Source organism: Lytechinus pictus, chromosome 3 (genome assembly GCF_037042905.1).
Source record: "Lytechinus pictus isolate F3 Inbred chromosome 3, Lp3.0, whole genome shotgun sequence".
Lineage (NCBI taxonomy): Eukaryota > Metazoa > Echinodermata > Echinoidea > Temnopleuroida > Toxopneustidae > Lytechinus > Lytechinus pictus.
In genome coordinates this window covers 29,275,546-29,419,724 of record NC_087247.1, presented here as the reverse complement: position 1 = coordinate 29,419,724, position 144,179 = coordinate 29,275,546, and the positions used below count along the sequence as shown (strand labels likewise).

The 144,179-nt window shown below is 35.5% G+C and overlaps 3 protein-coding genes across 4 annotated transcripts; 2 read left to right on the top strand and 1 right to left on the bottom strand.

The window, feature by feature from the left end:
* Window positions 1-40,453: 40,453 nt before the first annotated feature.
* LOC129257484 (cAMP-dependent protein kinase type II regulatory subunit) lies at window positions 40,454-100,723 on the top strand. Of its 2 annotated transcripts, XM_064096770.1 has the most exons (14): window positions 40,454-41,074; window positions 44,015-44,050; window positions 48,933-48,985; window positions 50,170-50,253; window positions 57,599-57,640; window positions 66,522-66,586; window positions 68,098-68,239; window positions 77,334-77,435; window positions 80,019-80,093; window positions 80,776-80,841; window positions 83,549-83,586; window positions 91,939-91,996; window positions 94,989-95,057; window positions 95,850-100,723. In XM_064096770.1, exons 1-13 carry the CDS (start codon window positions 40,867-40,869, stop codon window positions 94,992-94,994), a joined length of 975 nt encoding a protein of 324 aa, XP_063952840.1. In that variant the 5' UTR covers window positions 40,454-40,866; the 3' UTR covers window positions 94,995-95,057; window positions 95,850-100,723. The 2 variants fall into 2 exon arrangements, with proteins under 2 accessions (XP_063952840.1, XP_054751790.1); XM_054895815.2 differs by lacking the exons at window positions 83,549-83,586; window positions 91,939-91,996; window positions 94,989-95,057; window positions 95,850-100,723 and adding an exon at window positions 82,559-82,779.
* Window positions 100,724-114,571: 13,848 nt separating this feature from the next.
* LOC135153566 (uncharacterized) lies at window positions 114,572-119,864 on the top strand. Its single transcript, XM_064096768.1, has 3 exons — window positions 114,572-116,078; window positions 116,347-116,547; window positions 118,030-119,864. Exons 1-2 carry the CDS (start codon window positions 114,671-114,673, stop codon window positions 116,361-116,363), a joined length of 1,425 nt encoding a protein of 474 aa, XP_063952838.1. The 5' UTR covers window positions 114,572-114,670; the 3' UTR covers window positions 116,364-116,547; window positions 118,030-119,864.
* On the bottom strand, window positions 117,303-119,352 carry LOC129257487 (uncharacterized). Its single transcript, XM_064096769.1, has 4 exons — window positions 119,209-119,352; window positions 118,816-118,983; window positions 118,521-118,610; window positions 117,303-117,873 (listed from the first exon to the last, which is right to left on the bottom strand). The coding sequence occupies exons 2-4, from the start codon at window positions 118,828-118,830 to the stop codon at window positions 117,361-117,363; spliced, it is 618 nt and encodes a 205-aa protein (XP_063952839.1). The 5' UTR covers window positions 118,831-118,983; window positions 119,209-119,352; the 3' UTR covers window positions 117,303-117,360.
* Window positions 119,865-144,179: the final 24,315 nt, after the last annotated feature.

Sequence of the window (144,179 nt, the reverse complement as noted above, 5' to 3'; positions counted from 1 at the left end):
CAGAAAAGGAGAGAGAGAGAGAGAGATGGTATATGAGAGAGAAAGGTTTATGTACTCTCCATTCACTACCATTATAGAAAGCAGATTCTTGGTAATACTTTCAATTACTGATGGATAAAATCTTATAAGCAGGACTTATTAAGCGAGCAAATTATTCCATTACTGCGGTTTATCGCTGATTTTAGGGAATGCCAAAATTGCACTCCTCTTTTCTATTTAAAAAATAGAGAGAGAGAGAGAAAGAGGGACACGGGAAAGAGAGTTGCATAGTATATAAACGCTGGTTAAAAGTTATGTACAACGCTGTTTACTATGAACCTTACATACTTGTTTAAACAGTTTAAACAAGTGTTCAACCTCTTAAACAACAAAGTATATTTTTAAATATCAAAATCCTCATTAGATAATATTAATCATGGTTGTCTATACTGTTTAACAACAAATGTAAGGTTCATATGTTTAAAAGTTTAAACAGCGTTTTTACTGTGTAGACAGAGTGAGAGGGAGAGAGAGAGAGAGAGAGTAGCCATCGTATTTTATACAGCCGAGTAGTTTCACATCTTACAATGATTAAGCCATGCTGTCGATCGTCTGCGGGTGAAGATTATGCCGCGTCCTCTTTCGCGCCAATTCACAATGCTGCCCGACTCAGATAAACACTTCACGTCAATCTTTGGTCGAATACACACGCCTGGACACTGGAAAGTCGTTGAACTTTCACTCTTTTGATAAATCTAGGGGGACGGGGGCTGTTTGTTCCGCCGAAAGTATTATTACAAGGAAAACGACACAAATTAACAAAACAAGGAACATTCGATGAAGCTGTAATCTTTTAGACATGGTATACAATATGTTTTTTAAGACCCCATCATGCTTATTTCTTCCCTCAATCCACTGCAAGCTTTTTATTCATGATAATGGGCGGAAGAGACAACGGAGTGGTGGTTGTCTCCTCTTCATGATGTCGGGAAGGGGAGAAATCCCGGTTTTTTAAGAGTTTTACTTACAAAACCCACAACCGAGGCGTGTGTGTTTGGATGCATGACGATAACTCCCCACTACGTACATTATAGGGATTTTATGGGTTTTGGAGATCCTGCCATACGATCATGACTGAGCACTGACCCAATCTTGTTTGATAGGAATATGTGTACGATAATATAGATGTAAGTCATAAGCTACTTGTTTTTTCGAAATTATTTTTAAAAAACCATTGAACAAAAAAAATCTTGACTCTTGAAAAACTGTTAAAAGAAAATATGAAGTGATACCTTTCAATTTGTTTTCGATGTGTTTACTATTTTATATTGTGTTCACATATAGAATTGCCGTCCTCATCTTTAGAATCGTGAATAAAATAGTAAAATTGATTTTTTTTTCTTTTTAGTACGTGTGGTCTGTGCTGTAGATAAAAGGGTATAAGAGAGTTCCCTGGAATACCCCTAATGGATTTACATTTACAGAAAATGCGTGAAATCTGGTCGTGAAATGATGATTACGAATTATGTATATCGAAATAAATCATATTCATATTTGACTGTGTTCTCCGTCTTATGGAATCTGAACGACATGGCAATGTCAAAGATAATCAGTGCTTCTAGCCAAGACCGCATTCAGCTTCCTTCCTCTCCTAATGAACATGTGAAATCTTGACCTAGTAAAAGTAGGAGAAAATTGCTTAGTCCCATCGGTTGCATTCTGTGTCTGTCAAGGGGGTTAGACGAGCGCGATTCACAATAATAGCCCGGAGTTTTGTTTCACGTGTGGCAAATCTATATTGTCGTCTTTAATGCCAGTGAGTAGATCCTTTGATGGTTGTAGGATGCAGCATGATTGCTGTCATGGTTTTCAACATGGAGCTAGTAATTCCATGGTATTAAACATATATAATATGACGTGTTGTACGGGGGGGGGGATCCAGGGGGCACATCCGCCCTCCCCCCCCCCCCTTGAGAGCCATAGTCAATATGGCAATATGTCATTCAGACACAAGTGATTACCCTTTTTTTACTTGTAGAATTTTTCGTTGAGGAAATGACCTTCAATTTTTGAGTGAAAACCTTTCTTTTTTCCTTGTCAAATTTTATGCAGGAAAATGCGCCCCCCTTTGGAAGATCAAATTAAAATTACAAGAAATGATTTTTTACGTTGTAAGTTATATTATATTCCTTGTTATTTTGATAGAACCTTGAAGAAATTCATTCATTAAAAAAAAAGATTTTATATTTATATGTTGTCGGACCCATGGATTCGCCCTTCTTGACGAAATTGTGTTTCGCCCGGGAACGGGAATTTCCTGGACTATATACATCCAACTTCCTTTTTCTTGGCTAAAAAGTATCCAAGCGGTGTCGGAAATTGTCAAAAGGTTACCTCCGTCTCATAAATCAAAGAAGTAGGTATTCATGATTATCTTATTCACGATAATTTTTAGAGGATTATCGAGAATTCAAATCGCTAGCTGATTATAGTCGATGTATTTTGTATGTATAAACGCATCAAATGAAGTAGCCCGCTTCACAAAATAACATGTTTTTAATTAAGATCTCTTGGGTCAATTAATTTGCTAGGCCTATAGCAAAGTTTCGACATCCATTGACCATGGTGACTATCTACTGTGTGAAAAGTTTGAAAGACTTATTGGTTCTTGAAATCATTAATGAGCGAAGTAATTCAAAAGTAAAAAGTCACAGTGTAGATTTAGGGGTATACCAAATTTCGTGAAAGTCTGTGTCAATTTAAATGTTGTTACTGTTAATATTTTATTGTTTATCTCGCAGATCGTTCTTATTTTTTCTCATTCCAATTCCCACTCCAGAAACAGAAAGAGCGGCAACCCCAATCATCTACTCATGTTTTTTTATACCCGTCAACTATGTTTGTTGGGAGCAGTATCATAAAATAACGCATTCTGCATTCTGCTGTGTAATATTTTATAATCACGGTACAAAATAAACTGAATTCGGACTTTCACTACAGAAGAAGAAGAAGAGTAAAGGAAGTCCTGCAAATATTCATTTAAGATATAGTTTCTTTCTTTCGAAGAGACTTCTGTGGTTCCCGATGAAGGGCAAGCATAGTTGATAATCAGTCCCATTTGTTTCGCCTAAGAGTCGTACATGCACTTGAATTGGAAAAGCCACGCGTAAAAACACAGTTCTCATCCATCTATTTTTTCTAATGTTCTTAACATTCTCATATATATAGGGTAAGAGATCTGTATGAAGCATGTACGTTGTTCGATGGTGGCGAACTTGATGCAAATTTATGGTGGTCTTTGAGAAAGGAAAACACTCGATAGGTTGCTCAAGGACCATTATCAAAGCGAGATGTTACAATAATTGTTCACCATGTGCGCCAGCGGTAGTGCCGTTGAGTGTGGACAACTTGCAAAGTACATGCAGTGCATGGGCCAGCTTTTATCCCTCTTTCTTTCCTTCCCCGTGTCTTCTTTCCTTTTTCCGTACCTTGTATGTCTATCTGCTTTTCGTTTTCTTTTTTCTCTACTTTTTGTTGTTGCTTTTACTTAAATAATCCCTTCTTTGGGCATTTAATATTTAGTTATAGGTACTTATTTTTCCAATTACTTTCAAAAGTATGTTACTGGAAGTGAATGAAATCGGGGGGGGGGGGGTGCGGAGCAATACAATCATAATTAGAAAATCCATATAATATTTTCGAACTACTCGGGTTGCTCTTTATTTAACAGAGAGTATTAGTTTCTAAGTTATATATTCTCATCTCTTGTTCTTGTTCATCTTTACTATCATGTATACTTAGAGTCTAATCTGAATTACAAAATTACCCAACGCTTTCCAACACACCTCATCACTTCCACTTTCTTGCCCTACAATCTCTGTGGGGCTGTCACATCTGAGTGTTTTACCCAACGTACACCGGTCTAGACGAGGGCAAGCCGTCTTCTCATTCCAATCACTTGATATTTTTTATTAGAAACACAAAATAATTTCCTTTTTTAATTATAAAGAATTCGGATTTTTGATATTTTGTGTGAACATAATGCAATTCTTGTTATCAGGATTTGAATGATTAATATGGAGGAATGTGATTAGATAAGGAGAAAACGGCTAGTCACACAATACATCACCATCATCGATATCAAAAGTTTTTTGATATCGATATGCGGCATACATGCACTGGCTATAACATCCGAGTGTTACAGTCCTATAATAGTCTTGATTTTGCACTTTCTCCCATGTTTACGTGGTAACCATGGAATTTCATTATCTTCATGTCGATTGCTCTTGTAGCCTATTAATGAATGCCAGCATTTCAACGATGGAAATCCAGTTTCGGTGCACTGGTTAAACTTTAGCTTTGATTTTCCTGATTCTCTTATTAAATTGGCACTAATAAGTTAGAGCGCATTCTTAATCATGTTAATTAAGCTTAAGGAAATCAGTTATGAAATTGAATGAGTTTTCATGCTCAACGCTTGCGTCTTGTTATTAATACTCTAGGCATTTATGTCAATCTTGAAATTTGAGCCTGTATTTAAAAGATTTTGAAAAGGTGTGTTTTAACTATTCATGCATCCATGCATCAAAAATAAGGTGACTAATAATCGATTGATAATGAGGCCCAATCTTGATATTTCATTAAAGACATAATTAATGAACGGAATGATGCGTGTGCGTGTTTTTTTGTACGCGGATGTGGGTGTGTTAGTGTGCGTGTGATTGAGTTTCTTTTTTTTTTTTACAGACTTTTACGTCACTATCCGAAAGACGTGGGCTCGAACCTCTGCGTCACTGACTTTCTTCATGTAGCGCACAGCACAATGCCCAGACTTTTAAATCTTTTGCTGCAGTTTACCTTATCTTTCGGGGCACACTTTTAAAAAGCATTCCGCTCCAGCCATAACAAGAAACTGGATCACATGATCAGAATTTAAGAAAAGACATGGAACACTCTTGTTCTGTTCAGTCTATACAACGATCGTTAGAAACGTTTTTTTTATTGCATAGACTTGGTGAAATTCTATCCATCCATGAGGGCAAAAGGCGAAAATCACCCGATGTATACTGCTGCAATAGAGGGTCCTTTGCTCTCTCAATTGTCCTCCATTTTGTCTTTATCGTCAGATGGAAGAGTTTTCCTAGAAGCGATAACTTGATGACGTCATGAGTTGCGGTTTTAGGTTTCAGCAGTAGACGCCACACTCTTTCAAAGTGTATGGGAATGTCGCTTTAGAAGAATGGTCAATTTTTCTACAGGATAAAAAGGTGGCAAAGGGGTGTCAGACCTATCATGAAAAATACGACCTTATAAAATCATTTGCTCTTGCATGTTTTCTAGTTCGTAACTCAAAATAAAATCTTTAAAAAAAAAAAATCATCGAGTTTTTCCTCGGAATATTTCAAAGTATAGTTTATTATGACCTAAGTTTTAAAGAGCAATATTTGCATTAGTTTTTAAGATTGTTGATCGATACAAAATATATCTAAAACTTGTGAAAATATATGATTTGTGATTTTAGAAATACAATGGTAATTTATGTGATCATCATTTTGTATCGAAATACATGTATGCTTTTTTTGCAGTTTCTTGGTAACAAATTTTGTGATAATGATAATAATAATGATATCAATTTCAATGATAAGCCTATTTATAACTATGTCAGAAATAAATGTACGGGTTCTTTAAAACACCATTGCTTTGCCCGTTATATATTCATATTCTATTATGAAAATGATTCTGTAGATGTTTTGTTAAAAAGTAATAGTTTCGTAAAAATGGACGAACATTATTTATTTGAATGAATAGAAGGTCCTACCTTAATCCTTTAACCTTCCATAATTAATGCTTATATGCTTTTATCCCATCCTGACCAACTTAACAAGTTAATTTACTCCAACATAAGATATTTCCGTTTCATTAAAGAGTTAATTTCTTGATGCATCACGCGAAGTAATAATTTCTGTTCAAATCAAGGTTGATATTCCCGTATGTTCATCCATAATGATATTAATTCGGAGAGCATACACACGGTCATTAGAAGGGCCGCTGTGATTGGGTGTATATTAAACAAAGATAATTTAAGAAGCACATTGCAAGTGGGCCTTGTCATAAGCACAGGAAGAAACATCGTCCACTTAAAGGTCGCCAAAATGTATGCTCATCAAATTCTATTCTTAAAATATCAATAATACGGTATGAGTTTAAAACCCCTTTTGCGATCAATATTAAAATGAGTATGAGCTTACAAATGATCTTCTTTGTTTGAAGGGATGCTTAAAGATTTGCGTTTCAGTTTAAGTCAAATGATATACTATATAAGTCTGTTTTTATGCTTTGATTTTTCTCTTGGAATACATATATATATATGATATCATGAAATTTTGTAAAATAAAAAATAAACTGATTCGGGGTTTAGTTTTATGACGTAACTAATTCATTTCAAATTGACAATCCAAACCAGAGTACACTGTTTATATATAGCACCATATAGCCCTAAGTCATTTGACAAACTACCGTCAGAAACATCTTTTAAACAAATTTGTCGAAATAACCTATAGAATGTCTAACTAAATTCCTGTTCAAAGTGCGGACATACTGTATTCTACCATTTTACGATTTTCTTGCGACATTTACATAGTGGTGCACTAAAATCTTCAGTTTATTCATCTATCAACTCTTGTTCATCGCTTTAAAATGGCGGATTTACATGTTATGTCTACCCCAGAGGAATTTTATACCGTTCGGCTTAGATATGTGTGTATGTGATGTATGTGTGATGTGGGTGTGTGGGGAGGAGGGGGTATTTGTGGAGGGATGACGAAATCAAAGCTTGCCGAAATTTCTCGGACCCATCTTTGCGTCTTCTTCCTGCACACGTTCTTCCAGCGCTATCATCACCGGGATCAGGCGAGTCAGGGATATAATGAGAGCCGTAACCTTGGACCCATTACTGGACCCTTTCTCATATTACCTGCTTTCATCTCATCAATCCAAACACTCTTCAACTCCTGGCTAAGCTAGAACGGACCTGGTAGTGTTGACGTGTGAGATTGTATTTAATGACTGTAGAATTGCCAGACGGAACGAGGAATATGGGAAAGAGATCGCAAGTGGACCTATTGGCTCTCTGGAAATGGATTTATATTTCAGGACTTTTATTTTTTCCACTAAACAAGTCAATGAAATTAAAATAAATAATACTTTTCTTCCAATTGACATTCTTTTTCATATAAAGCGATACAAATCAATTACGGTACAAATTAAACATAATGAATATGAATAAAATATTTTCATAATTATGTGTATGGAAGCAATGGTTTGTGACAGAATACGCCTGTAACACTTACACAATACAACAATAGAAAAAAGGACTAAAAGGGGGGCTTAAAGAAGGGAATAGAAGACAATAAAAAAAAAGAGCGAGAGGGGCCAGCAAGTGAAAAAGCGGGCATTGATACCATTGCTCAGCATGATTATGGCGATATAAGTTGTGAGATATAAGACACAATATTAATATGTGTCGTAAAAATGTACGATTTTTCAAACGATGTCATAAAGGAGGGAATTGTAAAAAGAGAGAGAGAATTAGAAGAGATGCGCGAGGGGAACATTCAATTGGGAATGATCAAGAAAAAGGAGGGGGTGAGAGAAAATCTAAAGACATTTGGGCAGTCTTCTCCAAGTTGGTTTTGGTCTCCGGTAGATATGAACTTAATGGCTTCAATTTTACCAAACTTGAGGTCCGTTGCATAAAAGGAAAAAAAAGTGTCAACGGCATAATTTTGTTTGCCGGAATTTTCGTTTATTTGCCAGAGTTGTTTTAATGGCAAAGGTTTCATGAAACAGGCCCCTGTTATCAAGGTGACACGACATTTGCTCCTGCGACTATTGCTCCGGGCTTTTTTTCGTCGAAGATCTAGGGTTAGTGTAAGGGTTGCAATATGGTTTTATGTTAGGTTTAGGATTAGGTTTAGGGTAGGGTATATAGTGTTAAACCCAGGGTTGAAGTTGGTCATTCGAGTAGTGTGTGGAATTTAGAGCGGATTAATTGTCGCCGGAGCAAATGTCATGGAAATGTTATCAATGGGGAGTGTGTATTTAAATCATTGTTGTATACAGGATGGGGTGTTTTCTACGACAAAAAAAACATCACATGTTAAAAAGTACCTTAGCGAGCGAGAGGAGCGATTGACATGCTATGGTCACGTAGACAAACGATCTGAAGGTCCACCTTGTGCAATAGATGTTTGAGAAATTCTGCAATAACAAATTTGGTTTTGAAAATTTAGGCGCGGGTTTAGGGGGGGGGGGTGGCAAACGTCCGCCTTTGTGGAGAGGCATTAATGTATATTGTTACAACTGGATGTCGATAGAAAAGTTACTGTCATCAAGATATCAGCATTTTCGATTTGATGAATCACTATGAAGATGCATGACACAAACCGATATTTGCGAAGTACACGAAGCAAGACTTGGTTTGTTGCCATAATACAGACTCTTACTCAAAAATAACGAGAAAGAGAAGAGGCAAAGATCATGCATATATAATGGGAAGCAGTGAAATAAATATTGAGAGGGACAGAAAGAAATATAGAGAGAAGGGAGAAAGGGAAAGGGAGAAAGGTGGCGAAATGAGAGATGAAAGCAGGTTTCGTTACACTAATGAAATCGGGTCAATACGTGGAAAATTTATCCTGCCTTTGAATTGCAATGGCGTGGCAATTTCAAATTTCCAACGAAAATAAGTTTGACCATACGCCGTGAAGGCCTATACACACAAGTACGTTGAAAATTGTCCTATGGGCTCTCATTTCCCTGGACCTTTAGCGTGATTTGACCCGTTTCTTATGCAGTTCGTGATTTTTCTCATGTCAATAGAAAAAAAGGTGCTCAGAAAGCTTTACGTGTTGCCAGCCGTTCCGGTTTCTTTCCCTTTTCTTGATTGACACCAAGAATTGCATGTTTTCAACAACGCAAAATGTTAAGAATTAAAATTCTTGACATGAAAAAATAATTTTGCAAAAAAAGTAATTTTGCGTTAATCAGAGACAGTGCTTGATAGCAAGACAAGGAATTACGAAAATGGCTTGCCAGAGCTCATGTCGGCATACCGCTGGCTTAAACGTTTATTCAGGGGCCTGTTACAGAGAGAGTTGCGTATGTATAGACATAACTTAAAAAAAATAATAATAATGCACAAATCTTATACAGAATACGTGCGTCTGTTTTGCTTAAAATCAGCTTGCAATTGAATTTTTGCGTTGTGTTTGATTGAAATTGTTTGTACAACCGTCCCCAGGTATGAAATACCCTTGATGGTCTTATCCACCGTTAATAAGGAGAGAAGTATCGAGAGCGCCTGATCTTTTCTTTTATCACGATCGAATTAAGGCATGATTAAGATTAATTAGTTATTGTTCCATCCGTGCTTTCAAGCAGGTGTAAACTTATTAGGCCTGTTCTGGTCGTTATACTATGCCGCTACACGATAGGAAAATATAATACTAGTCCTTCTAAACCTTGCGGAACCGTTTATACATCAACTGCTTTATTTTCGTATATTCAAGAAAGGTAGCGATGCGAAAGTTCTTCTGATATTGTTTTCTAGATTGATTCCGATGAATTTAGCTTTCAAGGAGCCGTTCATTGCATTTGTTTAGAGATCCAATACATAATTCACATGGTTAATATGGTTTAAATAACTCTTTGTAAACCCTTATAATAATTGGATCCGCTCATTTGGTCGATTCATGCCTCTTTTGTTTAAGTTTTTTTAATTATCTTTACACTTAGATTTTCATTGTATATATTGTTATTGTATGATCACTTTTAATTTCGATTTATCCAAAGAGAAGCTTTTAAAGAACAAACAGGAAAATAGCCAAGCAATTTACTTGAAATAGCAATGCATGTGTCGAGTTTAATATTATACGCTGAATACACCGATAAAGATTCACGGTAAATGCCAAGAAAATTTCTGTCCATTTAAGGGATGAAAAAATGTCCTTTCGGTAGACATGGTAGATGGACTTTCGTACTCGAAATTCTCTGTGAATTCACTTTGTATATTGATGTGGACGTTGTCAATAAGTTTATGTCAAAGTCGTTTTTCTTAAACCTACTCTGATAATAAAGGTTTTGCTATGTTAAACCGCATTAAAATATTTTTGTCTTCTTGCTTATACGGTAAGAATTTATTCCGTCTAAACAACTTAATCTATAGATTAAAGAATAAACCCACTCTCATGCACATCAAGATTTGGTTCTTAATGTGATGCACTATTGTAAACATTAAGCGGTGATCATATATAAATAAAATACATGGCCTTGGTTAATAGTCATATATGACAGATACTAAGGTTCTTCTCCAATATATTTGTTTGAATAAGAGCAGACAAGCATGTACATTGCAAAAATACCGGTGTTGATTTAACACAAGCCTGATATCTATATCAGTCCACACCAGAGAGGTGTTGAAACAACACTGGTTTGGTGTTACGCTAACACCAATTTGGCATTTAATCAACACCAATTAGTGTTAAAGCAATATCAGTTTGATTCTTAACTGGTGTTATTTCAACACCTCTGTGGTGTGGACCGATATAGATATCAGACTGGTGTTAAATTAACACCGGTGTTTTTGCAGTAATATACACAATAATATTCAGCCATTTTCTTCAACTTCTTCTCAGAGATGGGGAGCAAAACACAGAGATATCTACGCCTATATACCAACAGTGCGTCATATATTATATTTCATTTCGTGAATTATGACTGTTGGTGCTGGATGTTACTCTGTTCTGTGACTCACTGGTCATTAAGGCACATCGCCGGTGACATGACATGTCAAGGAGTAGTAGCAAGAATGATCCGGGCAAATTAGGGGTAATAACCGAGGAGCATGGGGGTACGGTGTAGGGGGTAAATTAGGCTCCTATCTGAGAAATGCCTGTGTGTCAGTAGCAATTCAGGGTTGGAGTAATATTATTGTGAATGATAGAAGGATTTTTGAATGTATGCCTATTTATGAATAACCATGTGTGTGTGTGTGTATATAAACAACACACACACACACCCGCGTACCCACACACTAACACGCACACACAAACACACTTTTTTGTTTTAAATAATATGGTATTTCTTCTTCTTCTTTAAACATGGAAATTGATATTACACATAATGAGAATATGTTAGTCAAATTACGCACACACACACACACACACACACACACCTGCAAACGCCCATACACATATCGATCCCTCACACACATTCACTCACCCACACACACGCTCACTCACCATCATACTAATTCGAAACGAATTTTCATGCTCTCAATAATTTGGAACGTAGCTCCTGGAGCTATGATGATACATAATCTGCTTCAATTAATAATTATGATATTCAAAATATTGAAAACAGAAAAGAAAACCCCCCAAAGTAATAGCTTAAGAAGAAATTGATATAGATCCATATAGAACAAGATGTAACCGTTCAAAATTGATTTCCTTTAAAGAATGGCATAAATCAAATCAAGTGCTTTTGACAGGGAGTATTGTCGGTTAATGCTATTTTTCACCATCTGATTGAATTGATTATGGTATATGCGGTTGAAAGTAATGTGCTATCATGTCATTCTAAAGTGGCTTAAGAAAGTCAGAAGACTATTATAACACCACCATGCACCACCGTATTTTATTTCATTTCTCCTTCTCTCCCTTTTCCGTCTCCCCGTCTCCTTTTCTCTCTCTTTATCAGTCTCTCTCTCCCTCGCCTCGCCTTCTCTTGTCTATATCTCTTTCCCCCTCTCTCTTTTTCTCTTCTTCTCTCTGCCCTTTCATATTTCTTACTTAGGAGGATCCCTGAATGGGCAAAACCTGTCACTTTCAAAATCTTACGCGGCTTTTAGTGGAGTATTCATTAAAATATCATTCATTATGATTTCCACTTTTTATTACATCGATATACATGTACTTACATACAGATGAATAAATAAATCAATCAATCAATAATGTATGTGTGTATGTATGGGTAGGTGTGTGTGGGTGTGTGAGAGGGTGTGTGTGTTTGATTTGGTTTATACAGACGGGTATCATGTACGTGTGAGACCTACCATTAGTTGTTAACATCTGAAAGACGTGACCATGGCTCGAAGATCGAACCTCGACCCTCTGCATCAATTCGCAACTTGGGTTACAGGCGCACGCTACAAGACTTATTTTGGCATCTTCTTATCTCCATTTCTGCATGCTCTATTATCTTGATGAGACTGCCAGAATGAAGATACCATGGTATAGTCTCCTGATCCATCTTCGTACTTTGTCTAATCAAACACGTGATCAATTCATTATACTCGTGATTATTTATTACCCTCATGCGTTCCTCATTTGAACCCCATTTAATGATGCCATAATTCAACTCGCTGTGAACTTCAGTGCATCTTTTAATTCAATCGTGAGAAAGTTGTTTGATGTTTTATAGTTTCAGGTAACAAATTATAAATCATTGCCAGACATGGTTATACATATTTCTGCGGGGGGGGGGGGGGGTTAAATCCGAAAATCCACAATAGACTTTAGTTTTAAAGATTAATTTTTAAACCTTAAACGATTTAAATTCAAACCTTTTAACGTTTAGATTCAATTCCGCAAGGTTTGAATCTAAATCTAAGTATAGACGTTTGAATGTCAATAAATTCAACTATTCAAGCTTTTAATCTAATCTATGGATTAACTTTAAATTCTCAAAAGATTTAAAGACAAATTTAGCTTTAAATTCAAATCTAGAATATGAAATTTCAAATCTTAATCCAATGATCGACTGCATGGCCACTCTTCTCAACTAATCTGGATTTATGTTTGATCCATGAAATCTTCAGTGTAGAAGTGGAAATGTTGATGAAGTGGAGAACGGGGTGGAGAAATGGCGGGAAAAAAGAAGAGGAAGAAATTGTTGGCATGGGATATCGATGCCCGTGGGGAGAAAAATGAATAATCGATAAGAGCAGGATTACGTATTCACCGAACCTGTGGTATTGTGGTTATTTGTCCGGTCACTTACAGTCAGATAATTTTGTTTTCTTCTCAGGAATCTTGAATTTTGAAGGTGTTGCACCCACCGCAGTGTTTGCCAAATTCCGACAATAGATTCATTATTGTCACGCGTCTTTTTTTTTAAAGGAGAATGAAACCCTTGAAACTAGCTGAATCCATATCAAAGAGAAAAATCAAAGAAACATATTGTTGAAAGTTTGAGGAAGATTGAATGAATAATAAGAAAGTTCTTTTTCTTCTTTTTTCCCCCCACTCTTATGCACCAGTTTATTAAGCCTTTCTTTGTAACCTGTTTGACCCACCTCTCACTAATTCTCTAGTTATTCATCCCTCTATCACTGTTTTGTTCCAGATCCTGTTTGATGTTGCCTGCCTCATTATCTTAATCCCTCTTGGCCTTACTTACACTAACTTCCCTTTGTGTCTGCCTACTCCTTTTCTTTCATCCCCTTCACTAACCTGATTGGTCTTCTCTACTCACTAATGCCCCTTTTGTCTCCTTGTTTCTAGTGTTGCTGTAGCTTGTTTGTGGTCTATATTATGGTTGTTCCACTTTATATGTTTGTCATTTTGCCTCCGACGAAGATTCTGCTAGGATCGAAAGCTTAGGCCCCTTTTTGACTTTATAATAAGAAAGTTATGAGCATTTGAATATTGAGATCACTAGTGCCATGTAGATCCTCCCATCGGCAATGCGACCAAGATCTGTGATATCACACACGTACAACTCCCTCATTACTTTAGTACTTATTTCACTTATATTCTCACTTTTATAGAGTCTATCACAAGGTTAGGTGTTTTCTTTATGAGATGACAAGTACAGAGGTTTCACAACATTATATCATTGATGAATCGTTTGTCATATGATTAGAATGGGCAAAAAGAGATGTTTTGGGGTATATTTTCAGTGTCCGAATGGGAGAGTTGTACGTGTGTGACATCACAGATCTTGGTCGCATTGCCAATGGGAGGATCTCCATAGCATTAGTGATCTCGACATTCAAATGCTCATAACTCTTTTATTGCTAGTCCTATTTTACTCAAAGTTTTGTTGATCTTATTCTTTGATTTTTCTGCTTTCACAAAAGCTAACTTGCTCCAAGAGTTTCATTCTCCTTTAAGTCGATGAAATTTCACTGTGTTATTTTTCTTAATCAGAGGCCTTATGTCGGGAAGGGGCGTTTCTGTCATGCATGTAGTATATTGCCCTTGTCACATTATTTTTCCTTGTTTGTTTTATCTTTTCACCTTGTTCGTTGAAGTAAACTTGGGTTGATATAAGCAGATACCCCCCCAAAAAATTGAACAAAATGAGTAAAAAAATCAAACTATAGCCCTATTGCTTATTAAAACTACACATCGCCAACATCTTTAATTCAAATTTATAAACATTTTCATTTACCTCATAATGAAGGATTATTTTGTACACAAATTGTGAAAATTAACCTTTTAAATTATTGTAAAAAATGTATGGGAAGGGAATTCCAAATATCAGTTTCTATGTATCAGATTTTCACATATCTGACGAATCAATGCTGTAGTCCGATGATTAATGGAATTTTTTAGTACTCCTACATTAAAAACGCACAAAATAAACCAAGATCAAACTTTGTTTTTAAACTTTTCGAAACGAGAAGACATGTTAAGCGTTAGCCATACTCTACCCTCTCTCGGGGATTCAGTAGAGCGGTAAATTTAGACATTTCTTGCGTGAGGAGAATGAATAATCAATACCCATTTTTCACCGCTCTCTCTCGTCATATTTCTGTATTTTGTGTTTATGTCACCTTAATAAAACGAATGGCTGTTCGATCAGAAGGGAAGATGAATGTGATTGTTATACGAGGGGGTACGAGGGTCTTGTATTTTTTTAGGCCTAGTTCGGCCGATTTATGATTGGTCAAAGGGCAAATTCAATATGATTTTGTTTTGACGGGTGATTGCTCCAAATTTTATTCACATGTTCAAGAATATTTTAAGAAAAGTCTGAGAGTATGGCAGGCAGGGAGGCAAACTTGAGGTGTGAACCTATACATGTATATTGCGCCAAAATACTGTATCCTCTCTTTTGTGACACTAAAGCCGCTAAACACAAATTGTCATAACACACATACACATAATACACACACTTTCTTCCAAAAACCATAGCACAATGGGTTACCCCTGTACAAATCCTCCAAACGGAAGAGGGAATATTCGATTCACATTTTCTGTGATTTCCATAATTTACAAGCCAACAAAGCCCTGCATCACACTTTATTTTTTTGTTATTCGTTGTATAATCTATGTGTATAATTATTTTCTTTCTCCGTGTCGATAAGACGAAACAATTAATATCAATAACTCTTCCACCTTGATCATGATAGTGATAATTATAGAATATTCCATGGAAAAGGCTGCGACGATATTTGAAATCTTGTCCGTTAGACGCCGTTTCTGATTTTACTTCACGCTGTTTCCTGAACCAAAACCGACGCACAGAAAACTTCCTTGATAGCTCTCTCTCTCTCTCACTCTCTCTCTCTCTCTCTCTCTCTCTCTCTCTCTCTATATATATATATATATAGGCCTAAATGTGAAATAATTGGTTACTCTTAAGAGTATGGGACCTTAGCTTCCGAGATTTGAGATAAAGATACTCAAATTACCTAGCATAATACAACGATATTGATATTTTGTATTTATGAATAATATGATGGCTTAATAGATTATTTGAAATAGTATGTTTATATTGTGTAGTGTATCCATTTCATCAGCGTTAAAAAAAGGATAAGGCTTAAAATGTGTGTGTGTGGGTAGGTGGGGATGCGTTGTCTGTGTTTGAGTTCCAACAACTCTTCTTAAAAAGAAATACAATTCTTAACCATTGACCAACAAACAGGGTAGCTAGCCTGGCATGCGTTCACCACATGACAATGCGTAAAATCTTACTTAAGTTTATTCAGTCATGTCAGTGGGATAGTGAACAAGCTTGTTTAATCTTTTAACTGTTCCTAATTGTCTGATTGTAGGCCAGAGATTGGTCTGAAGCTTATCTTTACAACCTTTGCTTCTCAGCGTGTGTTGTTTTAAGATTGACGCCGAGTAAGGTGCATACAATAATTGCATTGTCTCGTAAAACCATTTTTGGCCTATGACCTGAAAACCTGGATAAAAACAAGTGATATTGTATGTCTTATGGTCAACTATTCTCATTTGACTTATTTCCTCCATAAATTCAATGGAATTATTCAATATGATATGTTAAATGATATTCATATTACTGATTTTCTGCTTTGATGGTTTTAAATTATTGTACTTTTAGCATCTAATTAAGTTATGTTAAAAGGACCATGCTAAAAAACAGTCAATCTGAATGTGTTATCTTTTTATAGTGAACTCTGATGTAAAGGATTTGTTTGTTAATAAAACATAAATAAAAAAGAGATTTCTTCATAAATTTAATAAATGAAATATCTGAACAGACACTGATCCTTCGAATGCCAATGACATACATGTATACTTTCAAATTACGTAAGTAGTGCTTTAAAAAAGTAGTTATTTGATTTGCTAAGTCACCTTGACATAATAATAATAATAATCCGTTTTTTATATAGCGCTTAATACATCGGAACGACGTGTCAAAGCGCTTTACAGATATATTATTACCCCGGTCATCGGATTCAATCAGTCATTCCCGCACACAATGTGTGCACGTCCTCCACTCCCTGGGGAGTATTCCAGTCAGTCGCCGGTGAGGCGCACACAGTACTGGACAAGCTACAATGACTTTCACATCCTACCGGGTACCCATTTAGCACCTGGGTCGAGAGTGGCAAAGTGTGGATTAACGCCTTGCCAAAGGACGCCAGACCGCGGTGGGATTCGAACACACGACCCTCTGTTTACAAGGCGAGAGTCAGAACCACTACACCACGGCTCCTCCACATGTTGGAGCTTTGTTATTATTATTATTTGGCTCAAGTCTGAATTTCATTCATATTCATTTTCAATGCTTAGAATATGATTGTTAATGAAATGATATGTACTAGATTTCTGTCCATTTTCCATCATCCATATTTTCTCGAATTTTCAGTGTATTAGTTATTCTTGTCATTTATTTTTTTCACTTTGCCAGTGAGTCCGTCATTCATATTTCCTATTCAGATATTTCATTCGTGTTTACTTATTTTCTGCAGACTATTTTTTTAAATTTTTTTCCGGTGACTGATATCATCTATCAACGTAATCAAATATTTATTTACTTTGTCGCTAGGATGATGACCATTTAGTGTGATTTTTAGACACTCTGAATGTTGAGAAGATGAGGTATTCTATAACAGCATGATAACAAGTCTTAATATTTCCGAATGTTTTGAAGCGCGTCTTAAATTTTTAAGTATATTAAATGTGTATGAAAAGCAAAAAAGAAAAAGAAAAAGAAGCAAGTTGAGAAAAAACTAAACTGAAGAGAAAATGGAGGAGATGGCTGGAAAGAGAAGAAATAATGAAAGAAGAATATCACAAGGGAGACCTGAAAGGTATAAGTCTATCTATCTTAGATCTGGGACCCGTTACATAAAAGTTACCATTATGGTAGCTTTGTCATCCAATGGTAACTTTCATGGAATCCTAGATTCTGATTGGCTGTTGATCATCGTTAACATGGTAGTTCACCCTTAGACCCTCCTGCCCCCTATAAAAATACCTTGATGCCGCCCCTACTCGCGTTAGACTACATCTATTCAATAGTTTTCTCACTGCGACTCAGAACGTACTCAAGAATACACTAAATGACTTGAACATGCCCGTCAAAAGACAAAAAACAGCTTGGAGGTCTTTGTCGAAACTTTGTGAACAGGAACAGCAGTTTCGTCTTTATTTTCGTAGCTGACGAAAAATTGCAAATAAATTATGTTGTTTATCCAGAGTCTGGGACGAAACTGCTGTTTTGATTCACCAATTTCCGACGAAGACTTGTTGGTTGTTCATTGTCATGAAGGGCATTTGGCAATACATTTTCTGTGTTCTTGAATCCGTCGTGCAGAAATTTGTAGAAAACCGTTTGGCTTTTCTTTTTGTTATCGAGTTTGGGTTACAAGATCTGTGGATGCGTGGCTTTGCAAGACTTTCGGACAACGAAGTTGAAGGTAACCCAGTTATGTTCGTCTCGCATATCGAATACGTCTCTACTTATAAAGGAACGTTACTGGAAATCTTTTCTGGCTTCAGGTGGGCTCTGAATCTGAGATACATTATGGGCAGAGTTACCAGCTTCGACCAAGTCATAAGCCGAATTAATAAGATTTAGAGAAATGTATGCCAAGCTGCAGATCTCCTCCGGGCAAGGTTTCCCCGTGCGTCTTGCTTTAATCAACTTAATCATTGTTAGATGTGTGTGGATATCAAATTGGTATACAGTACGCGGGTATCGGAAAATTGTGTTAACTCCGAATACAAATTAGCATTCAACTGAATGAAATGTAAATAATCAAAGTATGATTGTTTATAATGTTGATAATGCCGTTATAATTACTATTATTACTACCACTAGAATAATGATTATCATATTTGTCATTGTATTATTATCATTATTATTATTATTATCATTATTACTATTATTATTATTATTATTATCATATTAATCATCATGATTATGATTATTTTTATTATTATTATTGTCATCGATGTTTTGATCATGGTTTCTATTACTGTTCTTATCATTATCATTATCATCAACTTCACAATATTCTTGTGTTGTTGTATATACATATCTTGCACTTTGACAAAATCTGAGGCTTTACGCCGCATCTTATCATTCGATTCAGCTGAATCATTCGTCATCTGCAGAAATACAGGCAATTCTAATTTGATAAGCAAATTGCAATCATCGCCGCCTATCGGGGGCAGTGATATCGAGGTTGGTTCAAAGATGGCTCTTTTATCATCGCGATATGTCATATCCAGATCACTATGATCCCCCTAAAGAATTCTTCGAAATACGATTCATTTCTGGCTTCCTTGACGTCACCCTAAGTCTGGAAGAATGAGGTCGATATAATATCGGTATCCCATTGTTGTTCTTCTCTGGCGTATCGTGCTCCAAGAAGACACACTCTTAAAATAGTCGGGCAAAAAATGCCCAACTTTTAACCAACTATGGGCAACATACCGTCCACTCAACTATTGGTTAAAATCTGCCCAAATTGGGTAATAAAAACTAAGAATTTGGTAATCGCGATTCAAGACTTGTTTAAGGTGCCTGAAGAAATTGCACACGTTCATTTTCCACAAATATTATTCCACATCTTTACGCCTGAATTATCTCATCATACTTGACTTTTATCCATGAGTACCCTCTGGTAAATATCGAGTGAATAATTCCCTCGCAGGAATTGAATCAAATTCACGAGACTATAAGAGTGACTTTTACCGTCTTGTTGGTGAGTGAATTTCACGATTTTTAAAGTGAAATTTGTGTGAAACGTTCTATGTTCACTTTAAATTCGCTCCAAAATGAATGATCCATGATATAACTACCAAGAGGAATGAAAGGCGAGTGAAAATTCACTCATGTTTTCAGAGAGTAATTTTTCCTGAAAAGCTTCTTTTTACAAGAGAGGGAGAAAGACTATAGGTTAATAGTCTGCTCCTTACTTTTTGCCACTACAAGAACTTAGGTTTCTTAAAGATGTGAGGTGTTTAGTGCATTAAGGTAGTAATGCTGATATAGTTCCATTTGTGATCGCTGACATCATCACTCCTTCACTCCATCATTTTGATCAAATTTATTCTATTTTAAAGGACAAGTCCACCCCAACAAAAAGTTGATGTGAATAAAAAGAGAAAAATCCAACAAGAATAACACTGAAAATTTCATCAAAATCGGTTGTAAAATAAGAAAATTATGACATTTTAAAGTTTTGCTTAATTTCACAAAACAGCTATATGCACATCCTGATCGATATGCAAATGAGGAGACTGACGATGTCATCCACTCACTATTTCTTTTATGTGTTATTATCTGAAATATGAAATATTCTAATTTTCTCCTCATTTACAAGTGAAACAACGATTAATTCCTCCCTGAACATGCGGAATTAGTTTTGTTTAATACTATATGGTTCAGTCAAGTTGGTCCTTCATTTAAAATCTGTAAAAAAATGAAATAATGAATCATTCAAACAATAACAAACAAAAGAGATATTATATCTGTTTTGTTTGTTATTGTTTGAATTATACATTATTTCCTTTTTCACTCACTATAATAGTGAGTGAAAGACATCATCGACTGTCTCATTTGCATGTCACTGAATTGTGCATATCACTGTTTTGTGACAAATAAGCAAAACTTTAAAATGTCATAACTTTCTCATTTTACATCCGATTTTGATGAAATTTTCAGCATTACGCTAGTTTGATTTTTCTCTATTTAACCAAATCAACATTTTTCTGGGGTGGACTTGACCTTTAGATATAATCACATTGTGTTTCAACATCCAAATAATTTAAATTGCATAAAAATAGGGAAGAAATATGCTCTTTTTTGATAGGCTTACAATGGTTTATACTTTAACGATTACTCTTCTCATCTAAGGGGCACCATTCTCCATATAATTGCAATTAACCAGGACCACCAATCACTCAACCCCCACTTGGATTTTAATAAATGGTCCATTTTTTTAATTTTCTTATTTTATATAAATTTGATCTTGCGTTATACCTTGTATATCGATTTAATTTTCCATTAGTCATTGCAAGAGTTCTCACTTTTACATTTCATTCAGTGATGTGATGCGTCATTTTTACATACTATTGTATAGCTCACAGTTTGCTCGATCATTAATTGCTTCCTATTGTGAACTTAATTCCAGCTTTTATCAGAAGGTCATAATGCATTATTTCTTACTTACACCTTCCATTTTTTAATATCTTAAAAGAGAATATTCTTTCTTACCAAGGAGATTCCAGGTGGTAACTCCTTGTTCTTATATATAGCGAGTCTCAACTTTTCTCAAGTGGTATACTATATGCAGAGACAACATTTTACACCATTTTGATCTACTATCGGATAAAGGCTTTCTCTTATGTTTTTTTTTTCAATGTTTATTCTTTCAATCAATATTGTTTTAATCCATTTATCTCAACTCTCTCCGACTCTGACGTTGACTTCCATTTTATTCTAACTAATTTTCTCCTGTCGTCCGGTGCATCTGGTTCCCACTTCGACGCCGCACTTGACCGGGAGACAGTCTGCACCTGTTCCCCAACTTGTATTGGGTGTCACTCATGTTTAGTCCGAACCTTCCTTCAAATCCAATTTAATCCGGTGACGACATCAAAGGGGGGGGGGGACATTGGGGTATTTGCCTCCCCAGTTGGAACCCTTGCCCCCCCCCCCCCGCCCCCGATACTTTGAAAAAGGAAGAACAAAAATATCGCATAACAATTTTTAAATAGTAGGTATTATGTACAGTTATAGGGATCGTTCTCAATATGTAAGTGCTTGAAAATACAGGTTTTTTTTTCAATCTTCAAAACTTGACATTTTTCTTGTCAGCCTTGCCCCCAACATTTTCTTTCGCGCCCCCTATAAAGATCCTTGTGCCGCATATCTCTGGTGAAACCATGTTAACAGTCGAGTTTGTCTCATTAACTTCATGAAGTAGCCAGTCGTATTCGATTTAATTGCTGTAATATGGAGAGAAAAGAAAAGGAGAGAGAGAGAGAAGGCGAGAGGGGGAGGGGGGGGGGGTCAAGAGAAAGACGTAGCGTAATTTACCCTGTTGTTATGTCTATCGTGTTGGTAACAGTGTTACAAAAAAAAACGCTTTGTAACCATTTTGGTCGCTAAGTTGGACTTTCCACTATAGTTATGATTCACTGACAAAAGATTGGTTACAAATTTTAGCAAAAAGTAAACGTTTTGTAATGTTGAACGTTGAATTTGGTTAGAAAGAAATGTGCCTCAGGAGTCACTTAGCTCGCTAAAGAGTTTATATATCCGTGCAAATTTTGTTTTACCAATGACGTTATGTGTCAGAATTGAGTTGGCGCAAATTGTAGCATTTGGGGTAATCTCTTCTAATCCGTGAGGGAGCAAAAATTACCTTTTATAAATTGAAGATATATTTTTTCAAGCGCTTTAACATCATTTCCAGAAATTAATTCTACAATTTTCCTTTTCATCTCTCATTTTTGTCTCACCTGCATAGCAGAGTGAGACCATAGGCACCGCTTTTCTGACGGCGGCGGCGTCAACACCAAATCTTAACCGAAGGTTACGTTTTTGAAATGACAGCATAATTTAGAAAGTATATGAACCTAGTTCATGAAACTTGGCCATAAAGTTAATCAAGTATTGCTGAATATTTTGCCTGAGTTTCAGGTCACATGACCAAGGTTAAAGGTCATTTAGGGTCAATGAACTTAGACCATGTTGGGGGAATCAACACCAAATCTTAACCGAAGGTTAAGTTTTTGAACTGACAGCATAATTTAGAAAGTATATGAACCTAGTTCATGAAACTTGAACATAAGGTTAATCAAGTATTACTAAAGATCCTGCTTGAGTTTCACGTCACATGACCAAGGTCAAAGGTCATTTAGGGTCAATGAACTTTGGCCAAATTGGGGGTATATATTGAATTACCATCATAACTTTGAAAGTTTATGAATCTGATTCATGAAACTTGGACATAAGAGTAATCAAGTATCACTAAACATCCTGTGCAAGTTTCAGGTCACATGATTAAGATCAAAGGTCATTTAAGGTCAATGAACTTAGGCCAAGTTGGGGGTATTTGTTGAATTACCATCATAACTTTGAAAGTTTATTGGTCTAGTTCATAAAACTTGGACATAAGAGTAATCAAGTATCACTGAACATCCTGTGCACGTTTCAGGTTACATGACCAAGGTCAAAGGTCAATGAGCTTTGGCCATAATGAGGATATCTGTTGAATTACCATCATAACTTTGAAAGTTTATGGATCTGATTTATGAAACCTGAACATAAGAGTAATCAAGTATCACTGAACATCCTGTGTGAGTTTTAGGTCACATGATCAAGGTCAAAGGTCATGTAAGGTCAATGAACTTTGGCCAAGTTTGGGGTATTTGTTGAATTACCATCATAACTTTGAAAGTTTATTGGTCTAGTTCATAAAATGTGGACATAAGAGTAATCAAGTATCTTTGAACATTTCGTTCGAGTTTCAGGTCACATGACCAAAGTCAAAGGTCATTTAAGGTCATTGAACTTTGGCAATTTTAGAGGTAATTAGTAGATTGCTGTCATAACTTTCAAAGTTTATAGATATACAATGTGGATATAGGGGTAACCAAGTTTCACTGACAAGTTTTAGGTCACATGATCAAGGTCAAATGTCAATGAACGTAGTATTGTATCATTATATGAGTGGTGTATTTGTGAACAATTATTTTATAGTAGTTTTCAAAGTCAGCACTGCTGTTATATTGAATCGCGTGATGCAGGTGAGACCGTCAGAGGCATTTTACTTGTTACATCTTCTCAGTAGTTATAACTGTAGCCAAAAGCTACCATCTACTATAGAGTTGAAATTTGGTTACAAATGTTACCAAAACAACCTTTTGGTAATACATTCCCGTTACATTATTTTCATAATCAAAATAAGGATGATACGCCTACGCATTTCGGTAATATTAACCACTCTTATAGCAGCATCGTGTATGTATATTTAAAAAAAAATCTTGACGTCATATTTGCCTTGTTTGATGAAAGGCGAGGAAGTAAGAACCTTCTCGCTCCAAATACAGAGAGAATCATGCACAGTGCACTGCCGCTTTCTAAACAATGTTTTTTTTATACTTTGTCCTGCTACCACTATATGATACGACGAGAAACTGTGATTTTGCAACACACCATTATCTTAAAAATTGTAACCGCGGGTTTATATGCTATATACTTTGAATGTTACAACTCTTCAATCTCCTAACATGAAGCAAATGGGGACATTTCCAATTCATAGGCAATCTATATGTCGACCTGTAATGGTCCAATATGGCGAATGCATAATAAACCCGATTTCCATATAAATTTCATTTACCGCCAAAACCGTGTATATTATTATACACACTCCGACTGAGCTGAGACTTATGGGCCTCGGTTAAAGCCCAACTCCATACCATTGCGGCCAGTAAGCGAGTTACGAGTATGTTTTCCACTCTGGCCCACGTCTTAAATTTGATTAAACTCTAGGGTGAACGACTTGGGTTCTCTCTGACCTGCCTGCATTATAAGAAAATTATAGAGGTATAGGGTAGAAGTCTCAGAAATAAAACAGAGAGAGTAAGTCTTAAGCAAAAACACAAACGTAAAATTATAGAATGGGGTCAGAAGAAGATAAAGAAGTCATGGTTCACACTATATAAGTATTACGCGCTGCACAAATTGAATTTCTCTTTGAAGCGGTGTGATGTACCTCAGAATGTCTATTTTTATTATATTTTATGAAATAAAACAAATATAACATATTAAAGTGTTTCAGGAAAAGGTAAAATTACTATTTCTATTTGCCTTTCTGCGTTAGGTCTGAAAGAGAAACATAAAATATAGTTGAATTAACGTGTCTGAGAAACAAACATACATGACTTTACTGCTAAAGGTAAAGGTATGTACATCACAGCTAAAAAAGAAACAAAGATGATTTTATTTAAATATAGTTAGGAAATAATATTAATTTCCCAGCGTCACTGATTTGATAACACATTTACATCTTTGATCATGATGAAGTGCATTCACGTCAGTGTCACAATATTCAACATTTTGACAATAAAATGTATATTGCAAACGTCATAGTGCATTTAAGGTCGGAATACCCTTTAGGTGATGCCGTCCCAATTCAATATGGGATGCATGCTTTGTTTATGATATAGCATTACCCATGAGCGTGCTCCTAGTCGAAACAATCAGAGGGCAGAATAGAGGATTCAGTGAATACTGTGTGTGATGATAATATCTCATTTCAGGAATATTATACTAAGATAGTGTGATGACTTCATTTTCTTGCATGATATACATGTATTTTTAATTTCTTATTTTCACTTACTGGCTAATACAATTACATCTTCAATTGTAATAAAAGCAGCGACATGAAATCATAACACAAACGCCATAGTGCTAGTGAGCAAGTGAGAATGTGTGATAATGATCTGACTTCTTAGGATGGTTATATTACAATAAAGATGAATTCATTCTCGTGCATAAGATGTTATTTATTTTCCAATATCACTAACTGGCCAACACATTTACATAGTTGATTGTGATACAAATCTCTCACGTCAATGCTTATTTTTATGCCAAAATATTCAATATTTCGACGATAAAACTTTCTCGCAAACATCATAGTGCATTAAAGGACGGAATACCCTTCAGGTGATGGTGATGTCGTCCCATTTTTCAGATAGGATGATACTTTGTTTATGATACAGCATTACTTATGAGCGTGCCCCTAACGTCTAAACAATCAGAGGACAGAGTTCGAGATGCAGTGAGAACTGTATGTGATGAAGATCTCATTTTCTCGGGAAGTGAGGTTATACTATCGCCATTTGAAATGAGATTTCTCTCTTGCTTCACTGAGTTTAATTTCCCGCGCATATGGTAAACAGTCTTCTCTAAACTGTCCCCGCGGGTTGAAAGGGGGACTCACGCCGACCGACATGCCGTAAACATACGGCTCTCCAATCATATTTATATCCATACCATCAAAATAACAATTTCTGTAGAAATGATCATTCACTGTTGCTACTTTAAAATAAGAAATGATGACAAGCACCAATGCATTTTTAGTGTGACCTCAATATGAATAAAGTCTACTAAAGCTTGGATCATTATCAATCAGAGTTTTATTAATTTTAACCCATGATCATTAACCATCATAGTAATTGGTGAGAAAATTAACCAAAATATTTAAATGGATCCTTTTTATCATGTTTATAGTACGCATTTTTCCTCTTCATGCTCTTTGGAAGAGAGGGGATGGGGGGGGGTAAAAAGTCTTTCTTACCATGCTGAGGGCGTTTTTTCTCCTTACCCCCAAAAGAAATGATAAATAGAGTTCTTTGGTGCGAATAATTCTGACATAAATAATTTTTCATTTACAGGCAGGCTCATGACTACAATATTGGTGTGTTTTTTTTTTTTTTTTTTTTTTTTTGGGGGGGGCAAAGTTTGTAGTTCCTGATGCCCGTTAAGTCTTGACTCAAAGTGCTATACAAATAAGCAAATGAATGGCCTATGAAGATGTTAAATCTTATTGGACAGTATAGACAAGTGTGGTAGTCTTATGCTACTTAGTACGTGTTATCAAGAACGATCACTGCCAAAGTATATATATGAAAAGACGTGCGAGTCAACACTCCTTTGTGAAATATTGTCTCCATGATAATATCTTGTAAATCAATTTCACACACATCTAATCTCTCCAGCGGGATAGCCGGTGTCGTTCCTGGTGCAGAGGGAGCGTGCGTACCGTTCACTCGGCTGATGCGTGGCGTTTTTTTTTCACGACCAAATGAAATCGTAGAGATCACGTGACTCGTGGCGCCGGATAGCTTTCGGTTGCATTTCGTACAACAAGAGTTGTATGGGGCATGTTCCGGGGGGATATTGCAAGTTGATCACCATGCTACCATCGATGTCAGTCACGCACATGACATACTGGAATTACATGCATTTTTGTTAACAATCTTCGATTCCGGTATATATCTTTCTAAAGCTTCGTTCACACTCACGAAACCGACACTAGACCGACCGATGATAATGTCATTGCACATAATCATGATAATTATGATCTGTCTACATTGGCTTCATTTGGTGTGACTGTGATGCAGTTTACACACTAATCCCGTTGACACCCCCCCCCCCCTTTCCAGTTCAGACTTGAAAATACTTGCGATCAAACAGATCAGAATTACAGGTCAAATTTGAGAATTCGAGACTTCCATATCACAGTTATGACCAGTTTTTGAGCTGCGAATAATATGATTGATTGATTGAAGGATTTTATTGAAAATATCCATTCTCGCAGTCCAAAGACTGAATTGCAATGGTTACAATGTATGTACAAGATAAAATAAATGATACAATTAAACATTTGGTTCGAAAAATAAATAGTAAATGAAATAGTTACATGCATGCACAATCATAGGGCGATGTTTCAGATAGGGTCTATATCTTAAAATTTCTTCAAAGAAACCCTTAGATAAAACACCGTGGTGTGGTATAACATAAGTTAATCCTCGTCTAAACTATATAGAATTTTGAGCCACATGCCTATATGGAATGCTGGCTTCATAATGTTTCTTTCATATTCGTGGCAATTATAACGCACCAATTACTTCATTAAAATGCATAATATTTTTGTATTTTATTATAATCTTCCCATTTCAAGACTGATTTGATTTTTTTAAATCTTTTGTATTAGGATAAGATTAGTTTTAGTTGGTGAATAAGTTGACAACTAGCAGCACTCCATAAAAGTGTGGTGAGTTAGCCCAGGATTAAATCGTGGCTCTCGGAATATCACCCTTGATGTTGAATAGTCGAATGCTCATCCACTTTCACATGAATCGAAAACTTCAGTGTGTAAACCGAGAACGAAAGAAAAGCATGGCTGGCAAGAACTTTGTTTTGTTCTGATCACGTTTCTCTGATCTTAATTTATGAACAGCAAGATCTATCTAAGAACTCACACCCAGGGACTAATTGCCCACCATGACGGCTTCCATTGTCAAACTTTGATGTTGACCTTTGACCCTTGTTAACCTTTGATACTGTTCGACTTGGAGGGGTGTCAAGCATGTTATTTGCTGTGTTGAATCAGCTTGGTGTCTCGCAACGCAAGAACGCAGTCTCTTGTATTTCAAATCAAAATGTAAACTTATTCAAAGATGTGCACGGAAAATCCAGAGTTTGTGGATGAGTACCCGATGATTGATGCATAAAAATCAAAGCCGGGAATCAAAGTTGACTTTTCTTTAATGCCAAATATAATTATAAGATTATGATAATAATGATTATTCTTTTTTAGTATACATGGTTAGCGTTTTTGTACTTTCATTAACAGTATATTCCAGCATATTTACCATTGCTTTAGCATAGCAGCTGTTTCAAAGAAAAACATACAATTTTGTTTTCAGAAGCACATTGATTTGAAATTTAGTGTAAGACATGTATTCAATAAATTAATGATGGTTGCCGATTTACAGGCCTGCATTAATTGCTATTTCTTCCCTTTCCATTTTTCATACATGTACGGTATATGCCTACTATTGTTTCATTTTCATCCATTGTTTTGTTTTTCATTTCATTGTTATTCCCTCGTCTTTTATGAGAATCTTTCTTCTAAAGTTTGAATTAATCATCAACATCATTTGTTATTCAATTAAGCATATTATTATTATTATTATTTATTCGGCAAATAATACAAAAATACATTTCAGTATAAAAAGTACAAAACAAGAAATATCAACCATTGGAACGCAAGGGACAGACAAATTAAATTGAATTACTGTGTCATGAAGCCTCCTGTCCCAATTCCAATGGTTGATTTACAATATATATTAATAACTAAACAATAATAAAAGTACTCGTAATATAAAGGGGTGTAGCATGCGATACGAGTGATCAAAAACAATATGTGATATCGATAATATAAAACTATATGGATGAATTATGGGTGAAGATAAGTAATAACCGTACCCCCTCTACAATTAGGAACACAAATTTTAAATTCATATCCATTTGAAAGTCGTTTGTGTCGTTACTCAATCATGCTCATCACTAGCGTACCTAAGGGGGGGGGGGGCAGCGGACTGCCCCCTGACGAGTCACAACTCATGCAGGGGACGTATCCCTGCCCCCCTGACGAGTCACAACTGATCCAGGGGACGTGCCCCCGCCCCTTTTAAGCAGCCAAATTAATAATTTGTAATGTAAAAATGCAATGAAAACAGACGTGTGCTCCCTCTTTTGAACCTGAAGACTTTTTTTTTGCTTGTCAATTTTTTTTTCAATTCAATTCATTTATTCTTTTCCATTAAAAAACAACAAAATATGTACATTTGAAATACACATGTATATACAAAAAATAGATCAAATACATAAGCATAGTAAATTAATATTGTAAGTGATAGAAATAAAATGGAAAATGGAACACCTGTAGAAAGCTTTTTTTTTTAAAGCTTGTAAATGGCAGGAGTCCAAAAGTTAACAAAATACAAATATAATAATGATAATAATAATATTAGATGGCGCATGAATTTGAATTCAACGTCTTGCCCCCCTATCCCCACCTGTCCCCTGTCCCCATCCCCTATCCCCTGTCCCCACCCCCTACCCCATCTCTCTCTCAGGTAGAATTCAAACTTAATATAGGCTAAAATTTAAATTGAAATGAAATTAATATGACAACAAATAAACTTTAAGATTTTTTTTGAAAGTATTCAAAAAGACATTCTCCGTAATAGATGTTGGTAATGAGTTCCATACTGTGGGCCCTGTATATGTAATTGTTTTTTTTTTGCATGTACTGCTTATCAATATTCCAGATATGTAATTTTTTACTGTTTCGAGTGTTATATTTGTGAATCATAGAATTTGTTTCAAACATATTGGCAAGAGGAGGCAAAACGGTTCCTTTGATATATACACTTGAATACAAAAATGGCAATTTGATAAGTGTTCAATTTATAAATATCTAATGTGTTTAACTGTTTGAATAGAGGTTTAGAATGAGCTAAATAATGCGAGTTTTGTACTAATACGCAAGCAACGCTTTTGCAGTAAAAACAATGGTTTCAACTTTGAAGGGGTTGAATTTGCCCAAACGATATTACCATAGGACAAATAAGATAAAATTTAATTTAGTGAATTATTAATAGTAAATAATATATTCAATGGTAAATAGTGTTTAAGTTTTGAAATTAATCCTGTAGTTTTGCTGATTTTTGAAGAGATCTTTGTACTATGTGGCTTCCATGAGAGATTCTCATCTAATAGTATACCTAGGAATTGTATGTTAGATACTCTTTCAATAAGAGTCTCATCTATATATAATGGGGGTACTTCATATATTACTTGCTTTCTATTACTCTGTATTGTTTTGAAAATAATACATTTTGTTTTTGCTAAATTAAGTGATAATTTGTTAACTTTAAGCCACAATGATATCTTTTTGATTTGTTCATTAAACTGATTAACTAATAAACGATATTATTATTACTCATAAACAATGAAGTATCATCAGCAAACTGTATAAACTTTAAGGAAGGGGCAGAGTTACAAAAATCATTTATGTGTAAGATAAATAAAAGGGGGCCCAAATTTGATCCTTGCGGAATTCCGCATTCCATCAGCAATTGTGAAGAAGTACATCCATTATATTCTGTAAACTGATATCTATTAGAAAAATAACTTTTGATCCATTTCAATGCTATCCCTCTTACACCGTAATTAGCCATTTTCTCAAAAAGTGTAAAAAATTTTATAGTATCAAAGGCCTTACTTAGGTCCATAAAAACACCAAAAATAAACTGGTTTAAATAAAAAGCATTGACAATTCTATCATGAACAGATATCAAAGCAGAATCTGTAGAAATATTTCTTCTAAATCCAAACTTATCATTATGTAATACATTATGTTTTGCTAAAAAATCATATAACCTATTGTAAATATTTTCTCAACAATCTTTGAAAAGCAAGAAAGGAGTGATATAGGGCGATAATTACCAATTATTTCTTTATCCCCCTTTTTAAATATTGGAATAATTTTTGATATTTTTAATTGCGAAGGTACTATCCCTGCGTTAAATGAAAGATTAACTATATGAGTTAGGGGTTTTTGCTATTGCATATCTAACATACTTAACAACGTCGGGACTAATGTCATTTCAGCTTTTATACCATTCTTAAATGAACCAATTATTTTGATAATTTCATCCTCATTAATAGGGTTCAAGAATAAACAGTCTTTAAGAGGAGGACTAAAAAAAGAAGAAAAATAGTTAAGTTATCACTGCAATTACTATTTTTTATTGAAGATGCTAATTTTGGTCCAATGTTATTGAAAGTGTTAGATATTACCTCAGGATCGCTTAAAGTCTTTCGTTCATGTTTAAAATGTTGTGGTAAAATATACTTTTGTTTATGAATTACATCATTTATCAATTGCCATGTTTGCTTAAGATTAGTTCTACAATCATTAAATTTTTGATAAAAATACGCCTTCTTCGCTTTTCTAAGTTCTGATGAAATATTGTTTCTAATTGCCTTATATTTCCTTTCATTTTCTTTTACCATGTTTACAGGGTAGCAACGAAACTTTTTATACATTTTATTTTTCAGTTTGATTTTTTTAGCAAGTCAGATGTTACCCATGGTTTCTTTATTTTATTTTTCTTACTTTTCTTAATAAGTAAAAATGATTAATTGTAATTTTTTTGAAATTTAGAAAAAAAGAGATTGTATGCATTATTCGGACATTTGCTTTCATAAACATCTAGCCATTGTTCACAACATAGTTTGCGAAAGAATGATTTTTTTGTGTTGTCGTTGATTACCCGTGGTTTCTTTTGTATCTCACTCTTCTGATACATTGGCATGCTGCGTACTATGTATGACCTGATGACGAAGACCGGTAGGTGATCTGAAACATCAGAGTAAATGATGCCACTTTTCAAATCTTAAGTGTATGAATTAATAAAAATATTGTCGATTAATGACACAGAGGTTTTTGTAATTCTTGTCGGTTTACTTATCATAGGCCTTAAACCATTTGAATATATATTATTTAAAAAAGTATTTTACCCTAGCATCAATAGAAGACTTTAATAGGTTCAGATTAAAGTCACCTAATACATATACATTTTTGTTTTCTTTTGCCAGAGACTGTAGAATATTATCCAAATTATTATTGAATTATAATATATTTTAATTCGGTGGCCTATATTTTATAGACAAGTAATATCGAAATGTTTTTCCCATGTGGGACTTGAATTTCGAGAGCAAAACATTCTTGACAATTCGTTATCAGACTTAGATCATTCCATATTGAATATGTAACAGTAGTTGAGATAAGAAAATCTAAACCGCCTCCTCTACTTGATTTTCGATCTAAATGAATAAATTCATAATCTTGAATGTGAAATATAGGGAGGGAATTATCCGAAATCCAGGTTTCCGTAAGCCCAACCACTGAAAACGGATAATCTAAGGAATAAATCAATTGTTCTATATTAGATGAGTTCTTATTTAGGCTTCGACAATTTATATGCAACAAACCAAAGTCAAATTTATCATTTTTTCATCTATATTTACAACAAAAATCTTCTGGAAGAATATATTGACATATTGTGGTAAGAAATCCTTTTTTGGGGTTGAAGATCTTTTTCTTTTTTTTTTTGCTTGTCAAATATTTTCGCGGACGAAATATCCTCCAAAAAAATTGCCCTCCTTCTGGAAAATCCTAGGTATGCCAGTGATGCTCATTCATCCCGGGCCCTCGGGCCGGCTTGTTTAAGATTCAAATTTAGTAGGATTTGATTATACTTGAGTTGAGTGGTGAAATGTCGTAAGGTTTAATCATCTCTCTTTCGATGTGGTGTTTCAAGGGAAGCGGGGGAAACATTATTATGAGTCCCTTTTTATGCACCACCGGCGTTACAGAAGGGTAGGGGTGGCCGCCCCTTTATGATTTTTCAAGTAGTGAAAAAATGGGGGGGGGGGAGGTATAGGCCGTGTAACTGTTTGTTACCCCTGACATGAAAATTATATCTCTATTACAATTCTTAACTGTATATGTAACCCCTTACCCTGTAATAATTGAAAAAAAAAATAGAGAGAGAGGTCGTCTTTCCCCAATAAAGATATCCTGGTGCCGCCCATACAGGCACATACATCTCCTCCCGCTCCCCCCAAGCATAATCATGATAATAGCTAGAGTTGCGTGCTGGTCATGCAAATTCGTCGGCGGCTTTAGGTCGGATTTATTTCAGATTTATGCTGATTGGGGGAAAGTAACACACGACGGAGAAGGTCATCTTCCAAAAAACACTCCATAAATACGAATAATAATTCGTTTTTATTTGTTGTGTATACATTATTGATGAGGGTGACGGCAAAAATAATTCAGAAGAGAAACAACCACCAGACAGTAAGAAGAGCGTGGTACGTATAGATGTGACAATAATATGTGGCGTGATAAAATGAGCCCAAATTCTGACTGGCTGAACGTTGCGTTGGGGGAAAACTTTTTACATATAAAAAAAATCGCGAGCGAGCAAAGCGCAAGCGAGCGATCTTTTGGGGTATTCTTACTAATAAAAATCTCATTTTTAATAGACTTCGAATTAATATGATTAGTAAATGATTACACTCTTTCCCAACGTACAGATGGGGTAGGGGGGTTTAGGCCATGGACATATGCAACATTTTCATGACCAAGAAAATAAAAGGAGAAAATGAAGGAAAATGAAAAGGAAAGGGGTGAAATGGCTCGGTGTAAAAATGGCAGTGGTAAAAATGGCAGTGGTAAAAATGGCAGAGGTAAAAATGGCAAAGGTAAAAATGACAGAGGTAAAAATGGCAGAGGTAAAAATGGCAGAGGTAAAAATGGCAGGGGTAAAAATGGCAAAGGTAAAAATGGCAGAGGTAAAAATGGCAGAGGTAAAAATGGCAGAGGTATAAATGACAGCGGTAATAATGGCAGAGGTAATAATGGCAGAGATAAAAATGACAGAGGTATAAATGGTCAGTCTTAAACCCCCATGCCAAAAAATCCGAAATCCCCTCCATGCATACAGTAGATTAAATAAGAAAGGTTCTGAGAAGAAAATTGGAATTTTAATGTTTGACTAATGGAAAGGGTAACATTTTTAAATGATACTGTAGATCTTCTGCTCCAAATTGATAACACTTGAGCTGGTATTTCTTATGTTTTCCTGGACTTATACATGCACGGCCTTCTCATGTCAAATCGCTCTTCTAATATTCAAATTTGAAGCACACTTTGGATCCCAAGTATTATACTTAATTCATTACAGGGGAAATTCACACTGACATAAAGTTTATTGTAGAAATAGCAGAAAATAATTAAAATGATATCGGTGGGGGTATTAGGGAATCCATCAAAAGATTTAAAAAGCTATTAGAAATTTACACTTTAACGGTGACGTCATTTCCTAACAGTTTTTCCCACATATGGTTTTATACAAAATATAAATAAAATGTCAATTTCTTTAAAAAAAGAAAATGGTTTTTATTGTACCTTAAGTATATCAATATACAAATCATTTCACATCCGCTCCTGAAAGAATTTTTGGCAATCATGAACCACTGATTAAAAAATTGAAAAGTATATATTTTGGTGCATAAAATACGGGGCAGCTGCTAGTATGACGTCACACATCAAAAACTCAAACTTCTCTTAATCTTTGATGGACTTTCCGCAAACCACCAATATATTTTTCTGCTAATTTTACAGTAAACCATTTGCTAGGGTGAATTTCCACTTAAAAATAGGTCGATAGAATGGTACCTATAAACACCTATAAATTTAAATCCCTGATTCGCTACACATTTCGAAATTTATGCGGAAACCGTTACCATAGAAACTAGTTTAGGAACCTGACATCCACTTGGACTAGGTGCAATGAGGTATTGCTCTGAAAAACTGAACACTAGTTGCTATTATTATATCATTTACATTAAACTACATGCGTATCATATCAATATCTATTCGGATCCATTATGATGTTGAAATATAAAAATTACTTTTATTACAGAGCGTTTTGTTATTTTTCTGTTACCAGAGTTATGCAAGTGGTTCAAAGAAATCCCGAACTTTTCTATTTCAGTGTGTTAATGGTAGCGCACATTGGTGTTTACATTAAAATTTGTTGGGCATGTATGGGATGAAGTGCTGTTCTACTATACGAACTGGCCAAGATAAATCCTTTCATCAATTACTAATTGAAATAATTTTGGCATGAAAACGTTTGAGTTTAATCATATCAACGATAAAGTATAGACCTAAAATGATTACAAAAAAATCCATATAATATATAATCAGTTCATAATACTCATTTCTTCGAGAGGAGTCCATTCAAGTTCAATGATTATGACTGATATTAACCGAAAAGGCTCTGTCTTCCTTGTTGATGTAGCATGTCATGCTTTACCTCTGCCATTATTACATCTGCCAATTTTACCTCTGCCATTTTTACCCGGCACCGGTGAAATATATAATATTATTTTCTGAATATTATGTCAAACTCTATCACAAATTGAGATTTTGCTTAAATAAAAAATGTCAGAACGTTAATTTGACTCACTCGCTTCGCTCACTTGCAGATTTTCAGAAAATTTGCCCCATTTGCCATATCTGACTCCCTCAAAATTTTGAGCTTATTACGCTACTGCCCTTTTCCCCTTTTTTCTTCCCTTTCCCACTGTTCCCCAATTTTTATTCTTGGTAGCGAAACTTTTTTTTTTAAGACGGGGGGGGGGGGGGTATAAAGTACCCCAAGCCCCTATTTGTACGTCAGTGATAGTAATTAAGAAACGTTGCAATCATAGTGAAAAACGAGATGTATGCCCCGCCAATGATTTCATAGACATGCAGTTTGATCTCTTGTTGTATGTAATCTTTCTGTTATGTTTGATTCGGTTGTAAGTGGGGGAAAAGATCGAGTTTGAATTTTAAAGACGTATTGGAAGTTATGGATATATATTTTAGACGCATGATTTCCAGCGCCTTTTATATGCATTATGTTATTATCAGGGTCTGATTCACTGATAGCTAAACCATGTCTCATAAAATGTACGTTCTCTCGCACTAAATTATTTTTTAAAGTCATAGTTCATTACCTTCTTATAGCCCTATGCACTGTATATTCTCGAAGACTTTTTTCCTTTTATTTTTTTAGGTTTTATTTGTTTTGTGTAATTCTAGTTGTCAGGATAAAAATAGATATTCTGACGCATAGAATGGAAGAGAACCCCAATTTTGCCGTAACGGTTAACAAAAATTAGTTCTCGAGTACAACGTTCACTTAAGCTTGATAGAGGGCAGCAAATAGATTTTATTCATCGGACACTTCCAGCAAGTGCATGGGTTTCAATATCTATCCTCCGTTTTCAACAAGTTTTTTTTTCTCCAATTTTCATTTTAGTCTCTAATTTAATAAATGAAATTTGAAAGACCTATTACTAAGATTGCTCATATAGTTATTTTTGGAAATATTTAGAATCTTATTAATAGAATAAAATCGAAATTAACTTAATTGTTAAGCAATTGCAATTGCAGAAGTATAGGCCGTTTTTCCAAATATATTTATTTATTTATTTTTATTTATTTTTAAATTTATGTACTTGTTATTTACTCAAAAATTAATGTATATATTCATTCCTTTATAAATATATGTGTTTTTGATAAATCTATTTAATTATGTATTCATTTTTCATTTTCTGGGGGAACCAATAAGTGACTATCCATTATATTTTTGCTTTTATTTCCATGATCAATAATAAATAATAATCCATTTTCACCACCCGATAGCGACCTTAACTTTCACTCACCATCTTGAAGCAATAGTTACAATGTTTTAAACGCAGAGGGCTCCCTGTACACAAGTTTGAGAAGAGCCTGATCTAGATAGAAATTGATTACATTATTGTTGCTATATATGTTTATTTGGTCGCATTTAGGCGTAATTATTTTCTCTATAAAAACAAATTCTTGACAAAATAACGTTTAGCCAATTTGATAATTTGTAACCTTCATTTTCATGATAATACATTATCAATTTTGGTTTATGTTTTTTTTTAAATTGGGTTTTCATGATTTTATGTAACAAAATAATCGCAGATGTAAATTTTTGTTTATTTGCTGGTACTACCAATTATGTCCGGGGATATTTTTTCAAGGAGAAGGGGTCTATCTCAGGATTCAACCCGAGATCACATTAGTAAATGCCCCATTATCTTGTGCTCATTTTCCATAAATCAAATTAGAATTTGTGCCCCCGGTTTGTGCCTTCTTACAACAACGATTTCGTCGATCGCCATTTGTTTGCCAATGAATATGCTCATATTATACCACCCCCTGTGAATTGAACGCGCTTCGCGCTTATTACTTGATTGATTGGTATATCTCTCGGTACCTTCTGCCCCTCTCCTTGTCGCTGAAATATTTTTGATTGGGGTGTAAGACCCAGATTTGGAAGACAAATTATTAAATGATGCCGACAGGTGTCATCCCCGCCCCCTAATTGCGTTCACAGGCTTTTTTATATTTCATTTTGTTTATTTCCATTTCCAACATTTTCAATTGGTTTCGTACATATACAGATAATTATAATCAATAAACATAAAGCAAACTTCTACGTAAGAAACAGGGGCGTAACAGGGGTCGGTGGCCAGGGGGGGGGGGGGGGGCAAGAGCCAAAAATTTCCCGGTCATATCATGGTATGAACAGGCGTAATGCTGTTTTGAAGCGACAATTATTTTGAGAGAGCCAGATATTGCGTATCGGGCAGAATTTATCTTTAAAAAAAAGATGCGAGCGAGCAAAATTTTGACATTTTTATTACAAAAATCAAATTTTGGGATAGATTTTGACATGATATCCAGAAAATAAAATATTTCACCCTTCTCTCTTCCCATTCCCTTTTTTTTTGGTCTGTACGCCACAGACTGTGAACAGGATTCTTTTCGGCAGTAGCGTGAAGAGTAAAAAATGAAACGAGGGGCGCAGTATGGCGCATGTGCTAAAAAGTTGCTTAATATAAGTCCCGAGCGAAGCGAGCGAGAAAGAAAAGATCTTTTCATGAGAATCATTACTTTGAGATATTTTTTGACATTATATTCAGTAAATAAAATCATATCCTACACTTTTCTTTCTCTTTTCTTTCCTCCTTTTTGTTCTTGGTTGTAGAACTTTTTTGGACCATGGCCCAACCATTCCATAATCATATACGGCAGTGCTACGCGGTTGGGGACCGGGGCGGAGTCCCTGGAACTTTTTGATATCAAAGCCATTTTAAACCTCGCAGATTGCCGCAATTTTTAATCAAATCGCGGGTATATATACAACACATTTACTCATCCCAGTTGCGTAACTGAACCAAATATTTTGAGGGGGCACAATATAGCAAAGCGGGAAAATTTGTAAAAAAAATAAGCCGCCAGCGAGCAAAGCGAGCTGGAAAAAAAATGCCTATTGAAATTCCAATTTTTTACAAGTTTGTACCTCCTTGTTAGTTTTTTAAAAATTATGCAAAGCCTTTCATACGAATTGATAAAGAGCGAAATGATATTCCATTGATTTACAATGCTATGTATGTTTAAATTGTCACTTCCTACTCTATATTTTGGTGTTAATTGTTTCTGATGTTAGATATTTTGTATTTTGTATTTTTGATGTTGTTTGTTGTTGTTGTTCATAGTTATCTTGACATGTATTTTAAACTGCAGGGCGCCTTTGTGAAGCAGTTTTAAGAACTGAACAGGCCTACCCTGCAGTATAAAAAAAATAAAACAAAACAAAATAAATAAATTAATAAATGAATACTAATTTGTGACAGTTTTTTCCATTATATTCAGCAAATGATACATTTCATTTGTTCAATTCATTCCATTACGTTGTCTCCTATAATATATTCTAATTCCTCTTGGGTGTGGAACAAAGACCCCCACGCCTGCACGCCAGTGATAGAACGTAAAGCTTAATGGATATAGGAAGGGTCCCTACAGGGGCGTTTATATAGAGCCATTTGAAGGTTATAGATGAAGAGCCCCTACGTACTGCGTGGGGTCTTGTCCCTATATATTCTTCGTTTTCCAAATTATAGCTTTTGGCTAATTCCATAGTACCTTTATTTCCCGCTATCGTTTTATTCTTTCAATTTATTTCCCTTTCTTACTAAGCATACTAAGCATGCTGTTGCATTGCATAGGCCCATTTCGGAATTATTTTTTCTTTCTCAAATGTTCTTCTTTTGTTTCTTTCCCGCTTTCCTTCCTTTTCCATTAAAAAAAACATTTTTTCTTTTCGTTTTCTTTTCCCTTTTCCCTTTCCCTTTCCTTTTCCTCCTTTCCTTTCCTTTCCTTTCCTTTCCTTTCCTTTCCTTTCCTTTCCTTTCCTTTCCTTTCCTTTCCTTTCCTTTCCTTTCCTTTCCTTTCCTTTCCTTTCCTTTCCTTTCCTTTCCTTTCCTTTCCTTTCCTTTCCTTTCCTTTCCTTTCCTTTCCTTTCCTTTCCTTTCCTTTCCTTTCCTTTCCTTTCCTTTCCTTTCCTTTCCTTTCCTTTCCTTTCCTTTCCTTTCCTTTCCTTTCCTTTCCTTTCCTTTCCTTTCCTTTCCTTTCCCCCTTCCCTTTTTTCTCCCTCCCTTTTCCCAGGGGGGGGGGGGGGGCAGCTTGCCCCCCTGCCTGTTACGCCACTGCATAAGAAAACTAAACATAGCCACGATGATCATAATTATACATGTAACAGTTTTGAAATGGAGGAGGCTACTAAAAAAAAACCGAGCTTGTATATAGGGTGCAACCTTATAAAAAAAAATCCTATGTATATAGCTAGACCAGCCGGGGGGATGAGAGTTTTGTTTTGTCTCTGTCCACGTTTATTGTAAAAAGTGGGGAGGGGCTGTGCCCTTACTCCCCCTCCCACCTCCTACCTCCGGTTCCAGCGGCCCCTGCAATGTAGATAATACCTGCAATGTATGCCTATAAGGCTAAGCCTAAAGTGAGTAATTCTGGTAAAATGGCTTTCTATCAGGATGAATTTTTGTTGAGTGGCAGATTTGACACCACCTCTTCGGATAAAAGAATAAAAAGAGGCAGACTTACGGTCCATGGAACAATGAAAGAAAAGGTAAATTCATTATTCTTATTTTTATTTTATTTTTCTTCCTGCTCGAAAGTTGGTTTCTTTCCCGTCTCGTCTTGGAGTCTCTTCACGGAAAATTTATCTTTTTCTTTTTTTTTAATAATTATTTTAACGTGCCCTTTTATTCTTTGTATGTTCTATGATTTTGTTTTGATCTTGTAAATCTTTAGTAGATATTGTGATTTTGATGATTTATCTTAATAAAGAAGGCCTACTTAAATACATATTTAAAAAATCATTCTTTCTCATTTTTCCTATCCTTGATGTTTCGCTTCCCCCCCCCCCCTCTTTCTAAAATATTTTTGCCAAAACTATTGTGGCCCCTGGTCCCCGGTTCCGCCGGATAATGTCAATCTATTTCGGATTTCTTCACTCTGCCCCTTCCATTTTGGGAGTAGTTTTTCTAGGTCAAAAGGGTGAACTTGGCTGGCGCATCGCTCCCAGACTAGCTGGCGAGACGATTATCTGGCGCAACATTGCTTGCAAAAAGCGCAACGCGCCGTACGCAACGCACACACACACACCGCACCTGCACCATAGACACACACACAATTATTAAAAGTTCACGTAGTTTTTGTAGCGCAGCTGCCATCAAGTTTTAGCAGAAATTGGGTTGCCAACGTGTTTTCGCGGGTACCCTAGCGGGGTAGATCAGGCCAGCGCTAGATGCCGGTACGGTGTGTGGCTGGTTAACCGACCTTTTCTCGCGGGTGTTTTTCGCTGTCGGCTTTGCAGTAGGAACTGTGTTTATGTCTTGTTCAAAAGGAGGGCGTTTGAAACTGCAAAGCAGTGTTATCCAGGAGTAAGCAATAGTACGATTTTATAGACGCTTTAGAGAAAGTTTACTTTGGGTCAAGATCTTGCAAGGCTACTGCCTGGATCGGAGATTTTATCTTGTTTACGGTGGACATCTGATCACGGCACGATGAACTTCGAAATACCGGAAGGTCTCACCGACTTGTTGCAGGACTTCACCGTAGCTGTGCTTCGAGAAAAGCCCTCTGATTTAGTCGAGTTCGCTTCGACATACTTTGCTAAGTTACAAGAAAATAACATAAGTTTGGGTGGAAAACGTGGAGTGACTTTCACTGCACCAGAAGATGCAGAATCTGACATCGACGATGAACCACCAGGTAGATAAAAATGGGTTGAATATACATGTATATAGTTCTCTACCCGATTAGGCATGAAAAAGGCTAAATTAAACCAAACTTCATTATCATGTTCACATGTTTACATTATTACAGTGATCAGTTTGCTTAGCTTAGATCAATCTCTTTTTAACATGTTTAATAACAAGTGCGACACTACGCCTGACAGTACGACAATACGCCAGGCGGTGGCCTGTACTTATAGAGAAGAAGAAGAAGTGATGTGAAATCAAGATCTGGACTGATCATGGCCGAGATTCGAGAAATAGATCTAGGTTTTCTTAATTCTTATGGGGGGGGGGGGTAAAAAAATGCAAATGATTTGAACAGACTGTCTTTCTCTTTCTATATTTTTTAGTTAATAGGCTGAGTGGTAAATATTCTAAAGAGATCATTAAGATATCACAAATCTCACTGAAACAAAAATCTGTGTTTGCTGAACATATCTTAATTTTGCCGCCAGAATCGAATCGGAAGGGGTTAAACTAAAGCTACATGTACGCACTCCATTTCCATTTAATATCTTGCAAAGAAATTATTCATTTTCTTAAATGTGTTAATAATATTGTCGGAAAATAGATCTTACTCTCAAAGTCAAACTGCAAAGAGATGAAGTTTTCTCTGTATTTTGTGGTTTAACTGAAACTTTTCTCGTCAACAATATCTTAAGTAATAATCCTCCATCTTTTGTGGGAAAATGAATAAAACAAACAGAAGAGAAAGAAAGATTAAAATTCAAAAGTTGTCAATTTTAAGATTGACATATTATTGGCATGGCTGTCACTGTAAAAAAAAGGAATTCTAATTTCTTGCATTGTATCAGTGGTCCCATCCAGTATACATTTGTACACCTTTTGTCATTTCGTACGTACAGTCCTCAAACATATTTTTTAGGGTTGATAATTTCTCCTTCATACATGTAATGTCACTAAACTTCAGAGCAACCTTCTTAAGTGAATAATCAATATATTGATATGTCAAAAAAAGTATCCTTTTGTAGCCTTCGCAGTGTCCTTTTTTGATAGGTCATCTTTGTATTTCACCAGAGGTTCACTTTTCAGTATTTTGTTTTGTTGATAAGAGAGCTTTTTTTTCATCATTCTGTAATTTCATCATCTTGCAACCAAAAAATTACACGGGGGCGGCGGGCGAATTCGCCCCGGAAAGTCCAAAAAGAGCCCCGGAAAAGGGCTAAAAACATTCACACGAGGGCGACTGCAAAACTCATAATCGCCCCCGTCAACACTGTATATTTATGTAGCATTTCATGCATACGTACGTGATTGCATTTAAATTATACATTATATTGCATTTAAATGTGTACTTGTTTGCATTTGCGTGTGACCGCTTATATTACAATCTTGAGCTGTTTCCTACCGCGCACACCAATTGTGCTACAAAATCCCAAACTCATTGCCCGACTGCAGTTGCGAACATCACGTATATATGTACGTAAATCACCGCGGAGCTGCCCGCAGAGTCACACAAGCAAATACAAGATACAGTGGCACAATAACATTGCTCATTTCAGCGCACGCGAGTCCATCATAGGATCGTGTCAGCTAAGAGAACTTACCTGTGAATCTCTGTTTACGGGCGTGAATAGTGCATGTGGTACATGTGCTGACCAGCATCCCTTCAATGTGGCATACACACACACACACACACACACACACACCCTCACATACACACACACAGACACACCCTCACACACAAACGCAAAAAAGCCGCAAAATAGCTCCAGAAATTGTAGCCCTGGAAAGTGGAAAAAGAGCCCTGGAAAATGAAAAAGTAGCCCTGGAAAATGAAAAAGTAGCCCTGGAAAATGTTTAAGTTTCTCCAAAAAGAGCCCTGGAAAGAAAAAAAGTAATTTTTTGGTTGTCATCTTGACACATACATGTATGGTGTTTTGACGTTAATTCGCGCGTTACTTAATTTTGCGCTCGGTTGAATTACCATTGTGCTATTACAGATACAGATTACTGTTTTTTTATTACGTAAATGATAATGGAAATGATTAATGACATTGACAGTGCAATAAAATGATCAGCACTATTTGTTGATGCCATTTCAGTTGATCTCTGTTTGTGATGTTGGCAGAAAGTGTTTCTAATTAATTTGATATCTCTAATAATGTTCCATTTTACATACATGTAGTGTTTATCTGAGCATTTTACAGATTTAATTTCTGTGGTCATGGGGTACTGGCTTGCCTCCACACAGTGTATGCACTTTCTCCACTCTTTGGGGAGCACAAGATTTTCTAATCTCATTGAGGGCATCGAGGTTTTTTAGATTCTACTGGGTACCCATACACTAGGGTAGAAAGTGTAAACTAGGATTGATGCCTTGGCAAGGGATGCTACTGTACATGTAGGCCGGAGTTGGATTCGAACACATGACCCTTGATTACAAGACAAGAGTCTGAACCATGTACGCCACAATGCTTGTAATGTAATGCGTGTATCCCAGAGTTGCCCTGTGATTGAACATAATTTGCTCTAAAAGTATGTGATTGGTGTTTCATGAAGCTGTTTGTAAATTACACTGTACGAGCGACTTTTCAAATGATTGGTGACCCAATAGAAACTACATCAACACAAATGAATATCATCATTTTCCAAAAGAAAGGATCACATGTTGTTTGTAATATTGCTTGTAAGTCGTAACTTATAAGTTACCAGCGACTAGTATATTGTAACTTACGAATAGCTTTATGAAACGCCCAACAGGTAGTTCAAAATGTATGTGGCATGTCCTTTCCTATAACTTCAGTCTATGAAGCACCCCTTGCTCTCAGTCTGAACTGTACATGTATGTCCAATACATGTACTTTCTGTTGAAAGCTTGAAAGCTGCTGGTACCTCGGTAGTTTTGATATGATTACTAAAAATAATTATTTTCATTTTCTTATTTCGACAGAACTTCCCAAGAACAGATATGCCAGAAGGAAATCAGGTGAGAATATTTGTTTGTTTTTTCTAAGGAAAAAAAATGTAAACTGAAAAATAGAATACATGTATTTGTAAAAAGGTTCAGGGTTGGTGAATTCCCTGTAAAGTATGTGTGTCACATTTAAATACAGAGGCCCGTATTCTGAAGTCAGGTTTAAGTTAAACTCAGGTTTAAAGTTGTGGTTTAAGTATGGACAGCCAAAAGTATCAATTTTTTTATTAAGTTGTACGTTTCTTATGTTTGCTGTGCTATTTCCTGATTCATCGATGGTGAAGACAATAATCTATACATACTTCCTAGACAATTATGAATGATTTGAGAGCCAAATGAGCTGAAATATTATATCCCTTCTGTTAGTGATTTATGTAACAATTGACTGTCCATACTTAGACCACAACTTTAAACCTGAGTTTAAGTTAATCCCGACTTCAGAATACGGGCCAGAGCCTATAAACTTGGGTATCTGCTATTCATACGTGTACAACCTCCTTATAATTTTGTGAGCAATGCGCAATTTCTATTCAAAGATGGAGCAGGATTGAAATTAATCTACATGTAAGGACACCAAGGACATGACCTTTGATGCCCTATCGGCCCAAATTCACAGAGGGGTCATTCCATGTCAAATCACCAAAAAAAATTAAAATTAAATCATACCAATTCCAAATTTGCTCATATTTTGTATGTAGACTAATTGACATCATAAAAGCAGAAATTTTCATTTTTAGCGCTGTGCGCCTTACGGTTCTCACGCTATGACATATCCTTTTGGGGCATTTTTAGTCAAAATGGGTGTGGTCGCCCATTTTCTAACAGCCCTTGTGCGGTAACGGATGGTCTAAATTTTATGCAAGTGGCATCATTGGAAAGGGAGTAATAAAGATGAAATAAATAACATTAACATACTACTTTTTACATACATGTAGGAGCAATCTTGAATAAATTAACCTTAACCTTTTGACCTTGAATTCAACCTCGTGTATCCAATTATTTTTGGCCAAAACTCGACGTGTATAATATCCAATACCTTCTCAACAAAATATTAAATATATTATTTTTTGTTTGCTTTCTAGATGTTTTGAAAACTGGCATACATGATGCTTCCAGAAAATAGTGCAGTCCCACTCATAGGATGTACAGTACATGTAGAGTTGGATATTGCTATTATTGCTACATTTTATCTCCAGTTGTAACATGGAAATGTACCATTGTAAATGAAAATGGCATTGCCCTGCAAATTCACAAATTCAAGGCCTGCCGTGGAAACTGGACAGCAACACACCGTCTTTTCTTTTGTACCAATTGGTTACCTTGGTGGCTTGGTTTGTTCCAAGGACCTTAACCTGGAAGAAGCATATTGGTCTAATGAATTGGAGTGTTATTGGTACAATTAGAGTGTCATCCTTTGACGCTTAGGTTGAATGAACTATCAGTGAGTCCATTCTGCTATTCAAACTTAAGTCAACATCGCTTTTACCGTTCTGTCCATGGACAAAAAGCACTAATTCTAAATACACTCCAACTTTCCATCCCATCGTGATTAGATATGTGCCCGTTCATGTTTACTTTCACTATTTAGCCCAGAGCAGGCCAAAAAAGTCAAACAATTAAGTTGTTTGCATTGAGATCACTCCAGGTCTCTGGCTTATTTGTCTAATGGAATAATACAGCGCCAGAGTGCCACTTTATTGAGAAAACATAAAGGGGTTGGTTAGAAATGACCTGGAAGCCGTTTGAGAAAATTAAGTGATCAAACTCGTAGACTCTTTGTTTTTTCCCTAGACCCAGCTTTGTAAATAGAATTATGACAATCTCTTTTGAAGGTGCCTTCATTCTAAATTAAGATCATTATCTATAATAATAAAACAATCCTACTTTCAGATTTATGACCAATTATCATATCAGTTGTAAACATATGGGCCCCGTCTTACAAAGAGTTGCGATTGATCCGATCAATCACAACTATGGACGGCCAGCAAAGTCAACATCTGTTATGCGTGATTGTTCAAAATATTTTCTAAATATGATGTATATTCATGCATTCAATGTTTTCTAGAAAAATTGGCTGTGCTTCTCTTTGTTTACAAAAGACATTGTGCAAATTTCCTGTAAAAAAAATTATGACACTGATGGATTTCCAAAGAGTTACGATTGATTGGATCTATCGTAACTCTTCGTAAGACGGGGCCATGATGGTATGATAGGTTAAGCAACAGCAAGATTTATCGATATACAGTACACATACCTAAATAAAAACCACATCTTATATCCATACAGACACAAGCAAAATATATATATATTTTTTTATTTCAGGGGCTACTTTTTACAATGTTTTGCCTAAAATCTGTAAAATTGGAAAAGCTTTAACATTGCAGTGAAAGGGGATTTTTCTGGGCTCTTTCTTATTTTTGGCTGCTCTTGAGCATTTTGAGAGTGAAATCACCCTCCGCCGCCCTGTAATTTTTCCTGATTTGTCATGATTAAAAAAAAAATCCCCAGCTCATCTGAAAATAGGAATGAACAACAATTTGGTGTATGAAATGTCAATTTCAAAATTTTCTTTTGATTCACTAAAATAGTAATAAGTACGTAGTGATGTTGAGTTTACATCTTCCATCAGGAGTTAAAGTAGCCTATACATGTATTTTACACCACAAAAGGAATTAAAAAAGATTGTGTAACATCATCAGCATTTGCATACAGCTAGTGTTATTTTAAAGTGCGTACAACTTTGTTGTAAAAAAAGAAATAGGTAAAATCAATGTCCTGCTGCTTTGATTGGATTATTTTTTTACTCAAATAAGGATGGTTTTGAATGTAAATCTCAACCCCAACGTTGACACTATCATGCAGTAAAATTATTTTGAAGGCTTAATACTGCATACTGTATTGAATCAAATTACCAATATTATGTACATGTACATGTATATACATGTACTGTACATGTATAGCCTCATGTATTTGCAAAGAAAATTTGTTCACATGTGCAGTTCTAGGCCTTGCAATTATTACACAATTACATGTATGAAAGTACGTATACTGGTACTTGGAATGCTCAACTTGCCCCCATTTTGCAGAGCCCATACTGTAGGTTTGGAGAAGAAAAAATGGCTGGGTGATTATTGATTATTGGAAGGAAATGCGTCAGTGACACAAGAACCCCTTCGAAGGCACCTGGACTTCTTGAAAAACGATAGTAATGGGTACTTGAGAGGGTTGTACAGTACACAATGGAAGCCACTGGAGAGTCAGTTATTCATAGCATTTTGCTTCTGCATATTCATTGTAGGCCATACATGTATGTACATTATGTTTTTATACATTACATGTTGATCAATGATGAAAAGAAATATGAAAAGAACATGTGCAATAATCGGGGCACATATATTCATGCGGATGAGTTTTTACAAAAATAATATCAAACAACCACTGATAAAACTATTACTCAGGAATGATAGATATTTTGACTCGTTGAAATATAGTATGTACATGTATGACTGTAGTAAAAAATAATATTGTGCTTTGGTGTTTAATATTGCATGATTGCAACGATTAGTAATCTGATAAGTAAGTTTAAAAAAAAGCATTACCCCAAGTTTATACCAACTAAAATGTAATAAGGGCCGTCTGCACCAGCCCGAGTTTTCAAATTAGCGCGCTGTTTCTGATCCGGCAAATTATCCCGATCTGAACAATCTCGAGATTATTTGTAATGGAGACGCAATTATCGTGCTAGTTCGTAGGATTAATCTCGAGATTGCAATCCCAAGTCAACTTGGGATTATTTGCAAAATAGCACGCTATTTTACAAATTATCCCGCTAATTCGCAGGTGCAGACGCACTCTGGATGATTTATTCACAGCGTCAGACCATAATGCATCGATGCCTCGCTCGAGCAGGAATCGCTCTTCTTGCGATGGTGGAGACGGGGTTTCTTGAATCTCGAGATTTATTGCGAAGAGGGCCAATCGGGCTAAAATCTCGAGATTGCCCGAACTCGGGCTGGTGCAGCACCGCCTATAGAATGGAATGAACATCAAATTTCAAACCTATATCCCCAAGATGTTCATTCATTGATGATCGTTGGGAGTCTTCTTGAGTGCAATCAGTCGTCCCTGACTGGGCTTGCTCGTGCATTCAGGGGTGAAGACCAACAGCCAAAAGATGGTTGGTTAACTGTACGTGGTCAGGCTTGACTTGAGCTCAGTAGATCAAGAACTTGATGCTTCATTTTCCGTAATTGTGAGGGGATTTGAGAAGTAGATCTGCTACTCAATTCTATCATTGTAGGATATTAAGATTGTATTTAACAGCTCATGACATATAATGTAGTTTTCAATGTGGATTCATGCATATTTTTATAATGCCAATGACCAAGAAATTATATACATTACAGTACCTGATAAAGCTCAGTATTATGTTTAATAAATCCCTGTTGCAGGCAATGTATTATTTTTTTGATTTTCGGGCGCTACTTTTCGCAGCTTACTGCCTAATTCTGCAACATTGGATAATCTTTAACATGGCGATGAATTGGGCTCTTTTGAGCATTTTGAGGGGGTGGGATAAATTGCCTTAATTTTTTTACTTTAATTTTTTCTTCAATTGCAGTGTACAATGTAGGACATCGATGATATAAACCGTGATTTCAAGACCTCTCAATAGTATTTCTTACTGTGACAACTTTATTACATCTATAGAGCTAATAAACCAATGATCATGCGCTCTTTGTCCCAGATACAGTACATGTATCTTTAGTGTATAGACTGTGTACGTACATAGGCATGTACTCTGACTAGTCTTGCCAATGTTATGCCATTGTGAATTTCAAGTTACATATATGTACATGTACTGTTTATATGTTTCATTATATTTTCATTTCAGTTTGTGCAGAGAAGTATGATCCTGAGGCAGATAATGACACAGATGGACAAAAGGTGAGGATAATTTAAGCCATTCTTCCTTTTTCTTCAAAGATTGATTTCTTTCTCTTTTTTTCTTTCAATAATGATGATGTGACAAGAAAGTGTCATGCATCATATATTTCTGTTCATAACATTTCTTTTCAAACAGGTAGATAATGCGTGTAGTGACATTTAATGTCATATGATATCACTGTTCTCACATCATTATAGAAAGAAAGACAGAAAGATGTAAAGAAAGAAACAAACAATCAAATAAAGGAAAAAGAAACAAAGAAAAAAAGAAGAAAAACCACGGTTCCCAAGATAAGTTGCTGGGCAAGACTGACTGCATTCAATGATGAATGTAAATCATTAGTACAAAATAAGTTATGTGATGGAAGTGGTTAATTTGCCTTTTCAAGTTAGTAAATTTGATTGTGTAACGAGTTGTTTGTCTCACCCCGAATAATAATGAATATTACATGTACGGTGAGGCATATTGGGATACCTGATACGGGGCACAAGGCAGGTTTATGAATAGCCATGAGATAGCCTCTATGGCAGGACTATCACCATGGTTACGTATCAACGCACAAACCATCTTCGGATGCTTGCAGCTAATTCACAAAGCCATAGAAAAACATAACTCAACAAAAATATAGACTTAGATTTTCTTTCAATGGCATTATTGGAAAGGAATTTATCTTATGTCTGCTTAGGGTACATTAACTTTAAAAAAGGATTAAGATTGAAAAATGCATGTAGATTTTGCATTTATTGTATTTGGTCTATGATTGTAGGAATACATGATAACAAATACAAGAAAGAAGGTCGTCTAAATTATATTTAATGTTTGGAGAAAATGAATTGTATCAATCCTAAAAGAAAGGAAAACTGCTGCACATGTATGAAATGAAAATCAGCCATGAAAAGTTTTCTTCACACTGGGTTTGAAAATCTATAATTTCTTTATATTCTGTTGGTCTTGACAGCAAATTGAAAGATGTGATGAAAATAATTTGCAATTCAAGGTTTGTAACAAAAAATGACAATTTCATCAGCCGAGCATGCAGGCAACCGTGAAATCGACAATATTGATAAGCGTACATGTACATCTGCCTGCAGTGTTTCCAAGTCATCTTGGCTTTATGATAATTTCCACCTCTCACTTCCTGTAAATTCTGCCTCCCTTTTTTCTCTCCTTTGTCCAAATGCAGCTGGTCTACCCGAAGTCAGATGAACAGAGAGCGCGTCTTACCGAAGCTGTGAAAAATATCCTACTCTTCAGGGCACTAGATGAGGTATGGCAAAAAGAAATCTGAGCGTTGTGCATGTACACCCATACTTGTACTCTTATAAGTATCGTAATTGGTATTCACCAGCTTGTACAATGGTAACGAAGCATGACATACATGTATGCCAAATACAGTTTTTGTTTCTTTTCTTTAATAACTTTCACCAGAATTATTTTGAACAGTAATGTGGTATAAGAGCTTGTTGCTTACATATATGAAATAAACTAAATGATACCATATTTTCACTACCTAAATGAAAAAAAGGAAAAAAGATTCAGTAGCAAATTAGAGGACACCGATATGTAGTTTTGGATCGCATGGTTGATGGAAGGTTTATGGCATAGTTGGTGTTGGTTGTTATTAGACATAGAAACATTAAAGTATTTCTGCCTTGGAGCAGTGTTTTTAATCATACTTTCTTTTCTCGATTCTCAACTGAGCCAGTGTGAGTCGTACATCTGCTAAGGTGAAAAGGAATGCAGCGCGACTGATTAGATTGAAAATGGTAATTTGACATTTGTGGCTTAACTTGCAATTTGCATCAACTGCTTTTAATGTAATTTATTCCCAGTCTCTCTGTTTTCTCTTTTCCATGTAGAAAACACCTTCATATCTTGTGTCCGTTCTGAAATTAACTTGTCTTTTTACTGTTTTAAAATGTTTTGAAAGAAGAATAAAAGGGCTGTCAGATTGAAAGGCTTTTGCAAACAATAGTTTGTTTTAAACACATAAAAAAAAAGAACAAGCGCACGTTTTGAATATGCACTTACGATTGGCCAAAAAACCAAGTTGCGTTTGATTGCAACTCTTTCTACGACGCCGACGGCCCATGGTCTAACACTAGTCTTGGTGTGTAAACCCTTCACTTGAGTTAAAGGGTCTGAATGCAAAACCTACAATGACTTGTGGACTTATGGCCTGAATTTAAACAGCAAGGTTCATCTGTTGTAGTCTTTGTGTGGAGATCCACTTGTTAATCAAAGTTTCAATCAGGGTCTGTGCCTGCAGGCGAGTCTTAACTCTTTGTGGGCATTGCAAGACACTTTTTATTGTGAATTTTCCCAGCCTATTTATTGCATATTTTGGGGCAAGTAAAGTCTGAAAATTAATTTAATTGTCATACAAGATACTGGCAGATGCTAGTGATTGTTGGTCTGCTTCATGCAACAGAAAGTGTGAATTGAATTTCAATTAACTGCATTTGATATTGATATTTCAATTGAAAATTAATGTATGTTTCATTCAACATTCCCTTACTGAAGAATATTTTTAAAAAATAAATAAAGCCATGTGCATTTATTTTTTCTTGAGAATCATACTGTTGTTTACCTGGATGTTACACAATTTTAGTCATCAGATTCACATCTATTCTACATTAGTCAAAGTTTATGGTCAAGGATTCATGTGTTCCTATTTTGTTAATAAAGACAAAAAATATTACTTAACTGTAAACAGGGCTCCACACTAACCCTTTTTTTCTACTGGTCGAACCTGTTCATGTCGGACCAGTAGATACATGTAGCGAGTTTTTCCATATTTTACTGGTACGAACGTGAAATTTACTGATCCCCAAAAATAAAGAAAAAAATAAATACTTGAGTTTGTTTTACTGTCTTGTATTTCTTATATTGCCCCCCAGAAAAAAAATATATACACACATGTATACTTACAGTACACACACAACATAATTCATGAGAGCCATTTCTCAATTTTGAAGAGCCATTTATTATGTTTTGTATAAGTTTTTTTACTGGTCATGTCGGACCAGTAAATCTGGCTATTTCTGAAAAGTTACTGGCCCAACAGCAATTTCTGCTGGTCTGGGACCGTTGGACCGGTGCCAGTGTCGCGCGCTGCTGTAAAGATGAAATTGAAAATAGGGTATTATGTTGTGCAACAAGGCAATTCAAGACAACAAAATTATGAAATATTGTGTAATTCATTTCCACAAATTACATGGAGCTACTATTCTGTTTGAAGTAGTAGCATCTTGTAATATGTGTATTAATAAAAAAAAACTTATTGCCAGCTGTCTTTAATCAGGAAAGAAAATGGGAAATATTGATCGATCAGTTCCTGTCACCTCATTAATAGCGATTACCCAACTGCCCAGCAGCGCCATGGTAACAACATGGCTGCTTGCTTACACCAAACATTGCCATGGATTGCTATGGCTACTACATGTACAATGTATGTCTGGATTTGGAGATGGAAATGTTTGCTGCTCCTTTTTCTCTTTCTAGGTTTCAAATAATTTATCTTGGTACATGTACAGTAAAGTTGAAGTAAAGGAATGAATGCAGCAATAACCAATGTACATGTACTGTACTTGTAGTAATCTGTTCAACAAAAGTTTTTGTTAGGCTATTTTTATAGGAAAGAATGATTATATAAAGTTAAGAAAATCGCATAGAGAATCTATTTACATGTACATGTGGAAAAAAGGAATGAACTCGCAGAATATTTTTGGTATCCCATAATGAGCCACGCAATATATCATCAGGGTAATTCCTTTTTTTTTCACATTCAGGTTGAATTGATTCCAGGGCTATTATTCTGCCATATTAAAGTAGAATATTTATTTTCGAAATGTTCATGAATATTGATTTGGCATAGGCCTATATCTTGTTACGACTCTTGAAAAGATGTTCGCCCCAAAGCATACAATTCAGGAAATTTTAGAAGCAATTTGGGCCGTCATGATGGTGAATTTGTGCATTGCCCTCATGTATTTTTTTATGCTGAATAAGTCAATATCCTGGAGAAACGATTATTAAAGCAGATTTCAGCAGCAGAATTTTAGCAAACTACATACACTTATTTTTACCCTACAAAATCTGCTTCTTGTAATGTCATTCTCTAACTTTCTGAATGCTTGTCTGAACTGAAGTATTAACAACAAAGCTGCAAATCCAGTCAAATTGTATTATGTTCGTAAAGAATGGAATAAGCTCTTTCTGTCAGAAGAAACGCCCATCATTTCCAAATTATTGCATGTCGGTAAGCAAATTATCAATTCATTGGAAAGAAATGACAATATGTAGGTACATGTATTACTCCAGCCTTGAGCCATTGTTGAATTTTAAATTTGCTGCTAATCATATTGCACTGATAATGTACAAATTCACCTCTAGAGACCACTTTAAGAAATAAGATTCCTCATGAGATACAGTAAGCATAATTTCCTTCTTATACCCCTTTCATACTGCGCTTTTCCCCGGTGAACTTCGCCGGCAAAGTTCGCCAGCGAAGGGGAAAGTGTCCAGTATGAAAGGTACACCGGAGAACTTCCACGGCGAAATGGTTTCCCCTGCGAACTTCACCGGGGGAAAGGCCAATATGCAAGCTCACCGGGGAACTTCTCTGCTTAAATGACGTCAGAGGTCTAATTTCATATCCCCGAAATCCTCACGCTATATAAAGGTGGATGGCTGATCAATCCATAGAAATTTCTTTTATGAATAACAATATTTATTACAAAAACGTCTCTTACTGTACATGTACTGTACATGCTAAAATTGCACTGAAAATATTAGAATACTATGGCTACATGTATCTTTTTTTGTTGTTTTGCTTATAATCTTTTTGACACCTTTTGTAATCGGCTAATGAGTAACGTTATATGCTACATGAACATGTATATTGCAATATCAGAAAATAAGAATATTACTTCGCCCGAGCAAATTACATGTACCCATCGACTTGCGCCGGGGAAGAGATGTCTGTGCGAAAGGGCACATTTTTCTCTTCGCCAGCAAAAAAGGAAGAGGCCAATATGAAAGGGGTAATAGTGACTTAGTGACAATATGTTATCTGCTGTTGCTTGAATGATGTGTTTCTTCGTCTGTAACTGATTGTATCCATGGTCTACATGGGGAGACAAGTACAGTATGTTGAAATCTAGCCAACTTAATAGCGTTCCTCATCAAATTCAAATCAAATCAAGTGGAAGACTTTCTTTGGCTTGTGTGATAATGCAAAATGTAATTTGAGGCCAGTATTGGATAAGAAAATGTTATTTTCCTGTTGAATAACACACATACTTTATAATTATGTTAACTACATGTACAGTGCACAACAAATGCAGATTCACCCCATTTTTGTCTCGCCTGCATAGCAGAACAAGACTATAGACACTGCTTTTCCAACTACGACCTTGGCATCACATTGAAATCTTAATCAAGTTCAAGTTTTTGAAATGTTATCATAACATTAAAAGTACAGTTGTATGGACCTAGTTCATGAAACTTGGACATTGTATGTAAAGGTAATCAAGTATTACTGATCATCTTGCATGAGTTTCGGTTCACATGACCGAGGTCAAAGGTCTCCTAGGTGTTTTTTGTTAATATTCATCTATAGTTGTTTTCAATGTCAGCACTGCTTCTATATTGAATCACCTAATGCAGGTGACACTGCCAGAGGCATTCCACGTTGTTGTGGATGTGTTGTTGATGATGAAAACATAAAAAAGTGAAAATCCATAGTTTATTTTTTCGAAATAGAAATCTGAGAATAGTAATATTCCGAAAATTCACCCAATTGATTGTGGGCCCGGCAGCCACTGTTCAGCCCCAGATCGACAAGGCTCTATCCCTTAAATGTTAAATGCCAAACAGGGTTGCAACAAGTCCCTTGTTTTTTACTTTTGGTCTGACGCGGTCTGGGTTTGAACTCCCGACCTCTCGGATGTGAGAAAGGATGCTCTATCAACTGAGCCAACACACCAGTGTTGATGGTGTTGTTAATGTTGTTGCCTCAACAAGCTTATATTATGCATGCAACAAATAATAGATTGAGATCGAAAATGATGAGTTATACCTGCAACTGCAAGTCAGTTGCTTCTTATAATATTTTATTTCAACTATTTAGAGAAAGAAAGAAAATCCCTTAAATTTAGGGTGTGTAAATGCCAATTTACCATTAATAGCTCTATACATCAACATGTGCATGCAATACGATGAATTATAATCCAATCTGCTGAGCACTGACTGCAGTATTTGCTCTGAAAACACAGAAAGTATTGATACAGTTTTGCATGATGATCTGACATTTCATTCTGATTCAGTCAGGTGAGCGATACACTCAAAAGGAGAGCTCGATTGAATTTTTTAACCTTTGCGCAAAAAAGACCCTCCTCAGATGAATTCCACCTTTTTTATATGAACTTGTCTTGTTCTGGAGCTCCGGTTATTTCTGTTTGCCAATTGTAATCTGAGCAAACCTTGGTCAACAAGAGAAAAATACTGCTATGAGGTGAATTGGCATAGAATTCATGCTGTCTTCAAGTTCAGTTGACTGGACTGGCATGGTCAATATGTTCCTGATGACCTCAAAAATAAAAATCTTTGTATATTAAGTGACATACATGTAGGTATACTTATGTACTTGTATTTGATCAAAATATGTTATTTTGCTGTTTCTGAATGTATTATAGTGCAGAATACTGTGTTTGATCACCATCATAGTCGAAACAATATTGTAGTAAAACATGGTAAAAAAGGGGAAAATATTCTCCCCTCCATGCTTATTACCTCAGAACTGCCTTTCGTGTGTCAAATGATATTATTCTTGAATATTGTTTGGGAAAAATTGGTTATAGGAGGGTGGGGGAGGGATGGGATGGGTTTAAGAGTAAAAGGACCTACATGTACAGTATATCCTTTTCCAGGGGTTTGCCCTGTTTTAACCTGCCTATGTTACTGTATTTTTTATTTGTAGAGTGTACAGTAATGTGTTACAGAAGAAATAATGGTTCTCAATGGGAATACATGTACTGTCTAGCTTTTACCCAAAATGATGTATGATTGGGGAATCACATGTAGATGTGAATGATGAGTCACTTGAGTGCCTGAGTGAGTAACAATCTGTTGACTCTTGAAGACAATTTATGAGTTACCGATGAGAAGACCTGCATCTTTAGTTCCTTTCCGAGGGACTGAGTGACCTGGTATTACAGGAACTCTTGCATTTAGACTTGGGTTTTTGAAACCTGTGGCTTTTTTTACTAACTGAGTTTACTTCACAATGAATGCCTCCTCAAATCTGAAGAGGGGTAAAGCCTAGTATGGTCATGCCTTTGTTTGACTTATGCACCCCTTTCCATAAATTAATGGATGCTGATCAAATGTGGATCAGATGTGATCATGAAAGGTTGAGGATCAGAATATGCTGCATTAGGCCTACATGTACATGGATATTATGAGTGCAGTTCTTAGAACTCGATCAGCACTCCATATCTTTATTCAATTTTAAGAATGGGATTCTTCAATAATACAGTTTTTCACACATTCAGGCACTGCCCTGAAATACCATGATTACATGTATGTTTCAAATCATTTGCTCGCTGGACTTGTTAAAAATAATAAAGACTATTTCAGAATTCAAGAATGCAATGTATACTGCAGATTCGCATTCAACCCGAACGACATGTATTTGAGGGTGAGTTCATGGAAGGGGTATTACAAATCTGGGGCAGGGGCTGTGGGTGGGGTGGCCTTTGGGATTCATTTCATTAGAGCGAACTTTGCTGCTCTTGGTGATGCATTAATGGACTTGGAGCAAAGAGAATTTCATTAGTTGAGTGATGCGTACACATGCAACAAGTTAAACTCGTCCTGGAGAGGATTTTTTCTAAGTTTTTGTGCTTGTCTGCGTGGGTGTGCATGTGGTGTCTGTGCGTGTGTGTATGTGAGAGAGCTCTAGAGAGATACATGCAAAGAACCAGTATTTTGTACCTGTGTAACAAATGGGATAAGCACATATAGTTTAATTACCGGTAGGTGTAGTTCGTTCAAATGTACATGTAGCATAATGAGGGGGAAAATGGGCATATTACTTGTACATATGTACATGGATGGGCCGAGAGCAATTAGCTAATTGGGTTTTACCAAACTGGAAATGTCTTGCAAGTTGCATGTATTTTCTTTTTTCATACTAACAAAGGTTTAACAAGTCTTGATATTAATACTTCAGTAAGTAATTTCTGAGAAAGTGTGTTTCTCTATTAGCCATACACTGTACATTATATACTAGAGTTTATTCCCATCTTTAGTAGATAGCAGTCATGTTATAAATAATTTTTTGCACATTATGATTTTTGTTTTACTTGATGGTGTGTGCTGGAATTGAAATGAAAAGAAGTCTATTGACACAGGATACATAAATAATCAAATAAAATGCACCAGAATATTGCTACATTCGTGACCAGAAAGGATTCATACATGTAGATTAGTTTGTCATTGAAACAATAAATTATTTCCCATTATTTTCACACAGGCTATGTTATTTACTTTTGCCCATATATCTCTTTTGTTCATGATAAGTTATTGTCCTTTTTTTTACATTTCAGAAACAAATGCAAGAGGTCATTGATGCAATGTTTGAGAAAAAGGTGAGTAAAAGATTTCACATACCGTAAGTAACGGACTATAAACCGCACCCCCAACTTTGGACTAAGAAAAAAAAATCATCACACTCTTTTTCTAAAAAATCCTTCTCACATTTACATGCATATTTGAGGTACCAAGAAATGAAAACTAAGTTAAAGATGTCAAAGTATCAAGAGAGATTACCGGTATACGGAAATCTGCTGTTCTTGATCAATTCATCTACAAATGATAGCAAGAAAGAAAGGTTCCGACATTATTGGCCACTTACACACTCACCTCACAGTATACACACACAGCAATGACAGCATGCACTGCTGTTCTTGTACAATTATGCTACACTACTGACAGCTACCGTGTCTTTCCTGGCGTAGGAGAGGAAGAAACATTCAATTCAATTCAATTTATTTTTCATTCTTCAGCATAATACAAATAATTACATGATAGATCAATTCAATTTGAATAAAAGCATGAACAAAATTCAACATTGAATAAATAATATACATATTCAATAAGTGATTCAAATATAAATTAACATACATGTCAAATTTAAATCAATATAATCAATATAATTAAATATAATTAAATCAATATAATCATATATCATGAGAAGAATGGAGCGGTCCACTTAAAAAAGCAAAGCTTGTAAAATGTGTACCCCTCAAAAAGTTAGGATAGAAAGAATATTGAAATATACATTCACATTTCCCGCATCACAACCTCACTATCATTTTCAGAATCTGTCTAGCATTCAATGTCATAGCATGAATGTTAGATACGGGATTACAGGAAGGTTCAAGAAACAAAGAAATTCACATTTTTTTCCAGTTTTTTTGTCTCACCTGCATAGCAGAGTGAGACTATAGGCGCCGCTTTTCCGACGGCGGCGGCGACGGCGGCGGCGGCGTCAACACCAAATCTTAACCTGAGGTTAAGTTTTTGAAATGACAGCATAACTTAGAAAGTATATGGACCTAGTTCATGAAACTTGGCCATAAGGTTAATCAAGTATTACTGAACATCCTGCCTGAGTTTCATGTCACATGACCAAGGTCAAAGGTCATTTAGGGTCAATGAACTTAGACCATGTTGGGGGAATCAACATCAAAATCTTAACCTAAGGTTAAGTTTTTGAAATGTCATCATAACTTAGAAAATATATGGACCTAGTTCATGAAACTTATACATAAGGTTAATCAAGTATCACTGAACATCCTGCATGAGTTTCACGTCACATGACCAAGGTCAAAGGTCATTTAGGGTCAATGAACTTTGGCCGAATTGGGGGTATCTGTTGAATTACCATCATAACTTTGAAAGTTTATGGATCTGATTCATGAAACTTAGACATAATAGTAATCAAGTATTACTGAACATCCTGTGCAAGTTTCAGGTCACATGATCAAGGTCAAAGGTCATTTAGGGTCAATGAACTTTGGTCAAATTGGGGTATTTGTTGAATTACAGCCATAAATTTGAAAGTGTGTTGGTCTAGTTCATAAAACTTGGACATAATAGTAATCAAGTATCACTGAAGATCCTGTGCGAGTTTCAGGTCACATGATCAAGGTCAAAGGTCATGTAAGGTCAAAGAACTTTGGCCACGTTGGGGGTATTTGTTGAATTGCCATCATATCTCTATAAGTGTATTGGTCTAGTTCATAAAACGTGGAAATAAGAGTAACCAAGTATCACTGAACATCTTGTGCGAGTTATAGTAGTTTTCAAAATCAGCACTACTGCTATATTGAATCGCGTGATGCAGGTGAGACGGCCAGAGGCATTCCACTTGTTTACAGCTTCGTGCCGTCTCTCCTGTGGTGGTATCTTATGAAAAGCAAATAGGAAAGAAAAAATAAGCATGGCACGCACGCAGGCAGTAATTTCGTAACTTCGGGGGAGGGGGGTAAAATGAATAGCGCCAGCTTAAGTCGCACAACACATGCGATATGCAAGCTATCACTCTCGCTCGGCTGTGACAAAATATTACTGAGTATGATTGGCGTCTGTTTGAACTTAGCCAGGGAACTTCGCTGCTTTGAATCAATGACTTAAGGATAAAGTCAGAATTAGTGTCATGAAGGTAGGTGGGTTTGTTAATCAAACTTTTATGGACAATATTTGATCAAGATCGTAATAACCGCTTCCCATTACCTGTGGCTCATACCCCTCTAAGCGACATTGCCCCAGGTGGCTACGCCCGGCCACTCGATGTGTTGTGAACTGGCAGACGTCTACGGTACATGTTTGGAAGGGTTTACGACGGGCTGCTAATTATTATTTTCTTGAGTCTTTCTCTGGCCTTGTCATCATAACAGACATCAAATATCATGTTACAGTAGCTATAGATATAAAATAAACCAAAACCGATTTCCCTGTGAATAACCTTCGTTCAGGGGGAAATGGACTTGGTTTATATTTAGGCCGAGTCTGGCTCAGACCTATCACCGTAGATAAACCGCACCCCTGACTTTTGCTTCTATCCTGCCGAGAAAAAGGTGCGGTTAATAGACCGTTACTTACGGTATACATGTAGAAAATGTATGATGAAACAAAATCTGTCTATTAAAATGCCTTTTAGAAGGGTTTAATTTGTCAAGTTTTAGCAAGTTGCATTGACTGGATGTAAAGATGTCTCCAACAATTTAAATTTTTTTGTTTGTTTTGTCATGACATATGAAGTGTGTAAATGTATGGTTACTGTGCTTTATACAGATTTCTTTTAGAGTTTGGGAATTAGCCAGTCTAGTACTGGGTCTGTAACTTTAACACCTCTGTGATGACAATATAATATTATCACACAGTTTTGTACAGAGCTACATGTACATGTAGACCTGTGTATGTGAACAAGGTTTCATAGTACCGGTAGCAGTCATAGAGTTAGATTTTTCCCCTTTAATGAGGAATGCTATGTAGTATACCACAGATGCCAAATGTGAACATGAGTTTAGTCATGCTGAGTCGGAGACAACATGCAGATATCAAGGATCGGTAATGTCACACAGCTCATGAATGCATGAAGGTGACTCGCCTTACACCGGCCCGACAAATCTCCTGCAAGGTGAGAGCAGACGGCTAGCTTAGCGTGAAGATTTATCGAGCGTAATGGATAGTGTGAATATGATTATTAGATTTGAATCGTTGGGGTGGAAAATTGATGGAGAATCTTGAAGGAAGGCTACTTAATTTTCTAAGACTGATTGGATGCACTTCCCAGTTTGACTTGTTGATACATAAATAAACAAATTCATTTTATAAATAAGGATATAGTAATTGGATTTTGTGAGTAATCCCTCATCTTTTTAATACTGTTACAATTTTGTCGGGATATATTTTAGTTCATGAAGAAATTAGTTGTAAGAGAGAAAGAGGGGGGGGGGGGGTATTTCCCTCATTCTCCCTGCATATTAATTGGAGAAGAAAAAACATGTTTTTAGAAGAACTTGGTCTACTTGATCTTAGTGACCGAACACTGGATATTAATTTGTCAATATCTGGTTATGTTTCTTAGGGGCATTCACATTCTACATGAATAGCAAGGAGAGACCAAACGTCTATATTTACTATGCCTTTAAATCATCCAAATTCACCCGAAAAGCTATCATCACATGCAAAAATGAGAGCAATACAGTTACATCACTGTCTATATCAACATGAAAATTGAGACTGTGAGATCAACAGCATACATAAAAGCAAGGAACGAGCAAGACTGAGATCAACAGCATACATAAAAGCAAGGAACGTGCCCAGGCAGGGATTGAACCAAGTATTACATCGGGTGTTTGCACTTATCCCACCCCGACATTGACATTCAAAGTATGTTGGGGGGCACTGTGGGGGGATCTCCTCCATTTATTTGTTGACTGATCACAGTTCAAGTCTTGATGAGCAATGCCAAACAAGTGATCTGTCCGTCCATAGCAGTTGAAGAAATGCCTTAAAACAGGAGCATGGGGAAAGAATGGAGATAGATTCCTTTCACAATGGGTGATCTTTCCCCCATCTAGGCCGTAGCAGACATATCCAAATTGTCTTTCCAGCTGCAACGCATGCTCTTAAATTAAGACAAATGTGTACCGTGGGTCAACAAAGGACAAATTCGCATACATGTTTTGAATTCTTAGGATTCAGAATACCTTGGTTGACTTGACTGTGCCAGTAATTCAAATTATTTTTGGGTAGATGAAGGAATATTTTAGTCATAATTTATTGAAACAAGATATTAGATTGGCAAGTATGCAATACATTGAAACAGACAAGCAACATACATGTACCTCAATTGCTTTCCCTTTTCCCTTGTATTTTGGATTCACTTTTTTAAAATTAATTTAATTTCAAAGCAAGGCTTAGGTCAAATAATATAAAAATATTAATCAATTTCCAATCCATTTGATTTTTAGATCAAAATTACCACTAACCACAAAAAGGTCTCCAAAATATGTAATTTAGCATGTTATAAATACTCTAAGTGAAACATGAATGATTGTGGAATTTGTTTGGATAAGAACAACACAAGCACAACGTGTGAAGAAAAGCTTTTGAATTCAAGTGAGTTAGCCATGCCATGTAAACAAATTTAAGGGATTCCTGCATTAAAAGGCTTAATCATTAACTGAAATTTATTGCTAATCAAATAAAATAAATCTCCTCGTCATTATAATGTAAATATTTTCAGTCTCCAAGTTTTTTTTTTCTTCAAATGCTGGTTGGAAGCATGTATTGTTCTGTATTTGGATGAAATTTAATACCAGACATTTGGAAGGCCATGCGAGTCTGCATTCATGTTGTTTAGACCTGGGGATCCATTTCACACAAAGTTACAACTACACATAAGGAACTTAGTTCTGAACTCAAATGAACAATAGCTTTTACTGAATACATTTCTTTGGATGATATGAAGTCATCTAATCAACTTGAAATAATGTTCTGACAAATGCATTAAAACACAACACACTGTTAAGAAATAAAGTTTTCTCTCTTAGTCCTGTTTCTTCATATCGATTATTCCATTCTTGATACAAAATAGGATTAGACCATGTGGAATGAGACCAAATGGGCAGTACACTAAGGCCCGTATTCTGAAGTCAGGTTAAACTTAGACCATGGTCTAACTCTGTGCTAAAATTATGGGAAGTCAAAAGTGTCACAATGTTTATTATTGAAATTGTATGTTTCTTACGTTTACTGTGCTCTTTCCTGATTCATCGATGGTGAAGACAATCATCTATTTATACTTCCAGTCAATTATGAATGATTTGAGAGCCAAATGAGCTGAAATATGATATCTCTACCATTAGTGATTTATGTAACAATTGGCTCTCCATACTTAAACCGCAACTTTAAACCTGAGTTTAACTTAAACCTGACTTCAGAATACCGGCCTAAGTGGCTGTAGACCAACTGGCAATTCACCTTTAATGTGTGACTAAAGGGATGCATTAAATCAAGATAGAGCATGTATGCCCTTGGATGACACATGATAACATGTAGATGATGCTCTCCCAGGTGTGTGTACATTGTAGGTCAAAGTGGTTTGAAAGATGATGTCATCTCTGTTATACAGATCATCATCATCATCAGGATCATACTGCAATTGAGCCTACATGTACATACTTATAACCTGCAGGTCATAATGTACACAGCTCTATTAACTTGTTCATAATTGAGGTTGATGCCTTTTATTAATTTTGAGAGAAACCGCCCTGATGTCACGATTCTCTCCGAATAGTTGCAAACTTCAAACATTTACTTCGAGATAAATGATAACTTAACATTCGTTTATGCATGACTGATGTGTTATACATGTACACCCTCAGTTGAATGCAAATTCCATTGAAACGTAGCCTACTGATCGCTAGAAAAGAGGCTGAAATCTAGTTCTATTGAGACGGCATCATATAAATAAATAATGTTTATTATCTGTACAAGAATTGTGAAAAAATATCTAACTTGTATCAATTGTCTATTGGTTTTTACATGTAGATGGGAAAGCCTGTACATATTAAAGGTCAAGTCCACCTCAGAAAAATTTTGATTTGAATCGACAAAGAAAAATCAATTAAGCATAATTAATGCTGAAAATTTTATCAAAATCGGATATAAAATAAGGAAAGTTATGACATTATAAAGTTTCGCTTATTTTTTACAAAATAGTTATGCACAATTTAGTCAGATGTAAATGAGAGAATTGATGATATCCCTCACTTACTATTTCTTTTGTTTTTTATTGTTTGAATTATACAATATTTCAATTTTTATAGATTTGACATTAAGGACCAACATGACTGAACCATATACCGTGATGTTAAACAATGGTAATTGGTAATAAAACTTTGTTTCACATTACACCTGGAGAAAAATAAAATGTCATATTTCATATAATAAAATACAAAAGAAAAAGTGAGTGAGTGATGTCATTGGTTCCCTCATTTGCATACCGACCGGGATGTGCAAATAACTACATGTATTATGTGGAATTAAGCGAAACTTAAAAATGTCATAACTTTTTTAATTTACCTCAAATTTTTGATGAAATTTTCAGTGTAATGCTTGTTGGATTTTTATCTTTTTATTCAAATCGGCTTTTTGTTGGGGTAGACTTGTCCTTTAATATTGTAATTAATGCACAGATAGCATAGTGAGTATTGTCCATGTAGATGCTGGGTCTGGGTATTATGCGCATTGTAGGGGTACAAATAAAGTGTACAATTAAGAAACATATTTGTAGGCTGTTATGTTCTGAATGGAGCACAACATCTACCGGTACTTGGAATGTACAAGAAACTAGTGAGAAGAGTTTCTGCAAAGACAATGTACAAGAATCAATCCTGACATACTTTTTGAGACAAGTGCAGCTCATCCCTCGATCACAAATTTGTGATGTCCGTCATTAAAATGGAAATGAAATACAAATGTTTCACATCAAGCTCTAAATTCATATAAATGATTATTATATGCAAATTATTGTTAAAATATTACGATTAAATGATGTTGTATGGTCATAAGAAATATTGTTGATGAAAGCAAGGTTTATTTTACTTTGATCACGTCATAATTTTCCTTTTTAGATCAATCTCGATCTGGTTTGATTAAAGCACAGGGCGCATGCGCAATCAATGACGATAAATTCCACTCATGAATTCATCGTGCATAAATTATCTCAGTTCGAACAGACGAGTGAGACTCGAACTAGGATCAAAATAAACTTCAAATTAATGGCGAATAGGCATCTTAATTACACATTAGTTTTCATTTATGGGGAATATTTCAAGTAAGTAGTAGTTATTAAGTTAGACATTTACATAATATTGACTGGCCTTGAGGGGAACATCAAATATGTCGCCCGCAACAGAATCATATTGGCCGGAGTCTTTAGACGAGGCAAAATGGTTCTTTTAAGGGCAACATATTTGATGTTTCCCGAAAGAAGAGCCAGTCAATATTATTATTATTACCTAAGGCTGTACAATGTATAATTCAAGCTATTATTCAGAACAAGTTATAAGCCTGTTGGCTTATCACTGCTTCTGATTTCAGGTTATTCACGAACTTGGCAAAGTAACCATTAGTAAGCCATTGTGACGTAAATTGTCACCTTGCAGTCGCGCATCATGCATGGCGCGCACATACACTCAACGCGTAGAAATCTACAATGCATTGGTTCATAAACTGGTTCCAGCCAGATTTTTCAAATACTGAAATTAGCGATCAAAATCGGCTCCTACTGCGCAAGCGTATTAGCAGAAATATGGCCAATATTGCCCTCTGTTTTGTACAGTATTCCTATGGGCAAAGCCCGGGGAGGGCAACATGGCAAATGTTTACCTCGTTGGTCTCGGATTGAAAGTAGCGTGCGAAATATGACTTTTATATATCTGCTAAAATGCCTCGTATAGGTAATAATACTGTTTATTTTGATGATTGTGTGTACCAAACGAAACAGCCGCATTTCTTTCCATCGATCCCACTCATTTTTTTTTTGATGCACTGATTTTGCAAAATCTGCACCGGCGCTCGATGACATCGATCAAACACCGATGCTTACTTTGTAGTTTTCATTATTTTATCACCATTCCATTCATTCTCAAAAAGCTTATCGCTGAAACATAGTAAGGTCTCTTGTAAATAATATACACATATGTACATGTATAGTACATTTTAACCCATACAAAATACAAATGGAGTTAATGCTGTATCTACCAGCATGTTCTGTGTAATGACCTATCCTGTCCGTCTATCTATATTTATCTTGATCTCTACATGTACGTGTACAGTATTTGTTTCTAGGTACATGTATGTTCATTTATCTATCTGTCCGTCCATTCATCTATTCATATAAATACTGCACATGTGCCTACATGTACACTGTACATGTACGTCCAGGGCTCCGTAACACAAAGGTCAGCGATTAATCGCTAATTTGAAAGAACAAAGTTTCTGATTGGTTGCTAGTCAGTCTACTGAGCAAAATGCGCATGCAACGATGATCATTTCATTTAGCGATCAATCGCTAACCTTTGTGTTACGGAGCCCAGTTTTATCTATTTCTCATATTTTCCCCCTTATTTTTTATGGGAATTCCACTTCGATTTTTCTGTGAATCACGATCATCTCCTTTATTTTGATGTCTTTACAAAAACACCTTTTCTCTATGTGTGATTGTATGAAAATCAACTGTACACTTTTTTTGTAATAAATGGTCAGTGGTATGGACATGGCATGTAAACATTTTTTAATGCCATGGGTGTCCATGTAATTTTGTGTATTATAAAGTAGGAAGGTAATTGGGAGTGCAGGTAGAATTAAGCACATATTTGAAAAGTTTTGCCCTGAAGTTCGCTAAACAGCGCTTCTTTTATATTCCATTTTTTTAATCTCTTCTACCAGACGACGCCAGGCGATCATGTCATCGACCAGGGAGATGATGGTGACAACTTCTACGTCATAGATAGGTGAGCATATACGAGCACGGCTTGTCCGCTTCAAGCCCCTCGCTAATCCTGCGTTACCTCGTCAGTATCCCCTCGCACCCTCCAACAATATAAGAATATATTGGAAAGGCTGAAGGGGATGAAATATATCTTCCTAACACTTGTATGTATTTCTGTTCAGTGTAAGATGCAATGCTTGTATGAAAGTAGCACCCTGAGGCTGGCATCGGAGAGGATTGTACTGAAGTGGAGTGAAGTTCTTTATCAAGATGTCAGCTTGCTGTAACTAGTATATGAGTTGTTTTTAATTAAATTTCAACTACTGTATATCAAACCTAATGATTGTTAGCAAAGACAGAATAAGTATAAAACAGTATTAAATTCAAAATCAATATTTAATCAAAACCCCTAAAAAACAACAAAAACATTCTTGAAAAACAATATCAAAATCTTCCATAAAGATTTGATTGAGATGTTGACAGTTTGCTGTTAGTATTCTTTTTAATAACTACAGTATGGTACAAACTTAAGTTTTTCATCAGTAATGTATAATTTGCATAAATCTTATAGAGCTGCCATTTATTTTGACATTGAAGGGTAATTTGAAGCCACAGGTCTGACTAAGAATCATTCCTTCTTAAAGTATGCAGCCAGTAAAGATGAAAGGAATAGTCTGGCATATGGGTTGCATACTTGCATAGATATCTTCTCCACTGAATGCCCATAGGAAGGCTTTTATTGCCATGGCGATTCACTCTCCAGCCTGTATCATGTAACCCGAGCCCTGGCCAGCTCCCATATATCGATTCTTCATGGTCTCTGTGACTTTTCTGCGGCATTCTCACATTAACCAAGCTGAGGTGCACCTTGATGGTGAAGACTGACTCGAGGTGTTTTGTTTCATCTCGTGGGGATTTCTTTTAAAGTGTTGTCCTCACTATGTACCTGTCGTAGGTTGCAAGGATGTTCTGTTGCATGCTTGTCATGTGAGTCATGATGAATGTGGTGTGAAATAGTCTTTGATTTACCCTCCTCCCCCCTAAAAAAAAAATGGCCAGAACTTATATATTTTACATCCAATTTTGATTAAATTTTAAATTTTCATGCTTTTATTTTCTTATTTTTATTCAAATCAATTTTTTCTTGTCCTTTAATGATAATTTTGATATTCTGTTCTTTATTCTAGTGTCATTTTAGTAAATAATACACATCTTCATGTTCTTGACTGCTCGTTCAAGAATTGACTTTAATTCATGAAATAGGTGATTTGTAACACTTATACAGAGATAATTGATAACTTTTCATTTTTGTTGCAATATTTTTTTCCAAGAAAAGTACTGTGCACAGGTTTCATAAGAAACTACTTTGCCCCCCCCCCCCTCCAGAATGGTATTAATAACTCTGTCTAAAATTATGTATTGTAGAAAAGTTCAAAATGGTTTGCACCGCAATATACTGTTTTTCATCCATAAAAGTCCTGCATCACTTGTCTCAAATATTTACCTTTTTTTTTCTTTCTCGCTTTATTACAGAGGAGAATATGATATCTTTGTCAATGATAACAAGGTTGGAGCTTACAAAGACAGTGGAAGTTTTGGTGAACTAGCACTCATGTACAACACACCAAGGGCAGCAACAATTGTAGCTACTACAGAAGGCATTCTATGGGCATTGGTAAGTAGCTATAATGCAAGCTGTCCCGTAATCCCATATTACATACATACGTTTACACAGTCTGACAAGTTGATGCCTTTTGTAGCGCTGCAATCCTATATAATCGGGTTGAGTTAACTCTCGTCAGTAAAGCAATTTCGATTCACAACCTTACTGCTGACGCCAGATTCTAGCAGTAATATATTTGAAATTAGACCTATGCTAAAACTGGACTTTGCGATAGAAGTGAAAAAAAGCACTGGAGCCTTGGACCTTTTATTAGCATAAATCTGCAAAATAACCAAATTAACATTGGTCTGATGCTATAGGTAAATTTGATTGAAGAGGAAAAATAGCCCCTGTGCAGGTAATATTATTTTTTTCCCTGGTACCCAGTTAGGAACATCCTGTATCAAATGAGGAGACGCTGTGTTGCTGAAGCTAAAATACTCAAAGCTTAGTTCGATGGTGAAGTATGGTGGTTGTTTTGTTATGTTTTGTTAACATTTCCTAAGTGCAAGTTGAAGCTGTAATCTGACATTGAATTTCAAGATAATGATAAAAATGTGACTGTACATGTAATTTGAAGAAAGGATATAACATTCAACTTACCCCATAGCCAATAATAAAAAAGAAAAAACAAGAAAAACAGTGCAAGTATTTGTGACTGAAAAGTACATTGCATGATGGTATTATCTGTGATAGAAAGATAATGTGAGGAAATTAGATTGCCCGACCGGGATTTGAACCCTGGACCCTGGCTTGCATGACTAGTGCGCTGCCAACTTTGCTATCCAGGTCACGTTGATGCCATGTAACATACATGCAATCACATTATCACATTGCTTACCTTCGAAGCAGAGGGTACCTCCATATGCCAAAGACTTACCATTATCTCTCGTCATATGTACTAGTATATCTCTAGTTGGATTCTTGGATGATGATCTTTGGTTGTGAATGCAGCCTCTGAGATAAGAGTATTGTTTTATATGTTTTGGGTCTTGGTCAGAATAAAGCAGACCCTGAAGCCCACTTCATAGCGGATCAGATAAAGTGAGCTTTAATCTGCATCATGTTTTCATCAGAATAAAGTCATGCTTCACTTCAGTTCTCGCTTCAATTTTTATTTGGTCTACTTAGTAAAAGGATCACAGCAGTTTGATTAGATTTTAAATCTGACAGAACTTAATTAAGTTTTGAAGTTACAATTAGTCAAACACAAATTTGCAATTGAGGCATGACATATCAGTTAATCTTCCATTTTGTACTATAAAAATGTCCTGCAATATATGGTTTTCTCCATTTTTGCCAAGCAGAGTTTTAGCTGAAATACAGGAATTGCATTGAAACATAATTTGCATTTTAAGGCCAGGGATGTGAGGGAGGGCGAGTCAAATTTCTGATTTTCTTTTCAATTTTTAGGGTACTTATTATATGTACTTTGTAAGCTTACATACATGTATTAAAGAGAATTGGCCTTTTCAAGGTTCTTACTTTGAATACAATTTGTTCAAAATGTCATTGACTGGTTGCCCTCATTCTTTCGCCTTCATTCAAACAGACTTATTTTCTGCATAATAAAATAATTGAAGAACATAATAATCACACATAGAGCATATTTCGGAATTATACTACCAGCAGAATACTTTTATTACACCAATTGTTACCCACCCATGCACATGAATGGATTCAAAAATATTCAAGCAATGTTGCATAGAAAATAGAAATATATATCTCCCTTTTGTTCACAGTGTGACATGTTTGTCAAATTGAAGCATGCATTATGCACTTGCATATTGCGTGTGCAGAGACCATACACAACATGTACATGAGAGTCAAATTGCCATTAATTAACTCCTGGATTGACTGTCTGAGCAAGATCAATAATGCTTTTATTGGCTAATTATTTATTGTCATTTCTGGTCATTAGGCTTGAATGGTGGAAGGTGGAGATAATTGCTTTTTACTCTCTCCTGAATGAGAAGAAACTGATTTCGAATTTTCTGTGTGGTACAAGGTGGTGACATAGCATCTTTAGATTTAATGGTGAACATTCCCTTTTAAATAGTAAAGTCTTCTTTAAAAACAATTCTCTTTGTGGTAATGATCTTCATATTTAATTTTCCCTCTTCAAGGAAACTAAGTGCCATTTCACAATTTAATTACACAATTTACACATACCGTATTTTTCGGTATATAAACCGCGGCCGCGTATTAACCGCACCCCCAAAATTGGGAGCCTTAAAAAAAATGTTGGCATTTGGGGTATTATCACTACCAAACAAAATTAAAAGACCAAAACATATATTACTAATTTTTGTATCTAAAAAAATGGTTACTTTATTCTTTAACTTTATCTTTCAAATATAAACTATTTCTTTGTAGAATAAAAAAAAAAAAGACCATGAAATGGTCTTTTTTTTGAAAGATAAAGTATTGTATATCAAACGTATAGTCTAAAGACGGAAAAAGAAAAAAAAATGTTGAGAGAAACTGAGGTAAAAAAAACGAAGAATAGAGGACATTATTTATTGCCTGTTTTCTAACCGATTACGATTAAGATCAATTAAGATTAGATGCCTATTGTAAAGCATTTTCCAAGCATTTTTTAGGTGTAAAAAATAAGTTTTCATTACAAAACAGCCAGGGTTTTTTTAAGGAAAAGGAGACCATAAAATTACATTTTTGAATATCAAAATTATGGTATGAAAAGGGATTTTTTTTTTAATATTGAGAGAAAACAGAGAGAAATAAAGAATTAAGGACATTATTTATTGCCTTTTTTATAACCGATTACGATTACGATCGATTACGATTACATGCCTATTGAAGCGCATTTTCCATGCAATTTTAGCTGAAAAAAAAAGTTTTCATCACAAAATGATCAGGTTATTTTTAGGAAAACATTATTAAATTGATAGTAATTAAATAAATAATATAAAACAACCTTTACAAAGAAGATTTTAAAAGAAAACTTTGCAAAATATACTCTCTATTTTCAGTAACCAACAAATAATTATACATTAAATATTCTAAATAATTCTCGGTCATTTGATAATCTAAAATACTCAAGAAACACAGTCAGTTTTCTGATGAAATTTGTTGTTTCTTTGTATAAATCGCACCCAATTTTTTTAAGATTACAAAGCGGGAAAAAAGGTGCGGTTAATACACCGGAAAATACGGTACATATACATAACTTGTGTATACTTGCAAATATATTGCTGAACTTGCTGATCAAATTCAGTGCTAGCTTGTGCCATCTTTTTATAGGAGTGCTTGTGAATGTTTTCTCTTTTTTTTTTGGGGGGGGGATGGGGAGGGGGATTAATCATTCTGAATCAAAGTGTACAGTCTCATGTACATTGTTGGATGCTACACTGGAGGAAGAGCATCATGATGTTTAAACTCTACCTTTAAAGCATACATACGTGCTGTCTTGGACCATGCATTGAGTACAGTACTTTAAATAGAGATGGCACTTTGTCTTCTCTTCTGAATGTAATTACTGTATGCTTATCTGTGCAGAGATACCCCATGTGTACACATGCATGTGGATGCAGCTGGCTCTAAGGTTGCCGGATTCATTGGATTCCTAATTGGAGGATAAAAGATACTTGCTCTTCATCAACTTCGGGCGTGTTCTTGCTCAACCATTTTTGGAGCCGGAATAGACGTTTTGAAATGTGTCCAAAATGTGTTTGTGTTGTTTCCAATTTTCATTTTAGTAAATGTAGATCTTGAATGCTTGCTAGTCATAAACTTGAGTGATCAGTTGAAATTGACGTTTTGAGGAAGTTAAATGCAAGAATGCTTTAAAAACACAATGTTCCTTTATAGCAGTTGCAGAATGCTGGTCATGAGTGTGCCATGGGTCTTTCTCAACACCAGGGTGGTGTTTCACAGTGTTAATTTAAATTATGACTTTGTATGCTGTGTAAAAGGTATCACCGCAATTTGTCAAGTCATGCTGAGAAGACATGCGTTACAATAAGAATGCGTGTTACATATACATATCATGTGCGTCAGTACTGAGCATAACTTAAAGAAAGTCATACTTAACTTTGTGAAACACCCCCCCCCCCCTGGGCCAGTCCAGATTGGCCATTAATTAGGGGAAAGCTATCTTTCCCAAAGCGAATGAGGGAATCACTCCAAAATACCCAGTACCAATCCTCTCAGCACACTCCGAATGTCATTTCCCCTCTACAGCCAATATGGACTACACCTGAGCATAAACTGTACTCCCCTAATTGTTGTTTTCAATCTGTGTATCAAATGCTAAATTTTACCTTTGAAAATGAGCATGACCACACCTATAGATATAACGTATGATGAAGATGACGATGATGAGTCTACTACTGTAGGGTGTAATTGACTAGACGAGAAGTGAAGGTAGTCGGTTCAGCAAGACTCTTACCACTGACAGCTCTCTTAATTGGCATGTGACATTTTACAGCGTACACACGTGATGATGTATCGGTCCTATTGGCCTCGTGGGTACGTACCAGTTGACAATCACAGACTCCAGAGTATAGCAGCATAGTGTTGAAGAAACTTTACCATTGCTAGTTTAAAACATTTTAGATGAAAAGGATGTGCGGTATGCAAGCACATGTCAATGGGTGATTTCAAGTACGGTGTTGAAATCTGGTGTTGGTGTTGTGACAACATTATATAAGTGAAGCTAGAATTTGCATATTCGCATACTCACTAATATTCATAAGTCATATGACTAGAGGTGTATAAAGATTGTTCACACTTATGCACTTAAACCAACTTAAAAAAAAATTAATCTTAACAAAACACAACTTCCAAAGATTGCTTTTACAGATAAAATTGACATGATGAATTTTCAGATCTAAAGGTACAAAAAAAGTGACAATTAAGCCACTTTTTCACACTTTTTAACTGTTCTTTACAAGGACATATTTATGTACAAAAGACGCGTCAGCATGGGGGTTTTGAGGGGCATATTTTTGCACATGTTTTGCACTATTTTGCTTCTCTGAAATGCTGTGGAAGTTTTTGGTACATCTTCCGATCGCAAATTCAACAACCTGCGAAAATGTCGGGACCCCTGCGATTCGCAAAAAAATTATGTACGCAAAAATAACAGCTTATAAATACAGTACTACGGATGGAAAATAGGACCTTGCGATTTGAGACCAAATATCAAATCTAAACTACTGTTCTTGTAGTAGAGACACTAGGTAATTTCAAACTGACTCGACCACCAAATACCCTTAAATTTACCCTGACTTCTTCAGGCCTCAAAATACCCAATAATTAACTTGTACATTAATACATGTACCTACCCGAACCAGATCCTTCAGGGCCACGTTCTTGAAGTTATGAGCATGAGCAATATGAGTATCTGAGTAGCAGATGCGGGGCGCGATTCAAAATTGCTAGCTTACACAAAACACCCCATGCGCCCTACGTCACCTGTACCCAGCAGGTATTTTCTTTCATGATATCACAAGTAATTTTGCTTCAAACAGCAATAATACCTATTATTTTTTGATCGGGTTTAGATTTAGAGTAAATTTCCGGATCTGTTTTTTTAGTCAGTCTGAAAGGACCTATTGATGGAAGGTTATTTCATATTAAAGATTAACACATGATATACATGGTAATTGCTTTCCTCCAATGCCAGATGTGCCTTTTGAGAAGAAATGATGATTTGACTTCATTATTTAATTGTCTGATTTCGTTGGAAGTACTGAGAGTTATGTGTTGTACCCTACACAGAAAACCTGAGACATACATGTAATCTTATAATGATGGTTTGATTCATTATAATTTCAAAGCAAGAAGCGTTGGGTTGCAGTTCTTTCTCACTTAAAAATAGAAGAGCAGAAACCATTGAACATCAGAATAACTTGTTTTCGTGGTCTGTGCTGTATATCAAATGTTGCATTTCGATGCAACCATACTACCTGTATAATGTATGTATTCAATGTGGATTAGATTTCAGAGTCTTGATAATTCAATGAAAACCGAAGGGGGTAGAGAATTATTGCAAACATATTGGTCATTACAAGATGGGAGAGGGGCAGCCCTCAGAGGTCAATCACATTGGATTTTCTCTCTATAGCTATATCTGACTGTTCTAGGCTCCCATACCATCCAAAAAATGGAAAATATATTGATAATTTTGGTATATACCGATGGCCATTTGACTGGGTAATATTTATGTAATGCTAACTATCTAGAAATAATATATCCCGCGGCACACTACTATTATTACTCCAGCTTAAGCTCGAGCTGCCTTCTAGTGCTCAGTGCATTCAAGGAATGAAGGAATTGTTATCATTCAGGGTAACCCATTCACCTATATTCCTGCTGAAGGAAAACAATGGCTGGGATTCAAATTTTAAGACTAGATTCATAACCACTAGACCATGGCTCCCCCAATCACCCGGTATTCATAAATGAAAAATTAGTTATTAGTAGTTACATTTGTAACTTGGTAAAAAATACTAATGGGCCCAACTTGAGAAAATATATCAATTTCTACAAGTACATGTATCTTTATTTACCATTAATAATTTTTTGCTGTTGGTAGAGTTCATGCAGATGTATTTTAGATCTCGGATAGCAGGACATGATGATAAGAGAAAAGATACTTAGGCTTGCCTAATCAAAAGCAAGGAGCCCTGTACTTCTTGCAAGACACAATTACTTGAGTCAAATTGATGGAGAGAAAGATGCTGTCTTTAATGCCTCGAGGGATTGTAAGGTATATGTCCCGCCTAATGTTTTGGGTACACTCTGCGATGAATTTTATATACATTGCTCAGTACGTGCACAGGTGTTTATGAAGAAATGGTGGTGCAATGTCGGTGTACTTAAAATGGGTACACTGGATAGATGGATAGTATTTCATTCAATTTTAAAACGGATGCCAGCAACTAGTCATTTGGCGTGGGCAGTTGCTTTGCTTTGATCATGCCATAAAAAATTTAACCTTACATTTTTATGGGCTCTGTCTGTGTAATTTTCAATGCCCTGTTTTTCAGCCTGACAAGTGACTTTTAAATGAATTAGAGCACTTGCTCTAGGCATTCACACATTAGGTAGTTAATATCTACATGTATGTCAATGTACATGTAGCGTTTACGTGAAAATGTCATGATAGATCTTCATCTTTCCCGTAGTAGCACATTATTTAAAATAGCTTTTAAATGGAGCAGGGAAATACCACCTCATCCTCAAAAAGAAAAGGAGGAAAAATACAGAAACAAGAATTAAAGAATGACAGCCAAAATAAAGACGTGAAATAAGAAGTGATGTTAATGTAGGAGATGTATTCAGACCCAAATCACTCTCCCACCTTATTTTCAAGAGCCCTAAACAAGATTGACCTGATTCTATGCAGTCGGCCCGCATCGGTAAATGTCAGGTAATATGTCGCTGAACACAGCTCTTAACATCCATTGCAATCAACATGGTGAATTGTTGAAATGAGCAATTGATGAAACAGACAACTCTTTCAAGTTGCCCTGAAGTAGTAATCGGCCCCCAAACCTCTTGCATAATTGTGATTTATGGCATGTTGATTTCTTGTCTTGCCATCCCTCTGGAAGTAATCAAATGTATTACGGTGGGCTGGGCCTTGGCTGTTGGTATTGACATACAGTCTTGCACTTGACTGCACTTTTCCCTTCAGAATCAATGCCTTGATGGGTCCATGCCTGATAGGAAAAGTAGCAAACAGATTGGCGTGTTTACAGATGGACGTTAAATGAAGTGAAAACGTAGCGCGTCCCTGCAGCAACCTCAAGTTGTTATTGGACACAGCAAGTCGTTTGGCATCCTTGTTGATCACACTGAAAACATTGAAGAGTCCTGAGGATGATTCTTTCATGCACCTGCATGGGGAAATAACAAAGAAAGTCACCTGCCTTGGGTATAACATTCAGGAGACATTTGAGATACAGGACATCTTTCTTGATGCCCCAATCAACTTTATATAAAAAATTTGAAAATGAGTTTTATTTTGATTTTCATCTCCATGTTTGCGCCCATAATGAACTGAGAGAGACAATGCATGATGATGCCTTAATGTGAGATCACCATGCAAGGGCGTTCCATGTGATATGGCATCCTCTAGGGCAGTTTCTGAATGTGACACCACTTGGAGGCTAAAGTGGCAATCACACATTGTCAGTTTAGATGTCGTGTCATGGTGGTTTGCCCCCCAAATTTGGATGCAGTCAAAGCTCTTAGAGTTTTTCCAGTTTGTTTTCAATGAACAACAAGATTGTTGGGTAAGCACAATTCAAGAATTAGAAGCGAATTGGCCAAATTCGATAATAAAAGGTCTCTGATGCATCCTTCTTCAGGGGCAAACCTCTGCGAATCACCTTTTAACTGGTGATGTGTGATCGCCCCTTTACAAGGAGCTCAAAAGTGAGATGTAAAAAATTTTATATATTTTTTGCCACCTACCTGTAGCTCAGCAAGACAAAAAAGCTACAACTTCAGATGTTGTGAATTCCTCCTTGTAGATGATCAACAAATACATGATATCCCTATAAACAGTTTATATGTATATGTGTCGAAGACCAATTAGAGTTCCATTGTCGTGAGAGATTTCCTGGTACATGTAGGCGGTGACTGCTGATTGGGGGCATTCAAAGCTGATGCTAGGTAGATTAATTTGAAATTGACCAGTAAAAGAAAATCAGAATAGCATGTAAAGTGTTCAATATTAAACTTTCCTGAACCAATATCATGCAAAAACTTTTTGTGTCATAATTGGTTATTAGCTGTAAGAAGGAGGTGTGATAGCTCATTTGGGAGAGCAGTGGTTTCACATTCAAGTGACTCTCATTCGGTTCAAAATTTGTGCACTTGTGCTCTTTTGTAGGGCATTTATCTTCGGTACCAAGTCCCTTGGAGAAGACCTTTAACCATTGGTCCTCTGGTTACTTACAAACATTCATGCTTTCTTTAGCAATCGGGTATAAAATCATCACCATCAACATTGATGCAGTCGTCTTTATATCTAAAACTTAAATTGAATTTGCCCTTTGCTTACCATGTGTATTAAAATAAGGAATCATTTTAAAAGTAAATGTATATATTTTTTGTTTTGTCTCTGCAGGACCGTGTTTCTTTCAGAAGAATAGTACTAAAGAATGCAGCCAAGAAGAGGCGAATGTATGAAGTGCTACTTGAGAAGGTCTCAATATTCAAATCTCTAGAGGTAAGGAAGGCCAATGTGTAGATTTGTATTTGATTCGTATAGATTAAATGATTGTTAAAAATTAATGATTCATTGGTAGTTCCAATGAACTGAGATGAATTGAATTGTGAATAATTTAATCAAACTGATATACTTCTATGTTATTGAAGACTAGAACAATATATGTCTTTGTGCATATTGTTATTCATTTATCCATTTATTTTATGATTGTGATAGCTCTGTAAATCCAGAATTAATGTGAGAATTTATGAACGTATTTGAATGAAATGAATTAAAGTATCAATTGAATATATTTATCCAATTTATCTGTTTATCGATAAGATATACAAGATAAGACAGGGAAAAAAGACAAGATAGAACAGAAGCAATTAGGGTTAATCTCGATATTAACTCTGGAATCTGTATTGAAGATCTATGAGCATCATTATCATCTGATACAATTTTTTTTCCTTTTTGTTTTGTTTTTGTTTTCTTTAAATGGATGTTTTGCAGATACATGTAGTCAGCTAATCCCTTTCCCCTTTGTGTGGCAATGTTTACCTTCCAATCATAATTCCCCCAAGTCTAAAATACATCGGTGAATATCATTAAGACTTTTATTTATTCATAATTTGCTAGATTTAAAAATGAAATAAATAGCAAAATGCTTTTCAATAGAAAATGTACATGTGTTTTCATCACATTAAATTTTGGCCAGCATGGGTTGGATTCCAAAGGCAATATGTGTACCCGAACTCTTCATTTTGAAACATGGTATTTGGTTCCATTTTTGCTGGGTAATGTTATTCCGTGCGTAGTCGGGTTTAATAAACTACAATTGAAATAGAGGTATGTGTGACAGTGTATGTACAAAAAGGAATAATTGCAAGAGCAAAGTAACTATTGTGATCACTGGACTTTGTACAGCGAAATATTTCGTGCGAAGGAGAGGATGTGAATGCTCAGTACATGTGTACGCACCTGGATTGACAAGTACTTTGGCATAACCTACCTGTGTAGGGTCCTTGTATGATCAGTGACCTCATTGCCTAAAGGATGCAATTGATTCTAGTGTGTCTCAAGTTTCGAAAGCCACCAAAGTCATTTTATTTCTTTTCTCATTTGGCTGGAATACACATGAAAGCAGTATGAGAGAAAATTGTATGCATTCTTATTGGGCATAGTACACAATCTTCCTACTAATGAAGACAAATTGAAAAAAATATTTTCATTTCTATTATGTTCAGGTAAATTATCTTTTTTCTTTCTGTGGATTCATGTAATCCTACAGTCATGTAGACAATATCTCCTTGCAGCAATTCCAGGCAAAAACAAATAGTTATTTATTATCGGGGGCTGCCTTTCACAACCTTCTGCCTAAATCTGCAACAATTAATAAGCTTTCACATCACAATGAAGGGGGTTTTCTTGGGTTCTTTTTATTATTTTTCAGGGGTCTTTTGAGAATTTCTGCAGCAAAATCGCCCGTACCCCCTTGTATTTTTCACTCTCTCTGATATCATTTTCACAGTATTTCTTCTCAATCTGCCCATTTTATTTAACATTTGCTCCTTTTAGTTTCCCTTTAGCAACACCCTTCATTTTTCCTCACTCTTCTCTCTCTATCCCTTTGCCATGTCTGAACCCTTCTACGATAGTACTTCTATACGTGTATGCTCTGGTTCAGCCTTTCCACTACCATCCATTTTCACTTTCAAAACTCTAAGGGCCAAATTTAAGTAATTTTCAAATTTCTCATTACGAAGTAGATTGTGTTTAATGCCTAGGGTCATGCATGTACATGCATTAGTGACGTCAACAAGCTTAATTCATCACCCCAGGTAATCCACCGAACGACTTGTATTCCTCTGTGAATTTATACGACAGATAAGAAAGAAAAAGATGTTGACAACCTCTTAATGAATGTGCTTGTCATACATGTAGATATTAAGGAAAAAATTACACGGGGGTTCGGGGCGAATTTGCCCCCGAAATGCCCTACAGAGCCCTGGAAAACTAAAAAAGAGCTGAAATTCACATAGGCCCGTATTCTGAAGTCAGGTTTAAGTTAAACTCAGGTTTACAGTTGTGGTTTAAGTATGGACAGCCAAAAGTATCATTTTTTTTTATTAAGTTGTACGTTTCTTATGTTTACTGTGCTCTTTCTTGATTCATCGATGGTGAAGACAATAATCTATATATACTTCCTAGACAATTATGAATGATTTGAGAGCCAAATGAGCTGAAATATGACATCCCTACTGTTAGTGATTTATGTAACAATTGGCTGTCCATACTTAAACCACAACTTTAAACCTGAGTTTAAGTTAAACCCGACTTCAGAATGGGGGCCATATGGTCCGATGTAAACTTAAATACAATGTGGCAAATTTGGTCTGGTGAGCTCAAAAGTAGCCCTGGAAATTTTTTTTTTTTTTGCTCTGGTAGATATGTGTAACTTTTATACAAAAAGGTTTCATTCAATTTGCAGTTGATCCAGTCATATACCTTAGATTATGTTCTGTTTTTATTCTTTTGAATGATGGAATTACGATGTAGTGATACTTTTATTTTGTTATACTTTTTATTTTTGTACTTGTCTAGGCATATGAGCGTATGAACCTTGCAGATGCATTATTAACAAGGACATATGAGGATGGAGACTGCATTATTGCTCAGGTAAAATAACTTCTCTTTTTGTCATGCCACATAGCTAGGTTAGGACTGTGGTGTATTCACATCCAATGATCAGTAAACTGTTGTGATAAAAATAAAATAAAATAAAAGTTTCCCCTTTTATCATTTTCACTTATGCATAATTTGAAACACGATTGACTTCCACTCAAAACTTCTTTTGCTGAAATGAAATGTGTACAACAACCAGTCATGGCTCATTTGAATATATGAAGATGTATTTCTGTCGGTCAATTATATGTTGCTAAGATAATTTCTTCAATTTATAATGGCAAAGGAGCAAATTCAAAATAACATTGCTTTAAGACAGGGACCTGTTAATTTAGATTTTAAAAAATGAACAAGATAGTTGAAATGCAAATAATTAGCATTCATCCTCTGAAGAAGATTAGCTGAGCCTGCTTTAGAGTTTTAAGAGGATCATATTTTCAAGTGCTCAGTAATTAAAAGCTGATTTGGTAAAACGTATTCTCGAAATGTTATTATTCATTTGAAGCCAATGAACCTATATTATGCAGATCCCTCCGTATGGAAAGTGATCTTTCAGTCAAGATATTACCTGTGTTGTAACCTAGCTCCCCTCATCAGCTATGGAGATCACGCCAGACTTCCATGTCAGAATCAAGAAATAATGACATTTTTATTGGATTCTCTTTTCTTCTGACAGGGAGATGGAGCCGATGGGTGCTATTTTATTGAAGCAGGGCAGTGTAGAATCGCTATGAAGAGCGAGGTAGGAAAACTCATACTTACACTTTTCTCATCCCCCCTCCAGTTTATTACTTTGTAGTTTGCTGTTTGGTTAATCTTCATGAATGGAAAAGTATAATCTTCATTTGTTTTGCCTAGCAACATTACATTTTGTTTTAGATGCTTACATGCATTGTTTTGATATATAACACATTCTGTTATTTGTTCGAAGTCAGCACTGCACTTTATAATTCAAACATTTAGATATTGTTTTTTTAATAACACATTTCGTTAATTGTTTTGTTTCAGTTCAGCACTTAACATCACGCAGTTCACACATTTAGACCTAAAATATCGAGTTTCATTTGAGAATAACTTTTTTTATAACCAGTTTCCTGTTCTAATATTAAACTGGTAATCATTCACCTTGAATCAATTTTGTGTTTTCCCTTTCCTTGTTCATTAATTCATGTCCAACCAGCCCTAGATCTGGGCATTGAAAAGATGTACAATATTGTATTTATCACTGATGATTTTTTAATGTCTATACTCTCTTTCTCAATTTCTCTCATCAATTCATTCACTCTTAAAAACGAACTCTGTACTCCTTCTATGTCTTCTGTTTAACATACTCTCTGCAACACATACACCCACCCACTGAAATGAGAGAAACGTTTCTTCCAGGTCTTTAAGGTTGTCATTCTCCTGAACCATGACATTTAATGAGCAATACGAAGACAGCAGGAAAACCTAATTACTTATTCTTTGATGGGAGATAATATTTTTCTGTCCTCTGGATATTTCCAGTGTCTTTTTCCTCATCCTTTTCCAGGTTGTCCTGACTTGTGTGTTGTAAAAAAGAAAAAAATATGAGATGACTGTAATGGTTTTCCTTACTCCCTCCGAGCTAAAATATCAATTTGCAAATAGAAAAGAAAGGCATTCAAAATACTGGGTCAAATTATCTCTATTGTCTTTTATGGACATGTCATGTCCTTGAAGGAAAATAGTTAATGTGGCACACCAAGAATTTTCAGACTTGAAAAGAGTTTGATTCTTCTATACTCCATATTCCATTCAACATCTACCCCTACTCTTTCATATAAAAGCTTGTTTTCAAGAGTATACTATTACATGTAAAACTATTTTGTTTTATCATTAGCTATAATTGGTAAACTCTTAAATTAATCGTAGGATGGTCCCTCCAAAGTATTTTTTAGTACTTAACATAGAACAAGTCTATCTTTGGTTATTTTTGAGTGAAAAAGTATTATATGATTGCACCAAGGGCTTATATATATTTCCATACAACGTATTTCATTCTGGGGAATCCAAGAGAAAAGTTTATTTTATTTTATGAAGAGGTTCTTGCAAGATATTTTATCTATTGATAAGTTTAAAAAATAATGCGTGGTAATTCCATCAAAGCCTTTATTTCTATTTTTATGGGGTTTGAAAAAATGTTACGTATTTCCTTCTTTTTTTATAATTTTCCCCTTTGTATTTCTGAAGACAAAGAAGTACATGTATAATTACGAATGTCTGCATCTATTCACTGTGCTTATTTTAATGTTCTGCAAACTCAATTTTTGAACATTTATGTTAATCTCATCACTGCTTCTCTCTCTCTCTTTCTCTTTCTCATTCCCTTATTCTCGCTTACTCTATATATCTACCTTTCTCTCTCTTATTCTTTCTGGCTGTCTCTCCATTTCACATCTTCTGTTTGTCTGTTTGGTCCTTCTTTCTACTTGACTTAGCATGCTCATGCGAGTCGCTGCCCCGCCTCTCACAAGTCACACGCCATGCAATTTAACGCTCTTCTGCGTCTCTCCTTGGAATCTCTGGGTTTCTGCCTCCTGTTGTTCGCCATCCTCGTCGCCATCTTGAATCGCCACCTGTTCACTGCCTAGCCCCCAAGTGCCCACTGCCATTCAGCACAGTACAGTGCATTGCATTGCACGCCCCCTCGCTTTTCATTCTTTACCCCTGGGAGCGACGATGTTGCCCCTGCCGACAAAATGTAAACAAGTGCAGTGCTTTCGGTTCACTGGATTTGTGTCGAATTCGAGAAGCAACTTTATTTATTCAGACATTATCGTATCCAGCCTGGAGTACCTACCCCCCTTTAAAGATCATTTACATCTACATTGCAAGACACATTCAAAGATCTGTTCCCGAAGAAGAATTTCTGGACTGCCGGTTCATTTCTCGCTCACATTAGTTTACAAAACAGTTACCAAAATGAAAGAATTTCCAAGCTTTACTGGACTGTGATTCCTTACTTAACCATCTCTCATCTTTCATCCTTTCTTTTGTCACAACTCCATCGACTTCTATTTTCATCAAATCCCGAACCCCATAACAATTCACTTTCTGGTTCATCTTCTAGCCTTTAGTTACACATTATGAAGACATACATGTACATGCATGGGACTGCATTAATACACCTTGAGTAAAATACATTATACATGGACTTGGCTGTCCCCTGTTCCACACTTCACAATTTTTATTTCTACTTTTGTTTTCATGGCAATAATTCCAACCTGTTGATTTTCACCGGCAGTCATAATAACAAAGCGTCGGGTGAAGAGTTAGAGCTACTCAAATGTCCTCCAGTGTAGAATCCAATTGGGAAATAATAAACTAGTTCATACTCCTTTTGACCCTCGAGCTAGATTTGGATACATTGCGGACAGGAAAAAAAAACCCTGTTTATTACACTTCTGTTTTGTACATTCGTATTTCAGATGAAGGATACATGTAATTCAACAGTTCCTCAGGTACTGTACAAGCCTTATACGCGTGAAATCACTAGATTTGTGATTTGCTGATCTAAATAAATAGTCAATAATAGAAAGAAACTGGTGGCAGGGAATAAATGGTTGGGGTGGAAAACATTGCAGTTTCTGATGCCTTTTTCTTTTCTGCTCTTCTTTTCTATTCTGGTTGATCTGCTGTGTAATATTTTAATCCTTTTTGTGCGATTGTTGGTTGAAGCGGACACGGTGTGACTAACGACAATGTAACATACCGTTGATGGTTGAATTTTGCAAAATCTTATAAACAGCCTTATTCATTGAATTTAAATGATCCTCGTAGGTTGTAGAATCAGGGGGCCCATGTCATAAAGACCCTTATTCTCGAAAGAGGTTTCAATCGTACCATGGTACAAAACGATGGACTATGCACACTTGTAGTATTAATTACTTTAATACGTTACACAAAAGCCTTAATAGAAAAGTCCACTTATAAATGCATGCTTTTGGCAAAGGGCGCCAAATTGAAACGCGATAAAATATATCTGCATAAACCATGGTTTTGCACAATGGTACAACTGAAACCTCTTTCAAGGCTAAGGGCCAAAGAGATGCAAATAAATAACTTTTCCATCATGGCAACTACCATGGTAACAAGGCTCGGTAGCCAATTACATTCTGTACAATCAAGATTTCCTTGGAAGTTTAACGGCAAAGTTACAACAGCTGCTCCTGTAGTTTTGAAAGATTTTTAAAAAGAACTCCTCTTGCTGTAGCCTTTGAATAAAGAACAATTCGTTTTGTCGGTGCAAGAACGCCCTTAACACCATACTTTCACACATTGCATGCGCACAAAAACACCCTAAGCAGCACGCATGAGGTCATTGCACCGATGGGGTGCTCGAAAATGTTTTGCTAAGGGTGTTCTTGCACCGTCACAATGAATTACGAAAACAACAAATCACCTAGGAAATTTCTTCAGAATGTGAATCATGGTGTTAGTAATTATGCAAGCTGAAAGCGCTGTCAGATATGACCAGTAGAGCTCAGCATTATTTATTGTTACATTTACATGCAGATGTGCTGAGACAGAGACAAATTGCCCCAATTACATGTATGCTAATAATACCAGTGCTTTACAATAGAACTTTGTCCATAGTTGCAAGGACAAACTCATCACATCATAATACAGAACTGTAACATTTGGTGCGTTCTCCTTTGTTTACAAAAGACATTTCCTGTTGAAAAAAATTATGACACTGATGGATTTCTTTAGAGTTACGATTGATTGGATCAATCGTAACTCTTTGTAAGACGGTGGCCCAGTTCGACTTAGGGGAATATCAACTTAGATGAGATATAAAGGTGCATTATATGTTTCAAGTCTAAAGATTTGCCTAACTTTGCAAGGACGAAATGATCACGTGCTAATGCTATCATTATGACCTCCCCAGTTATGTTAAATGGTGTCATGAGCTTGTCCACGCATCTCTGGTCATGACCGACGTATTCTGTTCTGGATTTCATGAAGAAATGAGAGTGGTCCCTATTTTCACCTCAAAATTTCAATTCCATGTTTGATATTTACCTGACCTACTGGACTGTCAGTATATTTTTAAAGAAAAGTACCTTAGTTTTACTCCGTTAATCATTTTGCTAGTAAAACTTCACAGCATGGATGAATGGCATTTGACCATTGTGATGTGTTTGCAACCACCATATAACACTTTAGTGTATGCTTTGTGTAGTTGTATGAGAACATTTTCATCACAACATCCATCTTTGAAAAGAAAAAAAAATATTGGCACATTTTGAATGGTGTTTTTCCATTTTAATCTTGAGAATGCAATGAAATTTTTCTTGACTTTTACTGTATGTCCGCTATTAACTTCTTCTCACCATGCACTTTATAAATATTGCATCTTGGGTATTGTATTTCCCTGGATTATTCACAAGCTGTGCATATGTATATACATGTAGCATGGTGAAGAAAGGCTACATGTAATCCATGTGCCACCCACACCCAATGCATAATTCAGTTTTGCATTACTCAGAATTTGTTTCTTGTGTCTCTGATAGACTTCTTGCCATACACAGAGCTGCCAAGTTGTACAGATTTTCCGTTTGTAGTACTGAAAAATGAGTAGAATACTGATATTTTCATGCAAAATACTGATTTCTAAAGTTCTTTGAAAATACTGATTTCCTCACCAAAATACTGATTTTTAGCTTTCATAATACTGAAATGTTCTTGTTCAGGTTGGCAGCTCTGCATATAGCCCTGTTCTCATTATCCTGACTTAAAAATAAATCAATAAATAATAAACACACCCTAAAATTTCCAGTTAGATTGTAATCTAGGGAAATTTACCAAATTATAAATTCCTGGAGCTTCCGTAAAGTTGCAATGAGTGGGCTCTTTTTTTTCCATTATTACAAGCCGCTGTCAAGTTGAGTGGTTTTTGTTGTTGCGAAAAAGCATGATATTTGACGAATTAGCCTTTCAATTCATTGGTGAAGATTCGGGACCCTTGCATCGTGTGTTGTTCGAAACATGGAGCTCAAAGTGGGCATTCATTCTTATTCAAAGTTACATTCTATGCTCAAATGAGAATCGCCTTTATACTTTGGATTTGAAAGTGGGGATATTTCAAAACTTAATTTATCTGTAGTAGGGCTGATCAGAGATCAGGGTTTAATTCTTCAGCCCGAGCAAATTAAAGGCAGGCTGATGGTCGATGGAGACGCATCACAATGTGTGATTGAGCAAGAAGCTAAAGAACAAGAGGGGGGAAAGGTGCCTCTGATGTCTGCATGCTCTAGGGACATTAGGGAAAAGAATTCAACAAAAACTGAAGTTCAAAATACAGTTCGAGAGGGGGATGGGATAAGAACTACAAAAGTAAGAACATGCATTCTTTATTCCTTATTTATTGTTGATGTGCAATAGGTTTTTTAAATTCACTTTCAGAAGTATATTGCGAGAATCAAGCTAATGTATTAGTACTACATGTAACATGCAACATATTTAATACCTGAGGTGCTTTCTAATATTTGCCAATGAAATAATAGATGCGTCATTTTTTGCTACGAAGCGATTATGTGCCTTTTTGTAAGACGAAACATATATATCTTTCTTTGCTGATTGTTTTTATCTGTAGGTAAAAATAGGTTCTAAATAGAGTACTGAAGAGATGATGTCACAAAAAACTAACTTTGTTCATACCATGTTTGGGTTGGTCATGATGAAAAGCATCCACATCCCAAAGTTTGTGGTATTGGTTCATTGGGACCCCAAGATGTGGCCACATGAATATTAGCTCCCATTGAATCATTGTCAATTGTCTTCGCCCTGTTGAAAAAAAAAACAACAACAATACTGGTGTAATAATGTCGGCCCGGTTTGGGACATACATGTATGCTTCTAAACGAGGCCAATTTACACTGATTTCAGTGGGGCTAGTTATGTGTTCATGTGGCCATTACATGGACAAGCACCTTAAGCCACTGTTAACCGACTCCTGTCAACTTTGGTGTGTTGATGTATTATATTGTGTGCTGCCAAAATATAGTCATGAAAATGCTTACAATGAAAAAAAAATATTTCTTTCACTCCTTCCTATTCAGTGCTCCATTTTTTCTGTTTTGATGAATTTCATTCTGTTTGTAGGTTATTGCTCAGGTTTTTAAGAAGTGTGCCATACGTATACTTTTGTTGACTTTCAATCAAAGAAAGATAGAGCGCAATTTAGCTGTGTATATATGCAAATTGATTGAAATATATTACATGAAAGAAAAGAACATGCATTCTGATAGAATGTTCACAAACCTGAGACCTATACTGTAGTCTTGATAAACTGGATTACTATTGGCGAACTCTGCTATTCTTTACTTCATCTATTGCTGATTATTTTCTTTGATGTTTAGTTTTATATTTCGATTCTGTCCACATGCTACCAAAATGTATTGAAACTGGTAGTTATGCACATCAGCCGTAAAATACAAATATGTTTACCTTAGCAATATGTATATTGCATATATATTGATTATTAGTGTATTTACAATGTTGCTTATACATGTAGTTGCTGCAATTTTCCAGTATTGCACCGTGTACAAACATGTATCTATAATTGTGAATATGTATTTATCTCTCTTGATTCTGACACTTTCAGTTACAGCTGCAGAGTTCTAGTTTGAGTTCTTGTTTTAGCTAACCTCGTAACCAGTTTCTCTCTTTTCTCAATTGTTCTTTTCACCGTTCCCCTTCAAACCCATCCCCCATCCTAACCCCATTTTGCTAATCCCCATGTTTTTACCACACCAACATCAATCAACATTTCTCTGGAATAATGTTGCTATTTCTATTCCAACCAACTGATGATGTTGCCCAATGTGATGTCTCACACGTCTTTGCATGATGAAATTATTTCTTCTTCAATCTCTTCTACTACATCAAAATTCACCCTTTACAGAAAGCAGTGAGTATATTGTGTGCATTTTTTTTCTCAGATTCTTTGGTGTTTTATTTATTTCTGAGCACATGCCATGAATTATCTTTACTTCTGATAATGAAATTCAATTTCTTTACAATTGATATTGATATTGAAACATATCATGGCTTCCAAGTATGAAATGATTTTTAAATATGCCATGACATTTTGGTTCTACTATGATGCATAGATGTAGATAGGATGTAGAAACTAAATCCTTGCTTGTCAAATTTCTTTGATTTCTTACCTCTCAAAATTTTCTTGACTTCCAGAGCTTTCAAAACTGAAGTATCTCAAATTCATTTGAATTTTGAATTTGAATTTCATTATCTGAAATCATGATTATCTTAATATAACAGTCATATTATCTTAGTTTTTTTTCATATTGTATGGTAATTCAATTCCATGTCTTCGGGGATGCCACTTTTCAGACAAAAGTAGAAATTCATTTTGAAAGATAAATAATAAAATACAAGTTTTCATTTTAGTGTTTTTTATACCAAGTGTAGTTGGATCATGATCACAAACATCCACGAAAAGAAAATTGTGGGAAATTATTCATGAGGACCCCAAGAGGTGGTTGCATGAATATTGGCACATTTACTTTAGATTTTTGTAAAAATATAGCTTATACAAGACAATTTTTCCACCTTTTGTGTAAAGTGGCACCTCTATATTATGAAACTTGTTGTAAGTATGAGCCTTGGAATCAGACATCTGACAATATTTCAATCAATTTACATTTTTATTTCAAAATGTTTGAATGGAATTTTGTTTGACCTGATATTTTCGTTCATTTTTATAATCCTTCACATCGTTATTATTAAGGAATTCTCACTAGAGAGAGTTTATCTCATATGGAAATAGAGAGTGATTATTATAATTATAATATGCAACTTGGCCCTGTTTAAAGGACAAGTCCACTCCAACAAAAAGTTGATTTGAATAAAAAGAGAAAAATCCAACAAGCATAACACTGAAAATTTCATCAAACTCGGATGTAAAATAAGAAAGTTATGACATTTTAAAGTTTCGCTTAATTTCACAAAACAGTTATATGCACATCCTGTTCGGTATGCAAATGAGGAGACTGATGACATCATCCACTCACCATTTCTTTTGTATTTTATTATATGAAATATTCTGATTTTCTCCTCATTGTCAAGTGAAACAATGATTAATTCCTCCCTGAACATGTGGAACTAACATTGTTTAATACTATATGGTTCAGTGAAGTTGGTCCTTATTGTCAAATCTTAAAAAAAAGAAATATTGTATAATTCAAACAATAAAAAACAAAAGTAATAGTACATGTAAGTAAGGGACATCACCGACTGTCTCATTTGTATATTTAATACTGAGTTGTACATATCACTGTTATGTGAAAAATAAGCGAAACTTTAAAATGTCATAACTCTTATTTTACATCCGATTTTGATGAAATTTTCAGCATATTGCTAATTTGATTTTTCTCTATTTATTCAAATCAACAGTTTTCTGGGGTGGACTTGTCCTTTAATCCTTTGAACCCTAAATTATTTTGGATGGCCTGACCCATACCCAGAATTAATTATTCCTATATGTACCGGAAATATGACATCATTTTTAAAAGATCACCTGACATTTAGAACACATGTTTTTTAAGTTGCATGTCTTCAGGCTGGTATTCCGGCATATCGGCCTTTATCGGGTATTTGCATGTTCACTGGTAGGCTGGAATAGGCCTATTGGGTTCAAAGGGATTAAAAGGTAAGGGAAAAATGAATCTGTACATACTCTTTATGTGGGTCTATTCAGGGAGTAGAGGTCTAAAGCATCAGCTAGGGGAAAAATATTGTTTTAAACGTTGGTTGAATATTTATGCAATATCAATCTTTTAATATTGTTGGGTTTCTTCTTGTTCAGAATTGTGGGTATTTCTGCAAACTATAGCTGGCTGGGTGATTTCCAGTCATATATTATTCCAGAATATTATTAGTGCTTTTCAGTTCAGTGCAAAGTACTTCTTTTTTAATGTATTAATTAATATAGCTTCTTATACAATTTTTCAAAAAAAAATCAGATTTTAAAGAAATAAATGAAATATTCATATAAGAAAGAAAGTGTAGGGCAACTATTAAAAGGGTGTTTTTAAGAAAAATTGGGGAAAAGAAGATTGATCATGTTAAATTTTGTTGTATGTCATGCTTTTCTTTGGTTCAGTGTACAGTGACAATGTAAAAGAGAACATACACGTAAAGGAGAAAAAAAATACCTTTGATTTCCAGGGGCAGGGGTGCTTGTATTTAAATGACTGTGAAGCAGCCAGCCAACTATCATATTGTTCCACCGGGATCACTCTGTTTCACAACATCCTCAGCAAAAAAATCTAATCAGTTGGGGAAAAGAAAAATCCAGCAGACGTGATGCAATCCATCACCGGAGCTCATTAGTGTAGATTCAGAAATAGGGAGCAGTTCATGAAGAGATTTGTCAGTGAATCTCACTGATGGCTGTTATAAGCTACCAAAATCGTTGCATCTGATTGGCTGAGAGCAAATTTGATAGCAACAGTCACTGACAAGTCACTTTGTGAAACCATGGTGAAAGGTTCCCCCCAACAAGCTCCCAATCGCTACCCTGGGATCACTCTGACCTTTCGATATCTATCTCTATATCTTATTCCAATCAATATGCAACTTTATCAACATTCCTGTATTTAAAAAAGAAGATGGGAAAAAGGGTGCGATACAGATAAGTTGCACCTTGTGAAAGTTGCATGGTGGGTAATGAGAGCAGGATTGCCATTAATGGGTTTCCTTGACATTATTCTTCTATCCTTCTAGCTCTCAAGATGAGTGGAAATTGATTTCAGCAGTTGAGAATTGCAATCCCCATTTCTTTTTAGGGTTGTAAATTGGGTATAGGGGATGATGCCTGTACCCTATTTTTATTTATTTATTTTTTTTTTTTTTTTTTTTTGGGGGGGTAATCCAGCTCCAGAGCATTTAATCTCTTGAGGAAATGAGGAATGTGGATAGTATCAAGTCTTTAATGTTTCTGAAGTAGTTTACTATAAATTATTCAAAGGGAGATTTGATATTCATGCATTTAATTCATCCTCTTTTTGCAAATGTCATTGACTGTTATGAAAACTTTACAGGATATGAAAACTTACAAGGTTTCACAACATTTAAAGGGGAAAACAAAAGGAGGGCATGAAAACTTTAAAGGATATGAAAACATATAAGGTTTCATAACATTTAAAGGGGAAAAACAAAAGGAGGGCATTTTTTGGCAAAAATCAGTCAAAGAATAAACAAAGTTTATATTTTTGAAGTCTTGATTTTATGACATCACAAATAAGAAGCTCTATCTCATCTGCAAAGTGTCATAGATTCCATAAAATGAAAATGATTTTATTTCTGCATTCAATTTAGATGCATTATTGTGTACCCCTTCTGTAAGAAAAATATTTTTGTTCATCATGAAGCATTAAAACATGGGAATGGAATTTACATAGAGTGCTGCTACTAAGTTGCATATGATATCACAAATTAAACAGTTATACATTCAGAACTCTCTTTATATTCCTTAATATATTTTCATCAAACCTTCACCAGTGCTTTTTTTCTCATTATGTAGCTTGTACTAAATCCAACATCCTCTTTGAATAAAAGTGTTATGAACCTTCCCTTAAATTTTCTTGTTACAAACAAAACGAGAAGTATTGAAATCAGCCAAGAAATTGTATTTGTTCTAAACATACTGAAAAAAAATAGAATAAACTTGTATGATATCTAATGAAGGAATTAGCATTCCTCCCCCTCATATACCGGTACTTTGAAGCCATGTTTATCCTTGGAATTTAAAATGATAGTTACCCTACATCTCTCATTCCTTGCCTAATAGGACAACCCAGATGAAGAGAAGGAAGTTGCAATCTACAATCAGGGCCAATATTTTGGAGGTAAGCTACAGGCAAAGAAGACCTTGTGCTTTTTGTTTTTTGTTTTTTTAATCTATGAATATTTGCATTAATTAATGTTTACTTCAACTTGCATTATTCCTTTTTGCAAAGAATATTGCTGAATTAAAGGCCAGGTCCACTTCACAAGAAACTAATTGGGAATAAGAAAGCAAGAGTAATGTTGAAAATCAAATTTGAAATAAGAATGTTAGAGTATATTTTGTTTATTTTATAAAAATGCTGTGCACAAAGAATGGATGACATCAAACACTCACTTTTCTTTTCATCATATGAAACAGATATTGGCACTATATAAGCGCATATAATTAAATTTTTTCATCCCACGGTGCAATTCCACCTTTATTATGAATCATGTGAAATTATCTTTAAAAAAAAAATATTTATGTATATTTCACATATGTTTTACGAAAGAAATAGTGTGTTTAATACTATAGCTCATTGGCCTTGCAGACCTGCCAACCAGTACGTTTGAGCCGTATTTAGTACGTTTTTCCAACCAAATCAACCCGGCATAATTCAAAGATTTTGACAAATTCCCCCAAATATTTAGAAATAGGGAATTTATCTTAATTTCATACCTTTGTTATTTCCAATGTAATCTGTTGTCGGTATTTTCTTTATCAATCTGTCGACTGTATGCGTGGAGGATCGAATTATGCGGCGATGACCTTTTGCACTGAAATGCACTAGTATTCAACCTAGTGATAATAGATGTCTACTTTCAAAATGGTTTAGATTGCTAAATGAGATCTAGATTTATGTAAGTCTCTGGCTTTGATTGGTTACCTGTTTGGTCTCATCTCAATTGGTCTAGTCCATAGTTGGATGGGACAAGGGCAGATTGAAAGACAGGGCCATCTTTCATCGCTAGGTTGAATACTAGTGACAACGGATTGAATACTAGTGCCAAAAACCATCGCCGTATAATTCGATCGCCCGCGCACACAATTGACGGGTTGAAGAAAAAAATAATGGAAAAAGAATAACCAGCATTTGCTCTATGAAATAAGATGGGTCTGAAATTCAGGTAAATTCTATATTTCTATATATTTGAGGAAACTCTCCATACGGGTTGAATACTAGTGCCCTTACGGTACGTTTTTTCTTTGAAAAATACGTTTTTTGTATAAAAAAAAAATTATTTTATTTTTTTACTAAATCGTAATTTATTGAGGAAAATAATCTCTATATGTCTCTATTTCATAAAACGTACAAAAATATTGTTATTAGATCCATGAAATTTCAGGTAACTTGTTTTTTTTTCAATCATTTTGTTAAAACCAGGGTGAAGATCTACACATGTTTTAATGGTTTTTTTTCATCTGCAAGAGCAGTGCGCATTTTAGCTTGCATGCAGCTTGAGCGCCGCGATGAGCGAGTGCGCCAAGCATTTTATTATGAAATACACCTTTTGGGGAAAAATACAGTTTTTTTTATCACAGAATACAGTTTTTCATTCCCAGAGGTTGGCAGTTCTGCATATTTATCTCACTCGGTAAAAATACTGATTTTGGGGGATAAGAATACTGAAAATGCAAAATACAACTTGGCAGCTCTGGCCTTGATATGTAATTATGCTGTGTTTATATTTGCTTTTTTTTATCAAGCAAAACTTGAAATTTTATAGCTTTCCAGTTATATAACTGATTTTGATGAAATTTTCACTCTTGCTGTCCTTACTTGATAATTCTGTTCTTGATATTTGACTTTTTGTTTGGATGGGCTTTATTAGGATACATACTTATTAAGATGTATTGTTACTTTCCTATGGCTAGAAGCCTTACAAGATTATAAAGCAATATATGGAATAGCAAGGCCATGTGGTAGGACTTTTTATACATTTTAACAATGAGCCATGTAACATTGAAAGTGCAAATTATTACATGTACTTGTAAATGAAAGTCTGTCGAAAACTATATGCGAAAAGTGACAATTGTAGATATTGCAATATTGCTTTATGTTATGAGATCCAGATCTAAGATTTGGAATGGTACATGTATCAGACGATCAGATACAATTTCAATAGCTCATATTTCAATCATCAAAGCTAGTTTATTTTACATACCTTTGGATGAGCGATTCTTATATGCCTGCATCCAATGTAGGTGGTTTCAGAAGTCCTAATGTTTTCTGTTCTCTGGGGGTCCAATTGTATATCTTTTTTTTACTTGTGATAATTTAAGAGCAATGTTATGGATCAACTAAAAACTTTGTCCAAGAAAGGAGTGATGCTGTTTTGAGTAGGCTATGGGGTCACAAGGCAAAAGGTCAAAAGTCACAGAGGTCATTATCGGAAAATTTCAGAAGTGGAATATGACTCTGTAACATACTGCAACATATTTTCAATCTGGCAATTGCAGAGACATACATGTAAATTTTGACTGTGTGCATTTGAGAATCTAGGTTATTGTTTCACACATACTACTTCTCATCATAAACTTCATCATTTGTAAAGATGCATGTACATGCATTGGGTTTAAAAGCTGAAATACATCTCAATTATTTTGTTTATAAATTGTCCTTAAAATCACTCATCTTTTGAGATATTTGATAATAATAATATTGGCATGTTTACCCAGGGTAAATATTCGCCCTATCATAATTCCAAAAATCTGAAGTTATTTTTTTTTTTTGGGGGGGTGATTATATAATTATTTGAATTATTATTCAATAAAGGCCATTTTGTGGTGCATTAAAATGTGTATTTTGGTCTGCATGATTTGCATGTGCAGTATCAGAGCATATTGCTTATGTACAATACTCGCTATGCAATACCGTGCTGTATCACATGGTCTAATGAATAATTATCATTAAGATAATAGCTATCATATCATAAGGCTTTTCTTCATTGGATACTGGACAAGATACTTGTAAGAATCAATATTGTATTTATGTGTTGTATAACATTCCCATACCTGGAATACTCTTGATATCCCATCCAATTTGAAATGATCTCATTCTTTAATTTCAGAGCTAGCATTGCTGACCAACAAGCCTCGAGCTGCCTCCGTCTACGCTGTAGGAGATGTCCGATGTGCCTGTAAGTATACGTTAAACCAATATGGCTTATTTTTTACTTTACGCTACCTAAGAGCTGTTTCATAAAGCTTTTTCGTAAGTTAAACCTGACTTTCCAAATGACTGGTTACTGGTTACTGTTTTTTGTAGAAAATGAGATGCACCATTTTATTCATTTTGTTGATTTAGCTCCTGATAAAGAGTCAACAGCTCTTTATAAAATGTCTTGTAACTTAAAATTAAACACCCACCTGGGGGGTGTTTCACAAAGATTTAAGTATGACTTAAGTCCCACTTAAATGCCGACGCGTACATGATATGCAACGCGCGATCTTATTGATAGATACGCAGTAGTGCGCATCCTCATGACACGATCTGACCAATGCGGTCAAGCCTTTCAAACCGCACGCAACTCGGTACTTAAGTTTAAATCTTTGTGAAACACCCCCCTGGACTGAAGTTGCCCCACCCTTTCTCCCTTTTAAAATAACAATTGGCCACTGGAAAATATTGCTAAATGATTGTACATGACATTTAACGGTTACTTTCCAACAATAATAAGAAATACGTTGTTTAAAATTATATTGCACGTATCTTTTGAATTTCAAATGTACCTGATTCCGATCTTAAAGTTCACAAAGAATCAGTTAATAATGGTCACAAATTTGCAAGAATTTAATGTTGGAAATAAAAGCCGCTCATAATTCGCACAATTGACACCTTACTATAACTATTTTGGCTTTAAACTTGTTGATATCTATTACGATTTTCTAATGTGTTTTTAATCTCTTCTCTTTTGTATTGCTTGCCACAGTCCTGGACGTGAACGCGTTTGAACGGCTGCTGGGTCCTTGCATGGACATCATGAAGAGGAATATCGAGCACTACGAGCAGGAGACATCAAGATTGTTTGGAAAATAACCCCTTCCCCTTCACATAGTCAACCATCCCCAACCATTCTTTCTGCTTCCCATACCTGTTGCGTCACATTTAGTAAATTTCACATCTGAGTTAAGACTGGCTGGCCATTCGCTCATGTAACAGGCATCCAAGATACTAACACAAAGCACATACCTTGGATATCCCATTGAACGTGATTGATATTGAACGCCAACTTCTTCAAGTTTATGGGATATAGTGAACATGATGATGAGACTTTGAGTTTATGCAACTGCTTTGGTCAAATTGTTTTTTTTTTTAATGTAAGTCACCTTTCAGGGATATCTTCACAGCATCTGTGCATACTATCAGGGGTTGTTGCAAAGCAAATTCTTTACAATCGATTGCAAATGCCATATATAAACTTGCAAATTGATAGATGAATGCTAACTAATGCAAACTTATCATGACTTCCAGTTGCAAAAAAAAGTTAATACACCTGGGGCCCGTCTTTCATATCTAGAAATTTTTTTGAACAAACATTTTACATATTGACGTTGCTGGCCATCCATAGTTGCGATTGATCAGATCAATCGTAACTTGAACTATGGATGGCCAGCAACGTCAATATATAAAATGCATGTTTGTTTTGAAAAATTTTTTTCTAGATATGATGTATATTTATAAATTCATCGATTTCTTGACAGTTTGGTGTGTTCCCCTTTGTTTACAAAGGACATTTTGCAAATTTCCTGTGGAAAGTTGTGACACTGTTGGATTTCCATAAAGTTACAATTAATTGGATCAATCATATCTCTTTGTAAGACGGGACCCAGCAATCAATTACAATTTAGCAATTAATTGCAAGATTCATTGATTTTGGAACCAGCTCTTGACTTCCAATTGAAGTTTCTTGCAATACCCCCTGATATTTATCAAACTGTAGTGTACATAGGCGGTTCCATGTTTTGTCCGTCTGAATTGCCTCCAAAATGAAATTACATCTCAAATGGCTTTACAGGTGGTATATGGGCATTGCGAGTGTGGTGGCATTCTAATGTTTATTTCAGGCCACACCCACTTTTCTAACGTGGCGTTCAAGGACTGGTGTACGTTGAAATCAGATTCACATTATTTTATCAGTATTACAAACCACAGAAAATAATGATCCGATCTCTTTATGAATGGTATCATTGTTCATATTTTATGGCTTTGTCGAAGTCAATTGCAGAAACGACAGTGGATGGGTTTTATATGTATAAATATATACATAGGAATATATATGTGTATTTCAAGCTGTTTTTTTTGTCGAACATCATTTATGTCGAGGAGACTGCTCCTCTTGATGACTTTTCAATCAAAAAGTGACATGGAACTTTTGTTGATTTAGTGGTATAAAACATGAATGCAAATTTGCTGTTAATAGTTTGTACATAAAATTATCAAAGAAGTTTTACATGAAAGGTTGTATCTGTTCAATTAATTCAATATTAGAATATATTGAGTATTGTGTTTGCTCATTTTCACAAGAACCTTGTGGAGAAAAAATGGCTCAGCGAATTAATGCAATTTTTAAGGATTTTCTTACACATGGAAAGGTTATTAATTGAAATGATTATTTTGTGGTATGTCTTGTCTAAACAAGTATTTGTTATTGCTTTTTTTTTAGTCCAATGTGGTTGATTCTTCCAGGATTTTTGTTGTTGGAAAGTTAAAAAGCATTCATTAGATTTATTAGTTGACAGATAAACATATGATGGTACTGTGTAATGAGTGCAACTCTATATTTTTTCAAACAGCTAAATTTGTCACAGTAAAATTTTTATCAGAGTGATAACCATTATCAATTTTTATGAACTTTGGTTTTTCATACAAGATGCATTTCGAAAACCAGAATGTATATATTTTCAGGTAATTTTATAGCCTGATGAGTTATCGCACAGCTGATCGGTAGAACTAAGCATTTTTAGTGATGAAAATCCTAGATAACTGTTTCTGTAAAAACACATGATTGGTCAGAAGTAATTGAGGCAAAATTTTGGATTCCCTAGGTCTTGTAAAAGGCCTTGCCGAAATTAACTAAAACACTGATTTTTAGATCTTATTTTCTAAAGATGGTCTACCCCTTCCCTAGCCCTTCCTTTGTTATTAACTTGGTTTTCACATTAGCACAAATTTAAAAAGATTTGGTATATTATCTATGTATGAGGCGCAGAAGAATATAAATATATGTATACATAACTTCTGGGGTTGTCGCACCTGACTGCTTAAGCCAGCGTATGCCGATGTACATAGGCTATGGCAAGCTGTTTTAATCCAGTTTATTGGTATCAAATATTGCCTTTTGTTCTTAACGCAAGTGATGTATCATATGAATAATCTGAATTCTCGATACTTTGTGTTGTTTCAAAATGCAATTCTTGATCTGAAGAATAGAATGCTTGATTTAAAAAAAATGGATTTAAGAAAAAAATGGCTGGCTACAAGTACAGTATGTCAGTATAAGCTGGCTAAAACGTGAAGGTGTGAAAGTCCCTTACCTTTCTGTCTCCCAGCAAGTAATATGTTCCAAACATTTTCCCTTACGTTATTCTCTCATTTTCTAGGATTAGCAGAGGGGGTGGGGGCATAGAAAGAGAGAGTCTGTGTGCATATGTAAGTGTGTATGCGAGTGTGAGGGTGTGTCCGTGCGTGTTAGAGAGGGAGGGAAGGAGCAGAGAGAGAGAGAGAGAGATTTAATTTTTATTTACACAAAAGTTGTAGGTTGCATGTCCTGTGTAACTAAACTAATTGGTGATTTCTAAAATTGTAAAAGATATCACATTTTTGAGTAAAAATTTTATGTCAGAACTTGCACATTTTATATGATACAGAGAGCACAGACTGATTTATTGATTACAAAAAAATTAGCTACGTATATTAAAGTATTTATAAGAGTAGAGACTTCATTATATGATTGCTGTTTGTGTGTTGTTGAAAAGTTGTTTACTAATCATCAACCTTGCCACAAATTGAATCTGGTTATTCAATACGCCTCAAACTTGGGTAACATTTTATTTTTCTGTGTGAGTGCTATTTTACAGGGTTTTTCAGTTGATTGGATCATCGGGCCCGGTGTTACAAAAGAGTTTACGATTGATGTGATCAATGACAGCTATGGAAAGGCAGTAAAAACAACATTCAACATGCATTTGTCTTGCCTATGCATTTTCTGAATATGTTGTATATTCATACATGCATCATTGACTTGATAAATCAGTGTGCTTCATTGTTTCAAAAGGGACATTGAGTACATTTCCTTTGTGAAAAATTATGACATGGTATGATTTTCATAGTTGTGATTAATCAGATCAGTTACAAGTCTTTGTAAGACAGGACTTTGATTTCTCTGATTGAATCAGATTATTTGCCAACGGTTATGTATTCTTTGAATTACCTGTATAGATATTGGGTATCGATGGGCCTTGTTATTTATATGGCCATATTCATTCAGAATCTTCTACACGATTTCCAGACTAACAAAGATGTTTACGCAAACGGGTGTACTGTAGAGGGATATTAACACAAGTTTTTCTTCACCTATTCTTTCATGACTGCTCACAAATCTTTCTGTTCTAATTATACTATCCACCCTATATAGCTTGAATAACACACCTTCCCCGTGCATTATTTGTTGTATCTGAAGAACATTCCATCTTGCCCGAAGTTTAATGTTCTTTCAGTGATAAATATGATCCATTAACAAAGTGATATTTGGATTATGTTTTCCCCATTACACAATGAATGGTGCCCTTCTGTAAACAATCACACCATAGGATATTACATGATTAATTGTTAAAATATTGATACATTGTAGGTACTGGTATGTTTCTTCCGTGTATTCACATTAAAGCTCCATTCAGAAATGGGGAATCAAAGCCCAGCAACATTTATTTTTTCCAGGAGGGTTGATTCAAACAGTCCCACTTGCTTTAATGGCCAACTCGATTTTAAGTGCATTATTGCCATTGTCAATATCCAAAGTTGTGCAGAGTTCATTTGCCAACTTCTCTTAGAATTTGACTGGTACACAACTTTCGTAGCTAGACAGAAAAAAAAAGAAACGTTGCTGGGTTGTGTTTCCCTTGGCTTTGCTGTGTCAAGTCTGAATGGGACTACTGTAACAGTTGATATCCTGGCAAGAATTGGTTAGTGTTACTATGGTATTGATGGACACCTCAACTTGTTTCCTTGTGTGAGGGAAGCTGTGTCAGGGTTAGGATTTTATCCCTCGACCTGCCAATCCTTAGCCCTTGAGGCCACAGCACTTCTGTTTTTCAGAAATTAGTAACTTGTTATTGGATGGAATGCACTTGGCTTCTTTATTCTCTTTATAAGGCAAGCAAAAACAAGTATCTTTTCTCCAAAATTAATTGTTGTGCAGTAAATGTACCTTTGATTTATCTTTCAAGTGATATGCTGCCAATTAGCATCAATGGACACTATTTTATTGTCAGATCAAAAAATGTTACAAGGAGTCAAAATAAAGCATTTTCATAATCAACCTTGTGGCTGCCATTTTCATGTTGCCATTCTTATCACTATGTTAAAACTTTGAGAAATTCTAAAGTGATATTTCGTCATTGATTTTTTTTTTTGCTAAGTACAGAGTGTGCTGTATAGGCCAATTACCATGACATCTTGTTCATGATTATTTCATTGTTGATCATATTTTGGAAAAGGTTGGTTTTGTATTTGTTGACAGCATTGTTGTCTTGTCAAAAATGTGTTAGTCATTTCCAAATAAAAATGAGAATCTTAAAAAAATGATGAATTCTTGTTTTCATAATGTTCATTTTTGGTTGTGTCTTTTTTAAGCGAGTATCATCATGGATTTTGACTCCATTTTCTGACAATGTTAATTAGTCAGCGGTGTCTTAATATCACAATTTTATTTTTCAAAAGTTTGTTATATCATACTGCGCAATCAACTTCACTCACTGAAATTATTCTTATGACAGGCCCTTAATGGGGGTGGGGTCAGAGGGTTCTCCCCAGCAGATATGAATCTGAACAGTGTAACGAAAGAAAGAAATAACAATTTGTATAGTTTGCTAATTAAAAAAAATATTCATACCAACTTACTTTTAAAGGTGAAGTTCACCCTAAAGAAAAGTTTGTTGTAAAAATACAAGAACAAATGATAAAAACGGTGAAGTTTTGAGGAAAATCATTCAGAGATTTAAAAAGTTATTAGAATTTGAAGTTTTAGAATTTGAAGTTTTTGATTTGTAGCTTTCACATATTAAATGTAAAATGAGACGAAAAGAATCATTTTTTTAATGGTTCACCGTCGATGACTAAAAAACATTCATCAGGAGTGAGTATGAAATAATTTGCCAATTGATTAAAATGAAAACCATTTTCAATTTATTGAGAAAATTGACTTCATTTTTTTACTGCATGATATATGGCCAATGGGTAAGATGCGTGGCTTCACATATATTTTCCCTCCTACCTCAATCTAATATTTTTTATTATACAATATTGTGCAAGAACCCTTGGTCTGGAGGTGTACACGTCAAGCATATTTTTCATAAATTTTATTGTTTTCTGTCTCTAAACCTCTAAATTTTCAGCCACTCTGATGATACCAAAGACAATTTGAAATTCAAGTGAAAACGTGAATGAAAGTGGCAAAGGAAAAAACTTTGTTCTTAATCAAAAGAGATTGGATTCATTTCAGTTTACTTGCAAAAGGGGTTAGGTCCACTATGATGATTTTTTTTTTAAATATATAGAAAAAAATTGAAGACAGGTAGATTTCTTTTATACCCAATTTTATGTTCACATAATAGGGTAGTACATCATGACAAGTTGGTTTCTCATAAGAATATTGCAATAAGTGAGAATAAAAAACATGGTTTTTCTCGGAATGGTCCAAAGTGGACCTAACCCCTTTTGCAACTAAACTCTTCAAATAACAAAACATATTTCAAGTATCCCTGTACAAAAATTATTATCAAGACTATTACATATCAGATTGGAAATGGAGGAGGCTGCTTAAAAGCGGAGCTTGTAGAGTGCAGCCTCCTAATGAATATTCTTGTAGTTACATAGCATATCTTGAAATCTTGACCTAGTTAGAGTAGGAGAAAATTGCTTAGTCCCATCGGCGGAGTTCTTTATCTGTCAAACGGGTTAGACCAATTTGGTTATAATGAAAGCAGAAAAATACGAGAAAATATTGGTTAATGTTTGATGAAAATCCTTCAGAGAATAACAGAATTGTGTTTATTTTTTATATTTCATATTGTTTTCATTTTGTGTTTAAGGAACAACTCCATATGCCATGTGATTTGGAAATTTCACAAAATGCATTTTCCGATTGTGATTTTATTTAATCAAACACACCATCCCGTATCCTTTTCAAAAAAATATATATAAAAATATGAATTTCTCTTTAAAAATATCTGAAAAATGAAAATATCTATTCATCATGTTCTATTTATTTATGTATTTTTTAAAATGGAATTGATATCGTATGAGGGGAGCAGCTCTTACATGGGGGGGCGTCTCTTAATATGACATCACAAATTTAAAACTTTAAATATGCAAAACTCTTGTTCTTTGATGGGTTTTCATCAAACCTTCAAAAATGCCTTTTCTCATTTTCTGCTTTCATTAAAACCAACTTATTGCCAGGGTGAGCGTCTCCTTTAATCACCTGGCTGGAAAGGTCGGACTTAAAGGGATGGTCCGGGCTGAAAGTATTTATAGCTTAATAAATAAAGTAGAATTCACTAAGCAAAATGCCGAAAATTTCAACAAAATCGGATAACAAATAACAAAGTTATTGAATTTTAAAGTTTAGCAATATTTTGTGAAAACAGCCGTCATGAATATTTATTAGGTGGGCTGATGGTGTCACATCCCCACTTGTTCTTTTGTATTTTATTATATGAAATTAGGTGTATTCAAATATTTTCCTCCAAGAATTAGAAAAATTGGATTGACAACTGATTTAGTGCATTTATTGCTGCAACTTATTTCATTTTAAGGGAGACATATTATTCACACAAGTATGAAATAATGGAAAAAAAATATGATTTTATGTAATAACATAAGAAAACGGAAAGTGGAGATGTGACATCATCAGCCCACCTAATTAATATTCATGACGACTGTTTTCACAAAATATTGCTAAACTTTAAACTTCAATAACTTTATTATTTGTTATCCGATATTGATGAAATTTTCGGCATTTTGCTCAGTGAATTCTACTCTATGTATTAATATATAAATATTTTCAGCCCGGACCATCCCTTTAATTTACAAAAAAAGTAAGTTTCAACTTCACGCTTAAATCATTTGTTGAAAAATTTCTACAAACAATCCTGAAATTTCTTCTATACTGGTCAATTACCTCACTACATAAATAAATAGCTCGCTCTTTGCGCTCGCATTATGTATATTTTTTTTATGGGATACAATTTTGGGGGGCTCTTTGAGCATGATCTTGGAACATTAAGGATTATCCCCTCGTGCTTCACACTGGCAGCAAATATTTATTGACATACATATCTTGTTTTTTTTTAATAATTTTTTTTTCCCGATCAGAATATCACAAATTTTCAGCTCGCGCCTCACGATCGCATCAATAGCTTCTCATCCTGTTCATGCTTACATAAATGCTTAGAATGTCCCAGTTTTAGGTCGAAATCTTATAAAATGTATATATATATAGCCCGTGTTTATTTATATAAAATAAAAATAATAGCTCGCCCTTTGCGGTTGCAAAATACTTGATCAAAACATGCTTTAAAGGGGAAGTTCACCTCGAAGAAAAGTTTGTTGTAAAAGTAGCAGAAAATGATAAAATATTGGTGAAGTTTGAGGAAAATCCATTAAAGATTAAGTAAGTTATTAGAATTCTAGTTTTTTTTTATTTGAAATGTCATAAACGAGCAGCTACCCCATATGTTATTTAATATAAAATGCATGGATTCAAATCTTTAATGGTTCGTGATGACTTATTTTGTTTTCTTTTAAAGAACGAGTGTGAAATGATTTGTCTATTGATGGAGGTACAATAAAAACCATTTTTTATATTTTGAGAGAATTACATTTTATTGCTTTTTTAAACCAAAGGATATAAGCTGCATGCATAAGACATATCACAAATCAAATGATTAAAATTCTAATAACTTTTTCATGCATCGATGGATTTTTCTCAAAACCTTCGGCAATATATATATATATTTTTTTTGTGTTATAATAAACTTCTTTTCAGGATGAACTTCCCCTTTAACTGTCCAGTTTTCTGGTTGACTCCTTTTCAGCTCGCGCGCGTCGCTCTAGTATAATCAGATACACGCCGGGGATACACGTCCTGCATGCATGGTTATAAAAAATGCCTAAATAAATGTCGTTTCACTGACTAGACCAAATGCCAATTACATTAGCCCAACTGGGCATTAGACCAATTGGCGAGTAGACCAAGTGGTCATTAGACCATTTGGCTATTAGACCAAGTGGTCATTAGACGAATTGGATATCAGACCAAGTGAGAATTAGCCCAAATTGAAATTAGACGTATTGGATATTAGACCAAGTGAGAATTAGACGAACTGGATATTAGCCGAACTGGTTGTAGACGACATGAGTTTAGACTATGTGAATTTGGACGAACTGATAAGTAGACCAAGTGATATTAGACCATCCGATAATTCACCACAAATGTCCAGTTTTCAGGTCGGAATTAATATCAACAAATTTTAGCCTGCACTCCACGCTCACATCATATGTTTCTAGTAAGATATGTTTTCTCTCCATAATTCACTCCAAACAGCTCTTAAAGTAGGTCCCTTTTGGTGTATGTTACTATATCAAAAATTTCAGCCCGCGCTTCGCGTCCCTTTTAATGGTTTAGTTGGGGCAGATGACTGCATCATGACGAAAAACCTCCATTTAGGATCGCTATACCCCAAATCGTTTTCACCAATTCTCTTCTCCATTCCCTCAAGCAAGAAATTTAATTATCAAAACACATGTTTCTTGACCTCGGTCTGAAGATAACGCGACAGCCCAGCACAGCAGGGGGTCACGTGTCTAAGCAAGGAGATATATCACTCTAACTCCTTGGTCTAAGAGCCTGCTATGGAGTTCCGTGTATACACGCGGTGAAGTGCAACTTTTTTTCTTCTTTCTTCCTTTCTTTCTTTCTTCCTTCCTTTCTTTCTTTCCTTCTTTCTTTCTGTCTGGCTGTTTTTTTTTCTTTCTAGGACTATTTTTATTCATCCACCCCCTTTTTACACCTCTAAAGAACCTGCATTTGCCAATCATATCTGTAGGCCTATTAAAAAAACTATGGGATGCATCGTGTGCGCAGCGCTTTAAGGGCAGTCCCTGCATGCAAAGCATAACCTAATTTTTATTCGCTTATTTTCCTTATTTCGAGGTCGATTTTCTTCGTTCGAAATTGAAAAAGGACTAATATTGGATGTCTGAATACAATATGCCTTTGAAAACGTGATTAAATATCGAAGACAATAATTTAATTCCGAAGTTCCTTCTTCAGGCAGAGAAGTCTTACGTAATAGCACAGCTGTTGTTTATCATTTCGTCCTTGGCTTTACTGGCCTGTGGAGGTGAAACTGAGACAACGGGGATTACCTGGCCAAGATGGGTTTATCGGGGCTTGGAAATGTTCAAATGAGAAATGAGATTTTCAAACGTATTTTGGGGTATAATACCGCAGTTTGATACCCCAACAGCGGTAGAACAACAAATGGGGCATTTTCGTAATGTGACACAAAATATTTTTTTCTGTGAGGGATTTTTTAAGGGGGGGGGGGGGGGGTCAGTGGCATAACGAGTCTAAATAAAAAGAGGGTTCCAGACACGGTGTAAACGGCAAAATATATAAAAAGCTGCTCACGAGTGAAGCGAGCGAGCAAAAATTTTGATCTTTTCATTACAAAAATTTGTATTTTGTGATTAAATTTTTATTATCTAAAAATATGACGTATATTTTACATTCTTCTATTGGTCAGAAAAAGAATGACCATTCTCTTGGCTAATATTGTGTCCCACTTAGAAAAATGGTCAGACCAACTAAATTACTGGGTAAAATCTACCAGTAATTTGATTGATTTTGACCAATTTTTTTTTAGGTCGGACAAAATAGAGAATTTGACCAATCCTTTTTTCTTTGTTCCTTTTTTTTTTTAAGAGTGAACCTTCTTCTTTTTGTTTTCTTTCTTGGTCGTAAAACTTCGCCATGATATTCATCATCTTGTACTCCCTGCTTATCATCGTGATCGTACTTGTCATATTATCAATCATAAATTTAAATAAAAATAATATAGTATGATGTTGGACCGTCATCAATAATAGTTCATGATTCCAAAGATGCTCAAAAAACAGAAAAGTGTTGACGCCCTCTGAGCTCTACGCTCGTTGAAGAAGAGCGGCGCCACATTCAAGAAGTTAGCAAGCACGGAATTATTTACTGAAAAGATGTTTTCTTTCAAATCGATGGTGATTTAGAGGTGAGTCACCTTATTTATTAATTTGTTTATGGCCTGGAATCTTGAATCACGTATGAGTGGATGATACATGATATAAAGTGATGAGAATTTTTTTTTCTTTTGCCCCTGGCCTGGCAGTGGCGGTGCCAGTGTGCATGTATTGTAACCGGAGAGCTCCGGGCCTCCGGCCTGCGCCTGCGAAGTATGGCCCGCGAAGCTGGCCGGAACTAGTCTTGAGACTTGAGGACGCAATGATGATGACTTTTAAAATAATGATATATACTTCTTCATCATTGACGTCTTGACACTCTTAGTTCCAGTAGGCGCAGAACAGTAGAGGCGCACGGCCGATATCGGAGACCGTCTCCCGAGTGGGAGATACTCTCCAATACCAGAGACTGCGTGAATCACGCACTCAGCGCGACCGCGAGTGGTCTCCGACTTCGGACACTGTTGCCAATATGGAACACTATCTCCGTATTCGGCGACCCGACGAGAACGCGATCTATAAGTAATAACATTTTTGAAGTCTCCAATTTCGGAAAGTGATCGCGGTCTCCGTACATGGCGACTCGGTACTCGGTCTCTAATTTGGGAGACTCTCAGAAAACGCGATCTAAACAACAGTAACCAGTCTCTCGTACAGGAGACTGTCTGCGATTTGGGAGATCGGGGATAATCTCCAAAGCCGGCGACTGACTGTAGAAAGATTGGTAAAGAGTGACTTTTGCATTATAACTATAAGAAATCTCCAAAGTCAGAGACTGTGATCTCTGCGATTTTATTCCAAAATGGAGGCTGATCATGCAAACTTGTTTGATTTTTATTTTACAGAAGGTGCATTTTATTTCTTTACACGAGGAGATTCAGTCAGACGCACCCATTATTTTCAATATTACAAATAGATCTATGTGAAGATGCATGATTCATAGGTAAATACATGTAGTAGGATGGGGGGTCGGGTGTCCGGACACTTTATCTTTTTGAAGCCTTCTTTTTTGTCTTTGGATTACACTAAACATATGAATTGAATACTTGTAATCATCTTCTGTTTTGTTCTTTATAATATTTCCTAACGTTTTGTACTAAAAATTGATGAAACTTCGCTTGTAATTTTTTCCAAATGACTTTCTAAAATTGATCGTCCGGACACACAACCTGTCCGGACACACAACAACTGGGTATATGTACATTTAAATTATTTTTGTTCTGTATTCTTATGTATCAATGTATTTTAGTTATGTAGTTGAATACGATGAATATGACGAGTGGAGCCCTAACTTTATTGATTCATTTTTGTCGTTTGTAGATAGTGCAGTGCCCCATGTGTTCACTTTCATGTTTGCTTTTATGCCTTATTTGTATAGTGTGTGTGATCGAGGGTGGTCGATGTGCGTTTCCTTGTCATTGTTTGCTGTATTTTTGTTGACATGTTGACATGGTTGTTGATGTAACAGGGGCGGATCCAGGGTTTTCCAAAAGGGGAGGGGCACATCTTAAGAAAATTAAAAAAAAAAATATTGCATCCTAGAAAAACAATATAAAGCAAAAAAAAAGTAATGAAGACTTTGCTTTGTAAGGGAGGGGGGCACTTCTATTTTAACGGTATTTTACATTACAAATTCTAATTTTGTTTTTCAAGGGGGGGCACTGGCCGTTTGTGCCCCCCCCCCCTGGATCCACCAGTGATGTTATTTGATGACAAAGGATATCCAAACAATCTTTAAGTCTACACCATTATTTACTCTATCAGTTTCGATGCAGGGATAGCAATATTTATTGAGCACTTTTAGAAATGTACGTCCACATAGTGGACTGGTACGAGATGACGTCATTTTTTGGCGTTCCATAAGCCTCAGGTCCTCACACACGTCCACTATCAGAATCGAGAACCTCGCCACATCCATTTTGCTGTTCTCCTAAATCGTAGACGACGTGCACGTGAGTGACGTCATTTTAACCGCTCAAGCCCAGCATGAAGATCAACCTTTCCCTTTGAAAACACAGTTTTCAGTGACTTTTCACAAAATTAATGTAAGTTGTACGATGCATTCTGTTTATCATATTTGAAATTGCTTTCTGATCTCCAAAATATACATCGATATATATCCTAACTCGTGTAAAAAGGAATCAAAGCAAGTGAGAGGGCACATGTGCACAAGTTGCACATTCGCATCACCCGACCGGGTCGCCAGGCGATGGTGCGCCAGATCTTCCGGGTCGGGCAGCGTGTCATGACCCGCTGGTTATCGCACTGTTTCATGTGGACGTACAATTTGTACGTACACGTACAAGTCGAGTGAAATCTAAAATATTCGCATCTGTAGTGAACAAGGGCAGACGACGACGTTGACTCGAACGATCAGATGACTGAGCACTACGTCGTTCACGTTCACTGCTCCTAAAACTCTCTATTATTGATTTGGTAACTTCTTAAACTTTCTTTATGGGTCATTTCACACTAAGTGTACACTTTTAGTCTCACTGGGGGTCAAAAATGAAAGTTGTTGTTGGGTGAAAAACTTCACAGATTCTGAAACTTAATGATATATACCTTTAATATCTAAAATTACAGAGCGTCAAGTCCATTTTTACATGTTTAAAAAGTTCACTGAAATACGGTAAGAAAAATAGGCGTCTGGAGAGGACATTTTGTTTAACAAGAAACACATCAACCTTATAACCCTGTAACTATAATACAAATGGTTTTGCGTTCATTTGTAGGCATCTGTATTGCTTATCAAATGTCAATATACTCATTTCACCTTCAGGCATTCTGTATTTTGCCATGAAATTAGTGTGCGGTATGGCGAAATGGGATACAAAGGGGTAAAATTTATGTAATAACATCATGGAATCCATTTTTTTCTTTTGATATAGCTTCAAATTTGAATTACACTGTTTTATTTAGGTCTAAACTATTTATTTAGGGGTATAATGATCAAATAAGTGAGAGACCTAATCAAACATGAGCTTCCAAACCTTCATTTATCTCAGTATACTGGAGAGGACAATTGTTTAACAATATTCCCTACATGTATGAACTCCAAGAATGTGAGTTAATATGTGAATAACTGTGCATCAATTATACTTTATATAACATGCCAAATGTTACTGCAATGTTACAGAGCAAAATGACACATTTGGGAATAATATAAACTACAAAGTTTTCACCATAAATGCAACTTAAATATAACATGTCAAAAAATATGGCCCTAATTTGTTTAAGTTTTTAATAACACACACTGACATATCAAATAATCAGTATTTTATCATTAAAGTGATACCTCTGAAGTTTCTTGGTGTGTTCATTATTAATGTTATTTAGATTTTTGTAGTGTGAGCCCTCGAAGTGTTACTCATTGATAAAGTCTGGAGAGGACATTTTGTTTAACAGTTTATTTGAATGCAACTTTCTTGCTTGGAACTTAATCATTTGACATTCTTTGCTTAAGAGAAATGCACAGTAAACATATATACCCTACATACAACAATAAAAGTTCTATTTACAGGTGTAGGAATTTTAACTAAAACATCAGCATATATTATCCAAACCAACGTTCCTTGTATATTTAACTGCTGGTGCAGTAGTAAATGATGAATGCTTAAAACACTAAAAATGCAGCCCATTTGCCAAAATGAAAACTTACACAGGTGTCCTGTAGTATCAGAGGACAATGTTTAACAAAGTACATATACTATTAATTATTAAAATACATGTAGGCATACCTTTAATAAAACTGGCATATGCCTTTCATTTTTCAAAGTTATCATCGGGTCTTCATGAAAAATAACATCACATAAGTGCACATTTAGCACCTGCTTTGACTATGTTTAACATGATTAATGAAACATTTTTTGTATTATTTACCATTATTACTATGATATTAGTAGTAGTTGTAGTAGTGTTTTATTATTATTATCAAATTTTTTTATTATTGTTGTTTTTGTTATTATTACCATTACTATTATTATTATTAATAACATTATTATAATTATTATGATTATTATTATTGCTATCGATTCGAGTTCATATAGAACAGATAAATGGCAGTATGTTAATGCAGAGAGTGACTAAATACCCCCGTCTTTGGTTTTTTAGCTGAAGGAACTTAATTATTGTAACCAACTTTAAGAAGAAACCCTGAAAAGTGTTGCACTGTAGAGAGAAAAAAAAAGAAGCTAAATCTGCAAAGAGGTCTCCTTTCGACAGTGCTAAAATTTATGCGATATAAACTACTAGGCTACTACTAAGTAGTAAACTCCCACATAGTTTGTGCCTGTGGATTTGTCAAAAAACTATACATGTGTTGCCAAGATGATATTCAAAGTGCACACTGGAACCAAAGACAGTGGCAAAGTGGTCTGCAGGAAAACTTGACTCCTGATTGTATGTGACAACTTGAATCACGCAAAGAACAAAGTGTTGGCAGTCTGATGGACTAGCAATGCTGTTTAAAAACCAGTATATTTGCTGAAGCAATACCAGTTCTTAAAGCCAGACAACAGATCAATCTGAAGTAAAATTTCTTGCGACCTAGCAGGGAAAAGGTCCAGTTTTAAGGGATCCGGGTTTTATAAAGCATGATGTCTGAATGCAGGTAAAACACAAAAGGCAATTGTCACGAATGGTTCAATGTCTTCCACTCCTGTTGCTGCTGCATCAGGTATGATGAATTTCAGTGTTTCACTAATGAATCAAAGCGATCACAGAAACAGAAGCTTTATTCTGCAATAATTTTTTCAGAAATCAACGCCTATCAAATAGAATCTTTTCAAGGCGCATGGGGAGTGTGGCTGCATACCAGCTTCTGGAAGATGCTCCTCTTGATGAAAGTAGCATGCCCACATCACTATCAACCATGAGCCATGATACTGTCCATTTCGGTGAGACTGGCTAGTGCTACATTGTATGCTGTTGAGAATGAAGGGGTCCTTTACCCAGGAGAAGTAATTGCAGTAGGAAATATGGGTGACTACCAAGTCATAGTCACAGAACGAGTGCATTGATAGTGACCAAATCATAGAGATAAAATTTTCTTCCGCAAGAAAAGCTTGAAGATCAAGTAAGATAAACCTGATTTAACCAAAAATCACAGCCATTTCAGGTCTTCTGATCACACCTTTCTCAGACTTTTCATCAATAATGATGAATGAAACTGTATCTTTCATTATACAAGTCGATCTGATTATTGCATATGGCCAAATGCTTACTACCAATAATTTCTACCATTTTGGTACTATATGTACATGTACATTGCTTTCAAGTAGAAATATAAATTAAATGATTAACCTGGGTGAGAATTACAAATGGATACCAACCAATATACATGTACATCTGCATTTGATTTTAGTTTGGTAGAGGACAAAGGGTAGCACTTTCTGTTTTCACATTTTTTTTATTGGGGTATATTTTCTTTCATCAAGAAATGCAATAGAGAAAATGTTTTGGTCAGAGTAATTTAATTATCTTTTACAAGATTATTCTGTTCTTCAAGAACATGTAGTTATAATGTACAACTACAAGTATCATCAGATAGGTTTGCTTGATTCACGTGTTTGGTTGGATAAGATTGCACAGTTGAGTCTATAGATATATTTTGAATACTCATTTTGCTAGTTGTAAAAAAATTTAACAATGATAAAAATCTTAAAGGACTAACTACGGTTAAAATATAAGAGTCTCCTGAGTGAACCACAGACACTTGCACGTGATTTAATTTTTAAAGAGAATAGAAGGACAATATTTTTCACTCTGCACCACTTCACTTAATAAAATGTACTATAACTAGAATATTTTACTTGAATGTTGACGATTAACCATATAAAATACATGTAGGTTATACATGTAAGAAACAGTTTTACGCCCCAAATATTGAATAATCATGTATCTAAATATTCAGCTTCAAGCTGTTAAAGTTTCATGGTCAGGAGCATGACAATGATTATGTAATGTGTAACATGAGTAAAACTAATTTTGGTAAAATTGTCAATCATTATGTTTCTAAAATTTTGAGCTTCTACATGTACACTTGTGAACCTCTGTCAGAAATCACATACCCATTACCCACTGCTTGGTATGTACATACTGTACAGTGTATGAGGCTTTTTTTTTTTTTTATAAAGTCATGCTCTTATTAGTACCAAAAGTTTGCATAATTTCAAAATTTTCTGATAGACTTGTTGAATCAAATTATAATAATATCCCAAGGTGTATTAAGAAATCACACACCTTGTACAGAAGAGATTGTCAAACTCCATGGTAAAAAATGTGGCAATTAGAATATATTCTAGGGTGCCTACAATGTGTAATTTGAGCAACATGGAATTGCCCTGTAGTAAGAACCATAATGCCATTTAGCCACCCTACAACTTTAAAATAAAAATAAATCAGTAGTTAGCTCTAGATATGTGTACAAGTGACCCAAGAGTAAATGCAACCATTGTGTTAAAATAAATGTCCTCTCCAGAACAACATGAAACCATACAGTTTGCTGCTTGTAAGGGTAGTATATAAGTGCCAGGATCAGCAGATTTTGTCATTTACACAATTACAAATAGTATCACATTAAATTTTCTTGAATATCCAAACATGGTGTGAGAATTTTTCGTCTGATCCTCCTATATTGCCCAATTATATTGATAATGTAAAATATAATTCAATTGAGAATGGAATTCTCATAAATAAAATGATATTTTATGAATTATATCTCTGTGACCAACAACAGATCATTATTTTCTTACATAAAAGAAGGGCTTTTCTTGTTAAAATTATTATTTCTGCACATTGTTAAAAAATGAAGTACCTTTGTACTGGAGAGGACATTCCATTTAACTTTGCATAAGTGTGAATTACTCACCATCTATATGAATTAAGAGGGAAAATTCAATCTCATAATGTTGAACTGAAGTATACTATTATTTCTACACCACAATAATGGGTATCAGATTCCTTAGTGCTTCAAAAAATGAAAAAGTTTAACGTTCTGGAGAGGACGCACTTTTAACAGAGAATTGATACATCAAAATAGCCAAGAGATAAAAAGTATCCAGCAAATTAGAGTCAAAGATTTGACATATGTCTTGACTTACATGCATTCTGAAGATTGAATTAGCAGAGTTTTTGCACTCATTTATCAATTTAATTCACTGCTGGTGACATATATGTTCTGGAGAGGACATATCTTTTTTGTTTAACAGAGAAGACACATTTTACAAGAATATTCATAAGTTTCTCAATTATGGGTCAAATTCGATCAAATAAAGTTTATTATATTGATAACTAGTTGTACTTTTCCATAACATTAATATTTAACACATCTCTCTTCAAATTTATCCAAGATATCAATGAACTTTTTTGAAAATGTTGAATGAGACTCCATTTTCTGTTAAAAATGCACAAAAAATGCTGAAAATTAACAGAAAAAGTACTCGAACCATCATGAAATTGCAACTGTAGATTGGAATAGATCAGGTGCATCAAACCAAATCGCAAGTACAATAAATTGAATGCTACAAATCAGCTAAAAAGGGGGAAAATCCATTTTTTCAGAAGTGTACACTTAATGTGAAATAGCCCTTATAAAGGTTCCTGAATTGAGCAAGAGCATTGACCTGAATATTCATCATCATGCCGAAGCTTAGGTCAAAGAGGTTATCAAGAGAAGGAGGACAGTTCAAGAAACATTGTGGATGCCCGTTTCACAATGGAGATTATTTACATCTTGTTCGGGTTAATAAACCAAAAACGATTCTCTATCATCAAAGAGAAGAACTAATAAATAGAGGCTTCATCAAGAAGTGGACAACTTACATATGTGACAGTTGCATTGTAAAAGGAACGAGAAGAATGACAAATCAAGCCAAAGCCGATTCACCTGTGGAAAGCGAAAGTTCAAGTGATCAAGAAGAGGAAATGTTTTTGGACAGCAGTGGAGACGAATTGCCAGAACTGCCAAGAGAAGACAAGGACAAATGCAGGGATGTTGGGAAAATCCTTGGAAATTTACTAGGAAAGGACACAAAGAATTTTTACAAAAACAGGAAATCCTTTAGCGTCAATGATCTGTTAGAGTATAATCCAAGACAGTTTTTGAATCAGAGGCCTGATGAACTCTTGATATTTTTGTGCGAACTGTGCAACATCAGTATCAACAGTATTACGGATAAACAGACATATCTTCTTGCTAAGGCCGTAGAACAGCTTTACACTATTCGGAATCCACAATTAGTTCTCCCCCTCTCCATGCGGGAGAACATTGTCATGTACTCGTTCACAAGCAGTAAACTTGGTGCTAACCTAATGAACCATGTTTCGCCTGCAGGTTCATATAGAACACTTATAATCAGGTGCTTGGACTCATCAGCTGAGGACTCCATAGCTATTCCAGCGGGTACCAGCAGGTGTGTGTTTGACAACAATCAAATCATTGGAAAGACATACACAATTAAAAGAGACAACAAAGTACCCACCAGTGTGATGTGTAGTGCTGCATATATCAGCCTCAACGAAGAACTGAAGCCATCAAAGTGGATGTGGAATTCACCTCCAGAAAAAGAAGGAAGCGATCTTCTTGTATTTTCATCAGATTACGATGATTTCTTTCGAGATACAAGAGATAAGTTACTGAAACAACAGATCCAAAAAGTGTATGATGAACACAATCAACAAAGTGAAGATCACATAGACAAATATGTGCAGGAAATAAAAGATGCTCAAACTGAAAAAATCTGTATCGAGTGCGGAGGAGCGAATGATGTCACTTACAGGATTTGTCGAGCTTGTAAAGGTAGTTTGGTAAAGCCTCCCGAGCCGGAACTCCATCTGGAAGGAAACGTAGACCCATTTCATGCTTTCGAAGATGTGAGTTTTACTGAGAATGGGGCCACTGTGACTCCAGGCGAGCCGGAATTCGTAAACCCAAACAGCTTCGACACTATAGTCACCGTGCTCAGAGGGCTAGGGAGAAGGGGCGGCATCAGGCAGTATGGAGGAGAAGAGCGGGAATGGATGTTTGTAGAATGCGATGGACTGCCGTACACGATTATGAGGAGCCTCATCGACAACGTGTGGTTCTGCAGAAGATGTAAAGAATGTCACTATGGCCAAGAAAAACTTGAGGAGCACCCGTGCAATTTGATCGGAAAGGGAGATGTGTACAGGGAGTTTTCCTGGGTTGTCCAAGTTATGGGATTACTGCACCTGGAAATGAATGTTTCCAGATCCTTCATCAAGCTGAACTGGGAAACATTTGTATCTACCATCGCGTACAACTTGGGATTTAAATCCGACAAAGCGCAAAAGTACTGCCAAAAAGGGTCAGATCATCACAAGACATTCACCCTACTTGAGATATGCTACCTTGCATTTAGCAAAGAATTGGTCACCCCATATGTTAAATGCTGTATCCGCAACAATGTGCGACCAACAGTAGAAAGATACTGGCAATGGCAGGAGGATTCAAGCTGCCCTAACTACATCTACATCCAACAGATGACTCACTTATCTGCATGCTCTCATGCTGTTCCGAACAGGTGTTCGGAGAAACAACACCGAGAGCATTCTGGCAAGCAGAGTGAAATTTACTCCAAGGATGTATGGCCAAAACCACCCGAAGTACCAGGAGATACTTTTTCGAATTATGCTAGATCAGGTAAATAATATAGCTAATTGTTAAATACATTGTAAACTGTTGCACACTGTATGTAGTACTTAGTGGACCCAAATGCTACTCTAATTTATTCTGAAATACACGTCTAGTTTTTTCATGAATATTATGTTTTTAAAATGATAATTATGTCAGTGAGGTATGACCAAAGATAAATCATGTCAAGAAAATGATTCACTAAATCGGACATAGTTCATTATCAAGTAATCAAAATTAATTAAATTGCATGCAATCATACTTGCTTTTTTCCCAGGTACTCATGCCTCCTGAACTGAAGGAGTTAATGGCTTCATTCTGTTCGGTCAGCCGAACTGGGAAAGCAGGTGCTTATCAGGGAGGAGATGCTTGCCTTGAAGAGATCAACAAGGATGCAAAGTCTTGGATGAAGTTGACTGGTGTACCCAATGATGAGAGGTGGAAACGTGTCTTCAGAAACTTAGAAAAACTGAAAAAGGTATTGTACAATTTCCCTATTTTACGATCAGTAAGAGAAGAAATGAACTACTCAAGAAAGTGAATTTCAAAGTTGAGTCAACATATTTATTAACAAGAGACAGGAATGTAAATATAAATGAGGACATCTTTTCCACAAAACATGCACAACATAAATCTTGTAAACAGACTAGATATCAGCAAAAATGATAATTGCACATGTATAAAGTTATAGAAATAATGTAAAACAGCAATATTCATGTTAAACTTAGTCTATCAATGTACTGTAGGAAAGTAGTTATACATAGTACTTTTTATATTTAAGGCACAAGATGAGTACGGTACCCGTTATGCAGTTTGTTTTCCTAACGGGAGTGTTTCATAAAGCTGTTCTTAAGTTAAGAGTGACCTTAAGAACGATTGAGGAACCTTTTTCATGAATCTTTTTTCTTAAAGCAATCTTTATCATTTTCGCACGAGCTTCTTGTGTGTAGTTCCTTTAGAAATCTGTAAAATGACTCTTTCATGACTGCAGTATTACGAACAGCTTTATAAGGCACTCCACAGTTTATTAGGCAAGTATAGATGTTACTCTTTTTATGAATACAAAAATACATATGTACTAACAGATATATATGTAAGGCTAAGAAAGGGACATTAAAACATACTGAGTTTATGAGGCAAGTTATGGTATAACTTCTTTTTACAAATACACATGTACTAATAGATAAATATGTAATGCTATAAAGTAAAGGATGCTAAAACATACTACGGTAAACTAAATGAGATAAGACTTTGGTGTGGTTTTTTTTTAGGCAGTTTCAAGGTCTTTGCTCTAATGGTTAGGGCAAATGAGTAGAATCTTTTCAGCGTCCTTCTTACTCTTCACTTTTTTGCCTACACAGGTGGCATGGGCCCATTTGTCATAGTTTTCTTTGTCACAGCCAAGCCACGTGGCTTGCAGTCCTTTGGATTTCTTGACATCTAAGTCTTTGCGACTTCCATATATTACTCTGCACACATAGCACCGATTCTGGCTTGGCGATTTTGCAGCCGTTGCCTTTACCGACTTCTTCTTTTTCCCAGGCAGGGAATGCACGGGTGGTGTCACAGGTGGTGTCACAGTTGGTTGGTTTGTGGAACCTTGTCTTCGTGGTGTCTTCGTTGGTGTGTTCACTTTTGACCGGAGCCTTGGTGGATGTCGTGGCACAGGGGACTCTCCAACCTGCACAGCAAAAGATCTTTGCTGCCTCCGTTTGGGAGTAGATTCAAAGACGTGTCTTCTCCCAGATTCCGACTCCAAGACAATGCCCACATTTGCATTTGTTTGGATGTGAAGCATGATTCCCTGCATAAAAAAAACAATGAGCAATGGTATACATACATAATCTTGTATCTTAAGTGTAAATTTGTGCATTTAGAGATAACTTGCATCACTGAAAGAAATGTTACATAAATGCATTGATAGAAATTAACAATAACATAACTTTCTATATTTCTCCAGGTGAGAGGAGCAACACTTTCTGATGTCATGATGAGTGACACTGGAACAAGTCAAGCTACAGAAACCAAGGTTTCCAGCAAAGAAGTTGAAAGGACAAGGGCAGTGATCCGTAAAGCAAATTATCTGATGACTCCGAAATCTGAAAAAGTGCACACAAGTATGGACAGGAAGACCAAACTAAACCCTGACCTAGTCAACTTTTCCACTACGGCAAAGGAAATCACAAAGAACTATGTAGAAAGTGCAAAAGCGGGCCATCCCCCCAAGGCAACTGTCATTCCTGTCACACTTAGCGATTTAGAATGAACCAATGCTGTAGAAAACATGAACATCAGTGAAATCAGAAAGAAAATACTGGAGATACTAGAGGGCCTGTCAATGGATGTGGCTAAGCGATATTAGTCAATGTACATGAAATTTACATGTATATGTATATATATATACATAAACTGATTTATGTACATGTGCTTGCATATCATGGAATAACATACTTCCTTGAATTCGTCGTATGGCATCTCCCTTTCCACTCTGATCATTTGATCCCTCATCTTCATGTCCGGTCTCCACTGGCATTTCATTGTCTAATATTTCCAGAAAAAAAAGGAAAATGCTATATTTCACATGTCATCAGAAAGAATTCATGAATAAATAATGTGTTACAGTCAAACATTTTAAATTATCTGAATTCAGATGGATGAGATTGAATTAAACTACCGTATACAACAGATTTTTTTTTTAAAGATTGCATGATTTTTATAATCTCAGTAAAATATGAAATGTATGTACCACCACCATCTCCATTTGTTACTTCAGCCTCGGACTCTTGATCTGTCTCTTCTATTTCATTGTCATTGGTATCTCCGTCAGGGGAATCCATGTTCACATCCCCTACCGTGTCTTCCACCATGTTAACTCCCTCTTCAATGCTTTGTCCAGTTGACTGATCATCATTACCTGCATGATTAATAACAATTAAATTCAATTATATAACTGGTTCACTGTGCCAAGGACAAGTCGGCCGGCAAGGGCACGGGGTCCCGGCAAACTGCGCTGCCCTCTCGTCCATTCACCTTCATTCAGTCATTGCGTCACAGGAAAATCAAACACCACGACATAAACACACAAAATAACAGCACAAAATTGCTTTCTACAAAGACTACATTTTGAAATTTTACATACCCAAGTTCAATGTATCATCTATCAACATTCCGGCCATTAATCCCGCCCGTAAGGCTGACGGTAAAGTTTGATTTTCCATTGTTTTACTCAACTTTATTCGTGAATGTGATACTATTATTAAGCGCTGTGCATGTGGAAGGTTAAGGCAAGTGCAAACAAAAGAAAGTGTGTTGGTGTGAACGTGCCGCTCACGTGTGTTGATGTACCTCTATTATTAAATGTATTGGTAATGTGTGTTCGTGTCGACATAACTTTATTGTAGATGAATGTGTATAGATTTTCCATTTGATATTGTGGGTGTAAACGTGCCGAGCTGGCCTGGATCGAAACTCGGCAAACAAATCGCTGTTGCGTAACAGACGGTGGATTTTTGAAGTAGACGGTGAAAAGGGGTATTTTGACACGAGGAATCCGATAATCACACTTTCAATCGCCGCCAATGTACCCCTGAGACCGCAAATGTAAATAAAGAAATTCAGTCTCCGATACGGGATATAGTTGCTGAAATTGGAGACCCCGCACGTCTCCCAAACCAGAGACGGTCTCCCGCTTGGGAGATGGTCTCCGATATTGGCCGTGCGCCTCTACTGCAGAAGAGAAACACCAAAACAAAGATGGATTTCCCTAGGAAATCCATCTTTTAAGACATAAATGAATTTAAGTTTATGAATTTTATTGATTTCTACACCTTCCTACGCCTAATGCGTAAGAAGGTTTTAAAAATTTTCACTAGAAAAGTATAAATGAAGGTTTCTTACCAGACTGATGTCGCGTAGACCCCTCGATCCACGTATTAGGCGTAGGAAGGTGTAGAAATCAATAAAATTCATAAACTTAAATTCATTTATGTCTTAAAAGATGGATTTCCTAGGGAAATCCATCTTTGTTTTGGTGCTTCTCTTCTGCACCTACTGGAAGAGTGTCAAGACGTCAATGATGAAGAAGTATATATCATTATTTTAAAAGTCATCATCATTGCGTCCTCAAGACTACGTCTTGACACTCTTCCAGTAGTCGCAGAAGAGAAGCACCAAAGCAAAGAAGGATTTCCCTCGGAAATCCATCTTTTGAAACAAAAATCACTTGAATTTTATGAATTTCATTGATTTTTACACCTTCTTACGCCTAACTTTTTTTAGTTAATGCGTAGGAAGGTTTTAAAAATTATAATATAAAAATGTGAAAAAATTAAGGTTTCTTACCTAACTGATGCCGAGTAGACCCCTCGATCCCCTTTAAACAACGCAAGTACAATAGTGGTACAATAGCGTCGACCCTTGAACCGCTTATGTATGACGTACTTCCGGCTAGCGATGCCGTTCTGATGAATAATTTATAGAAAAAAAATATTATTTCGCAAATATTAAAATTTATCAAGTAATTATAAATAATTATTTGTATTATACTAATAATTTATAATCACTTAATGAATTAAAAAGATGGATTTCCGAGGAAAATCCATCTTTGTTTTGGTGCTTCTCTTCTGCGACTACTGGAAGAGTGTCAAGACGTCAATGATGAAGAAGTATATTTCATTATTTTAAAAGTCATCATCATTGCGTCCTCAAGACTAGGCCGGAACTCTCTGAGTTAGTGGCAGTGTGCACATGCATGGTTAATCCAGGGAGCTCCGGCTCGATGAAAATTATTATTTAACAAATACGAAAATTAAATACGTGATTATGAATAATCATTATTATAATAATAATAGAAAATCTTGAAAATCTGACATCAACAAAATTTGTGCAAAATAAGTAAAATTAATGACAAATTTGTCACCTTTAGTGCCATTTTCAATCACACAAGAAATCCTGAATCCTCTTCTTTTGTTTATGTTATCCAGGATTCTTGTACATTACCAGCACACAGTCACAGTCCACAACATTTTTGAGAGACAGATACCATTGTCTTCAGCACCTTTAAAACATGACTAGGTAAATATTTGTGATGTCATTTTATTTTTTTAGTAAAAATTTGATGTGCCGACAAAAGAAATAAGATAAAAAAATGTGAAATTTAGCTTACGAAAAGTGAAAGTGAGTCAATAAAAAAGCAAAATTGAAGATTAGTCCTATACCCTTGCTTATACATTAGAATTCACCTGATTGTGAGATTAAGATATTTTTCCTCTGGTAATATTCTGAGATCAATATAAATGACAAATTTCATTCTTCTAAATATTTTGCAAATTTTCATCATTTCTCGATATCATATTACCAAAGTGATCTCCCTCTAGTGCTGCATGTTGTTACAATGGGGGACCTTTAATGGTTTTGGTAATTCATAGTGTCCATACCATATTCCTGTCAACTTGCACTGCCCAGGGAATCTTAGCTATGTTTTTCATGGATGAAGTTTAGCATTTGTATGATTTATTTTTCTTCAATGCAATCCAATTTTTAACTTGTCTATCATACAGAAAAAAATGATAATATTGTTAATGATGATAATATTTTTGTTACTATCTGTCAGGAATTGGTGGTGACAGTGAGGATTGTGCAGAGAATTACCTTTTGATCTTTCTGATGAGGGTGATCCTTGGTGGGTAACAGCAGGGATGTTGCAGAGAATGACCTTGGGATCTTTGTGAAGTGGGTGATGCCTGGCAGGTAACAGTGAGGATGTTGCAGAGAATGACCTCATGATCTTTGTAAAGAGGGTGTTCCCTGGCAGGTACAGTAACAGCAGGGATGTTGAAGAGAATGACCTTGGGATCTTTGTGAAGAGAGCGATCCCTGGCATGTAATAACAAGGATGTTGCAGATAATGACCTTGTGATCTTTGTGAAGAAGGTGATCCCTGGCGGATAACAGTGAGGATGTTGCAGAGAATGACCTCATGTTCTTTGTAAAGAGGGTGTTCCCTGGCAGGTACAGTAACAGCAGGGATGTTGAAGAGAATGACCTTGGGATCTTTGTGAAGAGGGCGATCCCTGGCATGTAACAACAAGGATGTTGCAGAGAATGACCTTGTGATCTTTGTGAAGAAGGTGATCTCTGGCGAATAACAGTGAGCATGTTGCAGAGAATGACCTTGGGATCTTTGTGAGGAGGCTGATCCCTGGCAGGTAGCAGCGAGGATGTTGCAGAGAATGACTTCAGGGTCTTTTTTGAAGAGGGTGATCCGTGGCAGTTATCAGCGAGAATGTTCCAGAGAATGACCTCATGTTCTTTGTAAAGAGGGTGTTCCCTGGCAGGTACAGTAACAGCAGGGATGTTGAAGAGAATGACCTTGGGATCTTTGTGAAGAGAGCGATCCCTGGCATGTAATAACAAGGATGTTGCAGATAATGACCTTGTGATATCTTTGTGAAGAAGGTGATCCCTGGCGGATAACAGTGAGGATGTTGCAGAGAATGACCTCATGTTCTTTGTAAAGAGGGTGTTCCCTGGCAGGTACAGTAACAGCAGGGATGTTGAAGAGAATGACCTTGGGATCTTTGTGAAGAGGGCGATCCCTGGCATGTAACAACAAGGATGTTGCAGAGAATGACCTTGTGATCTTTGTGAAGAAGGTGATCTCTGGCGAATAACAGTGAGCATGTTGCAGAGAATGACCTTGGGATCTTTGTGAGGAGGCTGATCCCTGGCAGGTAGCAGCGAGGATGTTGCAGAGAATGACTTCAGGGTCTTTTTTGAAGAGGGTGATCCGTGGCAGTTATCAGCGAGAATGTTCCAGAGAATGACCACGGGATCTTTGTGAAGAGGATGGTGCCAGGCGGGCTAACTTCAGATAGTGGTAAGTCATTAATTCCAGGATCTCCTTTTTATCACAGTAAATCATTTGAAGCCCTTTTCGATCCCCTTTTATTTTACTCAAATTGGCATCATTACTATTTTCATTGTTCTTTTTCAATAATAGATACATGTACATGTAGAGATTGACAGAGAATGTCTTTACGGGTTTGAAATTTGAAAAAATAAAGTGATTTGAGGTTCGCATCGCCAATCTAGGGATTATAGTTAGTATAATCATTTTTATAAAACAATATAAAGCACTAATGATGCATACATGTACAATGTATGTGCAGATTTTTTTTTCTTGTCTGATATAATTTTTAGTGCTCTGAAGTCTGAAATAAAATTTATTTGGCAAACAACTATATTCACTTGTAAGAACCCATCACTCCAATAAAAAATGTTAATCTCCCTCTCCTATTAAATAATAATACAGGCTTGTTGGCAGGGTAAGGTGGTAGTTGGCATCTATGTGATCCTATTTTTAGATAGTCTTCAATTTTCATGCCCCTGCAGACGAAGTTGCCCCTGTCCGTCCGTCCTTCCATCCGTCCGCCCCCCCACTTGGTTTCCGCGCAATATAAACTCAAACAAATATTGAATGGATTTTAAAAAAATTTGGTGTGTAGATAGATGACACCAGAATACAGGCTAAGTTCGAATTCAAAGTCCGCAGGTCAAAGGTCACAGCTCATTAAATATGCCAGTTGGTTTCCGCATTATAACTTATGAAATATTCAACAGATTAATAAAATTGTTGGGTGTGTAGGTAGATGACACAAAAATACAGGCCAAGTTCGAATTCGCGGTCCGCAGGTCAGAGGTCACAGCTCATTATATGCGAGTTGGTTGAAAGGTCTAAATTTGTTCATTATATATATGCATATTGGTTTCTGCACGATATTCAATCATATTGAAATGAATTTCTGATCGCGTTAAGCGGGGGCATCTGTGTCCTTTGGACATTTCAAATTTCTAGTTTCAATCTCATGCAGGCCTTACCATCAGATCAAGTAAATTTGATGTGAATATCATAACCTTTGTCAGGAGGATGATGTATTTCAAATGTAATTGAAGGAATTCTTATGGTAATGTGCAGTTACCACATATTTTCACGTTTCAGAGGGTTCCAGTTTTTAGTTTTGTTGTTGATGTGGACCTATCCACATATATACAGTATCACACCCTGGGTTGGCTTTAAAAACAAAATTTAATGCTCATATTTTGTTAATCTTATATGTGCAATGAAGGCAGAGTTAAACAATCTGTCTTTACATTTATAACATATGTATTTTCTTATAGGGTGTCTCCATAATGAAGAGGATTGGATGAAGAGTGTCAAGGAGAGCTGAGTCATTACGATTTCTATCGTTGACCACTGACCGCCAGTGATTTTTCAGCGGAGACCAGTGGACCAGTGAAATAAAGAAAATATGCATGAGAAATTCAGTGTCACCAAAGATTGCAAAGACCAACCACTTTGAGTCCTATTGTTTATAATCTCGTTTTAAAATTTTCTCACGATGCCAGTTTTAAAACCTTTATTCAACCAAGTTGAACCATGGAAATAAGATTAGCCTACTGAGCAGGATTTGTTGATTTTGTTGCTTGGCTTTTGTCAGCCTGTAACATCTTAATCCTGTAGTGAGGACACTTTATGTTCTTTCTGTTGGTAACTCTTGGATACTCTGCTGTATTTCCGCAGCTGAATACCGGTAACTAAAACTAAAAGTTGCAAACGGACAAAAGAAATGGGTATGCCCACGACACAGAATTATAATGTTTATAGGCTGATAAATTCAAGCAAGGAAATTGAGAAATCCTGCTTGGTGATCTTGCTTTTATTGTCATACTTGATTGTCATGTGGAACTTTGGATATCAGATGAAAATTTAAGTCTTAAACTGGTTGTTTATCATCAGCTTGACTGTGAATTTCAAATGTATATATTTACTTTATGCGGTCCACCGGTCTCAAAGAAACTGCATGAGCGACCAATCCCATTGGATGGGCCTTTCTTTGCAACTCAGCCCAAGTTTCAATGGAAGGTTAGTTTTTTTTTTTTTTTTTTGCGAGATTGAATTTAATCATGCTATTGGATGAAACTAGGCAGACACTTGCCAGTAATTTTTTATGGAAACCAGTGAATTATACTTTGATTTAATTAATTTATGAAATAGGTAAGATTTTTTTTATATTTATGTCAATAATTACATGTAGATGTATCAGCCTGATTTGCTAGTTCGTATGTAACTTGCCACTTAACCCAAAAAAATGAAGAGTGTAAAATATAGTTTAAGAACTTATGGCTATGTGTTTGACCTAGCCCAATTTGTGTTACATCATGCAAATCTAATGGTAAAACAAATGGTCATGCATAACTTAAAGGGGAAGTTCACCCTGAAGAAAAGTTTGTTGTAAAATTAGAAGAAAAAATGATAAAAGATATTGCCGAAGGTTTGAGGAAAATCCATTGAAGATTAAGGAAGTTATTCAAATTTTAAGTTTCGGATTTGTGATGTCATATACAAGCAGCTGACCCATATGTTATGTAATATAGAAATGTATAAATTTCAATTTTTTAATGGTTCATGATGACTTTTTTTGTTTACTTTTTAGGAACAGGTGTAAATGATTTGTCTATTGATATACTGAATGTACTTACAGTAAAAAACAATTTTCAATTTTCTGAGAAAATTAAATTTCATTGATTTCATCGATATGTAGGAAAGCTGCTCGCATATGACGTCACAAACAAATAATTGAAATTCTAATAACTTTTTTTATTCTTTGATGGATATTTCTCAAACCTTCGTAAATGTTTTTTATTATTTTTTCTACTATTTTTAAAATAAACTTTGTCAGGGTGAACTTCCCCTTTAATCAACTTTCAACATTACCTGAAATCTGAAGTGAATTTAAAAATGGAGTTAGTCTTTTGTAGAATTACTCTTATAGATATTTTAGCTTATATTACAAAGGAAACTTGAGATATATTTTTAGAATATACATGTAGATATTGAGTTGGTTTATTGTCTATAAATGGTATTGGGTTTTTTTCCTTGCCTTCCCCATCCAATTTTATTACTTTTTTAAAATGAAAGAAATCATGCATTATTTTTTATATTTTAAAAGAATTTCATGACATAGTCATCCACTGATTGCTATTCAAATGCCCTCATGTTATGACAAATAACAACCAAGAGTGTTTGGCCGACAATATGGCTGTTGTCCCATACATGCTCATCTGCTTGTTATGCATGTGACCTTTGAACTAAAGAATTTTTTTCAGTTTACTATTTTACTTAACAGCGAATGCAAGATCTTCAGTGCATTTTAAACATATTTCTCAATCATTTTGAGATATTTTTTTTCAATTTGCAAATTCAATTGAGAACTTTATTTCATTCTCAATTTACGTTTCTCCCTGCAGCAAGCACAGGGTGCTATCGGAGGATTCATCTTGCAGAAGTGGCCCAACAGGAATCATGGTATATGGAGCTACAGTAGATCGTAAGGAAGTTGTCGCTATGATGGAGGATAAACTCATCGTACTCAAGCAACTGTCTAGAGATATGACACTAGAACCAGTGGTAAGTTGTGCAGTATTTACAATTATTTTTTATAGGGCAATATAAAATGCTTGTCTGTGCAATATCAGAGCTTTAATATTGCACAATATGTCAAAATCTGACAACTCCCCCATACAGGCAACTTGCTGTGCAATGTTATACAAATAATGCACATTTGTTTGTGTGTTGTGACAATACAGCACACTTAAGGATATTTCCAATAGGCAACAAGCACAAGCTCTTTCTGCCAAGTGCTTTTGCCTAATAAATGAATACCCGAGATGCCTGCATCATCATTAACAAACACCACAAACTGGAAAATGTGCATTATTTTTTAACAGGTTGGCAGTATGAATTTGGACTAAAAGTTTATTTGAATCCCTCCAAATTTTAAATGATGGCACAGATGAAGAGGTCAAGCCTGCTCTCTATTATGACATCACAGGGGTATCTATATACTTTGTGTGCTTAGTAGCAGCTGAATATTTTTGCCATGCTTTTTCTTTGAATAAATACGGATGATGTCTGAGTTAATGATGATAAATGATATATGCAACATTTATATAGCACTTAATACAGTGTTCCTGAAGCGTTTCATTTTATTATTCTGGTTTTAACATGGCTACCCTAATCAGGATTTCAGCAATTAGTTTTTACATGCTATGGGGAAGATGATGCTCCCAAAGTGCACAGTGCTGCACCCAAAAACATGATTTGAAGGTTGCATAGAATTAAAGGATAAACGCATGACTTGCAAACATGCTCACTATTAGCTATGTACATCCTTGATTTTGAACCCGTTTTTATAATGTGCCTATTAAATTGAAGTCAATAATTAGATGTATCTACCTGTCAGGTGGACTTTTTCGAAATAAAACCCTGGTTTCATACCAATAGCGTATCATAGCATCCACTTTGCAGACGCTTTCTGCAACGTTCAGAATCTATTGGAAATGCCCGTCAAATCACAATGGATAGATTAGAGGTCATTCTTGAAAGTTGGTGGTCCGTGACAGCACATCGTCTTAAGATTGGGACCTGACTAAATATGGCAAACATTTCGTTGGTCCAGAGCCCGATTCAACAATGTTTATGAAGGACTTTTGACAAAAGATTCTCTGTGTTATAGAAAGTGTCTGCATAGTGATTGCTAAATTCAGTAAAATGCTCTATTATTCTTTCTTGAGAGAAATGTGTTTTCTTCCTACATATATATTAAAATGGTCTTTAGGTAAGATGTGGAATGAAAAGTAAATGATCACCTCTCTTGATTGTCAGATGATGAGACAAAATACCATCTCCTCTGCAAGGTGGGTGTACATGCTATCTTTCTGCAACTTCTCTTCAGAAAGATAGCTACATGTACATCCAGTTTGCTTAGGGAATGATAGTTTGCCCATCACCTTCACCAATGTTGATTATTTGTATTTTATTACCATCTTAACTTTTTCATTTCAATAATTTTCATCTTATATTCATGATATTGTGGTACAGGTACATGATCTTAATATGCAATTACCAGAACATGTTGCCATTTTAAGTAAAATAAATAAGTTATTCAAGTAATCTGGACTATCAGAGTGGAAATACATGTAGTAAGGCAAATATTGATAGTAGGGCTGTTTTGATTACATTGAACATTGTGGCAATCATGCATTCAAAACTACATGTATACGATCAATAATAAAGCTTTGTTTTACAAGATCCATTGCTATGAGGCATTCTTGCTATTAGTTGATAATGACTTACATTATCTAATATGCTTTTAGGGACTATGTGCAATCCACCCCAACAGAGAGTTGATTTGGATAAAGAAACAAATTCTACAAATATGAAAATTTCATCAAAATTGGACATAAAAAAAGAAAGTTATAACATAAGTTTTGCTTAATTTAACAAAACAGTTACATGCACATCCTGGTCTGTATGCAAATGAAGGGACTGATGATGTCATGTCACCAACTCATTATTTAATTATATGAATTATGAAATGTTTCTTATTTTACATCCGATTTTGATGAAATTTTCAGTGTTACATGCTTGTTTTATTTTTACCTATTGATTCGAATCAACATTTTCCGGAGTGGACTTGACCTCTGAATATCACTTGATATATTATTGAATTTTCACTTTAAAATATATAGTATTCTTGATTTTTGTGTCATTTTTCTGTAGCCATTATAAAAAAGGAGAAAATGCTAGAAGGTTGATGAATGGATTCTGACCTCCCGGTTGTCTTGACGAATGGGAAGGACTTATTGACTTTTCAACAGAGGCTAATGAGATGGTGAAGGTTGTGAGAGCACTGGTTGAATGTAAGTCAAGAGCATGCATTTTATTTGATTTTGTGAAAATTCACACTACCTGCTATACAGCCACCATGCTTGATTACCCAACATTAATCACAATCCTTGTGGGAATGAATCTTCTCTTTCTTCTTAAAGAAAAATAAGTATTATTGTTACCATAAAATGATTTTCAGGTTATCATTTTATGTTATGGTATAGGTATCTCAGTCAATTATGTATTAATTTCATAATAGTAATTCTGATGGCAGTAGGCCTACATACATATTATGAATAATTTTGATTATATATGCCCTACCAATTGTCATAATTCAAGTGTTTTTTCTTAATATTGTATTGGGCACAGACTTTGTAATCAATGAATGCAAACGCCAACTTGTGCTCATAATATTTCAAATGTGGTAAACAGTACACTCTTTTTCTCCACTCACTGTACAGGTAGTCGAAATAAAGTCAATAGTCTGCAAAATGTACATAATTTTGCCAACTGTAAAATTCATGTCATTACTGCCCCCTTTATTTTATTACACTTATTTGAGTATGAAGTGTATCTGCCAAATTGAAAAATTCATTTCCTGGCAATATAATCTTAGCCATAAAAAATACCTTTTCTTTCCTACTTTTCTAACCAGGGTCCTGTTACTTAAAGATTATTTCTATATTGTAGGACTGTTTTAAGGACGTTCCACATTTAAAATGAAATCCATGTAATTTTCACAAACTTAAGCACAGAGTTACTTCAGCACCTAAGTATTCCAAATATGCAAAAATTGACATGGGTTCATGTGCTTGATTTTTTGCTATCAAGCTTTGAACTTTCCCCAATTTGAAGTTCTTGAGAAATGCGCATACAAAAGGTTTGGGCATTTTTAGACCTCCTGGGATTACTACATTGTGTTTAAACATATATTACTCAGTCAAAAATCCATGTAAATTTCTTTAAATTTCAAAGTATAATTCAAAATTGTATACTCAAAGATGGATAATCCATTCATATTGGTATATGTTTGCTCTTTTAAAGTTAGCAGCACGTTCAATTCTTTAAAATGGTACCAAAAAAAATCGCTAAAATCTATCTCAAATATATGAAATTTCTGTAACAAATTTAGAAGTACAATAATTGCTGCACTTTTTAAAAACCCATGTCATTTTCACCAAAATTTGCAAAGTTGTAGAGAAAGGTATACTTAAAAGGTGTAAACATTAAAAAGTAGGGGTTTATGAGCTATCAGTACTTTTGTTAGCGGAAATGAGCTTTTTAAAACACCAAAATCGCGTTAAATGCTTAGTATCCTAAATATGTAAGGAAATCATACAAACTGCGCTACCGTTTATTCAAACTCAAGTTCACATTCGTCATACTTTGCAGTAATTCATTCTAAAATATTCTGAATAAATTGAACAAGGTATTGAACAAATGGTTCCATTGATTATTTTCAGTTATTCATCTTCATCAAATGACACATCTGATATGCCGTTAGAATGCAGATCAAGGGAAAATCAACTGACACCTAAAGCTGATTAATCACCCATTCGTCCATTGTGATGTCAACGCTCAAAGCGTAAAATATGCGCAGAACATGATGAGCACAAAATCTAACTGTGGAACGTCCTTAACACATTACATTATCGTTTTGTGCAATGAAAACAACTATACAATCCATACAGTTTTGAGTTATTAGACCCATTTGAAGAGGCTTTTTTGCTTTTAGGGTTTAATTAGTGACTGAATATGGTGGAATATATCACCTAAGGCCCGTTGCATAAAAACTTTGCCGTAAAAAAACTCTGGCAATTTTTTTACCAGAGTTTTTTAATGTGTGATTTTCAATGGCATAATTTTGTTTGCCAGAATTTTTGTTTTATTTGCCAGAGTTTTTTTATGGCAAAAGTTTTAATTGCACATTTCATTTTTAATAGTAATATTGATTTTTTTGTTATTTTTACTGTAGCAATTACAAGGAAGAGAATGCTAGAAGAGGGACGAATGGATTCCGACCTTCCGGTTATCTTGCCAAACATAAAGGATCAACTCTTTAACAGAAGTTAAGGAGACGGTGAAGATTTTGAAAGCACTATTTGAAAGTAAGTCAAAAACATGACTCTTATTTGATCTGGTGACAATTCATGCTACCCACGGTACAGCCAACGGGCTTGATTAGCCAGCATTGATCACAATTCTTGTGGAATTAATCTTCTATTTATTCTCAAATAGATAAGTAATTATTGTCACCATAAAATTATTTTTAGGTTAAGAGTGTAGCGGGTTTCACGGTATACCATGTATTCTTTCGTGGGCATATGTTGGTCTTGAAAAGGACCACCCAAACTCGACAAGTGTATTTCGACAAGTGTGTTCTTGTTGTCTTCAATAGTGTAAGCCATTGTGTGGGGGCTAATAAGTCTTAATTAGCCTCTTTGTCGAGAATGGTAAACGAGATATTACTTTAAAGTTGGAGGCCTCTGTCTTTGAAGGACAGTATTATGTTACTCAATCTCCAACGCTTCTCTGACTCTCCGCTGATGCCAGTAGGGGATAGGGGATAAGAACACACTTGTCGAAACATCGAGTTTTGATGGTCCTTTTCAGTACCAAAATAGAGAATACATGGTGTACCGTGAAACCCACTACACTCTTTCTTTGCCATGGAAACCATCAGAAGTTAGTTTTTCAGGTTATCATTTTTTGTTATCACTTAGGAATCAAAGTCAATTATGTATCAATTACATCAGGGTAATTCTGATGGCAGTACACATATACAGTGCGTCCCAGACTAAACAAAACCGAGATTTAGCGATGATTTATCATAACTTAATCACAAATACAATAGACAAATGACCTACCAATGTAAAGCTTAGAATCTCCTCTTTCATCTGATATTACTTAGATTATTCCTCATTCACGCATAAGTGAGCAAAAACAATTTGAAGAAAGGATACCAAAAACTCATTTGGCGGGGGGTGTCTGAATTTCAAAAAGAAAATCACATGCCTAAGAAGTTCAATATCTGCTCTTTTATTTGATACCTTAATCACAGAAAATGGTCAAGAAGTAAAAAAGTTATGTTCCCTCGAAACAATGCTTGTATTTCCATAATTTCATTAAATAAACGTGCTTTCACCGGTTTCCCACAGAAGCTATCGCACGGTTAACAAAAGACTTAATGCATGGCTGATCGTCAACAAAACGGAGTGTCGAGTGAGTTTGAACGCAAGCCTGTAAAACCTCTTCATTTTATGAAATTATTGAAATTCAAGCCTTTTTTCAAATAACCAGAACTTTGTTATTTCTTGACCATTTTCTGTAACTGAGGTATCAAATTAAAGAACAGATATTGAACTTTTTAAAAATGTGGTTTTCTTTTTGAAACCCAGATACAGCCCGCCAAATGACTTTTTGGTATCCCTTCTTCAAATTGTTTTTGCTCACTCATGCGTACATGTGACATAATCTACATGTAAGTAATTTCAGATGAAAGAGGAGATTCTAAGCTTTACAATGGTAGGTCATTTGTCTATTGTATTTGAGATTAAGTTATGATAAATCATCGCTAAATCTCGGTTTCGTTTTTTCTGGGACGCACTGTATATATGTACTGCCATCAGAATTACCCTGATGTAATTGATACATAATTGACTTTGATTCCTAAGTGATAACAAAAAATGATAACCTGAAAAACTAACTTCTGACGGTTTCCATGGCAAAGAAAGAGTGTAGTGGGTTTCACGGTACACCATGTATTCTTAGAAAGAGAATGACTCAATGAAACTTCAGTTTGAAAATTGGATCATTGCAGTGGGTATCGCAGCTTCGCAAGGTCAGACACTGTTATACTGACTGTAGGATCAAACATGATAGATGGCACTGTCCGTAATGCAAGACGAGGCCTGGCGAGACGTGTTGTCCCCCCCCCCATAAAAAAAAAGATTAAAAGTGGTTGCGCTGTGCCCTGATTTACTGTAAAATTATCCTGTCCAAGTTCTTACAGTTATTTGCGTTGGATATTTTCATAAAAAATAGTGTGGTTGTAGGTAGACTTTATTGGAAAATGTATGTAATCAAAGTGATTTTGTGTAGGAATTTTGATTTTAGATTGAAATCTGATTTCCCCATGTACTAGATTGAAAAAAAAAAATCTTGGCAAGTGTGCGTCTGGATAATAGAAAGATCCGGGTAAGGGGGCCGGATAAGAGAGGTCAGACTGTATAACAATATCAATTGCCTTAATTACCATTGTCACACACTTCGTCATTAATGAATGCGAACCCAACTTGTGCTCATAATGTTTGTGATGTAGTGAACCATCCCTCATATGGGCATGAAGTTTTTTTCTGCCAATTGGCCATAGGAAACACATTTTCTTGAGGATTTTTCTACGTATCTAATCAGAGCCATTTACACTAAGATCATTTTTTGATCTTGGGTCTGGTTTTGCACATGATAACATCGATCATAATGTGCAATTGACTGTTCAAATCAAGTACCTCTGCAATCAATAAATCTTTTGTTACTTGACCCATTTCATTTCTAAGACGCATTTGCCTTTATGGTTAATGAGTGACTTAATATTGTGAAAGCATTTGGTATATTACTTGGCGTGTTATCATTGATCATTCCACTAAATAATGATGAATTTTGTTCTATTTTGCTGTAGCCGGTATAATGGAAGAGAAAGCCCAAAGACGGACGAATGGATTCTGACCTCTTGGTTAACTTGCTGAACATAAAGGACCTATTGACTTTTGAAGGCTGTGAGGGCACTTGTTGAACGTAAGTCAAGAGCATGCTTCTTATTTGATCTGATGATAGATCATTCTATCCAGTGTAAGGCCAGCAGTCTTGATTAACCAGCATTAATCACAGTTTCTTGGGCAACATAATTTGTCTTATTTCTATGTTATGATAAAACTGAGATCCCATGTTTAGTACATCATCTGACAAGATTTTGGAAGGAAATATTTTCTGGAAAGGAGCCATTTAAAACTTGACTGCTTGAAGTTTGATATCAGATATTGTTTTTATTGCACATTGTGTTTTGGTCTAATCTTAAATGGAATTCCATATTGATATTAAATATTTGTAGCACAGAGACAAAGATTCACAATTGTTTTTTTGCACAGCAAAGAAAAAGGGGCATATGTGGGATGTAGGCAAAGTGCATCACTGCTACTAACTTCTAGTGTGGATAACATAAATCATATCGACTTCCAAAGTGATGCAGAAGCATAATAAATGACATGTCTAAAAAGTGTTTTACTGTCACATATCATGTCTGCATGATGTGTCTATTTCTTGTAAATTGTATTTTGTTTGTAAATACAAGCTGAAAATGGAAAAGAAAAATATCTACCATACTGGCAATTGTACATTTGTCCAAATGCAACTTTGAAATGTGTGTTTTGAAAAGGAAATATGGTTAGAATAATATTTTGTACTTTCACTTTACACTTGCAGTAATACCACTTGGTGTACAACATGGATACATCCCCTAACTTGTGATAACCATCTTCCAGGAATAAATGAGAGATGTTCTACCAGAGACAAGGACCTGATACCAATCTTGAATCTTTATCTACGCGCAGGGTTGGCTAGTAAACTCCGGAATGTTTGGTTTGAAAAGTTATTGGTGTTTTTGTGAAGTATGATAAAAAAAAATAGACACAAGTCATTATCTACCCTCTCTGTCCCGGTGTTAAACATACATTCAAAATCTCTGATCTACAGTATATTCCATTTGGTGAACTGAAAAAAAAACACCTGAATTTCGATGTAAATTATGTGCTATTTTACGGCCTGAAAAAAACCTTGTTATTTGTGTGTATCACAATACAAGCACCACCAACTTGATCATCATAAGTAAAAAAAATGGTGGTCAACCACTTTTTCCTTAGACTTAAAAAATAGGACAGGTTGGTAGTGAATATTGAAAAAAAAATCAAGAAGATTTATCTGAACAATGAATCCAAGTGAAGGGGAAAATAAGGACCAATCTAAAGGATTTTAATTACAATTGAATTGCCAACAAAGGACTAATCTAATGGATATCTATTTAAATTGAATTACCAACTCAGGACTTGTCTAAAGGACTGCAATTATAATTGAATTACCAGCTGAATAATTGATTTTGATTTTGGAGCCTGGACAAAGGTACATGTACTACCTTTTAATACCCCAGTGCTTTTGTTTATATAAGGGCACTGTTACACATAGTGACAATCAGTCACTAATTCCAATCAAGATTGTACCAGGACCAAATCAGAACATAGTATCTTTATATTTACAATCCATTGCCAGGGCCCATTTTCTAGAATTCAAGTTCAGGTTTTCAATTGATATTGGAGATTTCTGGCAAACTGGATGAAAAAGATCAAACTTAATTTCAGTTTGTTTCAAAATTTTTTAGTATCAAATATGTGACTTGCATGTGCATTCACTTCTCGTGAACCCATATTTTTAACATATTTTATGATGACTTTTATGTAGCTGTAAGGGGCAGGTCCAAGCTCTTATTTCTTTGTTGATACTTTAGAGCAGGGTTCTAGCCAAGCTGGGAAGTGCAGGGCGGAGCAGCCCAGCTAGGCAAATTACCGCCTGGCTCTTGGGTTAAAATTGGATGCACCGCCCGTTTTTGCAAAAAGGTGCAAATTCTGCATGCATTATTTTACCAAAGACAGTCACCATCAATCTCGAGTAAAATTATTTCGTTGTACAATCTGTGCTTTGCAGCTGTGCCTCTTCATATTTTACCCGGCACTAAATTAGTCAAAGCTAGAACCCTGGATCAGAGTTTCTTAGTTACCAGTATGTATTTATTTCATGACTAATGTCTGCTTTGAAACTTGTAAAGAATGATTTCTTGGAGTAAATAATGTGCCTAAGGTTTGAAAATAACTGGCAATTAGGCCTGGGAGATATTTGTGCAGATAACTCAGTTTACAACTTTATCTCAACAAAGTTTGTATTTTTGTTTATATTGTGTTGACTATTCTGCAAAAGTGGATCCAAAGGTTTTCCAGAGTTTTTCCCTATTGAGTTTAATCTCTGGTTTTTTACCCTGGATCTACTTGTCGTAGATTGTTCAACACAGGGGGGGGGGGGCTTATCTTGGACGTTGACTACGCAATTGCAATGAAAATCGGTATGCACGTATTTTGTTTTGTCATTAAAATAAGTTTTTATTCCCAGTTAACAAATTTTACGACTGCGTTGCTGCGCAAAATTTTGCAAACTTTATTTTCAAGTCTTGAACACTATTTGAGCCCAGTTTGCCAAAATCGAACTCAACTTTTTATACATGCATATCCACCAAAAAATTGTCCCCCCCAAAAAAAAAAAAAAATCAATGCAAATTGTGTTTTCCAAAAAAAATTTAAAAAATTATTCATTTCATGTTACTGTTTGAAAATGATTTTTTTTTATTCTGTCTATTATGCAAACAGTTCATTGAAAAATACAGAAAACAAAAATTAAAAACAAACAAAGAAATACATAAGAAATCAACAAAACAAAATACATAGGAATTATTCTTGATTAGCAAATTTTTGTGGATAAGTTTTAGAAAAAAATAGCATTCTATGTTACCTAATGAGTTATAGGCAAAAACATAATTTCATACACTTATTTGCATGGTTAATTTAAAAATATGAAAAATAATTTTTTAATAATTTTTTTATTTATTACAGTCTTGTAGTTTACATCGGGCTCTATATGCATGCAATTTTTCACGGCGGTCGTGTGATCAGCGTCCATGATCTGAAGTAAATACCTGGTCTGAAATAGCCCAGTTAGACTAGGGTTAAGGGTTCAGCTTCCAATTTTAATTGTGTACATGTAAGCCTAATGGAATGACAATTGTACTAATAAATTTGGGGGAATTTTGGGGGTCGTGAGGTAGGGGTTAAAGGTCAAAGGTCACATAGATCATTACAAACAATGAAATGTCTTTCTCATATTAATTTAAGAAGTGCGTAAGAGTTCATCTTCAATCTTGGTTAGTGCATCTAAGTCGAGTAAGGATGATATTGATTAGATTTTCTAGTCACAAGTTCAAAGTTCATAATTTCAAAAGTTGGTTGCATAATATATTTTGGATTTGGCGATAGCAGAGGTGTGTGCCGTCAAAAATCCATCCGTTTCTTTCAAATTTTACATAGTCCAAGTGAAGTCATGTAGGGATTTTCTTAGAACAAACAAACAAACCCACAATAGATAGCATTCGAAAAGTGCTTCTATGTTCTCAGATCATTCGATTTCAATTCATGGAAAGTTTATGACCTTCACTTAATTCTGGGGAGTGTTTCACAAATGAATAACACCTACTAAAAAGTTTATACATGTACTTAAGTAATCATGTGAATCGTGCACAATATTTAATGCTCAGTCTCATTGATTAATACACAGTAGAGAGCACCCTCTAATCGTGATCCAACAATACGATGATCTGTTAATTTTGACACATAACTGCTTTCTTTTAGCCACACTTACCGGTAAATCTTTTGTGAAACACCCCTCTGATTTGTCTCTTATGTAAGATGTACATGTATGTCAGATAGCTTGGACCTGCCCTATAGTATGTTGTTATCTGTACTGTATACTTGCTTCGTATCCATGATTTTATTTATCTTTCTTGAAATAAAATGCGAGACCGGCAGCCGAGAAGGTTCATTCAAGTTGGAGGACCATGGCAGTTGACCTCGTCGAGTGATGGTGTAGCCCTGAACCTCACAAACTTGGCTTGCTGTCTGGTTGGAGCTGGGATCTTCCTGCCAGAATCACACAATTAGTGACATCACTACCCAGAGGACTATTTTTCAGTGTGCAGAGAGGGGCACTGGACACTGCTGTGCATGATATACAACTTCCCTAATGTAAGTGCTTTCTTTGTCAAGTTTAATGGTATTCTGTGTAGCCTAGAGTATGTTAGACAATGCAATTGGTTTTCCAGCAATTATTACTCTGAGGGTAATAATCTTTGTGGAAATATTGGGGAGCAATTACTTCCACATCGGGTTTTTTATCCATATTTTACCTCAATAGCACTTTTTGAATTCATAATATTTAAAAAAAAGAAAATTCTTTTCGTGAAAATCTATCATAAACAAACTATTCTTAAAGGCAATTCTGATAAATTGTTAAGGCCTAAAAAAAAATTCCATTGCCTTTTTAGTAACTGCTACTGCACCCCATTTCTATATCCTTTTTCGGCCATATATTGCAATCTCATCATTTCCTGTTTGATCTAGCCTCTCCCTTTCTTCCAAATCCTGTTTATTTCTCCTTACTGCCCACTCCTCCCCTCATATTTCCCTCTCCTCTCACCCTGACAATTCTGTTATCTGTTGATCCATTAATTGTCATCTGTCTTTACCTCCGTGTATTATCTGCTCAATAGCTGTTTGTCTAAATTCATCTGTTTCACACCGTTGCAACATATTTGCCATGACTGATGTAATAATGTGCTAAGAAGACATAATGAATTTCTTTTATTTACATACTTTGATCTCCTATCAAATAGAAGTAATAATTATTTTGCAGTATAGGTCTTCCCTTTTTCTGTACATGTGAATATTTTGGTCAGATTAATATGAGTAAATTTCTCAATCACTCAATAACTCAATCTTGGCCGAAGTTGGCCCTTTCCTCATTCACCACCATAAACCACTTGTTTGTGCTGATGCCGAGTGCAGGACCATATACAAAAGCGTTTGTGCGAATGCCGTGTGCGTATCCATCATGTAATCGCAGAACGTGTGGGGATAACGGCCTGCGTTGAAATGGTAGGATTTTGTGATGAATATAGGTTGGTCCGCCAACAAATTGTATTCACACAAAAAAAGTTGGCCTACTAGTAAACTTTGAAGGTTTCACCCATTTTTGGAGGATTGCGTGCTTAAATGGTTATTCTACAATGCGTTAAAAAAAATCAAAAAAATCTCCATCAATCACAGCAATACATGTTGGTCTTGAATCTAGTTATAGAAGTGCAATGTCAAATTTTATTTGTCTTTCCTGCTAGCTTTATCTACTTTTCAATCCATATACAAGAGCCTTGCCATTTTAGTGTTTCTAGTTGACTCCTATCAAGTTATGTAATGGCCCTTTCCATGTTTGTCAAGTATCATCAATGGAGCAGTGAGGCCTAGACGGCTTTGGGGCTTGTTTGCATTGAGATTGAACAAGGACAGGTTTGCACTTAAAAATTGACCCTGGTCTGCTGATAACCATTTGTGGCTGCACCAAGAAGGGAAGAGAGGATCTGTTGAGCAATTTTTTAAGAGGACATTGCTGACATCCGAAAATTTGTTTCAACTGCATGAGAAGTCTTTGCATTCGGTGTTTTGAAATCTGGTGGGTGTTTCATAAAGCTTTTTCGTAAATTACGAGCGACTAAATGAACGACTGGTGACCCTTTCTTGGGAACTAAATCAACACCAATGAAAATTAGGTGTATTTCATCTACCATAGGGAAGGATAACCAGTCGTTTGTAATGTTACTTGTAACTTACAAACAACTTTATGAAACATCCACTTGGCAGTGTGTTAATTCCAAAGTACGGTGTGACCAAGAGGGATGGAGTGCTCTTCAAAACAACATGCAAGTCACACATTTTCTATTGGGAATTCAGATGCTAATATTTCATGAGGTGCTGCATCTTTGATTGTTTTTCTGATATATTTTGTCATACAGATGTTCTGAATAATAATTTGGAGACTTTGTGACGTTCTGATGTATATGGCTAACTGGAATCGATTTCCTTTGCTATCTTGTGAGAGTGTAGATCTCAGTGGGTTTTTTTTAAGGCAACTGCACAATTTATGATTGGTCTTCAACCCAATTTTTTTAATAAAACGTAAAGTTTGATGCAAATTTGGAGACATGGAACATCCTTAATGTTCTAAGTTCTAAATCATTTTATGAATACTTGTGTTCAAATCTGTGACTATGCTATCAAAAGCAAATTAAATATGAAGTCTTAATGACGTCATAGCAATCGTACAATTGACTATGACCTAAACTGATTTGCCCTTTACTAAAAAATAAAGCCTTACAATCATCCAAAATTGTTATGCGAGTATTCTTTAAGTTAATTTGAACCTCAAATGAAAAGAAACTTTTCATTCACATTTTCAGAAATTTAGCAAAATGTTATTTGTTCCCAAATCTGATTTCGGACCAGTAGCAAGGTGTGCAGAGGCCTTTAGAGGAATTCTTAGTCTCAGTTGAGCATTCCTAGTCTTTTCCATCCATTTGTGATGTTTTCCTTCGTTTATTGGATTTCATCAGATTCATTTGACTCTGATGAAATGAAAGTCAGTGTGAAGTCTTGGTAAATCAGAGTGATTAAAGACTATTCTGTGCTGTAAGGTGGTACCCCTGCTTACTCTTGATGTTTCTACTTGGGGAAGGGATCTATGGCTCGGAGAAATCAGCATTCACACACAGCGAATTCACCCTCAAGGTATCTGAGCGAAAGACTCTTCAAAACGGCACTCTTCAAAAACGGCATGATTGTGATCATACCTTTGGTAGCCTCAGCAGCATCTTCAAATAGATCGATGACTGCGACAGGGTCTTAGAGGGACTCTAGCCTGGTAGTAACCCACTTTTTAAAGTTTCTGTTTGAAGATAGAGAGTGTAATTGAATTAGTTCTTCTGGTAGATTGTTCCAATTGTTGATGACCTTTGGCTGAAGAAGTGGTTTCCTTCATCCCAGTCTTAAAAGAATTTTGGACATTTTATCGGATGCTGTCTGTAAAATATGCCATTGATTCTTTTGTTACGTTGTTTCAACTGCCAATGACCCTTTTGCGAAAGAATAGGTTTCCTAGCTACAACAAGTCTGGAACTCATTTTGGATAAGTTGCCATTTCTCAAAAAGTTTGCATTGCTTCTTCATGATCCAATGGTTAAATGGTTCCCTACATCCCTGTCTGGAGAGAATTCTTGATTTTTGGGGGTGTTGTCTCTGAAAACTGGCATTGCTTCTTCTGGTAGATAGTTCTAACTGCCAGTGACTCTTGGGCTAAAGGATGGTTTCCTACATCCTGGTTTGGAACAGTTTCTTTTGATACTTTGTTGGGTGCCGTCTCTGACATTTGACATTGCACTTTATGACTAGGATACATGCGTTGTACTGTAACGATTGATGGGCCATTATTAACAATAATTACAATGTAAAGCGCTTATAAACAAAGTATTAAACGCTATTTGAATTTCATAATTATTACCATAATTATTTAAACCATTGTGGGATATTAAGTGCACTTCCTCAGGATGAGCCTATGTTCAGGGTTTACCGGTAACCCGTATCACATATCTTTACATTTCGGCTGCCCTTTACCTTATCTCTCAGAGTTGTGTGGAAACAAGTGGTGGATACGGTATGAAGGCATTCATTTGGTTGCTATATGGTGGTGAATGAATAAATGACGGGGAAGACAAAAAAAAAAAACATGCAAAAAAAACAAACATACAAAAACAGACAAAAAACAAAAAAAAATTTCCCCAATTGGTTTATTTCTAAATATTAATCAACATGCAGTGTGCATTGCAGTTCATAAAAACACAACTGCTAAGACTACATCATGTACATAAAGGGATTGATTTATTTGCAAAATAATTGTAATATTTTTAATTTACTCATTTGAAAAGCCCCTCCCCCAAAAAAATAAATAGATAAAATAATAAACAATGCAAATTAATCAAAAGGTTGAAGATTATAATTAGTAATTACCCCCCCCCTAAAAAAAGTAGAGAAATAAATGAAAAATAAAATAAAAGATATGATTTACTTAGAATATTCCAATATCAGTCATGGATAATAAATGTTGAAATGATGTGAAACGGTAGAAGATTGACATTTATAGGTAGCATTTCATGAAGAGTTTTGTCAGCCAATCAGATGCAATGATTTACAGTAGCTTATAACATCTGACTGTAAAAATTACTGATGAAATCTTCATAAAATGCTTCCCTGAATGGATAGTACACGGAGGTATGGGGAGAGTACAATCAGTGGATTAACAGGTAAATATGTCGAGAGAAGAGGGGAGGAGGGGATGGAAATGAGCAAGGGTGCAGAGTAAAGGAAATGTGTTTTTTTTTTAGTAAAAAAAAAGGGTAATATGTGGATAAAGGTACAATGTTGAAAATTTGCTCCCTAATACTATTCAGGGGCAGCAGAACCAGGGGGGGGGGGGGAAGCTTTAGCTCCTCCCCCTCCCCCACTTTTACAAAAACATTTTAAATTACCATCTGTTTATGATTTTTTTGCATGGCCAGCCCCACCCCCTCAACTTTTCCAAAAACATAGAAATTACCATCTGATTGTGATTTTTGCACGGTCACCCCCCCCCCCTTTCAAAACAATGGTTCTGAGGCTACTCCTATACAATTGCTTGGAAAATCAATGCATTGTCTTGCATACACTTGACTGCACAAAGTATCATTAAACTTGACAATGGAGCACCTATGTTAGAGATGGGGTATATCATGCATGACAGTGTCCAGTGCCCCGCCCTGCACACTTGAAAATTAGACTCTGGGTAGTGGCATCACTAATTGAGTGATTCTGGCAGGAAGACCCCTCCCCAGGCTGCTTGTCATTTTGTGAGGGTTAGGGTTTGCACCATTGAATCGAGAGGTCGGTTGCTATGGAAACCCTACTTGAATGAATCTTCTTGGCTGCTGGTCTTTTTTTTGTACGTTTTTTTTTTTGAAAAAAAATAATCAAATAAATTCCATGGAAAATGAAAAGCTTGCTTCTCTGTATTAATTTATGTATTTGATTTATGTATTTGCCCTGCCCCCTTTTAATCCCTGATGATAACCCCCCCCCCCTCCTTTTAATGTGACATTTGCTCCTGTGCCAATTGCTCCTTTAACATCTCTGGTTAGGCTTGTGATGTTGGGGTTTTTGGTTAGAATGTAACAATTAGGATAGAGGTTAGGGTTTGTTTTGCTTATGGCGTGGTCACCCTTCCCCCATGGTGACTGTACGACGTGTCAAAAACAGCCTTTTTAATAATCGAATTGCAATCTTTTTTTACCTGGCGGTTTATCTCAAATTTAAAACTGCCGTTTTCGACTCGCCATGCCTGCACCATAGGAGTAGTGTGACTTTTGCCCATGGAGCAATTACCACAGGAGCAAATGTCATGGGACCTTTTTTTTTGCAAGCCAAAATTGACATTATTCCTGAAACCCAGCTCTCAAGTTAATCATTGCTAAGAGTATCCTGGTTTTTGCCAGATTTACGGCCCCGACAACTTTCCATTTCAGGGTTTGTATTGTAAAGAACTTGTGGGGCTTTAAAAATTCCACGCTTTTTTTCAGACCAAGTGAATAAAACCGACTGACATCTCTGTACAAAAACAATGCACAAGAGGCAATCCCAAATTTAGAATGGTGGGGTTTTCTCATTGTATAATTTCTATCCCCCCCAATTTGATATGGTAAAGATAAATTTTTCATGAATTCCTAATTGAAGTTATTTGGCACTGAATGACAAATCATTTTTTTTTCACAAAAAGTGTGGTATTAATAGAGACAAATTTATTTTAATCATCAGTCTTCTCGATTTAGATTGCCTTTTTGCACTATTTTAGCCAAATATTTAACCACACAAGGTAGTGGTAATTTTGCAGGTGAATGACCAAGATTAGTGTAATGCAAAAAAGTGGTATATTTAGCCTTTAGTGTAATTTCAAGAATGTCATATTTTGGCTTGCAGCAGGTCATTCTGCTCCCGTCCCCTTTTTACTTTCTAAAATGTTGCAAAGTGGATTGAAATTGATGGCAAACTATTCTGTGATTTTAATAAGAAATATTTTTAATTGGAATTTTTAATGTCCACCCAAATGAAAGGAGCTTGGTCAACCCCAAAGTTTTTTTCATTATCCAAAGAAAAATTATGAAGAGTGAAATGTTTAATCAATAGTGAATACCTCAAGAGCAGTGCACTTTACAACATTCCAGGTGGTAAAAATGGGGGATCTTTCATTTAGTTTTATTTACAAACGAACTTCACAAAATGAATGTAATTTTCGTTTAAAGCCGATTGTGATTTTCTGACGTGTTTAATATTTTGTCACACGTGATCAATATTCTTGAATAGTTATCAACGTTGCATTAAGAGATGCAAAGCAGGAATAGGATATTTCTTTTACAATTAAGGAATAGACATTACTTCAAACTGACAATGCTGAAGGTTATTCATTAACGGTAAATAAAGTGAAGTTTTCATGTTTCTTTAAACATAGGTTTTGGATTTGAGGAATTAGTTGGATTTTTTTTTTGCTGAGATGACTGGTGAATCAGATTTATTAATTTTGACATGCATTTTATGAAGTTCATT

What these genes read in the sequence shown, in the direction of transcription:
- LOC129257484 (XM_054895815.2), top strand. Translation starts at nt 40,867, where the DNA reads ATGAACTTCGAAATACCGGAAGGTCTCACCGACTTGTTGCAGGACTTC. An exon ending in CATCGACGATGAACCACCAG is followed by an intron (nt 41,075 to 44,014) that starts GTAGATAAAAAT and finishes TTATTTCGACAG; the next exon opens with AACTTCCCAAGAACAGATAT. An exon ending in ATATGCCAGAAGGAAATCAG is followed by an intron (nt 44,051 to 48,932) that starts GTGAGAATATTT and finishes TTTTCATTTCAG; the next exon opens with TTTGTGCAGAGAAGTATGAT.
- LOC135153566 (XM_064096768.1), top strand. Translation starts at nt 114,671, where the DNA reads ATGCGGGAGAACATTGTCATGTACTCGTTCACAAGCAGTAAACTTGGT.
- LOC129257487 (XM_064096769.1), bottom strand. An exon ending in CATACGACGAATTCAAGGAA is followed by an intron (nt 117,874 to 118,520) that starts GTATGTTATTCC and finishes TTTTTTATGCAG; the next exon opens with GGAATCATGCTTCACATCCA.